The 121896-nt window shown below is 56.8% G+C and overlaps 5 protein-coding genes across 13 annotated transcripts; 1 reads left to right on the forward strand and 4 right to left on the reverse strand.

Annotated features, from left to right (window-relative positions):
* Positions 1-6272: 6272 nt before the first annotated feature.
* DACT3 (dishevelled binding antagonist of beta catenin 3) lies at positions 6273-16374 on the reverse strand. The gene is made up of 4 exons (XM_084905958.1): positions 16073-16374; positions 10176-10272; positions 9849-10001; positions 6273-8513 (listed from the first exon to the last, which is right to left on the reverse strand). Exons 1-4 carry the CDS (start codon positions 16319-16321, stop codon positions 7108-7110), a joined length of 1905 nt encoding a protein of 634 aa, XP_084762084.1. The 5' UTR covers positions 16322-16374; the 3' UTR covers positions 6273-7107.
* Positions 16375-24457: 8083 nt separating this feature from the next.
* Positions 24458-58152, reverse strand: PRKD2 (protein kinase D2). 4 transcript variants are annotated; one of them, XM_084905812.1, is made up of 19 exons: positions 57873-58152; positions 57161-57584; positions 54468-54606; positions 50246-50377; positions 46122-46276; positions 45803-46022; positions 43226-43303; positions 42989-43136; positions 41165-41282; positions 40276-40353; positions 39027-39285; positions 36244-36296; positions 36020-36092; positions 34830-34936; positions 33305-33466; positions 29033-29131; positions 28178-28445; positions 25123-25208; positions 24458-24905 (listed from the first exon to the last, which is right to left on the reverse strand). In XM_084905812.1, exons 2-19 carry the CDS (start codon positions 57407-57409, stop codon positions 24693-24695), a joined length of 2637 nt encoding a protein of 878 aa, XP_084761938.1. In that variant the 5' UTR covers positions 57410-57584; positions 57873-58152; the 3' UTR covers positions 24458-24692. The 4 variants fall into 4 exon arrangements, with proteins under 4 accessions (XP_084761938.1, XP_084761939.1, XP_084761937.1 ...); XM_084905813.1 differs by having other exon boundaries at positions 57868-58152; XM_084905811.1 differs by having other exon boundaries at positions 58045-58146.
* Positions 57307-100988, forward strand: FKRP (fukutin related protein). 5 transcript variants are annotated; one of them, XM_084906060.1, is made up of 4 exons: positions 91265-91309; positions 92782-92843; positions 93080-93228; positions 98263-100988. In XM_084906060.1, the coding sequence occupies exon 4, from the start codon at positions 98302-98304 to the stop codon at positions 99835-99837; it is 1536 nt and encodes a 511-aa protein (XP_084762186.1). In that variant the 5' UTR covers positions 91265-91309; positions 92782-92843; positions 93080-93228; positions 98263-98301; the 3' UTR covers positions 99838-100988. The 5 variants fall into 5 exon arrangements, with proteins under 5 accessions (XP_084762183.1, XP_084762182.1, XP_084762186.1 ...); XM_084906057.1 differs by lacking the exons at positions 91265-91309; positions 93080-93228 and adding an exon at positions 57307-57321 and having other exon boundaries at positions 92781-92843; XM_084906056.1 differs by lacking the exon at positions 93080-93228 and having other exon boundaries at positions 91251-91309.
* On the reverse strand, positions 60479-91682 carry STRN4 (striatin 4). 2 transcript variants are annotated; one of them, XM_084905931.1, is made up of 18 exons: positions 91359-91682; positions 79948-80051; positions 79430-79503; positions 78514-78592; positions 75592-75789; positions 72976-73117; positions 68829-68988; positions 68223-68336; positions 67768-67862; positions 65951-66126; positions 65826-65873; positions 65447-65568; positions 64017-64187; positions 63752-63892; positions 63283-63381; positions 63015-63101; positions 61631-61854; positions 60479-61411 (listed from the first exon to the last, which is right to left on the reverse strand). In XM_084905931.1, the coding sequence occupies exons 1-17, from the start codon at positions 91656-91658 to the stop codon at positions 61685-61687; spliced, it is 2280 nt and encodes a 759-aa protein (XP_084762057.1). In that variant the 5' UTR covers positions 91659-91682; the 3' UTR covers positions 60479-61411; positions 61631-61684. The 2 variants fall into 2 exon arrangements, with proteins under 2 accessions (XP_084762057.1, XP_084762056.1); XM_084905930.1 differs by having other exon boundaries at positions 67768-67883; positions 91359-91681.
* Positions 100989-107550: 6562 nt separating the features above from the next.
* Positions 107551-120703, reverse strand: SLC1A5 (solute carrier family 1 member 5). The gene is made up of 9 exons (XM_084906041.1): positions 119517-120703; positions 117662-117704; positions 117201-117242; positions 116054-116214; positions 114210-114443; positions 112782-112976; positions 112574-112705; positions 111384-111599; positions 107551-107967 (listed from the first exon to the last, which is right to left on the reverse strand). The coding sequence occupies exons 1-9, from the start codon at positions 120107-120109 to the stop codon at positions 107952-107954; spliced, it is 1632 nt and encodes a 543-aa protein (XP_084762167.1). The 5' UTR covers positions 120110-120703; the 3' UTR covers positions 107551-107951.
* Between the last annotated feature and the right edge of the window lie 1193 nt (positions 120704-121896).

The raw sequence follows: 121896 nt of genomic DNA on the forward strand, positions 1-121896 counted from the left end.
AGTTAATAATACTGTTACTATTCTGCATATTTGAAAATTGCTAGGAGTCTAGACCTTAAAAGTTCCCATCACAAGAAAATATTTTTTTAAATATATTTTTTATTAATTTTTTACAGAGAGGAAGAGAGAGGGATAGAGTTAGAAACATCGATGAGAGAGAATCATCCATCAGCTGCCTCTTGCACACCCCCTACTGGGGATGTGCCTGCCACCAAGGTACATGCCCTTGACTGGAATCGAACCCAGGACCCTTCAGTCCACAGGCCAATGCTCTATCCACTGAGCCAAACCTGTCTCGGCAAGAAAATATATATATATATTTTTTAAAAGAAAGCCCTTGAAGTCTATCTACATTAATAAAAGAGTAAGATGCAAATTGACAGCACCTTTGCGACACTCACCAGCCAATCAGGAGTGAGTATGCAAATTAACCCAACAACTATGGAGGGGTAATTGGCATACACAGGTGCCCGATCAGCTGAGGGCACTCCTCACTGCCCCAGGCTCTCCGGGCCTCTGGGCAGTGTGGGAAGGTGGAAGGCGGCTCCCGGCTGGAGTGAAGGTGGTGCCGGCAGCCAGGGAAGGACAGCCCATTCTTGCATGAATCTTCAAGCATTGGGCCTCTAGTATTTTATCAGGGCGAATTTCATGGTGTGTGACATATCTCAGTAAAACTGTTCACTCCCTCATTCCCCCCCAAAAAAACCCATGTCCCTCTTCACCTGAGAATTTTCCCAGGGCTCTCACTTCCCGCAAAGTGAAAAATCAGAAAGAACCTCAGCATGGCCCCCGAGGCCCCCTACCATTCTCTGCCCTCACCCACCACTCCAGAGGTGCTGGCTCCCAGCTATTTTGCCAACACTCCAGGCACCATTTGGGCCTCAGGGCCTTGGCACTGGCAGACTCCTCTGCCTGGGGGTATTCTTCCCCAAGTTCCCACAAACCTCACTCCTCCTTCAGGTCTCTGGTTAAATGTCACCTTCCCAGTTAGACATCCCTGATCACGCTACTTCAAAGGACACACTGCTCAGCTCCCCATCCCACTCAATTCCTTCGTGCCTCCGTCAGGATAGAATAAAGGAGGGAGCACAGAGCTGGGGCCTTCCTTTGTTCCACACCGCCCCCTGGTGTCAGTACACATCATAGTGAGCGAACGCCCAGTCCAACTCCTGAGGGAACACTTGGCATATTAGCCTTTTATATACATAGATTTTATTAATCCTCACTTAAGGATTTTTTATATATATATATATATATATATATATATATATATATATATATATATATATGTATGTATGTTTTATTGATTTCAGAGAGGAAGGGAGAGATAGAAATTCAATGATGAGGGAGAATCATTGATTAGCTGCTTCCTGCATGCCCCACACTGGGGATTGAGCCCACAATCCCAGAATTGAACTGTGTGACCTTCTGGTTCATAGGTCAATGCTCAACCACTGAGCCATGCTGGCCTGGCATGAGGATATTTTTTCCATTGGTTTTTTAGTGAGAGTAGAAGTGAGGGAAAAGATGGGGGAGGGGCGGAGAGAGAGAAATGTTAATTTGATAGAAACACATCAATTGGTTGCCTACCGCACACACCCTGATAGGGCTGGGGATCGAACCCACAACCCTTCGGTGCACTGGCTGCCACTCATACCACTGAGCCACACCGGCCAAGGCCTTGCCACCTTTAAGAGGTTATAAAATTTAATCTTTTGTTATATCCACTCCCCTCCCCACCCAGCTTCCATCCCTGTGACCAGTTCCTTGTCTATCCTTCCAGAGACAATCCCTTTGCAGATATACTATGTAGGACGGAGGTTAAGGGCCTGAATTCTCAGGCAACCTGAACTGAAATTCCACCTTTGCAATTTGAGCACCAGGTAAGCTACTGAACCGCTCTGTGCCTCAATTCCCCATCTGTAAAATGGGCATGATAACCGTATCTGACCCTCAGGAGGTGGTGAGGATTAAATGAGTCAATATATATAAGGTTCTGAGAACAGAGTCCGGCATGGGCCAGGAAGGAAGTCCATCTCACTGCAGCCATCTGACCAGGGAGTGACCTGCGTAGACGAGTCTCTTCCCTCTCTGGCTCCGGTTGCCTCTTTCACAGACTGGAGACGGGCGACTATTCCCAGGGGCCTGACAAGCCACGGCTTTTCCTGGCAAACTTTTAAAAATAACTTTGATTTATTAGTACTCTAAAAGAAACACATGTTTATCTACACACACAGAGTGGGAGGTCCAAGGGGGCAGAGACTTTTCTGTGCTGTTCCTTGCTGTGTCCACAGGGCCCTGCTGAGCACCAGAGATTCAGGGGCGCACAGTAGGTCTGGTCCCCGCTTCTCAGATCTCAGAGGGACAGAGAGGCGGGCCCACCCACGTAGGCACAAAGGTCAAAGGAACAACAAATACCCACCCTTCAGACTTCGGACTTGGTGGCAGCTGGGTCCTTATCTTGTCTCCCTCTCTGAGCCTCTGTTAATCCAGCCTTGGGCCCTAACCAGTTTGACTCAGTGGATAGAGCGTCGGCCTGCGGACTCAAGGGTCGCAGGTTCGATTCCGGGCAAGGGCATGTACCTTGGTTGCGGGCACATCCCCAGTGGGGGGTGTGCAGGAGGCAGCTGATCGATGTTTCTCTCCCATAGATGTTTCTAACTCTCTATCCCTCTCCCTTCCTCTCTGTAAGAAATAAAATATATATTTTTTTAAAACCCAGCCTTGAAATTAGAATAATTATTGGGCTTACCCCATAGAAAATGGGCAAAGGATGTGAACAGGTAGTTCACAGAAGAAACACAAATGGTTCAATAAGCAAACAAGATGTCTCTCTTTTCCGGGACTGGTTTGGCTCAGTGGATAGAGCATCGGCTTGGGAACTGGAAGGTCCCAGGTTCGATTCCGGTCAAGGGCATGTACCTTGGTTGTGGGCATATCCCCAGTAGGGGGTGTGCAAGAGGCAGCTGATTGATGACTCTTTTTCTCTCTCCCTTCCTCTCTGTACAAAATTAATAAAATATATATTTTTTAAAAAGATGTCTCTCATCAAGGAAACGGAGGGAGACCTGCTAATTAAAACAGCAGTTCTCACCGAAGCTGGTACCAGCTCAGTGGTAGAGCGTCGGCCTGCGGACTGAAAGGTCCCAGGTTCGATTCCGGTCAAGGGCATGTACCTTGGTTGCGGGCACATCCCCAGTAGGAGGTGTGCAAGAGGCAGCTGGTCAATGTTTCTCTCTCATCGACGTTTCTGGCTCTCTATCTCTCTCCCTTTCTCTCTGTTAAAAATCAATAAAATATATTAAACAAACAAAAAAAACCCCAGCAGTTCTCAAGCCATTGTTTGGAAAAGGAGTGGGAAAACAGGCATCTCAAAAAAAGCTGTGTGTGTTTTTCAATACATATATATATATATATATTTTTTTAAATACGTTTTTATTGATTTCTGAGAGGAAGGGAGGGGGATAGAGAGACAGAAACATCAATGATGTTTGGCTCCGTGATGCCTGGCTGCCTCCGGTATGCCCCCTTCTGGAGATCCAGCCTGCAACCCGGGCATGTGCTATGTCTGGGAATCAATCCTGACCTGGTTCCTAGTCAAGGCTCAACCACTGAGCCGCACCAGCCAGGCGCTGTTGCGAATGTCAGTGAAGGGCAGCCTTCGTGAAAGGAAGTGTGGCCACGCCGATTAAACGTTTCTAAATGGGCCCTGCCAGCGTTGCTCAGTGGTTGGGCACCGACCTAGGAATCAGGAGATATCCTGTTTGATTCCGCGTCAGGTTATGTGCCCAGGTTTTGGTTGCTGGCTCGATCCTCAGGAGGGAGCGTGCAGGAGGCAGCCAGCTGATGAAGTTTCTCTCATTGATATTTCTCTCTATCCCTCTCTCTTTAAAAATAAATAAAAACACCTCTATTTTTAAAATTTTCTAACCCTAGCTGGTTTGGCTCAGTGGATAGAGCGTCAGACTGTGGACCAAAGGGTCTTGGGTTTGATTCTGGTCAGGACTTGTACAGGAGGTAACCAATTGATGTGTTTCTCTCACATCAATGTTTCTCTGTGTCTTTCCCTCTCTCGTCCACTCTCCCTAAAAATCAATAGAAAAATAACCTCAGGATTAACAAAAATAATTTTTTTTAATTTATCAGTTTTTTAATGAGCCCTGGCAGGTGTTGCTCAGTGGTTAGAACGCCGGGCCTCACACAGAAGGGTTGTGGGTTTGATTCCCAGCTAAGGTTAAGGGCACAGTATCTGCCCCCTTCCCCTGCCCCCCCCCTCCTCCTCCCCCCCCCCACCACAGTCGGGGCCTGTGCACCAGAGGCAATTAATTGATGTGTCTCTCTCACATTAATGCTCCTCTCTCTCTCCCTCCCACCCCCACCATTCCACTCTCTCTAAAAAAAGCAATGGAGCCGAAACCGGTTTGGCTCAATGGATAGAGCGTCGGCTTGGGAACTAAAGGGTCCCGGGTTCGATTCTGGTCAAGGGCATGTACCTTGGTTGTGGGCATATCCCCAGTAGTGGGTGTGCAAGAGGCAGCTGATCGATGACTCTCTCTCATTGATGTTTCTAACTCTCTCCCTTCCTCTCTGTACAAAATCAATAAAATATATTAAAAAAAAAAAAAAAAAAGCAATGGAAAAAATACCCTCAGGCCCTAGCCGATTTGACTCAGTGGATAGAGCATTGGCCTGCAGACTGAAGGGTCCCGGGTTCGATTCCGGTCAAGGGCACATACTTTGGTTGCAGTCTCCATTGGGGCCCTGGTTGGGGAGCATGTGAGAGACAACCAATCAATGTATGTCTCTCTCCGTCTCTCCCCCTCCCTTCCACTCTCTCTAGTAAAAATCAATGGGAAAATATCCTTGGGTGAGGATTACATAATATAATATATATATATATATATATATATATATATATATATATATATATATCTCAAGTGAGCATTTTAAAAAAAGTTTTTAAATGATCAGACTATAATGACTAAGCAATTCTATTTCTAGGAGTGGATCCAACAGATAGTCATACATAAAAGCACAAAGAGACTCATGGAAGGACATTACTGCAGCAAGGTCCATAATAGCAAAGGAACTGGAGAGCTGACAATAGGGTTAGATTATGGGACTCCCTACAGCAGAATCTTATACAGCTTAAGCAATAATAGGAATATATGTCATCTAAGTTTAGATTAAATGGAAAAATTCCTAGAAGAATACCACTTAGCAAAACTGACACAGGAAGAAATAGAAAAGCTTAATAGTACTGTAACAACCAAAGAAATTCAGTTCTTAATGAAAATCTTTCCCATAAAGAAATCTCTGGGCACAGATGACTTAACCAAAAACATTTGATAAAAAATGCATATAGTTCAATTTATGTATAGTTTGGGGTTTTTTAAAAAAATATTTTATTGATTTTTTTTTTTTTTTTTTTTTTTTACAGAGAGGAAGGGAGAGGGATAGAGAGCTAGAAACATCGATGAGAGAGAAACATTGACCAGCTGCCTCTTGCACAACCCCCACCGGGATGTGCCCGCAACCAAGGTACATGCCCTTGACCGGAATCGAACCTGGGACCTTTCAGTCTGCAGACCGATGCTCTATCCACTGAGCCAAACCGGTTTCGGCCAATTTATGTATAGTTTTATATATACAGTGCAACAATATGTATATGCACATATGTAGTTATATATATTTATATGGTTACTAGATCCATATATGTAGGCAAACACATAAAGGGAAAACATGAAGGGGATGCATACCACACTGATTATGAGGACTTCTGAGAAAAGGATTTGGGACTGTCCTTTTTACCTACATTGTTTCTGCTTTCTTAAAAAAAATTTCTATTTTACTGATTTTTTTACAGAGAGGAAGGGAGAGGGAATAGTTAGAAACATCAACGAGAAAGAAACATTGATCAGCTCCCTCCTGCACACCCCCTACTGAAGATGTGCCCGCAACCAAGGTGCATGCCCTTGACCAGAATCGAACCCGGGAACCCTTCAGTCTGCAGGCCGACGCTTCATCCACTGAGCCAAACCGGTTAGGGCTATTGTTTCTGCTTTTATGAAACCATCTTTATGGCCAAACAAAACTCCATCAAAGGCCAGACTCACTGAGGTAAAAGAGCCAATGGTAGGAAAACCATGTGGAGATCAGCCAACCTGGCAGCTGCCATCGGCTCTGGGCATGGCTACAGCCAAAGCAGACAGTAGGTGCTTAATAAAAGCATTTCTCCCATTTTGACACGGAAGTGGAGTCCACCACACACGTAACATTGTACATTTATTTACAAAGAGGTTAGAGAAACACACAGAATCCGGCCCCCTGTGCACCGGGGGGTCACCATCGTCATAATAAATACAGTAATTTTTTAAAAAGAAAAAAATAATAATACTGGATTGGAACAGCTGAGGGTCCTCCTGAGCTCCCCCCACTCCCTCTCACCAGGGAGGGGGGCGGTCGCGAGATAGAAGCCATCTTCCTTCGCCTCTTCTCCTCCTCAATCCTCCATAACGGTCCGTGGATGGAGATGAGAGAGAAGAGCAGTTCTTTCCAGGTGTTATCAGCTCCTATTTGACCCTCAAAACCCCAAAGTCAGCGCTCCTTGCCTTCCCAGGGCACTCTGCAGGCACCATCTGGGTCAGACCATGTGCCCAGGGGAAGTTCTGGCGGACCAGAGACATGGGTGGGGGGCATGTTGTGTGTGAGGGGGGCCCTATCTGGGCGTGGGGAGGAGGAATACGAGGGCTCCGTGAGAGAAGGGGAGGGCAGCCACAGACTAAGGGTCTAAACTAAACGGGGAAATTCAAACCCAACTCCCCCTTCAGCATACCATGGTGCACCCCGAGTCCAGAGGAAGAAGGTGAGGTCCAGAGAGGGGACGTTCTGGCCCGGGTTGGGGCTGCAGAACCGGGCCTTCAGCCCATGGGGGTCACACAGGGCTCCTCCCCGATGTGGAGCCTTTTCCGCCGGGACCACCGTGCAGGGGGCAGCGGGGAAGGGTCTTTGGAAGCTGAGGAGGCGGTGGTCTTTGGAAGGGAATGTGGTGGTGGTGGTGCATTGGCTACGAAAGGGGGGTGGGGGAGCACAAGCGAACCCCCACACTCATACTGTGGTCATGACCTTGAGGGACCCCGACCGGAAGCGCAGGATCTTCTTCTTGAGCGCGTGAGAGGCCTTGATCTTGACGAAGACCTTGGCGGGGCCCGCGGGCGCCCCTCCGCCCGCCCCGCCCGCGGGCCCGGCCGCCGCGGTGGCGGCCACGAGCTGCTGCGGCCACACGAGGCCGCCGCTGCCGTCCGAGTCGCTGGACGCGGAGCTGAAGGCGGGCGACTCCCCTTCGCTGGCGCTGGACTCGCTCTCCCCGTAGCCGCCGCCGCCCGCGGGGCCCCGGCGCCCCAGCGGCCCCGGCCGCCCCGCCGCCGAGCACTCGGAGTCGCTGCCGGCGCAGCCGTAGAGCAGCCGGCGCGGCGGAGCCGACGGCGAGGGCCCGGGCGCGGGGCCGCGGGCGGCGGGGGCGCGGGGGCGGCCGCGGCGCCCGTCCGCCGCGTCGATCTCGGCCGTGGAGCGCCAGCGGCGGCAGGAGCCCGCGGCCTGCGCGGCCAGCGTGGGCGCGGGGCCCCGGCGGGGCCTCGGGGGCCGCGGCTCCTCGCGCTCCGCCGTCGGGTACTTGGGGGGCCCCGGGGGCGCCGCGGCCGCGCGGCCCAGCAGGCTGGTCTCCGACTGCGAGCGCGCGGCCTTGCGCGCCCGCGGCGAGCCCCGGCGGCCCGCGGCCTCCGCCATGCGTCCGCGGCGGCCGGCCGCCCGGGGGCGCTCCCGGGGCGGGGACTGCTCCACGCTGCGGCCCCGGGTCAGCGGCGGCGCTTTGCGGCGGGCCGCGCGGCCCGGGAGGCCCCGGGTGGCCGCCTGCGCGCCCGGGATGTACTGCGCCTTCACCAGGCGGCCCTCCGCCGGGCTGTCGGGGGGCGAGGGCGCGGCGGGCGGCGCGGCGGGCTCGGGCGCCGCCTCCGGCTCCCACGGCGAGGCCCAGGCGCGGCCCGCGGCGGCGGCGGGGTTGGGGCTCGCGGGGCGGCCCCCCGCGCGCTCCCCGGGGGGCTCGGGCGCGGGCCGCGCGCCTCCGGGGGGCGGGGACGCGTCGGGCGGCCGCTGGCGCACGCTGTTCTGGCGCCGCGGGCCGCCGTCCGCGCCCCCGGGGCTCGTCCGGGGCTGGCCCGCCCCCCGGCGGCGGCGCCTGCGCAGGAGCGCCGAGATGTAGCCGTCCAGGGGCCGCCCCGCCGCGCCCGAGGCGTCGGGCGAGTCCGCGGCGGGGCGGCCGCTGGGCCGCGGGCTGCGCAGCGCCACGGCGTGCAGCGGGCTGGGCGTCAGGAAGGGCCCCGCGCGGGCCCGCCGCTCCGCCGAGGAGCAGGCCTCCGAGCCCCCGGAGCCCGCCGCCGTCGGGTAGGGGGCCGAGAAGGACCGCGGCACCGGTGCCCGAGCTCCCGCCGCCTCGGGAGCGCTGGGACTGGCGTCTCCTGGGGGAGGAAGCAACATGGAAAAGGAGGAGTGGGCGAGGCTCTCCGAGCCCCTTCCCAACGCGCCTACTATTGTCCCATTCCCATTAGAAGGAAAGGAAAGGGAGAAAGGAATAAAATAAGGAAGGGAAAGGGGAAGGGAAGGAACCCTGCCCGCACCCCTTCCCTTGTTTCAGGTTCACAGCAGCCTGCACGGCCCTCCTCCGCCTCTGACCTCCATCCCTAACCCCCTCCTCCACAGTCACAGGTCTCCAGCCAGAGTGACCCCGGGTGCAGAGGCCAGCCACACGGCCTCAGGGCCTTTGCACTTGCTGTTTCCAGTTCCTGCCATGCTCTTCCCCCAGGAGACCTGAGGGGTCCACACCCTCACTCCTGGTGCCACTCAAATGTCACTCACAGTCTCAGCGGTGCCCTCTCTGAACATATGTTGTAACACTGCAATTCTTTCTCCCATTTTCTTTTCATTGTCCTTGTCGGTATCCAATCCCCTCTGTGGCGCACGTACTTATCTTGTATTTTACCTATGTCTAAGGTGACCAGGCTTCCCGCTTTAGGCGGGACAGTCCCGATTTTTAAGTATGTGTCCCGCGGCGTTTTAAAATAAGTCCCGATTTTTTAAAACAAAAATCGGGACTTTTTGTAAAACCGGTTTGGCTCAGTGGATAGAGCGTCGGTCTGCAGACTGAAGGGTCCCGGGTTCAATTCCGGTCAAGGTCATGTACCTTGGTTGCAGGCACATTCCCAGTAGGGGGTGTGCAGGAGGCAGCTGGTCGATGTTTCTCTCTCACCGATGTTTCTAACTCTCTGTCCCTCTCCCTTCCTCTCTGTGAAAAATCAATAAAATATGTTTAAAAAAGTAAAATAAAATAAAATAAAATAAAAATAAAACACCGCGGGACAAATTGTTAAAAATCAGGACGCCTGGTCACCTTACCTATGTCACCCACTAGAATGTCAGTGCTGTGAGGACGGGCTGTTTTCATTGCCATATCCCTCACCCCCAGGGCAGTGCCAGGATAGCACCTAGCGGGGGCTCAGGAGCTGGTGTGAATGAATAACAGCAGATCCTGATTACTGAGAGGCTCCCTGTGCCCAGTCCGATGCCCCAAGGCAGAGGCTCACTGCATATCCAGAGCTTCCCTAGGAGGAAAATCCCATTTGACAGATGGAGAAACTGAGGCCCAGAGAGAGGGACATGCTCAACACCGCCACACCAGAGGGAAGGTCGCAGCCAGAATCCGCACGCAGGTTGGTTTGACTCAGAGGTGTGCTCAAGACCATCTTCTCACCGTCATTTCCCTGGCCGCCAAGGCCCCACCCCCGCCCCCACCTTACCTAGGGACTTGGGCCTCTCGCTGGCATAGATGCCCCGGGGCTCCGAGGGGCCCAGGCGTCCATAGGAGCCGGATCCGGAGAAGCCGCTGTCCCCACAGAAGGTCGAGGGTGGCGAGTCTGGACCTCCCGTGGAGCTGGGGTCTTCGTAGAAGCCTGCATTGGGGAGAAAGGGAGAGACGAAAAGGGGGCTTGGCTGGAGGGACCCCAGGGGGTGGAGAAAGGAGGACACCAAGCAACAGAGACGGGGGGAGCCGTAGAGAGGGGGGGGAGGCGGTGGGAGACATAGGGGCGTCCCAGGCGGACCCTGCTCCCCTTCCCCGTGCTCACCTGAGCTGCGCCCGCTTTCCTGTCCCAGGCCCCCAGACTCCAGGCTCAGGTCTCCCAGCTGCTGGCCCAGGTCCCAGATGAGTCCGGGCAAGGCCTCCTGAAGGCATGGCGAGAGCAGGGCAGTCAGAGGGCACCCCGAGGCGAGGCCTCTGCCTGCTCCAGCCCCCCAGTCCCAGGGTTCACGGGCGGAGTCCCACCCTGACCATGAGGCTCGGACTTCACAAGGGTAAAAGCGGGGCCTGAGTCCCAGGATCCCCGCTAAGACCTCTGCCCCTGGATCCTCAGAAAGTCCTCTGGCTAGCTGGGACCGGTTTGGCTCAGTGGATGGAGAGTCGGCCTGCGGACTGAAAGGTCCCGGGTTCGATTCCGGTCAAGGGCATGTACCTTGGTTGCGGGCACGTCCCCAGTGGGGGGTGTGCAGGAGGCAGCTGGTCGATGTTTCTCTCTCATCGATGTTTCTAACTCTCTGTCTCTCTCAATTCCTCTCTGTGTAAAATCAATTATATATATATATATATATATATATATATATATATATATATATATATATATATATATAAAATCCTCTGGCTAAAGGCAGTGCTCACGGCAGCCACCTCACGCCCTGCAGGTGTGAAGAGGCCTCCGGAGATCCCCTCCCTCCCCCTGCCTCTTCCAGCCATGCTCATGGCCCCGAAACCCCCGTCAGAAAGTGCCTCCTTGAGTCTAACTTCAATCCTTCTTGCTTTAGAGGCACTTCATTGCTGAAAGGTGTGTCCAGGCCCTAGCAGATCCCCTAGCCATTGCTCTGCCGTCTCCCACCCTTGACCTGCTCTCCTCCTCTCCTCCTGCCCCTGCCCCGCCGATAGCAAGTTCCTTTGCAGGAGTTCCGGAGTCCTTTCTGGTCCAGACTGACCCTATGACTCATATGTTTTGCTCCTCACTTCAGAAAGCACCCCCATGCCTCATGGCAGGGCCTGCCTGGCCTCAGTGGCGGGTCCCTTTGCCCCCCCCCCCCCCCCGGACCACGTCTGCCTCCTGCTATTGCTCCATCCTCACCCAGAAGCCCCCCGGTGCCCACCCCCTGCTCCTCATCCCGGTAGGAATGTCTGTGGGGTCTCCCCTGGCTCCTTGTGGCTGCAGGGAGGGACCCCTTCCTCTCAGGTGTGAAGAAATGACGGTGAAAACGCAAACCAGTTTGGCTCAGTGGACAGAGCATCGACCTGTGGGCTGAAAGGTCCCAGGTTCGATTCCGGTCAAGGGCATGTACCTTGGTTGCGGGCACATCCCCAGTAGGGGGTGTGCAAGAGGATGTTTCTAACTCTCTATCCCCCTCTCTTCCTCTCTGTAAAAAAAGTCAGTAAAATATATTTAAAACATTTTTTAAAAGAAAAGGCTTTGAGGGGAGTGTGACGGGGACTGCGGGTGAGGGCAGGGGCTGAACCCACCCTGGCAGGGTCTGTAAGACCCTAGAACTTGGCAGCACCATTTGGGGAAATGGGGCCAGAGCCAGGAAGAGTCCCCGGGGGTCCGGGTGAGGCCAGAGGGGCAGCGGCGGGAGCTGACGGCTGACCTCAGACAAAAGCGGCTTGTCTGGCCGGCGGGAGGGAAGGGGAGGGAGGGGAGCGAGAGGAGGGGCGGGAGGGCCGGCGCCCAGAGCTGCCTATTTAAGGCAGCAAGCCCGCCGGCTCCGGGTAGACACCCCCTCCCCCTGCTTCCCACTCCGGTGACTGCTCTCCCGGGCCCCATCCCCCTGCACAGAAGCCCCCATCCGGGCTGGTTTATGGCAGGGGAGGCAGCAGGACGGTGCGTGCTCTGGGTGTGCAGGGGTGCTCAGGGGGGCGCCATCTTTGAGCAAAACCCAGGGAGGCAGGCGAGCTGTGCAGGCAGGGGTGGCTACAAAACAGATCACCCCTGCCCGCATGCCCTGTGTCATGCCCCCTTGCTCACTGCACTAGCCACACTGGCCTCGCTGTTCCCTGCACGTGCCTGGCCTGGGCCCCCCACATCTGCCTCTGCCTCGCTTTCTCGTTTCATTCAGAAACTTTGCTCACCCCATCCATCCCTTCTCCTACCCTCTCTCCAAAATAGCTCCCCGGGGGCCCTGCCTTTTTTCCTTCCTTGTGGCAATGCCCTCCAGGCTTAACGGCATAGATCAGGTTGGCATTTGTTTAGCAGAGCGTCCTCACTGTTCTGTTCCCTCCTGCCCCTTCCCAACCTCCAGGGCCCAGGACGGGGCCTGGCACAGAGCAGGTGCTCAGGAAAGTCTGCGCGAAGGAGTGAGTGTGCAGCAGTATGCTAGACAACAGCTCGCAGGGAAGGAAGCCATTTCTACATAGAAGCACTGGCGAGCCGAGACCGGTGTGGCTCAGTGGATAGAGCATCGGCCCGCGGACTGAAGGGTCCCAGGTTCGATTCCGGTCAAGGGCATGTACCTTGGTTGCGGGCACATCCCCAGTAGGGGGTGTGCAAGAGGCAGCTGATGGATGTTTCTAACTCTATCCCTCTCCCTTCCTCTCTGTAAAAAATCAATAAAATAGATTAAAGAAGAAGAAGAAGAAGAAGAAGAAGAAGAAGAAGAAGAAGAAGAAGAAGAAGAAGAAGAAGAGGAGGAAGAAGAAGAAGAAGAAGTGAGAAGAGAGCATGGAGTGGAGGAAGGAGAGGGCAGGGTGTGTCATGTGAGGGTGGGTCAGCATCACCCGGAGAGCACGTTAAAACCTGAATTGCAGGGTCCCTCCAGAACTTCTGATGCCAGGCAGTCCTAGCCCCCAAAACAGCATTTCTAACAGGCCCCCATGTGGGCCACATTTTGAAAGCCACTGGCACAGTCTCTGGGACCTCACCCAAGACCCTGGGTTGTGTACAAAAGCAAAGCAAAACTTGGTATTTTGGGTATGTAAGCCGTTTCTGCCAGAAGAAGCACCCAAAGAGGTGTGGGGGGGGGCTCACAGGTGGCACAGGGGTGGTGTGTGTGTGTGTGGGGGGAGGGTGCATTCAGGGGGCTCACAGGTGGCACAGGGGTGGTGTGTGTGGGGGGGAGGGTGCATTCAGGGGGCTCACAGGTGGCACAGGGGTGGTGTGTGTGTGGGGGGGAGGGTGCATTCAGGGGGCTCACAGGTGGCACAGGGGTGGTGTGTGTGTTGGGGGGGGTGCATTCAGGGGGCTCACAGGTGGCACAGGGGTGGTGTGTGTGTTGGGGGGGGTGCATTCAGGGGGCTCACAGGTGGCACAGGGGTGGTGTGTGTGTGGGGGGGGAGGGTGCATTCAGGGGGCTCACAGGTGGCACAGGGGTGGTGTGTGTGGGGGGGGAGGGTGCATTCAGGGGGCTCACACGTGGCACAGGGGTGGTGTGTGTGTTGGGGGGGTGCATTCAGGGAGTCCGTGAGGGATAGGACTCCTGGCTGGGAGGATGGAGTGGCTGAGGAGGCACAGCCCGGGTGCCAGTTCCCAGGGTTCCAGTTCAGCTCTGGCGCTCCCCGGCTGTGTGGCCCTGAGCAGTGACTTCCCCTCTCTGGGCCTTGGTCCCCTCCCTCTCTGACTGGGCTGCTGTGAGAACTCGGTGAGTTAAAAACAGCAGCTCCTGCTAAACCCTTCAGAAACGCTAGCTTTTATCATTACGTGAACGCTCTGAACGTCCAACAAGGAAAACTATAAAATCATGTTTACTCGTGTCATTAAAAATAAACATTGGTCAATTCTTCAGGTCTCACTTCAGTGCTGCCGCTGACGGGAAGGCAGGGGTTAGGGGGACAGAAAGGAGAGGCCGCCCCTTTGTGCCTGGACCCCCCCCACCCTATACCCCTCCCCAACTCGCCCTCCCTCAGTCTATTCTAAGTCTGACCTCATTCTTTCCAGCTGCAAAGGCATGAATCTTTAAAAGACCAGAAGGTCTTTGGTCTGAATCTGGATCCCCATTTGCCCAGGGTGCCTGGTGGGCTGCAGGGTGTGTGTGTGTGTGTCAAGCTCCAGCAGGTTTGACCTGAGTGCGGTTAGGGCTTCGTGGAGACCTAACCCCTTTATCCAAACTTTCCCAGGCCTTCGTTCCTCCCCTAGTCTGTGTCCAACTCCCTTGATCTCTGCCAGGAAGTCCTTCTGCAAGTCTAACTTAAGTCCTTCCTGCTGGAAGGGGACCTTCTTCCTCTGTGGGAGAGAACAGGACCACCCCCACCCCACCCCACCCCACCCCCCCGCACCCCCAGGATTCCTGCCTGTTCTCTCTGCCATCCCCATCACTATTATCAGGAATGAATGACGCCTGGCTTCGGCGTTCTTGCTTCAGAGGGACCGGGAGGGGTCGTAGTAAGACAGAGGCTCGGGAGCGAGTGGAAACCTCCAGCCCCTCTTCAGAAGGACCCAGGAACCCCTAACGCCGGAGGGGTTTATATTTAGCGCTTTCTCTGCTCCTCTCTGTGGGGCTCCCTCCCTCCCGCCGCCTGCTGCCGCCTCCTCCCTGACGCTGGGACAGAGCTTCGCCTGGAGACTGTGTGTGTGTGTGTGTGTGTGTGTGTGTGTGTGTGTGTGTGTGTGGTGGGCAGGGGGAGAGGCCTCTCTACTACCACCTCATGGTGGGGGGGGGGTGAGAGGCAGAGATGGGGAAAGGGAGGGGGGAAGGCAGGGGAGACTGAGGCAGAGGGAGGGAGAGGCTGAGGGACGGCGAGGGGCCCAGCCTGCCAGGGGAGGGTGGAGGAGCGGGTGGAGGCCCCCACAATGTGTCTCTAACTTTGGGAGGGGGTGGGGCCTCCCACAGCTGTTTCTGTTTCCAGAGAAGAATGTGCAGGGTCCCACTCCCCGCCCGGGGAGGGGCTGGGCGTGCAGCCTGCGAGTCTGGCTGCGGTCCCCCCTCTCCAGTCCCCATCTGGGGTGGGGGCAGCCGAGGTCAGCAGCAGGGAGAGCCCCCTCCCCCGCCACCTCGGCTCAGGTTTCCCCAAACCGGAAGCTCTGACCACCCACAGGCTTGGGGATGGGGGAAGCTGGGGTCTGGGGCCCGGCGGGCTGGGGGGAGGGGAAGAGAGAGACAGGGACGGGGACCTGGGGCAGGAAGAGAGGTGCAGAAGGGAGGAGCAGAGCGAGAGAAAGCACCCAGCAAGGCACAGAGAGGTGGCGGTGAGCAGGGAGAGGGACCCAGGAAGCGGTCAGAGAAGCAAGAATGAGGGGAGGGCGAGAGGAGAATGACAAGAGTGCAGACTCCTGCCTCGGCTCCCCCATGAGAGCGCCTCAGGGCCCAGAAGTCAGACACCTCAACCGGCCTCCTCTTGGGTTAAGCAGGGTTGGGACCAGGTAGGAAAGGAGGGAGAGAGACACGGGAGGGTCAAGATCACCGTGGGGCCCTCGGGGACTGTGAGCTTCCCGCTGGGGACCCTAAGATTCCCTCCCCCTGAGCCGCCCCCCACCCCCTCTCCCGAGATCTCCAAGCACACCCGCACTTAGGGAAGATGGAGCCCGGGCAGCCGGGCCCCAGACTGGGGCGTGTTTGGATCCCCGGCTGTGTGACCTTGGGTGAGTCGTTTGCCCTCTCTGAGCCTCAGTTTCTTCCTCTGTAAAATGGGGACTATCTCCTCTCACCCTCCAAGCTGCAGAGAGACAACGCATGCCCAGTCCTGGTCCCTGGGCTGGACACATACTTGGCGCCCAAAAACATTTCCTTTGGGGAAGGGGCGCGAGGGATGGGGCCTGTGCATCTCTAGAGGCTCCGACAGGGGTGATGCAGCCCCTCCTTCCCCAGCCTGGGGGCGGGGAGGCCACATCCCGCCCGCCCGCCCGCCCGCCGCCCAGACTCCAGGGTCTGCAGCCCCACCCCCTCCCCTGCACCCCTCCCCCCCACCGGGATGGGCATAGGAGCATCCAACCCAGACAGACAGGCAGACAGACAGACAGACACAGATGGCTGCGGAGGGAGGGACGGACAGGCGACCCCTCACCAGCTGCTCCTCCAGGGCCGCCGCGGCCCGGCGCGCCGCCGCCGCATCCTCGTCCTCGTCGGCGTCCTCCTCGTCCTCGGCCTCGGCGCCCCCCATTCCGGGCTGGGCCAGCCGCAGCGCCTGCTGCACGCGGTACTCCTGCCGCTCCCGCAGCCAGTGCAACTCGCAGAGCCCGGCCAGGCTGCCCTCCAGCCAGCCCCGCAGCCGGCCCCGCTCGGGGCTCACCGGGAACGAGAAGGCCCGGATCATGGCTGCGGCCCCCCGCCCCAGCCCAGCCGGGCCCCGCGGCCACCTCTGCGGGTCCCACCTCCCCGCCCCGACAGCCCGCCCGCCCGCCCGCCCGCTGGCCCGGCTGTCACCGTCTCATCTGCATAGGCGCCCGCCCATTGGGCCGCCCACCCGCGCCTCATCTGCATGGCCACGCCCCCTGCCGCACAGCAACCGTTACCTATGGCTCCGCCGTCCGCGCCCCGCCCCGCTCGCTCCACGCAACGCATGCTCGCAGCTTCGCGGCTGCCTACTGGCTGTGCTCTCCGCCACGCCCCCCCACTCTGGCCTGCCATTGGTCCGTGACCACGCCCCCCACGCGTTACAATGAAACAAGCCCGCCCTCGCTCCAATACCATTGGTCCGTGCTTCTCCGGGCCCGCAGCGGGGTCTGGCTGCCATTGGCCGGCCGGGCAGCAGGGGAAGAGGTGTTCTATAAATAGGGAGCGGGTCCAAGTGACAGTTTGGCAGAGGTTCCTAGCAGCCTTCCGCTTCTGAGGCTGAACAGGAGGAGGAAAGGGTTAAAGGACCGAGCCCTGATGGTGCCTTCCTCTGCCACGGAGCCTTCCCAGACATCCGGCTGTAAAGCTAGAGGGCCGGGCTAGCTAAGATCAAGAAACTCCCATAAAATTATATATTTCTGCATGCGGCCAGCTAAGAAGATCCAGGAGCTTAGTTTTAACGTTCTGCTGCTACTGTCTTGAAATGCTTAATTTTTTGAACAAGGGGCCCCGCGTTTCCATTTCACATTGGGCCTCGCCAATTATGTAGCCAGTCAGTTTTGCTTCTAAGAGTCTAAGATCGGTTATATCCCAAATATAATTTGGAATTATATCCCAGATTCTGGAATCCTAGGAACCTGGGTGGAGACGCTATGATTCGGGCAGAACAGAATCTAAAGCGCCTTTTGTCTCCCAGATGCTGCGAGGCTCTGCGATCACCATTCTACAATTCCAGGGGCCTTTGTTCTACGTTCTAAGAGGCTTTGTTCTCGGCTCCTAAGATGCTGTGTTCTCAACCTTCTGTGACCCTAAGAGTCTGAGCCTGACATTGATTTCCCGGGTTCCCTCCTCCCTCTCCAGGCTCCGAGAGCGGGGCTGGCGCCCCCAGGCGGCCAGCCTGTGTCACTACGCCGAACGTGCTTCCCTACAACCTTCAAGGAGATCGATCTAGCTCCAATAGTCATAACCATTTTTCAGACAGTCCTTGACTTCTTAAAAGCCAGGGCCCTGCCCTGCCTGGTTTGTCTCAACAGATAGAGCATCGACCCACGCACTGAAGGGTCTCTGGTTCGATTCCGGTGAAGGGCATTTTCACAGTCGCAGGCTTCATCTCCAGAGGCAACCAATTGATATGAGACTCATCGATGTTTCTCTCTCTCTTTTTTTTTTTTTAATATATTTTATTGATTTTGTATAGAGAGGAAGGGAGAGAGATAGAGAGCTAGAAACATCGATGAGAGAGAGAGTCATCGACCAGCTGCCTCTTGCACACCCCCTACTGGGGATATGCCCGCAACCAAGGTACATGCCCTTGACTGAAATCGAACCCGGGACCCTTCAGTCCCCAAGCTGACGCTCTATCCATTGAGCCAAACCGGTCTCGGCTCATCGATGTTTCTCTGTGTCCCTCCCCTGCCCTTCCACTCTCTCTAAAAATCAATTTTAAAACTTCTCGTGTGAGAATTAACAACAACAACAACAAAAGCCAGGGCCCAGAAGATCATGTGAGAACCTCAATCTTTTATGAGTGACCTCCTGGTCGTTTGCTGGAGAGGCAATAGCAGAGAATGAGAGCCAAGACTGTCACAGGACAGACCCAACTCTACCACGTTCCAGCTGTGTGACCTCAGGAAACGTGCTTAACCTCTCTGTGCCTCAGTTCCCTCGGATGTATAGTGGGCATCAGAGTACTGCCTACTTCCTAGAGTTGTTATGGGGGTTAAGTGATATGTTGGCCAAGTGCTTAAAGTGGTGCCTTCCATGTATAAAGAGCCACAGAATGACCTGATAAATAGGTAAAAAATAATCTAGAGTCCAGGGGACAACATAAGCCTGGACTTTAGTAGAGACAAACTTTATTCAATTCCCGTCCTGTTTAAGACAGACCTAATCTGTCCTCAGTGACCTGAATTCTCCAACTTGGGGAGATGATTGGGATTGATGAAAGGGGGATCTGATGATGTCAGGATTGGTTTTTCACCCCCGTTGTGTATGCAAAACCAGCTGAACCATTGGCTGTATGAAATACTGGATCTCGAGATGCTTAGGTTTCTGGTCTAGCAGGCATTTGAAGATGGGTTTTCCTAGGAAGATAAATTAAAACCAAATTTTGAAGCCAGAAGGAGTTGAGAGGGTTCTGGCAGTTGAAGTTGGGACAGCATTAGCATCTCTGCAGATTTACTTTTTGGCCTCCCCATGTTCTTATTGATAACTAGGCCTGGCCAGCGATCAAAGCGCCAGCATCTATCTGGCCTGGAAGGGCAGGATCCCAGCTGACCTCTGGGCCCTGGGCGGCACCTGGGTCCCTGGGTCCCCATCTCCACCTGCGTCATGAGGCCCCTGCCCAGCTCCCTCAGCCCCGCCCCCTGCCGCCACCACTGCTCACCATCTGCCTGGCCATTGGTGGGGCGATCAGGCCCCCACCTGGCTCACTCAGTGCCTAGGAGCTCCCGCTGCCACCACTGGTCACCATTTGGGGGCCAGCACACGTCATAGCAAATGGTCAAACTCCTGGTGGAGGTGGAAGGAGTTTGCGAGGAGGGATGTGGGACAATGCTCACACCTTCCGCAGTGATCCTTCTTCTAATTACGTCACCGAGGTATTGGATGACCTCAGCATAGCTTTTTCTGGGGGAGGGAGGGCGAGGGTGTGGAGTACACGATTCAACCCACGTCAGGCCCAGACCGCTGCAGCCGCATTTCAGTGTTGGGTAAAGGTGAGATGAATGATGGGATAAACGTGTGCTGGGGATAAGGTTTGCCCCTCAGGTGCAGGGTCATGTCCTGAATTGTGACTGGCATGGCTGTGACATGTTCCTAGATTCCTTGTGACCTTGGGATAAGGTGACCAGACGTCCCGATTTTTAACAATTTGTCCCTCGTCCTACGGCGTTTTAAAAAAAATTCCCGATTTTTGGAAAGATTAAAATGGGGACTTTTTTTAAAACGCTGCGGGACGCGGGACAAATTGTTAAAAAAGCGGGACTGTCCCGCCAAAAGCAGCACGTCTGGTCACCTTACCCTGGGAGCAAGGGCTGGGGAGTAGCTGCTGAGGGTCAGGGACTTGTTGAAATGAACGGAGCGGACAAGAAGACCATGTGCATGTCGGGTTAGAGAGGAACTGCGAGGAAAGACCCGAGCCTTCACATTAGCATTCAGAGTCCGAGAAAAGGGAGTGGGGATTTCGGTGGAACCTTGAGGCATAACCATCCATCTGTGTGCACGGCTGACATTCCAGGGGAGAGCAAGATGAGACTGAATGTACATGCAGAGGGTGTGAAAGAAAGCAAAGGGGCCCTAGCCGGTTTGGCTCAGTGGATAGAGCATCGGCCTGTGGACTGAAGGGTCCCAGGTTCGATTCTGGTCAGGGGCATGTGCCTTGGTTGCAGGCACATCCCAGTGGGGAGTGTGCAGGAAGCAGCTGGTCGATGTTTCTCTCTCATCAGTTTCTGACTCTATCCCTCTCCCTTCATCTCTAAAATCATTAAAAATATATTTTTTAAAAAAAGAAAGCAAAGGGGCCTAACGGATTTGGCTCAGTGGATAGAGTGTCGGCCTGCAGACTGAAGGGTCCCGGGTTCGATTCCGGTCAAGGGCATGTACCTTGGTTGTGGGCACATCCCCAGTAAGGGGTGTGCAGGAGGCAGCTGATTGATGTTTCTCTGTCATTGATGCTTCTAACTCTCTGTTCCTCTCCCTTCCTCTCTGTAGAAAATCAATAAAATATATTTTAACAAAAAAAGAAAGAAAGAAAGAAAGAAAGAAAGAAAGAAAGAAAGAAAGCAAAGGGGATGCTAATGCAGTAAAGTGGGTGGTGTCCGAGGTATGGCTAGAGTCCAGGCTGGTGTTGGGTTGGGAACGCATGGGAACTGGGTTTGACTACTTGCTCATGGTTGGACTAACCATATCCTAATGGTAACATCGGGGTCCTTGATGGAGGAGATGGGGGTGCTGCAGGGGCTGGAGGTAGTCTGAGGAGGCCATGAATGGGGGGGGGCTGCAGAGCCTCGGTGTCAGAGCACGCTCAGGAAGCTTTCGGAGCGGCATGGAAAGATCTCTTTCCACTCTCAGAGGTTCCGCCTGTGTCGATTGAGGTGGAGGCGCAGAGAGAACCAGGAATGCAGGGCAGCAGAGCGCGGCTTGTGGCTGGGGGAGAGGTCGGGGGTTGCTTGCTTGTGAGGTGAGGAAGGGAGGAGGACCAGGGCGGACAGCGCAGTCAGGGACTGGGAGAGAGATGCTCTGTCATCAATGTACAATGTTAACACTCCGGATTTATAGAACATCGCCTCCGGAAAGATTTACTGAAGTAACTCGAGTGAAAGCCTGGCTGGGAGCCCTGGCTGGATGGCCCTGTTGGCTGCAGGCTGGACCCCTGGTCAGGCCACATACGGGAACCAACCAGTGGCCTGGCCTGGGCGGTTCAGTTGGCTGGGCTTTGTCCCAGGCACCAGGAGGTGGCCAGTTTGATTCCCGGTCAGTTTTGGGCTCCATCCCTGACAGGGGGCATGCAGGAGGCAGCTGACTGATATTCTCACATCGATGTTTCTCTCTTTTCCTCTCTCTAAAAAGCAATCATAATTTAGAAAGAAAGAAAGAAAGAGAGAGAGAGAGAGAGAGAGAGAGAGAGAGAGAGAGAGAGAGAAAAGGAAGGAAGGAAGGAAGGAAGGAAGGAAGGAAGGAAGGAAGGAAGGAAAATGAGTTGGGTAGTAAGGGACCTACCAAGACAGAGAATGGCTTAGACAAGGGTAAACCATGTGGCAAATTGTGGAATCTTCTCACAACCATTGGTGTGTACATGTGTGTGTGTGCGTGTGTGTGTGTGTGGTGGCTGTGAGATACCGGGTGGGGTGCCTCCTGTATCTATTCATCTGGTGGTAGCCAAGTCATCCATGGGAGGGTCTGCCCTCTGCGGGCTGAGGGGTGTTTATGGACAAAAGGAGGTCTGCTGGAAGGCGGTCAATGGGAGACTGAATCTCAGGCCTCCGTTCCTTTGTGTGTTGTACAGAGGACAGTCTCAAGCCCGGTGTTCCTTTACCGTATCCACACGTGCCTCCGTCATGATTAGGTTTTGTGATATCTGATGGCCTTGATAAAACTGACATTTTTGTGTCTAATTGTTTAAGTTGTAGGACCTTACAGTGCATTTGATTTACCTGCCATGGCATCCTCATAATGTTGGGCTGTCTCACGAAATTCAGTCATGGAGGCATTTTCCCGGGTTACATTATGGTTTTTGTTTGGGAATGGTGGTGACCGAGAGACCCCAGGCCCTGCCCGTGGGGGTTCACCCCCTAGTGGGGAGACAATCCTGTGCCCAGACAGTGTTTGTTTTTCTTGTTGCTTTTTAAATATATATATATATATTAAATATATATATATATATATATATATATATATATATATATAATTTTTTTTATTGATTTTTTACAGAGAGGAAGGAAGAGGGATAGAGTTAGAAACATGAATAAGAGAGAAACATTGATCAGCTGCCTCCAGCACACCCCCCACTGGGGATGTGCCCGCAACCAAGGTACATGCCCTTGACTGGAATCGAACCCGGGACCTTTCAGTCTGCAGGCTCTACCCACTGAGCCAAACCGGTTTAGGGCGACAGTGTTTGTTTTTAATATTTATTTCAGAGAGGGAGAGAAAAATCAATGATGAAAGGGAATCATTGATCGGCCGCCTCCTGCAAGCCCTTTACTGGGGTGGAGCCTGCAACCCAGACATGTGCCCTTGAGCGGAATTGAACCCGGGACCCTTCAGTCCACAGGCTGACGGTCTATCCACTGAGCCAAATCGGCTAGGGCAACATAATGTGTTTTTTTTTGTTTGTTTGTTTGTTTTGATCATGTCTCTAATTCTGGCCTCAGAATATTAAACCTCGTTGCTAAGACAGACTTGTTAAAGATCAGGCTGGAGTAGTCCTCCCGTACATTTCCTCGCCTGGGTCTGTCCTTGTCCGGCTTTCTCCCTCCACTGGGTCCACTCCTGGGTTGCAGGCCAGTTGCAGAGGGAGAGGCCCTCAGGATGGAGTCTGAGGGACGCTCCTCACTAGTGCGAGCTTGGGTTTGTCTCAGAGGTGTTCTGGTTCATCTGGAGATCCTCACCGACTAAGGCTCACTTAGCTCCCTCAGATCAAAGAGCTGCAGCTCCGGCTGAAACCGGTTTGGCTCAGTGGGTAGAGCCTGCGGACTGAAAGGTCCCAGGTTCGATTCCGGTCAAGGGCATGTACCTTGGTTGTGGGCACATCCCCAGTAGGGGAGTGTGCAAGAGGCAGCTGATGGATGATTCTCATCGATGTTTCTAACTCTCTATTCCTCTTTCTTCCTCTCTGTAAAAAAAAAATCAATAGAATTAAAAAAATAAAGAAGAGCCGAAATGGGTTTGGCTCAGCGGATAGAGCTTCGGTCTGCGGACTGAAAGGTCCCAGGTTCGATTCCGGTCGGGGGCACGTACCTTGGTTGTGGGCACATCCCCAGAAGGGGGTGTGCAAGAGGCAGCTGGTCGATGTATCTCTCTCATCGATGTTTCTAACTCTCTATCCCTCTCAATTCCTCTCTGTGTAAAATCAATAAAATATATTTAAAAAGTTAAAAAATAATAATAATAAAAAAATAAAGAAGGGCTGCAGCCCCGGAACACTGGCCAGCAAATGGACTAGTTCCGTGGTCAGCAAACTGCGGCTCGTGAGCCACATGTGGCTCTTTGGCCCCTTGAGTGCGGCTCTTCCGCAAAATACCACGGCCTGAGCGAGTCTGTTTTGAAGAATTGGCATTAGAAGAAGTTTAAGTTTTAAAAATGTGGCTCTCCAAAGACATTTCAATTGTTGTTCTGTTGATATTTGGCTCTGTGGACTAATGAGTTTGCCGACCATGGGACTAGTTGATAGAAACTGGGAAGATGAAGAGCAAGCTCCAGGCGCTGACTGGCCTCCATCGGCTGCTAAACTCTGCTGGTCCCTCAGGGCGCAGGACGAGTGTCTAACGAAGCCGTGTGAGTGTGAGCGTGACCCTGGTGGACAGCTGTTCCTGCTTACAACCCCCGGACCCACATACCAGCTCTGAAAACTGGCCCTCCCTGACCGCCGGCTCCCGGAGGCTGCCCTACCCACCTGGGCTCCCCACAGGACTGTCTCCCCACCGGCTGGAGAACCCCCAAGGGCAGGGCCTGGGGTGTCTCGGTCACCACCATGCCCATGTCCACAGCATCCATCACCCTGCACAGCGTGACAAATGGATGAACCAGAGAACGAGCACATTCAGGGCGTAGAAGTCATCACATCAGTTTAAAACAGAAAATAGTGTGTGCCAGGTTTACACTGCGGGCCAGTCCTCTGCTAACTGCGTTGCCGTTATTAACAGTTGTGGTTGGTAATGACAACACCAACTAGAAAATGCATCAAACAAGCCATGGGATTACTTGTTTTTTTTCTAAATACGTCTCTTCTCTCTCCATTCTCCCCCTCCGGTCATATTCCTTTCATCTCTCCTCCATTTCTAACTCGTTTTTAAAATATATATTTTTTATTGATTTCAGAGAGGAGGAAGGAGGAGAGAGAATCAGTGATCGACTGCCTCCTGCACGCCCCACACAGGCGATGGACTTGGGAACCAGTGAGTGACCACCTGGTTCATAGGTCTACGCTCAAAACTGAGCCATAAGTCTATGCTCAACCAGAGCTGACGGCCATCCTTCCGTCCTAGGGATTTCTAACTCTTCATCTATTCTCTCCCCGCTTCTCCTTATGCCACCTCCACACCTTCCCCCTCCCAGTCTCCCCTCCTGGCAATCCTTCCTCTGTATTTCCAGCCATTAGCCTCCTTCCAAGCATCCCCACTCTGTCCCCTCCTCTGCAGGCAGCCCTCCTTCCAGGTGAACAGACTGACGATCCAGATGTGCGGCCAGAGGCCGTGGCCCCGGGGCCAGAGATGAGTCCGTTTTAATTGTTGGGGAATGAACTTTGGAGACAGCTCCCCGCATCCCCGCCACGCTCCTCCCCGGGGCGTGTCCCTTCCTGCTGGGGCAGAAGTCGCTTCTCCTAGAGCAGTCCGTCGCTGGAAAGGGGAGCAGGGCCGCTTCCCGAGGGGAGGGCGGGAGGTCAGCGTCCGGAGGCGGCGGGGCGCGGGGCCTCAGAGGACGCTGATGCGCTGGGCCAGCCCCTGCATCTCGTGGTCCTGCGGCGGGAGGGCCCCGCCGAGCTCCATGTCGGCGGGCAGCCCCGGCCCGGGCAGCGGGTGCTCCGCCACGAACTGCTCCCAGCGTGCGTCGTCGCTCTCGTGCGTGATGTACCTCTCGCCCATCTTCCCCTCCAGCTCCCGGAGGTCCAGCCACGTCTGGTACTCCTGGGCCCCGGGAAAACGGGGTTAGCTGGGGCTGCACCGGGAACGGCCAGGTACCCGGGAAGGTGAGGCCACGCCCCCACAACCTGCGCAGCCAATAGGGATCTAGCTCTACCCATAGCCAGCCAATGGGAGGGCCGGCCACCTTCTAATGGGCCACACCCTTCGCTACCTGCCCGGCCAATGAGAAGCCCAGCTCCAGCCCCGCCCCCTGCGTCACCTGTAACCACGGGTGGCTGAGAGACTTGTCCACGCTGTAGCGCTTGCGCATCTTCACCTGCAGCAGGTTGTTGATGAGGTCGATGGCTGCGGGAGGAGAGAGACAGCTCACACCTGCGGGGGGGAGCGCCACAGGCCACCGGCCTGCCTGCTGCCCGTCCAGACCTTCCTTTTGCCCCGGCCCAGCTGGCTCAGGGCCTCGCCCGCACCAACCTCTCACCCACCCATTTCCTCATTAAATCACACACTTGTTTCCCCCATACACAGGTGGCACACACGCTCCAAGTCTCTGCCTCCGTTTCCCCCTTCCTATGTCACCTTCATACGTTCTGTCACACGCAGAGACAGTTACATCTGTTCTAGTCTTCACTTACTATTTTCCTTTAAGCCAACTCATTTGTCCAAGATATACTGTGAAGTGGGCAAGGCAAGGTGGGAAAACAGCACGTACTGCCAGGCCGGCATGGCTCAGTGGATAGAGCATCCGCCTGTGGACTGACGGGTCCCGGGTTCGATTCCGGTCAGGGCACATGCAACAGGTTGTGGGCTCGGTCCCCAGTGTGGGACGTGCAGGAGGCAGCCAATCAATGATTCTCTCTCATAATTAATGTTTCTCTCATTCTCTGATATCAATATATATATATATATATATATATATATATATATATTTAAAAAGCCAGCACATATAATATGCTATCATCTGTGTAAAAAGGGGAAATAAGAGAATATGTGTCCACACAATAGCACATGTACTATAAAAGAGACTTGCAGCCAAAACCGGTTTGGCTCAGTGGATAGAGCGTCGGCCTTCGGACTGAAAGGTCCCAGGTTCGATTCCGGTCAAGGGCATTACCTTGGTTGCGGGCACATTCCCAGTGGGGGGTGTGCTGGAGGCAGCTGATCGATGATTCTCTCTCATCGATGTTTCTAACTCTCCCTCTCTCTTCCTCTCTGTAAAAAAATCAATAAAATATATTTAAAGAGAGAGAGAGAGAGAGAGAGAGACTTGCAATAGCCACTGCCTTTGGGAAGAACGGCAGACAAAGCAGAGAGATTTTGCACTGTAGACCCTTTTGTGTATTTAACATTTCGAACCACGTGACTATTGAACCTACGTAAAAACCGACCCAGTGTTGTAAATCCCTTCGCTTTACAAGGCGAAAATAAATTTATCAACCAGCTGCCTCTTGCACACCCCCCACTGGGGATATGCCCGCAACCAAGGTACATGCCCTTGACCGGAATCGAACCCAGGACCTTTCAGTCCGCAGGCTGACGCTCTATCCACTGAGCCAAACTGGTCCCGGCTAAATTTATGTAAAATGGAAACGTCACACCAGTCTGGACCACGGAAATCCAAAAGCTCACTTGCCCGCCCACGGTCAGCGAGTGAAAATAAACAGTGTCAGCGGATGGTCGTTGCCACTGGTTTCCTGCGGGGCCCGGAGACCAAGGCCTGCTCCCCGGGAAAAGGGGGGTTCGCGGGTTCCAGGCACTGAAGACAAGCCAGCGCTTGTCCGGGGCTCCCTCCTCGATCAGGAGCCTGAGGACAAGGGCCTCACTGTGCGAGCCGCTCTGAGTGCAGGCCTTGTCTGCACGGCCTCTGCTCTGGTCAACGCCCACCGGCTCCCTCACGCACATCCGCCCACCGAACTCTCTCCCGCACACAGCCTACCGGGCGCCTCCCTGCCGGGGACCTCCGGATCGCTCCCACTCTCACCCCCCTCTAAGACTCCACCCCCAGCCCCTGTTCACAGACGCTCAACCTTCTCTCCACAGGATCCTTCCTCTGAATCATCTCCATATTCCCAGAATTCAGGACAGTCCGAATCAGGCCTAGTAGGACACTCAACAGGTCCTTGTTGAATACATTGCTGAGAGTAAATCGTTGTCTTCTTAACCTCCCTCCCAAACTCCCTCTGTCCTGAGCTCCTTGTTCTAACTTACTTAGGGCTTCTTCTCTTAGCCCCGCCCTTGCCCCAGCCCCATGGTGGGCAAAACCATCAGTCCACAGAGCCAAATACCAACTGGACAACGATTGAAATTTCTTTGGAGAGCCGAACACCGACTTCTGCGCACGGGCCACGAAGTTTCAATCGCACTGTACGTGCGTGCCCGCACGTGGTATTCTGTGGAAGAGCCACGCTCAAGGGGCCAAAGAGCCGCATGTGGCTTGCGAGCCTCGGTTTGCCGACCACTGCCCTAGCCCCACATCTGGCTCCGCCCCAAAGTTGGGGGCGCAAGGACTTAGCTTCAAAGACCCTCTATGGCCCTGCCCCTCCTCTGGCCACATCCCTAAACCAGCTCCCTCTTTCACTGCCCCCCCCAGCCCCCAATTCCTAGTCCACTCAGCACACAGCAGCTTAGCCAAGCCCTGCTCCTCCAGCCTGTCCCCTGGCGCACCCCCTCCGCAGACTCCCCCCACTTTTGCAGGGTCAACCCTTTCACGGTCACAACCCCAAAGACCACAGGCCCCAGCTAACGCCTGGGAGGATCCGCCTCCTCTCCTGGCACCCAGCCCTTCGCTTCCTCAGTCCAGCCCCTCTTGGTCCTAGACCGGCCAGGCCAGCTTAGCCCCAAGGCACCAAGGGTCTGTCTTAGCGCCTCTGGCGCCATTTCCAACCCACAGAACCTAGCCTGGGCCTGAGTCCGGGCCGAGGCCCTGCCCCGCAGCTCTAGGTCCAGGGCGTCTGACAGTTTCAAGATCCTACCCCATGGCCCCACCCCATGGCCAGGCCCCACCCCATGGCCAGGCCCCACTCCATGGCTAAGCTCCACCCAGGCCCCACCCAGGATCCACCCCCATGGCCCACCTCAAGGCTAAGCTCCACCCCAGGTCCCACCCCATGGCTAGAACCCACCCCATAGACAGGCTCCACCCCATGGCCAGGCCCCACCCCAGGGGCACCAGGCTATTCCAGAGCCACCCCTGTGGCCCTGCCCACTCTCCCGCCCAGCCCTCTGCGGGGTGTTGGGGGGCGGAGGGTTGAGGGTTGGGGGGGGGGTTGGGGGTTGGGGGGGGGTTGGGGGTTGGGGCCCCCCCTCGCCGCACACACCTCCGGCGGAGATGCGGCTCCAGGGGCACGCCGGGTACATGAAGGCCGCGTTCTGGATCTGGTCGTTGATGTCCTCGTCCTCGTTGAAGGGGAAGGTGCCGCTGAGGCTGACGTACATGATGACGCCCACGGACCACATGTCCAGCGAGCGGTTGTAGCCCTGGTTGAGCAGCACCTCGGGCGCCAGGTAGGCGGGCGTGCCCACCACCGAGCGGCGGAAGGACTTCTCCCCGATGATGCGCGCGAAGCCGAAGTCGCACAGCTTCACCTGCGGGGGAGGGGAGGGGAGAGGAGGGCTTGAGGGTGCTGGGCTGCACCCACCAGGCCCACCGCGGTATCCGGAGAGGGCGCCGGGCCTGAGGGTGCTGGGCTGCACCCACCAGGCCCACCGCTGTATCCGGAGACATCACACATTAGTCGGGGTCAGGCTCCTCCCTCACTAGCCAGTGACTCCCACTCTGCTGCCTCGGTTTCTTCATCTGTCCGAGGAGGAGGAGGAGGAGGAGGAGGAGGAGGAGGAGGAGGAGGAGGAGGAGGAGGAGGAGGAGGAGGAGGAAGAGGAGGAGGAGGAGGAGACTAGCGCCATCCTCCAGGGTTGTCAGGAGGCCTCCAGGAGTCAATCCATCTAAAGCTCACAGCTCAGTAGACACCCAGCTCGCAGTGGGCGCTCCCAGCGCGCAGTGGGTGCTCAGAGTGCGCAGTGGGTCTCACAGCTCGCAGTGGGCGCTCGGAGCGCGCAGTGGGCGCTCCCAGCGCGCAGTGGGTGCTCAGAGCGCGCAGTGGTGCTCAGGCAGCGCTACCTGCCGCCACCCGCCACGGGAGCAGCCGGACTCCCCGATCCAGGGAATCACTGACCTGGGGGAACGGGTCAGCTGAGGCCAGCAGCACGTTCTCTGGTTTCAGGTCGCAGTGGACGATGTTCTTGAAGTGCAGGTGCCTCAGTGCCACCAGGATCTGCGGAGATGGAGCGGTCAGACAGAGGACAGGTCCTGCCCCAACGCTGCCTCCAGCAGCTGCCCTCCACGCCACCCGTGCCCGCTCTGCGCCCCTGAGGATGCCCGCTGGGGCCAACGGGGCACTGGACACCAGAGGAAAAGCTCGGAGCCAGGACCATTTGCGCCGAGATAGGAGCTGAACGCACGGCTCTGGAAAGGCTGAGCGTGCGGAGGTTTGGGGAGGTCCTGAGGGCCCCGGCGCGTGGTGAGCTCCTGCTAGAAAGGAGCTATCAGTACAGCAATGGTTTCCAGGAGGCACTACTGTGTGACTCAGTTCAAGTGATCATTTTTTTCATCCGGTATGAAACTAATACAAAACAATACCAATGCGACATGCGTTATATATCAAACGGCTTCTCCTCCTCCTCCTCCTCCTCCTCCTTTCCCCGGTGGAAAACCTGGCTCTATACCTATCAGCTTGTGACTTTGAGCGAGTCACTTTACCTCTCTGGGCCTCAGTTTTCCCATCTGTGAAATGGGAGCGATGACAGTACCATCCTCGCGGGTTGCCGTGAGGCTTAAACAAGTAGATGCATATAAAGTGCTTAGGACAGCCCTGACCGGTTTGGCTCAGTGGATAGAGCGTTGGCCTGCGGACTGAAAGGTCCCAGGTTCGATTCCGGTCAAGGGCACATGCCTGAGTTGTGGGCTTCATCCCAGAAGGGGGCGTGCAGGAGGCAGCCGATCAATGATTTTCTCCCATCATTGATGTTTCTATCTATCACTCTTCCTTCCTCGCTAAAATCAATAAAAACATAAAATTATAATAATAATTTTTATGGGGGGGGGCAATGGTAGCATATGTACACATATAAAACCTTAATAAAAAATGAAAATAATAATAATAATAATATATTTTAAAAAAAGAGTATTCTATTTGGCAAACTGAACTTTTGTTAAAAACAAAAAAAAACCATGATCCCATTTGTAAGAATTTATCCGCAGGAACCACGGTTTTCCTTGAGTCTGTGAAACAAACAAAATACACAGGAAGTAGAGAGATGTAAGCAAGAAGCTATAATTTCTGTCTTAGAATGTAAATATTTGTTCCGCTGGGTGACTTTTGAGGACAGAAAAGCTGTTTGAAAGCCACGGCGGAGGTCCCGCCTCCTCACTACCGAGGTCCCAGCATGCACTGCACATCTCCTGGCCTCCCGTTTGGTGACTCCCCCGCCCCAGCCAATGTGGGGGGGAGAGGCGGCAGGTTGGAAGCTGGATAGATCCCGGCTCACATCTCACCGGACGGTCTCCTGGCCGTGTGGCCTTGGGCAGGCCCAGGCCCCTCCCTCCGCCTGTTTCCTCACCTGTAAGACGGGTTCTAGGAATACCTACCTCGGAGGGTGGCTGTGAGGCCTAAAGAAGTGAAGGCTGAGCCCAGGACTTGGGGTGGGGCAGGCAAGAAGCAGAAAAACAGAAATCTGCAGAGAGAGAGAGAGAGAGAGAAAGAGAGAGAAGAGCACAGACAGAGAGAGGAAGAGATGGGTGACCAGACAGAGAGACTGCCTCGGCTGCAGGCGGCAGCCGGTGCCCCTCGCCGCCTGAATCCCAGGAGCCTGCCTCAGTGGTTCTGTCCCCACCTGCAGGCCGGCCTGGCAGAGGCACACGGCTCGGAGAGCAAGGTCGCTGGGCCTGGGTAAAGGAGCAGAGCACTGGGGACTTTGCAACCAGCAGACAGCATGTCCCAGGATCATGTGAGTGACCAGCCAGATGGGAAGGCCTTTCTAGAAAGGCCGTGAAAAGCAGAAGCCACGAAAGGCAACATTTAACATCGCACGAGTCACACTCTCTACGGCACATACACGTCATGGAAGAAATGAAGAGGAAAACAAATCTTGGATAAAAGAATCGAACACTGCCGAAACCGGTGTGGCTCAGTGAATAGAGCGTCGTCTTGGGGACTGATGGGTCCCAGGTTCGATTCCGGTCAAGGGCATGGACCTTGGTTGCGGGCACATCCCCAGTAGGGAGTGTGCAAGAAGCAGCTGATGGATGACTCTCTCTCATCGGTGTTTCTAACTCTCTATCTCTCTCCCTTCCTCTCTGTAAAAAATCAATAAAATGTATTAAAAAAAAAAAAAAAAAAGGAATCGAACACCATGACAAGGATCCAAAGTCCCTCATATACAAAGAGTGTTTACAATTCAATAAGAATGATCCAATTGGAAAAAAAAAAAAAAAGGTACAAGTCCTGGTCAGGGCACCTACCCAGGTTGTCAGTAAACATGAAAACATGGTCAGGCTCACTCCTGATTTTTAAACTGCGAGACGAAGCCACACGGGTACCATTTCCCCACCCACCAGCCTGGTGTTTAGGAAGGAGTGAGGAAACAGACTCCTGCGAGCTCTGTCGGTCTCGGCGAAGATGGAAAGGGGTCTCAGAGGAAAACAGGGCAGCACGTTTAAGGAAACGGAAGGCGCATCCCCCTGGACTCAGAAGTTGACTGTTTGAGTGTCTTTTACTGAAATCCTCCGGCCAGAACCCGGCAATGTCTGTAGATGGATGTTTGCAGAATATCGCTTGTAATAGTGGGAAAGTGAAAACAAGCGACATGGCCCTGGCTGGTGTGGCTCCGTGGATAGAGCGGCAGCCTGTGGACTGAAGGGTCACGGGTTCGATTCTGGTCAAGGGCACGTGCCCAGGTTGCAGGCTTGATCCCCAATGGGGTGCGTGTAGGAGGCAGCCAATCAATGATTCTCATCATTGATGTTTCTCTCTCTCTCTCTCTCTCTCTCTCTCTCTCTCTCTCTCTCTCTCTCAAACCAATGAAAGCATATTTAAAAAAAACAAAATCAAGTGTCAAGCTCAACAATTGGGGGTTTGGTGATATCCATCATGGAATACAGTTTGGAGAAAGAGGCCTTGCTGCTCTAGCTGCGCACTGAACTGGAATGCAGTCCTGCTCGGCCTGACGCCGGGACGTGTTCTCAGGAACGCGTGGCGAGGCGGTGTGGCGGCTGCGGGACCCTCGCAGAGTGACCTCCACAAACCGGGTGGCACAGCCTCCCGCACGCCGGGGCTGCCCGTGCAGCCTGCCGCCCCCAGGCTCCCAGGCTCCACAGCGCCCCAGCACGTGACTGGACGAAACCCCCGAGAGGAATGGCACACCAGACAGAACGACAGGCCGAGGAGACGCGGGAAACCTGAGAGGTCTGAGGCTGCTGCCCGGGAACATGGCGGCCTGTTTGACAGCACACTTTCTTTGTAAGTCAAAAGAGGAAAGAGAGCACTGTAAAATGATGACGAAAAGTGTGGTATGAGCCAGGAGCACGTATCGCCTTATGTCATATACATGATTGCAGTGCTGTGCCTTTATACGACTGTCCACACACGAAGGTAACGCATCATGAAGGCTGTGATGTCACTCGGCAGCAGCGCCTTTTCAGCCCCATTGCAACGTGAGGGGACCACGGCCGTGCATGTGGTCCACTGATGACTGACACGTCGCTCTGTGGGGCATGACTGCAGTAGTAACTATTATGATGCCCATTATTTTCTACTATGTTTCTGATTGCTCGATGGTCTGTCCTGATTTGACTCTATTTTTTTTTACAACTAGAGGCCCCGTGCACGACATTTGTGCACTGGAGAGGGGCTCCTTCAGCCCGGCCTGCTCCCTCTCGCAGTCCGGGACCCCTCAGGGGCCTAGGCAGGCAGGCGGACATCCCCCGAGGGGTCCTCAGTGCTGCCATGGAGGCTGGAGAGGCTACCTACCGCCACCACCACTGCGCTCGCCAGCCGTGAGCCCGGCTGCTGGCTGAGTGGCGCTCCCCCTGTGGGAGCGCACTGGCCACCAGGGGGCAGCTCCTGCATTGAGCATCTGCCCCCTGGTGGTCAGTGTATGTGTCATTGCAACTGGTCGTTCCCCCGTTCAGTCGATTTGCATATTAGGGTTTTATGATATAGGATTATTATTTCCATTATTCTTCCTGTTGTTACGATTAGCCTATTATCGTTTTCTATTGCCCACTCTTGTGGCTCCCGCCCAGAGTCTGCCTGACCTCCCGGCACAGGGGCCACTCCGATGGGGCGGCTGCCCAGGGCCAGCGGGAGCCGGGCAGGGGTGGCAGGGGCAGGGCGGAGGCGGGGGCAGGGGGGTGGCAGGGGCAGGGGGGCGGGGGCAGGCGGGCGCACCTGGGTAATGAGGAACTTGGTGAGGCGCTCGGGCAGCCGGCCCTTCTCGCTGGACAGGATCATCTCCAGCATGTCGCCGTGCAGCTTCTCCATCACCACGAACACCTTCTCCGGCGTCTCGAACATGCACTCCAGGTTCACGATCCCCGGGTGCCGCAGGCTCTGCAGCGGGAGGGCGGGCGAGGCGGGTCAGGGCCCTGGTCAGCCCTGCACCTGGGGCCCCACAGGCCAGGCACGGGGTCAGAGGGTGACAGACAAGAGGAAGGGTGTCCCTGGGGCCATCACTGAGGAAGGGGCTTCCGCAGGCCCAGTCCGAGCGGCCGCTCTGCACCCCCGGGTGTCCGGAAGGATCGGACTTTACATCACCCGATGCCGGTGAAGGCCGGGGTGGTGGGAGGGAGGCAGGCGGAGTGTGGGGGAAATGGGAAGAATCTCTGAATATCTGTCTTTTAAAAAATATATATATCTTATTGATTTTTTACAGAGAGGAAGGGAGAGAGCTAGAGAGTTAGAAACATCGATGAGAAAGAAACATCGATCAGCTGCCTCCTGCACACCTCCTACTGGGGATGTGCCCGCAAGCAAGGTACATGCCCTTGACCGGAATCGAACCTGGGACCTTTCAGTCCACAGGCCGACGCTCTATCCACTGAGCCAAACCGGTTAGGACTGTATATCTGACTTTTAAATCTGTGCCTTACACAGAAACCGGTTTGGCTCAGTGGATAGAGCGTCGGTCTGCGGACTGAAAGGTCCCGGGTTCGATTCCGGTCAAGGGCATGTACCTTGCTTGCGGGCACATCCCCAGTAGGAGGTGGTCGATGTTTCTCTCTCATCGATGTTTCTAGCTCTCTATCCCTCTCTGTCTGTAAAAAATAAATAAAATATATATTAAAAAAAAAAGGTCTGCACCTTCTTCCCCCCGCCCCCCACCCAGGCCTGGCCTGACCCCTGACCCCATCTCCCCCACCCAGGTCCCCGCCCAGCCTCCGCCTTGGGCTCCAGTCCCACCCTTTCCGCCCCCTCCAATGGCGGCCGAAGGACCTTCTGAAGTGCAGATCTGCCTCTGCCCCTTCCTCGCTGAAGACGCTTCCACGGCTCCCCGGGCCCCCAGGAGCAGCTGCAGTGTGACCCCAGCTGCCTCCCGGGCCTCTCCGCCCACCCCCAAACCCCTAGCCCCGGCGCCTTCGCCTGCCTGGCGGTGGCCCGTCCCCTCTCACCTCCGGGCCTGTGCAGGGCTCACCGGCCCACCGGCCCACCCTCACTCTCAGCATCCCTCCTCCTCCTCCGAGAAGCCCTCCTGCCCCGCCCCGCCCTCCCCGGTTCCCCCTCCCTGGGGGGGGCCAGAGGGATCTGCGGACACAGCCCTGACCCTGTCCGCCCCCTGCTGGGACAGGCTTCCCCAGCGCCCCCAGGAGGAGCCCGGGCACCTCACGGCCTCTCAGGCGGGGTCTGGGCCCCGGAAGGAGGGCGTGGGTGGGGGGGACCTTCCTGGGGGACCGTGGAGCCCGCCGGCCCCGGGCACCTGCAGGATGGCCACTTCGTTCCGGAGCTGGCTCTCCTGCTTGGTGGGGAAGCGCAGCTTGTCGATGACCTTGACCGCCACGTCCCGGCCGGTCTTCCGGTGCTTTCCTGGGCAGGGAGGGGAGGCGGGGTGAGGGGGCAGGGCCTGGCCGGCCTGGCCGGAGGGCCTCCGCCCTCCCACAGAGACCCCCCAGCACGGCGAGGGGACGGAAGGCCGTCGAGGTGGCTCTGAGGGCCCCCAGGGGAGACGGCAGGGCCGGGGCCCCGGAATAAACGCAAATGAAGGGAGGTGAAGGCAGCTCCGAGGAGGGGACTGACTACATGGGAAACTCGCTGACGCCCCGGCTGGTTTGGCTCCGTGAACAGAACGTCAGTCTGCAGACTGAACCGTCCTGGGTTCGATTCCCGGCCAAGGTTACATGCCTGGGTGTGGGCTCGATCCCCAGTGGGGGGCGTGCAGGAGGCAGCCGATCCACCATGATTCTCTCTCATCATTGATATTTCTATCTCTCTCTCCTTTTCCCTTCCTCTCTGACATCAATAAAAATATATTAAAAAGAAAGAAAACTCGATTGACAACCCATCAGCATCCAGGCCGTAGCCCTGGCCCGCGAGGCTCCGCTGGTAGCAGGATGGTGCACCAGGAGGTGCCGGTCTATGGGGTCCCGGCCGGGCCCACGCCCGGTGTGCAGGCTGGTCCCCAGGAGAGGGTAGCTGGAGGCAGCCATCGGTGGACAATCTCGGCGCTAGCTCTGGAGCCAGTCCGAGGGCAGGATGGCCTTCCCCTATCGGACCAGGGAAAGCCCCTGGGATTCCCAGTGGGAACAGGAGACCCTGACACTCTGTCCCCAGATTTTTAAAAATATATTTTATTGATTTTTTACAGAGAGGAAGGGAGAGGGATAGAGAGGTAGAAACATCGATGAGAGAGAAACATTGATCAGCTGCCTCCTGCACACACCCCACCGGGGATGTGCCCGCAATCCAGGTACATGCCCTTGACCAGAATCGAACCCGGGACCTTTCAGTCCTCAGGCCGACGCTCTATCCACTGAGCCAAACCGGTTTTGGGGAGAAACTAGCTTTCTAATCAACCAGAGCAGGAGGTGACATGTGGCCGATCAGAAGGGAAGGTCTGGAGCCCAGAACACCCCCCCCCCCCCCCCCCCGGAAGCAGGGAGGTGTCCTTACCGCCGTAGACCACTCCGAACTGCCCCGAGCCCAGCACCTCGTCCGGGAAGATCTGGTAGACGGTGGCGATGTCCTGCGGGGGGGGGGGGGGGGGGGGGGAGGGTCGGGTCAGGGCTGCCATGGAGACGGGGTTGGAGGGTTCGGGGGAGGAGGGAGAACTGGGGGAGAGTGAAACGGGGGAGACATCCTTAGGGGGGGCCCGGGGGTGTGGGCAGGGGTCTCACCACATTCTCTTGGATCTGACTGTTAGACACGGAGATGCTCAGAGACGCTTGTCCTGGGGGAGGGAAGGGGAGAGGCGGAGTGAGGGGACCCCAGGCTCAGGGTTCCATTCCTCCGGAGCCCCACGGGCGGGCGGCCTCTGGAGCCAGACCACCCGGGTCCGGAGCCAGGTGTCCGAGGCGCATTGTCAGGCTGCGAACCTCAGTCTCCTCGTCCGGAGGATGGGACTCTATGAGGCCCCCTCTCAGGGCCAGAGAGGCGGCACCTGCCAGGTGCTGAGCGGCTGAGGTGCTGTCAGGAATGGTGTCGCTGAGCATTCCACCCTGTGACCTCAGCGCCGAGCAAGGCCTGCCCCATTTTACAGAGGAGGAAACTGAGGCTGGGGTCCCCTTCAGTCTGCAGGCCAATGCTCTATCCATTGACCCAAACCGGCCAGGGCTAAACACATTTTTTAAAATCCTCCTCCTCACCAGACTGACTCCAGCATCTTCCCCTGAACTCGATCCCCGGCCAACAAGTGACACGCCCAACGAGACCCGACACTTCCAAAGTCCTGGTCCTTCTGCCATTTTCAATGTCTCTCCCGTCTCCACGGAGACATCAACGCATGTCCCCTTTCCTCATCTCCCTGCCCAGCCCCGCCCTCTCCGGTTCACCCTCCCTGGGGAGGCCAGAGGGACCTGCGGACGCACAGCCCTGACCCTGTCCATTCCCTGCTGGGAACCTGCCCTGGCTCCCCAGCGCCCCCAGGAGGAAGCCCAAGCTCCTTTCATGGCCTTCCAGGCAGGGTCTGGCCCCTCACCTACCTCTTTGACTTGAAGCCCTACTATGTGTGTGTCCCCGCCACACTGGGCTCCTTGCTGTGCCTCAGACACAGCAAGTTCTCTCCTGTCTCCTGCCTTCGCTTGTGCTGTTCCCTCTGCAGGAATGTCCTCTTTCCCTGTCATGGACTTAATTTAAAATCCTCTTCATGCTCTGGCCGGTGTGGCTCAGTTGGTTGAGCATCATCCATGAACCGAAAGGTCACTGGTTCGATTATTAATCAGGGCACACAGCCAGGTTACAGGTTCGATCCCTGATCAGGGTGCACACGGGAGGCAACCGACCGATGTTTTTCTCTCTCTCCCTCTCCCTCCCCCTCCCCCTTCCATTCTTTCTAAAATCGATAAAAACTTTTTAAATCCTCATCCAAGGATATTTTCCATTGATTTTTAGAGAGAGTGGAAGAGAGAGGGAAAGACAGAAATATATATTTTAAAAATATTTTTATGGATTTCAGAGAAGGAGAGGGAGATAGGAACATCAATGATGAGAATCATTGATCGGCTGCCTCCTACATGCCCCCACTGGGGATTGAGCCCACAACCCAGGCATGTGCGCTTGACCAGAACTGAACCCGGGACCCTTCAGTCTGCAGGCCAATGCTCTATCCATTGACCCAAACCGGCCAGGGCTAAACACATTTTTTAAAATCCTCCTCCTCACCGAAACCGGTTTGGCTCAATGGATAGAGCATCGGCTTGGGGACTGAAAGGTCCCGGGTTCGATTCCGGTCAAGGGCATGTACCTTGGTTGCGAGCATATCCCCAGGAGGGGGTGTGCAAGAGGCAGCTGATCGATGACTCTCTCCCATCGATGTTTCTAACTCTCTATCTCTCATGCTCTGGTTTCTCTTCAGACCGCATAAATCTTTCGCCTTTTACTAGCTCTCTATCTCTCTCCCTTCCTCTCTGTACAAAATCAATAATATATATATATTTTTTAAAAAATCCTCCTCCTCTTTCCGTCGCAGTCTCACTCCTGGGGCCTGTCAGATGACTCTGGCGTGTGCTCTGTGTCTCAGCTGTCACTGTGCCGGATGATCTGGTTCATGTCTGCCACCCACACTGCATTACAAGCTCCAGAAGGCTGGCCACCTGGCACTCTCCGCTCATCCTTCGCCTCTGCCCGACACCATTTCCCATTCGCTTTCCCCACCTCGCCCCTCCTCAGCTTCCAGGCCTCAGCCCAGGTGCTGCCTCCTCCAGGAAGCCCTTCTGGATACGCAGTCTGGGCCGGCCCCTTCGCCGGCCCTCTGCAGCCCCCTGGTCCCCATGTCCCAGCATCACCCCTAAGGACAGCTCCATCTCCCCAAGGGGGCGGGTCACAGCCGTGTGCCCCACACCATCCAGCCGCGGCAGGCAGAGGGGGCAGTCCGTAAATGCATGAATCCAAAACTCTACACTCACCTGGCAAAACTCAGAAAGAGAGTGCAAACGCGATCCCTCACTCTGCATGATGCTGCAGAGGCGAAGAGAACCAGGTTTGCTAACGTGATTGTGGTGATAGAAACGTATGAGCCTCAGAAGCTCCTGAGGCGCTTCATTCTATCCTAGTACAATGTAAAAAAACAAAAAACAAAAAAAACTCAGCCGAACCGGTTTGGCTCCGTGGATAGAGCATCAGTCTGCGGACTGAAAGGTCCCAGGTTCGATTCCAGTCAAGGGCAGGTACCTTGGTTGTGAGCACATCCCCAGTAGGGAGAGTGCAGGAGGCAGCTGGTCGATGTTTCTCTCTCATCGATGTTTCTAGCTCTCTATCCCTCTCCTTTCCTCTCTGTGAAAAATCAATAAAATATATATATATATAAAAAAAATTCAGAAAGAGAGACGCCCAAAGCCACCCATCAAGGCCAGGCCTTCAGGAATTTTGGACCCAGGCCTGCTGAGTCCAGAAGCCACGACTGTCACTGTGCCATTGCCCCCCCCCCCCCCCCCCCGGCCTCTGCTCCCAGACGGGGACTCACTGTGGGGCACGTGGCCCGGGGCGCTGGGCGCGTCCTGCAGGATGACGGGCATCAGGGCCTGGCGGATGGCCGTCTCCCAGCCCCGGGCGGCCTCGGCCCCCTGCCCGCTGGGCCCGCCGGGGGCCCCGCCCGGTGTCTCGCCCACGAAGTAGGTGGCGTTGGCGGTGACGATCTCGAAGCAGTGCGGGTTGGTGCCCGGGGGCACCAGGCTGAAGTTCTGGGCGGGCTCCACGGTGAGGATCTCGGACAGCGGGATCTCCTGGCGGGACACAGAGCAGCGCCGTGAGCACCCAGCAGGCCCGGAGCTCCCGGCGCTCGGCACAGAAGCCGGTGTCAGCGGTGGAGCGGCTGGAAGGGAGCGGCCAGGACAGGGGACAGGGCACTGACACCGAAGCAGAGACCGGAGCGGAGAGAAGAAGCCGGCAGCCAGAGGGCCGGGGACAGGGCGCATGCAAAGGCCTGAGGTGGGAAAGGCCATGTCCCGGCCACACGGACGGTGCCTGACACACAGTAGGATGTCATGTTTGATGGATAAATGAAGGAAATGAGATGAGGGCCAGGCCATACAGGGCCTCCTGGGCCACAGGGCGGAGCCCAGACGCTGTCTCCAGGGCCCCGGGATCCATGGGAGGGTGTAGAGCTACCTCTCTGGCTGTGTGTCAAGAGGGGTTGGGAGCCCTAGCTGGGTTTCTCAGTGGTTAGAGCACCAGCCTGCAGACTGAAGGGTCATGGATTCGCTTCCCAGTCAAGGACATGTGCCTTGGTTGCAGGCTCAATCCCCAGCCAGCCTGGGTTGGGAGGCAACCAATGAATGTGTCTCTCTCACATCGATGTTTCTAACTCTCTATCCCTCTCCCTTCCTCTCTGTAAAAAAATCAGTAAAATATATTTAAAAACAAACAAAAACAAATAATTCCATAAGTGAATTACAAAGTAATAACGATCACAAGTTTGTAATTACTGGGAGCTTAGCCCATGCCTGGCCCCAAGCTAACTGCTCCTTGTGGGCACAGCATCTCTGAATTCTGGCGCGGTCCTGAGGGGCGGCTACTCTTCGGGGCCTTTTACGGGGGGGCACACGCAGGTGAGCTGGGCTGGAAGGCGGCGGGGCCGCTTGCCGGTGGGCCGTCAGACGTGTGTGCGGGGAGAGGGCACGGTCCGTGGGCGTTTGGCTGGAGCAGCTGGGCCAGGAATCAAGAAGGCGGTGGGCGAAGAGGGGAAGCCCGGTGGCTGGGAGCCCGAGACCCACCTTGTAGTATCTGTTGGTGGTGCTGTTCTGGAAGAGGGTGATGCACTTGCTGTCCAGGCGCCAGTAGTGCCGCTTCCTCTGTTGGGAGAGGTGTTGGAGGTGAGGGTGTCTCCCCTGGTGAGGGCACCTGCCTGCCACCAGCCAGACCCGCCCCCGAGCCTCTCCCCGCCCCTGAGCCCAGCCTTAGCCCCGCCCCCTGACCCCGCCCCGCCCCCAAGCCTCTCCCCGCCCCTGAGCCCAGCCTTAGCCCCGCCCCCTGACTCTCGCCCCCAAGACTCTCTCTGCCCCTGAGCCCAACCTTAGCCCCACCCCCTGACTCCCGCCTCGCCCCCAAGCCTCTCCCCGCCCCTGAGCCCAGCCTTAGCCCCGCCCCAAGCCTCTCCCCACCCCTGAACCCAGCCTTAGCCCCACCCCCTGACTCCCGCCCCGCCCCCAAGCCTCTCCCCACCCCTGAACCCAGCCTTAGCCCCACCCCCTGACTCCCGCCCCGCCCCTAAACCCAGCCTTAACCCCGCCCCCGAACCCAGCCTTAGCCCCGCCCCTGACTCCCGTCCCGCCCCTAAGCCTCTCCCCACCCCTGAACCCAGCCTTAGCCCCACCCCCTGACTCCCGCCCCGCCCCCAAGCCTCTCCCCACCCCTGAACCCAGCCTTAGCCCCGCCCCCTGACTCCCGCCCCGCCCCTGAACCCAGCCTAAGCCCCGCCCCTGACTCCCATCCAGCCCCTAAACCCAGCCTAAGCCACGCCCCCTGATGGATGCCCCGCCACTGAACTCAGCCTTAGCCACGCCCCCTGACTCCCGCCCCTGGGCTCCAGTACAGCCCCGCCCACCCAAAGCCCCGCCCCCTGAGGATCTTGCTCCGACCCGCCCCCAGGCCCCGCCCACTCACCAGGGTGTCCTTGTTGCTGTAATGAACCACCCAGCCTTCGTGCAGGGTGCTGCTGGATTTCCGCGTCGTGTGTCGCACTGACTGCACCACCCTCATGAGGGGGATGTACCCCAGGGAGCTGAGGGGGGCGGAGAAGGGGTGGGAGGTTACTACAAGGGTAAGGTGACCAGAAGTCCCAATTTTTAACAATTTGTCCCGCGTCCCGCAGCGTTTTAAAAAAGTACCGATTTTTATCGGGGCTTTTTTTTTTTTTTTAATTTATTGATTTTTCACAGAGAGGAAGGAAGAGGGATAGAGAGCTAGAAACATCGATGAGAGAGATACATCGACCAGCTACCTCCTGCACACTCCCTACTGGCGATGTGCCCGCAACCAATGTACATGCCCTTGACCGGAATCGAACCCGGGACCTTTCAGTCCGCAAGCCACGCTCTATCCACTGAGCAAAACCGGTTTCGGCTTTATCGGGACTTATTTTTAAAACGCTGCGGGAAGCAGGACAAATTGTTAAAAATCGGGACTGTCCCGCCAAAAGCGGGACGTCTGGTCACCTTACCCAAGGGGCATCTCTGGGCAGCTTGGGAGTTGTAGATTCCCCATAATGAGGACGGAGGCTCTTTACTGAAAGGCTGGGTTCGCAGACCAGGCTGCCTGGTAAGTAACCCAGCTCTTCATGCCTCCGTTTCTCCCCCCAGAGGGGTGCTGAGGTGTGGAAACCTCTCCGAGGGGCTGAGCCCGGTGCTTGGCCCTCGGTGGCCCTCACGGTGCTAATTCCCACGGAGCCCAGGGACCCTGCAGCCAGGTGTGCGGGAGGCAGGGAGTGGGGGGATTTCAATGGCCGTGTTACCGGTTCCTAAACAAATCACGTAAATTACAACATGCTTCTATGAAAACGTGTTAAAAATGTACATCAGGCCCAGCCAGCATGGCTCAGGGGTTGAGTGTGTTGACCTATGAACCAAGAGGTCATGGTTTGATTCCCAGTCAGGGCGCAGGCCCGGGTTGCGGGCTGGATCCCCAGTGTGGGGCGTGAGAGAGGCAGCCGATCAATGATTCTCTCTCATCATTGATGTTTCTATCTCTCCCTCCCTCTTATTTCCTCTCTGAAATCAATAAAAATATATTTAAAAATTAGCCCTAGCCGAAACCAGTTTGGCTCAGTGGATAGAGCCAAAGTGGATAGAGCCAAGCCTGTGGACTGAAAGGTCCCGGGTTCGATTCCGGTCAAGGACATGTACCTTGGTTGCGGGCATATCCCCAGTGGGGGGCGTGCAGGAGGCAGCTGATCGATGTTTCTCTCTCATCGATGTTTCTAACTTTCTATCCCCTCTCCCTTTTTCTCTGTAAAAAAATCAATTATATATATATATATATATATATATATATATATATATATATATTTTAAATATATTTTATTGATTTTTCACAGAGAGGAAGAGAGAGGGATAGAGAGTTAGAAACATCGATGAGAATCATCGATCAGTTGCCTCCTGCACGCCCCCTACTGGGGATGTGCCTGCAACCAAGGTACATGCCCTTGACCGGAATCGAACCCGGGACCTTTCAGTCCGCAGGCCGACGCTCTATCCACTGAGCCAAACCGGTCCCGGCAATAAAATATATTTTTTTAAAAATTAAAAAAATATATATATTTTTTTAAATTAATATTTTTTAAAAATGCAAGTTAGGAAAAAGTGTGAAGTTGGGAAGTGAAGTGTGGGCACTGAAGAAGCTCTGCCTCGGGAACCTGGGTAATTTTCGGGTAGAGGTGACGGTACCCCATTGCAGAGATGGGGAGGGCATGCCCAGGGGGTCCCTGGGTACCTCTGGGCCTTGCCCCCCTCGGCTTCCTCCTCCTCGCTGGGGTGGAGGGCGTTTTCCGAGTGGGAGCCTGGGATGATGCCGGAGTCGTCGGACTCATCCATGCTCTTGTCGGCCTCGCTGAAGTCCGTGGCCTCCTCCATCGGCACGTCTGAGGGGGACAGGGCATCAGAGGGCCCCCCCCCCCACCGCCGCCCCGGTCTGGCCCAGCTCCTGCCGGCTCAGCCCGCAGCCCCTCACCTCCGTTGATGAGCACCTCTCCCAGGCAGTCGTTGGGGACACGGGTGGCACAGCGCTTGTGGCAGTTGAACTTGCAGTCTGGGGGGAGGGAGAGGGAAGAGAGGTCACTGAAGGGCTGACTCTGACCCCTAACCACCCGTCTCAGAGACGCTGCTCTTGCTGCTTGGGCAGGAGACTGGCTGCCCCTTCCATCCGTGGCTGTCCCCCTTTGGAGCGAGTCTCTCCAACGATGGAGAGATGAGAGCAAACAGGGGGGAGGGGGGCGGTGTAGCAGACCAAGTGCTGTGGCTCTGAGCATCCGATGTTCAAACAACGTATATGATATTGAAACTAAAAAAAAAAAAAAAATTCAAATGCAGCCAAGACCAGTTTGGCTCAATGGATAGAGCGTCGGCTTGGGGACTGAAAGGTCCCGGGTTCGATTCCGGTCAAGGGCATGTACCTTGGTTGCGGGCACATCCCCAGTAGGGAGTGTGCAAGAGGCAGCTGGTCGATGATTCTCTCTCATCGATGTTTCTAACTCTCTATCCCTCTCTCTTCCTCTCTATAAAAAATCAATAAAATATATTTAAAAAATAAAAATATAAAAAATATAAAAAATTCAAATGCAAAGGAAAAAATTCCCGAAAGAAGCCAGAGCTACCCGTTACCCTGGACTAGTAAAACTCTGGAATGTAGCCGGATCTAGCATTCTGGGATTCTAGACTTGGAACACTCGAGGGCAGGGTTTCTCAGCCTTTGGCACCATGAACATTTGGGGCTGGCTCATTTCTTGTTGGGGGGTGGGGGTGGGGGGCTGTCCTGTGCACCCTAGGATGTTTAGCACACCCCTGACTTCTCCCCACTAGATTACGGTTGCACTATCCCTGTGTGATAAGCAAAATGTCTCTCAACATCCCAGGGTGTGTGTGTGTGTGTGTGTGTGTGTGTGTGTGTGTAACACTGTCCTTGGTTGAGCACCATTGCTCTAGAGCAGCGGTTCTCAACCTGTGGGTCGCGAACCGCTAGCAGGGTCGCCTAAGAACCTCGGAAAACACAGATATTTACATCGCGATTCATTAACAGTAGCAAAATTACAGCTACGAAGTAGCAACAAAAATAATTTTATGGTTGAAACCGGTTTGGCTCAGTGGATAGAGCGTCGGCCTGCGGACTGAAAGGTCCCAGGTTCGATTCTGGTCAAGGGCATGTACCTTGGTTACGGGCATATCCCTAGTGGGGGGTGTGCAAGAGGCAGCTGATGGATGACTCTCTCATCGATGTTTCTAACTCACTATCTCTCTCTTCCTCTCTGTAAAAAAAATCAATAAAATATATATTTAAAATAATCATAATAATAATAATGTTATGGTTGGGGGTCACCACAACATGAGGAACTGTATTAAAGGGTCGCAGCATGAGGAAGGTGGAGAACCACTGATCTAGAATGTGATTAGTATAAGGCTCTAGGGAGCTATACACCAGAGGTTCTAGAATTTGGTAAAAAAAAAATTACCTATTTTCTAAGGTTCTGTGTTCCAGATTTCCAGGACATCCCCACCCCCCACCCCCCACCCCGCGAGTTCAATGTCCAAGTTTCTAGACCCCAACACCACATCTCTGGCTCTAGATTACTGAGACTCCTTGATGGCCAAGGTTTGACAGGGACCCGAGTTCTACGGTTCTGGATTTCTAAGCCTCCAGAAGCAGGTGATTCCAAGGTTTCTGTGCATCCAAGATTCTAAAACTTAATGTTACTACTGCTCTTCGGCTCTCAACATCCGAGATTCTAGCATTTGATTGTTCCAGTGAATTTTAGAATTGGGTGGCTCTACGTTTTTACCTGTCTAGATCCCTGGTGTTCTAGAATTTGAACTCAACATTCCGGAGTTCTAGACCCCTAAGACTCCATGGTTCTACGGTTCTACTTCTAAGAACTCAAATTTGATGGTTGTAGGCCTCTGTTACTCTCAAATCCTATGGTTCTAAAGTTCTAACATTTTGCCGAAACCGGTTTGGCTCAGTGGATAGAGTGTCGGACTGCGGGCTAAAGGGTCGCAGGTTCGATTCCAGTCAAGGGAATCAAGCACATCCTTGATTTCAAGCACCTTGGTTTCAAGCACATCCGCAGTGTGGGGTGTGCAGGAGGCAGCTGATGGATGTTTCTCTCTCATCGATGTTTCTAGCTCTCTATCTCTCTCCCTTCCTCTCTGTAAAAAAAAAAAAAAAAAAAAAAAAATCAATAAAATATATATTAAAAAAATAAAATAAAGTTCTAACATTTTGAGAATCTACAATTTGGCAGTTCTAGGATCTATCTAAAATCCAGTGGCTGCTTTAGCTGAATTCTACGATCCAGAATTCTTGAATCCTAGGTGTCTACGGTTCTGATTCTAGAATTCTCTAGTTCTACAGTTTTCAGAATGCCATGCTGTCTTGTGAGTCTAGCTTTCTAAGGTCCTAGGGTTCCCAGATTCTAGGGTTCCAGAATGCCACAAGCCCAACGGAGACCCTAAGCTTCTGAGAGCGTGTGGGGCGGGGGTTCCCACCCTGTCTGTGCCCCCCTCCCCCCATGCCCCTAACCCTCTACTCCCTGACCTTTGCACTGCAGGCCCTGGCGGAAGAGGCCCTTGAGAAGCTTCTTGCAGGCCTGGCAGACCGTGGGCCGCGTGTAGCTGTGGATGAGGAAGGTATGCGGCACCTTGACCTTGGAGAGCAGCATCTTGTCCAGCTCGATGGGGCGGCCGGTGTAGGAGGAGGCGGACGAGGAGGAGGACGAGGGCGGGCGGCGAGGCAGGAGCTCCGTGGTGCTGCGGCTCTAAGGATCAGTGAGGGCGGCAGCGACACCTCAGTGCGTGGCCCTACGCCCGAGCCTTGTCACCCCCAGCCACCCCCCTGCCCAGCCCCTGCCCCTCACCAGCTCATCCGCCGTGCAGGGCAGGGAGTCCGAGGTGCTGAGGCGCAGCGAGTGGCCGCTGGCCAGGGACGTGGAGGACAGGCGCCGCTTGCGGGCCCCGCTGCAGTTGTTGGGGATGCTGAAGGCGCAGCGCTTGTGGTAGTTCAGTCCGCAGCCTGCGGGGGGCGCCAGAGGGTCAGAGACGCGGCCTGCACTGCCCTGGCTCTCAACTCCCCTCCCACCCCGCCTTCTCCTTTTCTTCAGATCTGGAGCACTGAGCATCCCTCAGGACACCTAGTGTGTAATTAAAGTCTATGGAAATCTAAAAAAAAAAAAAAAAAACAGGCAGGAGAGCCCCAGAACTTTCAGAAATGAAGGTGTGGGCCATTCCACCAGGCAAAGCACCTCAAGCAGGGGAGGTGCTGGCGGAGGCAGAGAGCGCGGATTGGGGAGCAGAAGGAAGGGACCCCCTGCAGAAACGGGAGCTATAATAGAATCCTAGCCATTTCCTCCTCCTCTGATGGATGTGTGTGTGTGTGTGTGCATCAAATGCTGTGTTTCTCCCCTCTCCTGTCCCCTTGTCACCTAACATAAGATGCGGGTGGTAACTAGCTGTGCATCGTGGCATGCACACCACGGGGCCTCAGCACACACGCCGTCCTCCGGGGAAGAAGGCGTTAGCATGCTTTCAGCTGTACTCAGGACGGTTGTATCCGATCAGGTGGAAGCAGGACTTTGTTATTGCTTTCTCTCTCAAAAAAAATTGTTTTTAAATCGTCCTTCATGAAAGCATCAGACCCAGCGTGTGGTTTCCACCGGGGGCTTCCTGAGCCCTCGCTCGCATCTGTCTCCGGTGATCCCACGTGATTCCGGACGGCTGGCTGTCCTGAAGGGTGTCCCTGCAGCCCCTGGTAGTGCCTTGCAGGGGCTCCGTGAAGCCTGTCTCCTGGGCGATTGCCTGGCGGACCTGCCAGCTCAGCGGCTCCCCATCCGGGCAGGCGGCTCCCCGTCCCGGCAGGCGGCTCCCCATCCGGGCAGGTGGCTCCCCATCGGGCAGGAACTGCCTGGGACTCGCTGCACAGGCGCACGCGCACTGGAGGAACATTGTCGGCCGGTGGAGGAGAGCTTGAGGATGGCAAAGGGCCTTCGCCTACAGGACCCACTTCCCGGGCTGGGCCTCGCGAACGCTGAATGGAATCTCAGAATCTCACCCACGACTCCCAATATGAATGCCACGGTACAATCAGACTCCCAAAGGCAGCGGGAAGGTGTCAGAGGCCTTCAGTGCGGTCATTTGGCCTCTTTTGGAACCATATGAACTTGGGCCACCATCTGTGCAGCTGGGTCACGGAAGTCCATGCCAGGATTGCCCATTAGAATCTGATGACAAAAACACAACAGCCCGCTCCCCCCCCCACCCCCCGAATCTGGTGATGCCAGGTTGTGCCATTAGGAAGGTTACAGATGCCAAGGCATGAAGAGTTAGATGCGATGTGTGGATGACGGCCATATTGACAGCAGCTTTGAAGGCACGGAGTCCATTTTCTGCAGGCCTGCCGCGGCTATCGGTCCAAGCCCTTACATAACGCCGCCATGTACTCAGGGCTGCATGATAACAACTGTGGTCGATGCTGCTGGCCCCCTGGAGCACAGGTTATCAGAGACTCCGGGTTTCCACGTGAGCTCGGCCACCACGAAGCCGGCACGCGGACGGAGCAGCAGGTGGTCAGCGCAGAGTGGACGGTCCCCGTCCTCCGTGTGGAGCAGAGCCCAGGCGGGCGAGGTGGGCTTCAGATGCAGAAGGGCGAGACCTCCACATTCTCACTCAGAAGCATCCAAGAGGGAAGGGACATTTGGGCGTAACCTTAAGACATCTTGGCTAAAGGAGCATGGTGTTCCTTTTTTTTTTTTTAAGTATGTACGGTTTAAGGCAGTGGTCGGCAAACTCATTAGCCAACAGAGCCAAATATCAATAGTACAACGATTGAAATTTCTTTTGAGAGCCACATTCTTTTTTTTTAAATTTATATATTTTTAAAATTATATTTTATTGATTTTGTACAGAGAGGAAGGGAGAGAGATAGAGAGTTAGAAACATCGATGAGAGAGAGTCATCGATCAGCTGCCTCTTGCACACCCCCAACTGGGGATATGCCCGCAACCAAGGTACATGCCCTTGACCGGAATCGAACCCGGGACCTTTCAGTCCCCAAGCCGATGGAGAGCCACATTCTTTAAACTTAAACTATAGAGGTAGGTACCTTGTTGTTAACTTAATTAGGGTACTCCTCAGCTGGCCTTTGCTAAAAAATCAACAGGCCACAGAGCCGTGTGTGGCTCGTGAGCCGCAGTTTGCCGACCACTGTTTAAGGAGATGTGTATGGGTGCTTGCTGCAGACGGAATATCTGTGGGTCCCCACCCCCAATTCACATGGTGAAGCCCTAACCTGCACCGTAACCGCATCTGGAGATGGGGCCTTAAGGTGAAATGGGGTAGTAGGGTGGGGCCCTGATTTGATGAGATGGGTCCTTATATAAAGGGAGACACTTCAGAACTGCCCCCTCTTCACACGCTTAGCGAGCGCGTGGTGAGATGGTAGCCATCTGCAAGCTAAGAAGAGTCCTCCCAGGAAACAAGCCCCACGGGAACCTCGATCTTACACTTTCCAGCTCTGGAGCCGTGAGAAGCACGAGTCTGCTGCTGAAGCCACTCAGCAGAGGTATTCTGCTATGGCAGCCCTAGCCGACTGAGGTGCCAGGGGGACGGGCGGGCTCCGGCGGTCAGCACCCCCGTTACTCAATCACTCATCGAGGTGTTGCTGTGTCGTAGTTTATAAGATGTGATTCAGGCCGAAGCCGGTTTGGCTCAGTGGATAGAGCATCGGCCTGCGGACTGGAAGGTCCCAGGTTCGATTCCGGTCAAGGGTATGTATGTTGGTTGCGGGCACATCCCCAGTAGGGGGTGTGCAAGAGGCAGCTGATCAATGATTTTCCCTCATTTCTCTCTATCCCTCTCCCTTCCTCTCTGTAAAAAATCAATAAAATATATTAAAAAAAAAAAAAAAGATGTGATTCAGGTCCACAATCAGCGGGCTTTAAGTGAGAAAGATTACCCTAGTGCTGCGGTCAGCAAACTGCAGCTCGAGAGCCACATGTAGCTCTTTGTCCCCTTGAGTGTGGCTCTTCCACACAATGCCACGGCCTGGGCCATTCCATTTTGAAGAAGTGGCGTTAGAAGGAGTTTAAGTTTAAAAAATGTGGTTCTCCAAAGAAGTTTCAGTCGTTGTACTGTTGACATTTGGCTCTGTGGACTGATGAGTTTGCCAACCACTAACCTGGTAGTTCATCTGGGCTGAAAGGTTTAGAAAGCAGAGTTGAGCCTTCCCAGAGGAAGGGCTTCTGCCTGTGGATGGCAGCGTCAGCTTCTGCCTGAGTTCCAGCTGCCCTTGCTGACCCAGGCTGCCCTACGGATTAGGAGTTGGCTAAAACTCCTTCCTTCCAAAAGTCCCTACTGGCTGTTATCCAGCAGATCCCTCTAGGATACAGGCTCCGCCTTTTCCCTGTGAACGCCTCTTTTTGTTCCCCACCCCAGCCGCCGCCCACCCTCCGCTCAAGACCCGCCTCTTGGCCCCATCCCCAGCTCCTCCTCCAGCTCCGGCTCGAGCCCAGACCTCTCCCTCCGAGCCCAGCCCCTAACCTGCGCTCCGCCCCAGGCCCCGCCCCCTGGCCCGCGCCCCGCCCCAGGCCCCGCCCCTGGCCTGCGCCCTGCCCCAGGCCCCGCGACCCGCCTCAGGCCCCGCCCCAGGCCTGCGCTCCGTCCCGGGCCCCGCCCCCTGACCCGCGCTCCCCACCTCAGGCTCCGCTCCCAGACCTGCACTCTAAGCAGGCCCCGCCCCAGGCCTGCGCTCCGCCCCGGGCCCCGCCCCCCGCCCCCCACCTCAGGCTCCGCCCCCAGACCTGCACTCTGAGCAGGCCCCGCCCCCGGGTCTGCGCCCCGCCCCGGGCCCCGCCCCCTAACCCGCGCTCCCCTCAGACCCCGCCCCTGGCCTGCGCCCCACCTCATGCCCCGCCCCTGCCCTGCGCCCCGCCCCTGCCCCGCGCTCCCCGCCCCAGGCCCCGCCCCTTGCCCCAGCCCCGCCTCTCACCGTCGCACTTGAGGCCCTGCCGCACCAGCCCGAAGAGCATCTCGCCGCAGTGGTCGCAGAAGGCGGGCGCGCGGTAGGAGTGCACCGTGAGCGCGTGCGGGCGGATCTGGATGTCCTCGAAGGTGGCCGAGGCTGCGGGCGGCAGGGAGGGCGATGGTTGAGCCGGGGCCAGCGGAGGCCATGTCAGCCCCCGCGTTCCCGGGCTTCTTACAATCCTCCCCTTACAGTGCAAGGTTTTTTTGTTTTTAGGATCTTTTCAAAATATATTTTTATTGATTGCAGAGAAGAAGGAAGAGGGAGAGAGAGATAGAAACATCAGTGACGAGAGAGAAATTGATCATCTGCCTCCAGCATGCCCCCCACTGAGAGGTGGAACCTTCAACCAGGGTTTATGCCATGACCCGGAATCTCCGTGACCTCCTGGTTCAACCACTGATCCACACCGGCTGGGCCCAGCTGCAAGGTTTAATTGTTCCTTCCTTCCTTCATTTACTCACATATTACATTCTACCTGGATTCATACCCCAGCTCCACCACTGGGCAAAGCAGCTATGTGCTTATGTCAGGACTGGGAGAAGGGGGAGGGAGTTGATGAATGGGTATAAGATTCCAGTTTTGCAAGATGAAGACAGTTCTGGGGATTGGTTGCACAACAATGTGAATGTAATTAAAACTACTGAAAGGTAGACTGAAAAATGGTTATATGGCCCTAGCCAGTTGGGCTCAGTGGATAGGGTATTGGCCTGCGGACTGAAGGGTCCGGGTTTGATTCTGGTCAAGGGCACGTACCTCGAGGTTTGCAGGCTGATCCAAGGCACCCTCGGGGGCCACATGCAGGAGGCAATCCATCCATGTGTCTCTCTCACATCGATGTTTCTCTCTCTCTCTGTCTCTCCCCCTTCCTCCCACTCTCTAAAAATCAGTGGAAAAGTGTCCTAGTGTGAGGATTAACGACAACAAAAAATTTTTTTTAAATGGTTATGATGGTGCATTTTACTTTATGCATATTTCACCACAATTAAAAATTTTAAATAAAAAGATAAAGATGCCTGGGCCCCACCCTCAGAGTTTCTGATCTATTTGGTCTGGGGTAGAGCCTGACCATCAAGAGGAAAAAACAAACACCTGTGTACCTCAGTGTTTTCATCTTTAAAATGTCCTAAGCAATAGGGATAGCACCTCAGACAGAATCCCTGCCTAGCCTCTAGTGAGGGCAGCAGGCAGCGTAAAGAAAAGAAACACCACCCAGCCCAGCGGTTACTCTATGCCAGGCACTGCACTAAGTACTTTCAAAAGTGAATGAAGCCCTGACTTAAGGGTCCCAGGTTCGATTCTGGTCAAGGGCATGTACCTTGGTTGAGGGCACATCCCCAGTAGGGGGGGAGGGGCGTGCAGGAGGCAGTTAAATGATGTTTCTCTCTCATCGATGTTTCTAACTCTCTCTCCCTTTCCCTCTGTAAAAAATCAATAAAAATATATTTAAAATAAATAAATAAATAAACAGAATGATTTTAGCCTTGGCGGGTGTGGCTTAGTTGCTTAGAGCTTTGTTTCTCTGACTCTGTCTGTCTGTCTATCTCTTTCTCTCTCTGTGTGTCTCCCTCTTTCTCAAATCAATCAAAATAAATAATTTAAAAAAAAAAACAACACCACAGAACCACCACTAATGAATTTAGGCCTCTCAGGACTGTCAGGTACATCCTGTCACGGTCCCCATTCCCTGTTTGAGGAGGCTGGAGCACAGAGAGGTTAGGCAACTTGTCTAAAGTCACACAGCTAGAACTCACGGTCAAACCCAGGCCAGTGTGGCTCCAGAGTTCATGCTTTTAGCACCAGACTCTCTGCCTCTCTGAAAACCTTAAGTAATAAAATATATAGCTGGTTAGATGTCAGAAAGTGCTTAGGAGAAAAATTAAGCAGGGAAGGTGCAAGAGGTACAAATTGGAACGGGTGGTCAGGCAAGGCCCCTGCGAGGTGACGTTAAGGTGAAGGCCTGAAGGAGGTAGGATCTGAGCTACGCAGGTGTCTATGAAAGAACATTCTAGAATCATAACGGTATCTCCATACAGGTTCTTGAAGGGTGGAAGGAATATACGGAAAGCTCTTAAAACAGTGCTCGGCACAAAGGAAGTGCTCCATGGAGGTTAGCTGTTATCTCAGAGGTTTCATTTTGGGACTAAGTCTCGTTTGCCCTCCCCACCCCCCAAGTCCCAGCCGACTATTTTTCTTTGTGTGATTGCAACAGAAAGGGGAGACTGTCTTCTGTGAGTCAAGCACTATTTACACACTCAAGATAAAACTATAAATAAGAGGGATTTACACCCTGCTCTCAAGGGGCTGGCATTCTTTTGGGGAGACAGACACGAAACGTAAACACACACGTAAACCAGGAAATCTTGGACAAGGGAGGAAACGGCATTTAAGCCGAGCTCCTAATAACGAGGAGGAGCTAACGAGGAGAAGGCGAGATGGGGCAGCATTCCAGGCATCCAGAGCAGCAGGTGCAAAGGCCCTGTGGTAGGAGGGCGTTTGGGTCTGTTCCAGGGACAGGGGCAGGCAAACTTGGCTGGGACAAAGAGAGTAAGGAGGGCAGTGTGAAGAGATGAATTCATGGCCCTGGCCGGTTTGGCTCAGCAGATAGAGCGTCGGCCTGTGGCCTGGAAGGTCCCAGGTTCGATTCCGGTCAAGGGCGTGTACCTGGGTTGCAGGCACATTCCCGGTGGGTGGCATGCAGGAGGCAACCGATCGATGATTCTCTCATCATTGATGTTTCCTATCTCTCCCTCTCCCTTCCTCTCTGAAATCAATAAAAAACATATTTTTTTAAAAATCTAAGCGGTGCTAGTCTCTATGAGGGAGGGCAGTTAAAACCTGAATAAGGTTGTAAGGGGATTAAATCCAAATTGCACTGAGCTCTGCAGCACGCAAGGGGCAGTGTGTGTGTGGAGGGGGGCAGGAGGGGGGGGATGCAGCCATGAATAAGGCAGATACCGCCACCCCCCCTCCCTTCCTGAAAGAACCAAGGGTCACTAACTGTCACAGACAGTGTGCCCATCAGTAGCGTGGGGATGGCCAGGGGGTGGACTCGATTCTGGCTGAAAATGCAGGTGCCAGGGGCACCTCACGCCTTGCAGAGTCCGGCTGCATTTAGCATTTCCCTGGGAAGGAGGCCTGGGCATCAAGACACTTTGAACTTCACATCCACCTCTAGCTTCTGGCCAGAAAGGACACAGAAGCGCACGCTCTGTGAACTGCCAAACGGGACACACAGTGTCACCAGCCCCTCCCCCCCAGAGGGGGGGGTCGATGGAAGTCTCCCCCAGGCCCCAGAAAGCTCCCTCGTGCCCCCCACCCCCAACTCCCTCTTCCCTCTCGGCTTCTAATACCATACACAGCGTAGTGGCATTAGAAGCCAACGGAATTACACAGAACGGGGCCCGGTGTCTGGCTTCTCTCTCTCAGCATTGGGTCTGGGGAAAGCGTTGCTGTGGATGGTTCATGTTCAGCGAACTCCACAGTGCAAGCGCACAACGATACACGGACCCCTTCCCAAACCGGTGTGGCTCAGTGGATAGAGCGTCGGCCTGTGGACTGAAGGGTCCCGGGTTCGATTCCGGTCAAGGCCATGTACCTTGGTTGCGGGCACATCCCTGGTAGGAGGTGTGCAGGAGGCAGCTGATGGATGTTTCTAACTCTCTATCCCTCTCCTTTCCTCTCTGTGAAAAAAATCAATAAAATATATCATTTAAAAAATTGCCGAAACCGGTTTGGCGCAGTGGTAGAGCGTCGGTCTGCAGACTGAAAGGTCCCAGGTTCAATTCCGGTCAGGGGCATGTAGGTTGGTTGCGGGCAAGAGGCAGCTGGTCGGTGTTTCTCTCTCATCGACGTTTCTAGCTCTCTATCTCTCTCCCTTCCTCTCTGTAAAAAAATCAAAAAAATAAAATAAAAATATATATATATATATATATTTTAAAAATTATATTAATTTTCTAAAAAATATTACAGACCCATTCCGGAGCAGAAGCTGAGAACCACGGGCTCCGGACTTTTAAAGAGCAAGTTTTCAACAGATTCCTGGTGTGTGAGATGCAATGTATTTTGTATAAAATCATTCTAATTTGTCTCAAAAATAAATAAATAAAATAAATAAAGAGCCCGTTTTCGGGGCCCACCTCCCCTCCACACCCTCAGGGGCCCCGCCCCGGGCGAGCCGGGCCCTCACCGGACAGCACCACCTCCACCAGGTCGCCTTCCTGGATGTCGCCGGCCGAGCGCACCAGCTGCAGGAGGTTGGCGGACGCGGGGTCATGTTTGAACAGCAGGATCTTGTCGTAGAGGCCGTAGAAGCCGCACTCGGGGAACTGGGAGGCGGGGCGGGGAGGGGGGGCGTCAGGAAAGCAGCGGCCTGGGACCCTCCCAGGGGCAGGGCCGGCTCGTTTCCCCCGGAAACGCGGGGACCCCGCAGCCCTGGCTTCCTGCCGCTCCCTCCCCTCCCGGCCCGGCCCCGCCGGCGGGTGCGGGGCCCAGGTGCGCGGGGAGCGCGCGGGCCAGAGGGTGGCGGCGGGATGGGCGCCCCGGGGTGGGAAGGCACCTCGACTTTCCCGGAGATCGGGGTGGGGTGGGTGTCTGAGGGAGCACCCCTTTCCTTAGGCCGCTTCCCCCTCAATCTCCCCCCCCCCCCCCCCACAGCTTCCTTCCTGGATCCATTGTCCTGTTACCTGGCTCCAGGCCCAGCGGCTGGGCAGGGCGCGCTGAGAGGCTGAGAGGAGGGGCGGGAGGACTCCTGGGGGTGGGGGCTGGGGGTGGCCAGGGCTTCAGGGAGCTGAAGGTGGAGGGTGCTCCCCACCCAGAGGCCAAAGGCCCCAGGTGTCCCGGTCCCCAGTTTTGGGAAGGGGGGGCAGGAAATGAAAGCCGGTGGAACGGAAAGTGAAACGGCCCAGGTGGGGCGGCTGGAAGGAAGGAGAGGGGCCCGCCCACACCTGGACGGGGAGGGCAGAGAGTAAACCGGGGCGAGGCCTGGGGGAGTGGGGTGAAGCCTGAGCACTGCTCACAGCATCCACCCCAGGGCAGCCTGTCCTCCCCAGCCGGGTTCCCAAAGAGCAGGCTCAGCTGGGCGTGGAGCTGGGGCTGCTAGTTTTTTTTGGGGAAGGGATGTGGCGGGTAGAGGGGGGCAAAGGAAGTCCTATCTGCTCTTGCCCCCCCGGGAGAGGGTCCAAGGGGACCCGCCGCCTGGGCCCTGACTGCCCGGGAAGTCTGTCTCTAAGCTCTTGTCTGTAAAACGGGGGACGTGGCCCCAGCGCAGAGGTCTCTCTGAAGCCCAGAGAACTCATTTCCAGGGGCCAGAGGATTCTGACATCCCGAGGTGTGAGGGTTCTCACTCGCCTACCTTCTCGGAAGAACAGACATGCCAGAGTCTAGCACAGTCTCACGATCGCTTTCAGGATTTTCAACAACCTCGACGACCACTGGGCTAGCATTTTACTGTCCTCAGAGTCTGACAAACCAGGACTCGAGTAGCTGAACATCTTAGCATCGAAGGATCCCAACAACCCAGGATGCTAATGTTCCAACGAGCTAGGATTCTAACGCCTGGATCAGGGGTCCTCAAACTTTTTAAAGTGGGGGCCAGATCACGGTCCCTCAGAGAGCTGGAGGGCCGGACTATATGAACTACTAATTCCTACTGTAACACCTCGGCTGCGCTCACTGCCCAAAAAACCTGGTGGGCAGGATCAGACTCCCCTGGGGGCTGCATGTGGCCCGCGGGCCGTAGTTTGAAGACCCCTGGTCTGGATGCTTCCTATCAGAGGAAGCCAGTCCCCTACAGTAGCATATTCCCGTTTAGAATTCGGTAACGCGCTGACATCTTGGCAGTCTAGAATTCACACAACAACCCCACTACATGGGAGAACACATTTGCCAACGATATCAATGATAAGGGTTTCATCTCAAAAATTAATAGAGAACTCATACAACTTAACAAAAAGAAGATAAACAACCCAATTAAAAAAAAAATGGGCAACTGAGCTAAATAGACACGTTTCGAAAGAAGACAGAAGGAAGGCCAAGAGACACATGAAAACATGCTCAAAGTCACTAATCATCAGAGAGATGCAAATCAAAACAACAATGCGGTACCATCTTACACTAGAATTCGAACAGCAGAGAAGCCCGCTATTCTGACTTTTCATGTTCTCGGGCTCCCTTTGGCCAAGACCCCCAGCCCCCTCCCCCCACCCGTGACCCTGGTGCCCAGAGCTAGAGTGGGGTGGGGGTGGGGAAGGCCGGTTTGAACAGGCCAGTATTAGAGTGTGTGTGTTGGGGGAGGGGGGGTCCCCAGAGCCTCTGAACCCTGGGAAGAGGCGCCTGTCCCTCCACACCCCCCTCAGGCCCCGGGGAGGGCAGGGATTAGGCTCCGAGACCTCACTTGCCCCTGGCAGCCAGTGCAAGCACCCACACCCACACGTGTCATCCGATCGCCTCGGCCAGCCTGGCTTCAATTTCTATTTTCCACCAAATGGGAGGTGAGGGATGGGCCTGGGCGGGAGGTGTTCCCTCACCCCCATCTGATGCCCCCACTTGCCCCTACCTCCTCCTCCCTCCCTCCCTCCCTCCACACCTGGCGGGCCCCTCCCTTCCTCCCTGCCGGCTGCAGAAAACAACATGCAAGGACTCGCAATGTGGGGAGGGCCTCTGGGGCACCCCACCCCTGCCCAGGCCTCCCTCCATGGATCGGGTAGTGGGGTGAAGAGGCACCTGGGGCCAATGCCCCACCCCACCCCTCCTTCTCCCAGGGGTTAGGGCCCCTCCCTCCCCCTGCCCTGTGCCAGGCTCCGGGTGGCCTCGGGTGGCCTCGGTGGGCGCACGCTCCCCCGGGGCCCCTCCCCGAGCCGGGCTGGGGAGCCGGCGCCTCACCTTCTGGTCCACGATGGAGCAGGCCAGCTGCTTCACGTGGGCCAGCTCCGAGGCGGCGGGCAGCAGCACGAACTCGCGGGTCAGCCCGATCTGGATGTGGAAGGAGACGCCGGGGCCCGGCGCCGGGACCGAGGCCTGGGGCAGCAGCGGCGGCGGCGGCGACGGCAGATCCAGGCCCGCGGCGGGCGGAGGGGACCCCGGCCCCGGGGAGCCCGGGAGCCCCGCGAGGTGGGCGGGGGCGGCGGCCATGCGAGGCCCGGGAGCGGCCGCCCGGCGCCCGCCTGGGGTCCGGCGGGAGGAGCGCGGGGAGCACGCTGGGTCGCCGGGAACTCGCAGGGGGGAGCGGGGGGAGCGGGGGCGCGGGACCCCGGGGGCCGCGAAGAGAAATCTGGCAGGTTTGCGGGGACTCGATGATGGCGGGATCCTGGGGGGATCAGAGAAAAGAAAATCTAGTGGACTAGCCGCCCGGAATCAAGGGATCACAGACTATAAAAGATAAAAGAAATGTTTTTTGGGGGGCGCCCAGCGATGGATAGAGTTCCCAAGAAATCAAAGGAGAAAATCTGGAAGGTCGGGGTCGCAGAGATCAGCAGACCCAGGACCCAAAGGCCCCTCGGAAAGAAAAAGGATCGAAAGGGAGCAGGGGGGACCCCAGAATCCAGTGGCTCTAAGAAGGGGATCCAATGAGGGGGGTGGGGGGAGCTTACCAAACCTTAGGGGTGGAGGGCGGGAGTCTCGGAGTCGGGGATCGAGTGGATCCCGGGATCCACCGGGCCCGGGGATGGGCAGAGGGATCCCGAGGGCCGGAGCTCAGGAGGGAATCTCTCGGATCTCGGAAGTTGGAAAAAAGTCGGGCCGGGGGCCCGCGGAGAAGGGGGCGTTACCGGCCGCCGCGGAGGTGGGGCCGGGGAGGGTCGCCGCGCCGGTGGCTCTTTTCCCTTCGCCAAAGTTTAGCTCCGCGGCCGCGGCCCAGGAGGAAGTGTCCGGAGCGACGGCGCGGCTGGCCAATCGGCGCCGGCCTCGGTGACGTCATGAGGGGCGGGGCACGCGAGGGGCGGAAGGGGAGGGCGGGCCCGGCACCTTGGAGTTGGGGGCGGCACCTCTCCGGACCGATCCGGGGGCCGGTGGTGGGAGATGCGGGGCAGGGACGTAGGACCGACACACACACACACCCGCCTAATAACACACCGAGCCTGGAAAGTTAACTTTTCCTTGAGCTGGAGAGGGAGGAGCGAGCCACCCTCACCGCCGCCACAGGTCGCGGGGGCGGGCGCATGTGTGCCTGGCCCTTTAAGGAGGGGGGCCCTGCGGCCCGGCCTGCATCCGGCGCCCACCGCAGGGGAAAGAGTGGGAAACTGGGTGTCAGGTCGGGTCGGCTCTCCGGGCTCCGCCTCCCTTTACCCCCTCCACCACCCAGTAGAAGGGGTGTTGCCGAGTACCCCCAGTCCATCCCATAGGTGGGAAGACGGAAGCATCCAGATGGGCAGAGGTCCTGGCCTCAGGTTTGTCTCCAGCAGCCTTGGGCGAGGTGCACGGAGTGAACCAGGCCTGGGTCACTGTTCAGGAGGCAGGCAGAAGGCGGTGGGGGTGTAGTTCCCTTCCTTCAGCTCCCCACTCCACCCCAGTCCTCAGGAAGGTGAAGAGCCAGAGGCTTGGGGCGCCTGGAAGGGCCGTAGCGACACGGTAGAGAGGACAACACAGCCACACGGTTTCATTGATGGAAAGCAGGTTGTCTTTGTGTGACTTTAGGTATGACTTCCCCTCCCAGAGCCTGTTTCTCCGTCCGTTAATATATGACCTCAGAGGGTCTTTGTGGGGATTAATGAGATTGTATAACGGTGCCTGAAACAGTTCAGCACATGGCGGCTGTCGCTATAATTTGCAGGGATACAGGGGTGGGCACCTCAAGCGCTCAGTCGTCCAACATCGATGGACAGCCTACCGTGTGCCAGTCTGTTAATAAAACGCCTTTCAGTTCCTTCAGAAGAAATTCATACTTGATTTCTCCTCCCCAGATAATGAGTGGCTACTATTTAATTTACATACAGGAAGCTGAACCCTCAGGGGCAAAAGGACTTGTCCAAGATCAGGCCAGTTGCTACCACCCACCCCATTCATCCAGAGGTCAAGGTGTGGCTTGAGCTCCGAGGGCATCCTAGCAGAGATGGCCTGTTCCCGACTGGGTTCCAGCCCAGAGGGATGGTGGGGATGGGGGCCTGGGCTCCAGCCCAGAGGGATGGTGGGGATGGGGACCTGGGTTCCAGCCCAGAGGGATGGTGGCTGCAAGATGAGCCCCCCTTCCTGGTTGTTGGGGGCAACCGAGTTGATACAGTAGTGTTTGTCACCACATCCGGGGGGTGGTGTGTGTGTGTGTGTGCAGGCTGGGCTGGGGAAGGAAGTCTGAGGCTGGAACGAAAACCCAAACCACCACCTGGTGAAGCTGCTCAGGGCCCAGGATGCGGGGGGAGCGAGGCCGCATGGAGCCCACAGCAGGCGCCTGTCAGTGTCACCTGATGGCCAGCCGCCCACCTGCACCCTCTCCTGGAAATGCTGGCGCGTCCCAAGTGTGCCGTTTGCAGGACTCCATCCCGAAGTGCTCACAGGGCCCGGCCCTATCCGGACACGGGGTGCAGCCCTGACAGCCGGGAGGTGCCGGGACTTGCCCAAGCACACTCTGCTGGTAGGCGGAGGCCTGCGTAAGAGGGAGTGACAAGGGACAGGATACAAATTCTGGTCCCTGCTGGAGGCCGTGAGCCTCCGCCCCACCCTCCACCTTTCTCCGTACAGCATTCCTAGCGCTCCCTGCCTTTTGAAGTTGTGGGGGCCCAGTGAGATGGCGCTGCTCACACTGGTCTGGTGCCTGCTACGTGTACAGCTGACACAGACCCCACTCCCCACAGCCCCCAGCACGGCGGCTGTGCTGTACAGGCAGCTCCCAGGTTCCACCTGCTCCTTGTCAGCCCCGGTGTGGGCCTCACCACCCCATCACAGCCCAGGGGTGCCGGTGGTGGGGTGAGGGGGAGGAGTCTCGAGCTGCACCGTCAATCATCCTTTGTGCTTGTGGGCTCTGCCCAGGGTGCTGCTGTGGCCCCTGGGGAGAGCGCGTAGGGGCAGGAGGGGCACGGGGAGATTCGGTCCTGTGCCTTGACTTCCGTTCCTGCACCCACTCTGCCCAGGCTCCAGCCCCGCTTGCCCTACCACAAAACCCCAACCCATCACCATATCCCCTCTCCACGCCCCACCCACTGCAGACAGAGCCAGTCACTCCTCCCACAGTGCCCCCTTCCCCCCCCCCAACAGTCAGCACCGCCACCCATCTTACTCCAAAGGGTTTATTGAGGCAAGTTTCACATACAAGTCCAGGACAGAGGGACAGGGTTTATAAACAGGAAACTGGAAGGGATCCTGAGGGCTCAGGGTGGAATCCAAAAAAGAGTGAAATAAATAGAGGGAGAGAGTGGAGGGCCAGGAGAGGAGACTGACAGACTATCACACAGTGATAACGACATGGGGGCGGGGGCTCCATTAAAATCCCATTTATTTATACAGATATACAGGGAGTTACGGGGGGCCCTGGGGACCCCACTCCATCCTCCATGCCCCAGGGAGGGGCAAGAAGAGGACCCCTCTCCCCAGGGGTGACCCCTGAGGGGTAGGGGACTGCCCTTGGAGGAGTGTGGAGGGAGGGAGGGGCGGGTGCCTCCCCACAGGGCACTGCCTGCTCCCGGGCAGCTGCTGGCCCTGGAGGCGCTGGGTAGTGTCTGGAAAGCTGTGCTGAGGGAACTGGAAGGGGGTGGGGCTGGCTGTGCTTCCCGGGGGGCCAGGCCCAGCACTCCCATGAGGACAGCTGGGTCCATGGCTCCGTGGCTCCTGGTGGACCGAGAGCAGGGGCGTCTGGGGTTCCTCCCAGCACAGCTCCCACCCGGTCTGGAAGGATGGAGAGGAGGAATGGGGGTTCAAAGAGAGAACCTGGCACCTTCTGGCATCTTGGAAAAGCTGATCCCCAAGGACACCCAGCCCTGGTTGTGCTGCCCCGGAAGCAGCTAGGAGACCAGGAGTGGGCGTCGGGGCAGAGATGAGACTCCTGGAGGCCGTCTTGGAGGGTGATTCCTGAAGGAGGCCCTTCCCCAGGCTGAGTGCTGGGGGGGCAGGCCATGGGGGAGGGCCTCCTGCGGAAAGGGCCTTTAGCACCACCAGACTCAGGCAGGCAGGAGGAGCCGGGCCTCCGGGCCTCCGGACTGGGGCTGTCACCTGGGGGAGACAGAGGGAGGGGAGACTGAACCATGGCCTCCAGGCACAAGAGGGAAGGCAGCTCTGGGTCCCTCCAGACCTCAGCCCCCCTCTGAATGCCCCAGGACTACACAGGATGCCCTAACTGTGACTGCAGGGCTTGCGGCCCCAGGAAGGGCCAGGCAAAGGAGGGTGGGTGAGGACACAGGGGCCTGCCTCCCTCTCGGCCCAGCTCCTCACCTCAGTCCCACCTGCCCAGCCTCGCTGCCCGGCCAGGGCGGGGCCAGGTGGGCATCATACGAAGACCTTGGCCAGGGCATCGGCGCCCGCGCTGGCGATGAGGGCCTTGCTGGGGTGGCAGGCGACGGCGTGGATGGCCTCCTCGTGCTTCTTGCGGTGGGCCGTGATCTCCTGCACGCACGTCTTGTTGTCCAGGCTCCACAGCCGCAGGGAGCAGTCGTGGCCTGCGCAGGTGCGGGCGGAGCGAGCGGTCACCCGGCAGCTCCGGACCCACAGCTCCTCGCTCAGATCCGACCCCAAGCCCTTGGCTGGCCTCTCTCAAGGCCTCGGAGCCAGGTGGAGGCTCAGTTCTCCTGCCTCCCTCTGCCCAGTCCCCTCCTGACATCCCGCCTGACCCCCTCCATCCAGCCAGTGTTTACTGAACTACTGTAAACAAAGCAGGCAAACCTCCCTCCTGCTGCGGGAGACAGTAAACAAGAAAACAGGATAAACAATGCCAGGTGGTCTCGAGTGCTGTGGGCATAAGTCGGTCAGTGTGGGGACAGACTGGCCAAGAGGGAGAAAAGCCTTCCAAACAGCGGGCACAGCCAGGGGAGGCCCTGAGGACCGACAGGAAGCACGTGGGCTGTGACAGCCTGAGCAGAGGTGGGGGGTCAGAGCTGGGCCTGCCTGGGGGGCCATGAGCCACCGGAGGGAGGTGGTGACTTAGGTGTCAGAAGGACCAGGGGCTGGTTTGGGTGGAGGCCCCTGTATGATCCTCTCTGTCAGGGCTACATCTCCCTGACCTCACCCTCGCCCACCTCCTCAGAGGCCGCTGCTGCCACCACGAGCAGACAGAGAGCAGGACAGAGGCCAGGCCCGTCCACACCCTCCCCCACCGCCCTCACACTCCCCCACCCTCTGTGCAGTCACTCGCTCTCACCCACGGAGATCCCACAGCGGAGCAGAGGCAAATGGCAGCCCAGTTCCCACCGGCACACACCCAGCGCCCCTGGGGAGCTTCGGCCCGCTCCGATGGCCGAGCCTCACCCATCCCTTCCAGGCGCCCTTAACCACAGAGAGCAGGGCGGCAACAAACGCTATAAAAGCTGTGGGGACCGAGTCAAGTAGACCAGAACTTCAATGCCTGCTGCCCACTGGGCCGTGCCAGTTACGCAAGCTTCCACTTCTGTGTAATGGGGGCACAGTCCCAACCGCGGCGGTTGTTCCGAGGAAACGAGACCATGCGGGAAGTGCCCAGGCCGGGCTCTGCGCACGGCGCTTTGCTGTCTCCGCCATGACACCTCTTCCCGCCGCCTAAGGCTCCCCGCCCAGCCCCCCTTCTCCCCCGGAGCCCACCGAGCACCCCCCAGGGCCAGTGCCCAGCGGCTGGGGAAGGACTCACTTCCCGACATCAGGAACACGCCATTGGGGTCCACGGCCAGGCAGGTGACAGCATCCAGGTGGGCCACCATGGAGTGCACGCACTTCCCTGAGGGCAGAGGGCGCAGTCACTGTGCCAGTTCGGGCTTCACCGGGGAAGGCGGGCCTGGGAAGGCCGCTCAGAGCCTCCCAGCGGACACCAGGGGTTCCGGTCTGAGCTGGTCACCGCCTCCACAGCGCAGGGAGCGGGGAGCGGGGGGCGGGGGGTGGGGGGCGGGGGGCGGGCCCACCTGTCCGGTTGTCCAGGAAGCGGATGCCTCTGTCGTCGTGGGCGGTGATGGTGAGGGGCTGGTTTGGGTGACTCACCACCTGGTTGATCTGGGTTGGGCCTGGAAGGAAAAGAGGGAGGAGGGACATCGGGGGAGGTTGGGGGACAAGGACAAAGGCAAGAGGACCATTCTGCCACATCCCTGCCTCTGCCTAAATACAGAGGGCGGGGCGCGCAGGCCACGCCCTCCTCAGGCCAGCATCTTGGAGGGGACAGGAGGGGTGACGGACATTGAGATGGCTCTTCCATGCCACCAACTGGGCCAACAGGCAAGTCCGACCCTCTCCCTGCACCTAGGCACCCCCCCACCAGACTCGGGCTGTCCATCAGAGCCCCCGGTGGTGGGAGCCACCTGCGGCTGACCGAGCCCGTCACAGCACCACAGGAGCCCGCAGCCTGGGAGCCATTCAGACCCAGCCCTGGGGCCTTACCGCTGCTCCCCTGGGACTCCAGCGTGAGGAGGGCACTGCCAGCCTCCAGGTCATACAGGACAGTGTCGCCGGAGCGGAAGGAGGCCACGATGTGGGCAGGCTCGGTGCTGGTGAAGGCCACTGAGGTGGGGATCCTGTGATCTGAGGCGGAGGGGACGGACGGTTGCCTAACAGACCGGTCCTGCCCCGGGACTGGGGTGCAGGCGTCACCCTCCTCGCAGGGCCTCCCGCTCCACACGTCCCACTGGCCCCGTCCCTCACTCACCGCTGGCTGTGGGGAAGGTACAGAGGCAGGCCGGGCTGCTGCTGCTGGGGTCCCAGATGCGGATGGTGCCGTCGGCGGAGCAGGAGGCGAGGCGCTGGGAGGTGGGACTGAAGGCCAGGCCCCACACGGCGTCCCCGTGGCCCTCCAGGACGTGGCTCAGCACGCTCGGGTCTGGACCCACCGGGAGGGGGGATGGACTGGGTCAGGGCCGCCAGCGCCATGTGGAGGGCCTGGAGCCCGAGCTCTGCCACACTCACCCCGCCTCACCCCAAGCGCCAGGACTCGAACCCGTCACCGCGGCTGTATACCCTAGCGGCTGCTCACCGCCTGGCCGCTCACTGGGAAGAGTTTAGGACATGGAAGCTCCAGGGGGCAGGGATGTCTGTTCCCTGCTGTCCCCTGGGGCCCTAACAGTGCTCACAGTGGGCACCCGATACGTACTTTTTTTTTTTAATATATTTTATTGAATTTTTACAGAGAGGAAGAGGAAGAGAGAGGGATAGAGAGTTAGAAACATTGATGAGAGAATCATCGATCAGCTGCCTCTTGCACACTCCCTACTGGAGATGTGCCTGCAACCAAGGTACATGCCCTTGACCAGAATCGAACCCGGGACCCCTCAGTCCGCAGGCCGACGCTCTATCCACTGAGCCAAACTGGATTCGGCCGGATACGTACCTTTTAAAACTCAGCTAAGGGAGAAGGAACAATCATGACTCTGGCCCCAGACCTTTCTTCAAAGCCTGGGCCCTGAGGGCTGGCCCCACCCGGGCCCTGCAGTCCTTTCTGCCCCGTGCACCAGCCTGGCCGTCTCGCCAGAGCCCTGTGGTCAGTCCCACCACTGCCTCTGGCCACTGTGTCAACACGGTGTCTGGTCAGGCCGTGCTGAAGCCCAATGGGTGTTTGGCCCAGAGCACACACTGCCAGGGCCTGACCCCTGACCTTTCCCAGGGCAGGACTGCTCTCAGGAAAACAGGGAGGGGGCGCAGACCTCTGAACGCCACCACCACAGGATGCTGCACGGAGCCGTGTGTGGTCATTTATCAAAACAGGGGTCAGAGGGCAGGGACAGACCCTGAACAGAGGTTACTTCTCCACTTAACTCTTAAAGGTGCCCCAGAAGGAAGCACAAACCCCTGCAAGCCGGCCCCGCTAATTCTTCCTGCCACCTGCTCTCTCTCCTCCTGCCCCGCTCAGTCAGACAGAGTGCTGCCAGCGCCCCCAAGCCTTCACATGTGCTCCCTGGCCCCACGCTGATGCAGTCAGCTCAGCCATCTCGTCTGACTGCCACGTGCTGAGTCACGCTGTCCCACGCTCACCAGGCTGAGCAGCCCCCCGTGCCTGCGTGGTAGGCCTGGGCAGGTGCAGCCACAGTGCGGGGGACAGGGGCCCCGTGGATGACGGTGGGGAAGGAGGGCAAGAGCTCTCACCGTAGCCATCGTAGGGGTCCATGTTGAGGTCTGGAATCTTCCAGCTGTGGATGCGGGCGTCCGCCCCTCCGCTGTAACAGTATTCACTGCTGCTGCCCATGGCTACTGCCAACACGGGGCCCCTGAGGGTAGAGTAGGGGGAAACGGAAAACTCAACGCTCGCCCCTCCCCGGACCCTGCCATTCTCTCTCTCCTGGCACTCTTCAGGGGCGGCCTAAGGCATTCCGCTTCTGGAGCTTCTGTCGCCCGTCCTCTGCCTTCCCCTCCCCATGTCTGCTTCCTCCTCCAGCGGCTGTGCAGGGGTGTGGGCGCCAAGGGCCCAGGACTCTGTCCTCCTGCTGCCCTGCTCCTGCCCCCCCCCGCCCGTGGGGCCCCCTACCTGTGAGCCCGGAAGGCATGGACAGGCTCCACGTCCTGCGCGGCGTTCCTGCGGGAGACAGAGTCACCGAGAGCCTCTCACCTGTCCCGGCCCCGACGCCCCACCACCCTTGGGGCCGCCCTCACTTCTTGGCGGTGACGGCCTTCTGCAGGTTCCAGAGCTTGAGCGTGCCGTCCTCGGACGCGGTGAGCAGAGCCGACTGGCTGTGGTGGAACGCCAGGGAGCGGATGCCGTCGTAGTGTGATCGGAGGGTGAACTTGGGGTTCCACGTCTTCTTAAAGGCGTCTTTGCTGTCAGACAGCTGGGGGCGGGGGAGCTGCCTCAGTCTCCTCTTCCCCCAGCAGCCGCAGTTCGCATCCAGGACCCCGAGGACTCGTGCCTCCACAGACACCCACGCGAAGCACCCACAGCCCGGCCTCCAGCCCCGAGGCCCCCTCTTCTTCCTGGCCCTGCAGCACCCCCTCATCAAGCTCTCACTGTGTGCGGGCTGTGCCTGGCTCCGAAGGGACCAAGGTGAGCCCGGAACCGTGAGATTTCGCAGTTCACAGGGGCGGGGGCGGGCAGACACTCAGACCACCCCACCCGTGCACAGGCGCTATGGATATGGATGGAAACGCACTGGGAGGCCCACCAGCGTGGCTCAGCGGTTGAGCGTTGACCTATGAACCAGGAGGTGACAGTTCGATTCCCGGTCAGGGCACAGGCCCGGGTTGCAGGCTCAGACCCTTTAGGAGGGCAGCCGATAATTTTCTTTCATCATTGACGTTTTTATCTCTTTCTCCCTCTCCCTTCCTCTCTGAAATCAATAAAAATATATTAAAAAATAAAAGATGTACTGGGAGGAGGCATCCAGCAGCCTGACTGCCCCTGTGGGGTCAACAGGCTTTCCTCCTGAGCAAGTGACAAATAAGTGGGACTTAGCCAGATAAGGGGAAGGGACTGAGGAAGGACATTTCATGTGCAAAGTCCCTGAGGCAGGAGGCAGCAAGGATGGACCCAGGCCTGAGAGGGGCCTGGACGCAGAAAGCAATGGGGGAGGGCGGCTGAGGTGTGGAAATGGCGACAGGCCCACACAATGGGAGAGGCTGGGGAGCAAATCCCAGAAACACTGCACAGCCCTGCAGGGTGGGGTGTCGCTCTCTGGTGAGGGACCTTGCAGAAAAATAGCAAACCTCAGGGCCCGCCCCAAGAGAGTTCACACCTGACAAACCCTTTCATCCAGGCTTGTCCCAAGGCCCCTGCCCCAGCTGCCACTTTGCCACAGTCTTTAGGGCCAGAGGCTCTGCGTGGGTGACCCCCTCTCACACACTCCCCAGGAAGGATCAGACGCGGGGCAGCTCCTCTGCTCGGGGCTCGGCTCTGGCCCCTTTCCCAGCTCCCACAGCTGTGCCCGTCCCTGGGATCAGCACCCCTGAGATCCTGCTAAAAGCTCTGGAGTGTCCTGCCACCCGACTCCACATCCCAGATGGCAGGGTCCGCCCGCGGGCCTCCAGCTCAGAGCACGGGCCCTCAGTTTCCTTTCTGTTCCGCCACCAGCCCCATGCGCACCAGACCGGCCTGATGTTTTGGTTGTGGGCTGGAGGCCAACTCCCCTTCAAAGGTCTGCTCAAGTCCAACTCTGCAGGGTCTTACCCACACTGCTGCCAGCGAGCCCCGTCCTCTGATGCTCATCTAGCTTCCGCTCCCCCCGCGCCCTGCCCAGCAGCTGGTCCTGGACTTGGGTGCACACAGTGAGCCGGACTGGGAGGGCCCCTGGAGAAGCAGCCTGGCACCGTGTTAAGACACAGGCTCCCTATGCCAAACAGCCGAGCTGCTAGACGGGCTCACGTGGTCCTCACGTGCAAGGGACTGAGCACAAGCCGCGCACAGCCAGCGCTCAGAGATGCTGCCACTATGCAGAATGCCCCTGGGGGTCGTGGGGGTAGGCACCCTGAGAACTTACGTCGCAGCTGAGGTCGTTGTCATTGGTGACGGTGAGATCTGCCAAGTCCCCCAGGCTCACCTCCCCGCCCCCGATAGTGTCCATGATGAAAACGTCTGAGGAGAAGCCAAAGGAACCTGGTGGGGGGAGGGGAGGGAGGGGGCAGAGAGGGGCCGGGAGAGAGAAGGAGACAGAGAGGCGGAGAGAGAGGTGAGGTGTGATGGAGAGAGGGAGAGACAAGATCAAGAATCACAGCTGGAAAGAAAGAGACAGGGAGAGACAGACAGGCAGGCAGGGCAGGACAGACAAAAAGAGAGGGAGACAGAGACAGACAGACGAACCTTTGGGACAGGGAGGCTGCCAACTAGGGGCCGGGCCTGGACCGAGGACACAGAAGCCCTGGGCTTAGCTCTGCAGCCTCCCTCTGCCGTAGATGCCGTGGCCCTGTGGGCCGGGCCAGGGTGAGGGCCTCTTACCTTCGTGTGGCCGGGGCTGGGGTGTGCCAGGAGGCGGTCCTGTCACTTTGGGGGGCAGTCCATCCACATCCCGAAGGTCGGCCAAAATGCCCTGGAGTTTGACCCGCCGGCTTTCTGCAGGGTGAGGCACCAGGCAGGATCACCAGCAGCTCAACCCAGCCAGGCCGGGCGCCTCCTCCCCCACCAGAAGCCTCCCGTGGGAGCTGGGAGTCCCAGAGTGCACCGGGCTCACAGTGGGTGGGATGGACGGGAGACTGAGTGGGGACCCTCCACGGACCGCCCTTGCAGAAACCTCGGTCTCCAGCCACGTTCCGGGACCCCCAGGGCCTCGCGCTGAGTGCCAGGGCCGGAGGAAGATCGGCACATGGAGGCCCTGCCTGCCTCTCCCGTGGTCCCATCCTGCTTCCTCCCCGAGGCCCACAGCGTGCACAGGCTGCAGCCCCGTGTCCCATGGGGGTCTTCCAGGGAAGGGTGCGGCCTGGCTCCTGTGGCGCGGACCTCATGCCCTCCCCCCGCCCCCTCCTCTCAGGAAGCATGTCCATCCGGTGGAGACCCTGGGGCAGGAAGCAGCTGCGAGTGCGGCTTCTGCCAGAAGGCCTCACTCACCCAGCTCGTGGTGGGCGCCCTCCCCCGCGCACCGCCGAGGGTCCGGGGAGCCCTCCCCGTCCTCTCCTGAGCCCAGGAAATGGAACTCGTTGATGGCGTCCTCCGAGTCGTCCTCCTCGTCTTCATCCTCCATCTCAGGGACCAGGGCCTTGGCCGGCAGCTGGGCGCGGGGACCAGACAGTTAGGGAGCTCGCGCCACAGCCGAGGCCCCCAGCCTCCGAGCAGGCAGCCAGGGCCTGCGAGGAACCACCGCACAGCCACCAGCACCAGCTCCGCCGCAGGCCTTCCTCTGGGGCCGTGCGCCCCCTGCTGGGAGTCCTCAGAGGCTGCTCCTCCTGGAGCCCCAGCCTGAGTTTACAGACCTCCCTCCTCCGCCTCCGGCTGTGATCCCCTCCCAGCCCTCCTCTGGTTTTTGCTCAGGCTTTCCCACTCCTCCAATCCCTGCCCCCCCAACACTATTTCTCATGAAGAAAAGCCAATGACAGCCTGCTTCAGGGAGAGGGCGATGTTTGTCTATGAGTGTACAGAGGTGCACCATCGAAGTGAGAACAGTGCCCTGGCTGGTGCTCCTCAGTGGTTAGAGCGTCGGCCTGCACACCAAAGGGTCTCGGGTTCAATTCACAGTCAAGATCATATACCTAGTTGCAGGTTCAATCTCTGGGTCGGCCCTGGTCAGGGCATGTACAGGAGGCAACCAATCGATGTGTCTCTCTCACATTGATGTTTCTCTTTCTCTCTCTCCCATCCTTCTCTCCCTCCCTTCCACTCTCTAAAATCAATGAGAAAAATACCCTTGGAGTGAGGATTAACAAAAAGAAAATAATAAAAGTGAGAACAGACCCAGGAACGTAACATGTAATAATAACAAATCCTCATCAACACTGCTGGCCTCTGTGCACTGAATAAGACTCAAACCTATGCTTTCAGATCTCACAACAGGATTGGTTGCCATCGCTGCACTTACTGTCTCATTATTACACACGGAGAAATGAGTGAGCCGAGTGCCCAGGTTCTTCCTGAAAACTCTAGGCTGGCTGAGGTTTTGTTTTCTTAGGTAACCAGAGGAGGCTGGGGTAAGACCCGGTAGTGAAAATCCTGGTGGGGAGCAGGAGGGACCAGGCGTTCTGGACCTGGGAACCATGCTGGAGAGCCGTGCTCGGAGACATGCTGGTTACATAAGAAACAAAATCCTCAGTAACCAGCTACTGTTAGAATGGGAAAAACAGCACGGCTCCTCCACTCAGAACGGCATGCTGGGCAAGCGAATGAGTTTGCCAAGTTTTCCACAGCCCGTCTTAGCCGAGGGCAGGAACCAAACCAGCAGGTGCCCTCCCTTTACAATCCCCGTCCCAGACCTGTGAATGCAAGAGCAGCCGGGCCCCACGGGACACCTTCACACACAGCCTGGTGAGATGACATCTAGCATCATGACCTTACAGAGAACCACCCAGGGTGTGCACTCGGAACCTCAAACACTGCACCTGAGGCTGACGGGACTTCCAGAATTTTCCAGACAATTTTGATATCTGAGTTCTGTTTTAAGTGCTGCCTTAAGAACACACCCCAGCCGAAACCGGTTTGGCTCAGTGGAGAGAGCGTTGGCTTGCGGACTCTAGGGTCCCGGGTTCGATTCCGGTCAAAGGCATGTACCTTGGTTGCGGGCACATCCCCAGTAGGGAGTATGCAAGAGGCAACTGATCGATGTTTCTCTCTCATCAATGTTTCTAACTCTATCCCTCTCTCTTCCTCTCTGTAAAAAACCAATAAAATATATATATATTTTTAAAAAAGAACCTGGATTCTGACGACCACTAGACTCAACCAGCTCCTCTCTTCCTTCTTAAGTGGTCCCAGGGGGCCAGCCTTGGACTCCCCAAGAGCATGGCTGAACCCCTCCCCCAGGCTCAGCACCCCAAGCTGGGTTTGGAGGGTACACATTTGGAGACGGCCAGCCTCTGGCCTGTGAGAGGACCAGAGGGCGGGCACCATGGGCGGGCGCCCTCCTTTTCCTCCCCAGAAGACGTAGAGCCGAGGGTGGACAGAGTGCCCGGAGAGGCACTGGCGGGAGTCAGGGTCACGGACTGTGGGATTGTATGGGCCCCGAAAAGCCACCCTGCCTGTGCCTGTGCCTGTGCCTGTGCCTGTGCCTGTGCCTGTGCCTGTGCCTGTGGCTGTGGCTGTGGCTGTGGCTGTGCCTGTGCCTGTGCCTGTGGCTGTGCCTGTGGCTGTGGCTGTGGCTGTGCCTGTGGCTGTGCCTGTGGCTGTGGCTGTGGCGGTGCCTGTGGCTGTGGCTGTGCCTGTGGCTGTGGCTGTGGCTGTGGCTGTGCCTGTGGCTGTGGCTGTGGCTGTGCCTGTGGCTGTGGCTGTGCCTGTGCCTGTGGCTGTGGCTGTGCCTGTGGCTGTGGCTGTGGCTGTGCCTGTGCCTGTGGCTGTGGCTGTGCCTGTGGCTGTGGCTGTGGCTGTGGCTGTGGCTGTGGCTGTGGCTGTGGCTGTGGCTGTGCCTGTGCCTGTGGCTGTGCCTGTGCCTGTGGCTGTGCCTGTGGCTGTGGCTGTGGCTGTGCCTGTGCCTGTGGCTGTGCCTGTGCCTGTGGCTGTGCCTGTGGCTGTGCCTGTGGCTGTGCCTGTGCCTGTGGCTGTGGCTCTCACTGCGGAGCCCACCAATGCCACCACTGAGCATTCCGTGCAGCAGCCACGGATTCCTATGTTAACTCATTTAGTTAATCCTCAGAATCCAGAGACCGGGACCGTTAGCCTCTGAAACTCCAGTTAAGACAAAGAGCATCAGATACCAACATTACACAGCGAGGCTGGAGCCAGCCTGGGGCCATGGGCGGGTCTTTCATATCAGTCTGGTCACGGAAGGCCTGCTGTGCGGGCACGGGGAAGTGTGATACCCTACACAATGAGGGGGGGAGCAGTGGCAGATGCCAGGAGGAGCAGAGAGGAGTGGAAGGTCTCCCGGAGGAGGCTGAGGTAAGACCAGCCCAGCAGTGAAAATCCTAGTGGGGGCAGGGGGACCCGGGAGCGATGCTGGAGAGCCCGTGCTCAGAGACATGCTGGTCTCCTGTAAACCCAACTCTAGGGTCTGGCTCTGTGCACTCCCTTCCACTCAGTGAATTCACTGGGCGCTTAGTCTGGGCTGAGCCACACTGAGAGAATGCGGAGGGCAGGACAGACCTGGCCCTCACAAGGATGGGGCAGAAGGGTTACAGGGGAACCCAGAGTGGTTCAGGTGGGACAGGGGACCTCCACGAGGCTCCTGAGCCTGTGGAGGGAAGGGGAGTAAGAGTAAATCAGGGAAGACTTCCTGGAGGAGGGGTGTGCCTGAGGTGAGTTTAAAGAAGGAAGGAGTCTGATGAAAGGCTGGGTGAATGAAAGGCAGTCTCTGCAGTCCCCTGATCCCACCTCACAGGTATATGCTCCTGACCCCACTGTGCACATCCCTCAGATTGTAAGGATGGCTGCTTACAATCCTGCCGCTGCCCACAAACTCCTCCACGTCAGCAACTATGTCTCCACACCCCAGCTGCCAGCACAGAGCTGGCCCACAAAGGCCCACGCTGATGTTCACCGGACAGATGAGAGATGCCACGCCTAAGGGAAGCGCTGTCATGAGGGTGGATGTGCTGGGAGTCAGAGATCGAGGTCCAGCTGAGGGGATCTGGACTACCCTGTGGGCAGAGCCCCTGAAACTGAATCCTGGCATTGACAGCAGCCTGGAAGCCCCACGAAGCACTCCAGCCTGGCTCTAGGCTGAACCCTGGGCCCAGCCGCCCAGTCAGGGAGCTGGAGAGAGAGCAGTGAAAAGGCTCACAATCTACTGTGGAAGCCAAAGAGCCACGGTCACACCGAAAACACATCTGGGTATGCCTGATGAGCTGGCCGGAAGGAGAGAGCACTGTCAGAGGCACCGGGGGGGCAGCCTGGTCTGGCGTTCAGAAAAGACGAGCCGGAGAAGGGAGGCTGGGGAGCACAGGGTGCAGGGGGGGCGGAGGCGGCCCTGACAGTAAAGGTTACTGAGGCAAGGCGACGGGGCCTCTGGGATGTGGTCAGAGGGAGCCCTGAGCATCCACAGGGGCACCTGGGCCTGTACACAAAGCAGGGGATCCCCGGGAGGAGGAGGAGCCTCCTCGGCTCGCACACGCACCTTCACCCGCTGCTTCTTGTGCTGCACGCTGTCCAGCTCGTCGTCCTCGTCGCTGTCTTCGTCCTCACAGTTCTGCAGGAAGGGGATCTGCTCCAGCACCGAGCCGCCCAGGCGCTCTTTGCCATCTTTGCCCGCTGCATTCCTGCCCACAACAGGGGCCAAGGGGGCATTAGTCCTGCCATGTGACAAAGCTCAGGTGCCAGGGTGAGGCTTGGTAGCTGGAGCCTGTACCAGCTCTCAGGGGCTGACCCACCATGAACCCAGGGAGCCTTGATTGTGATCAGACACAGGGCTTCAATCCAGGGTCTGCCTAACAGATGCGCACCCGACTCAAACCCCCACTGGACCTCAGACTGGCCCAACTCCCCACTGAGCTCGGACCTCGAGTTCCAGGGGACTAGCCCCCAACCCTGCCCACAGGTCTCCCCACGTGTGCTGAGTCAGGAGAGCTGGAGGAGAAAATGCCTCTGACTCAGCAGCCCCGTTCCCACGGCCCCGGTCAAACCACAAGCCCAGGCCAGAGGGAGAGGCGCGCCCTGGAGGAATGAACTGGTCACTACCAATGCTCATGCCCTACCGCCAGGGCCATGGCCAAGCCTGCAGGGGTGAGGGGCCTTTTTCCTGCCAGGGGCCATGTGGACATTTATAACATCATTCGAGAGCCACAGAAAATTATCAACTTAAAAATTAGCCTGCTATATTTGGTCAAACATTTCATTAACTCACCGCTAATGCCTTGGCAGGGCCAGGCCTCGGGCAGACCTAGAGAGCTGGTCAGTTCATGGTTCTGGCCTGTAGAGAGCCTTCCTCCCGGCAGCCAAACCTGGCCCTCGCTGCCTGGCCCCCTGCGTATCCCAGCAGAACATCTCTGCTCAGCTGCTGGGACCCCATTCCCGGCCTCCTCCCACCGCTGACGAAGCTCAGCCTTCCTCTGCTGCCGCCTCCCTCTGCTTCCTCCTCCGGCCTCTAGACAGCGCCCAGGGCTCAGTCCTCAGACTCCCGTCTGTGCTGCCAGCTACACTCTCCTTCAGAGCCTGCAAAAACCGCTGCCTGCTGGCAAATAGAGGTAAATTCAGGAAACAGGCACCCAGCCCCAGCTCCAGGCTGGCTACTCACGACCTGCACTGGGCCACCAGGCACCCGAACCCCACCCACCCTAAACGCCTCTTGGTGTGCTGCTCCTCGCCTCCCCCATCTCCGTCAGTGCTGCTGCCAGCTGCTCAGACCAACCCTGGAGCCAGCTCTCATTTCGTCCCTCTCCCCAACATCCAATCCTTTAAACCGTGCCGACTTATCCTGAAAACCCACCAGAAGCTGACCACTTCTCACCCTTCCACCGAACGCCTGCCACCGCTCCCTGGGCCCCGGTCTCTCCCTAACGCCTGCCATCCTGCCTGGGCCCCGCAGCCTCCCCTAACCCCTGCCCTCACTGCCTGGGCCCCGCAGTGTCCCCCTAACCCCTGCCCTCACTGCCTGGGCCCCGCAGTCTCCCCCTAACGCCTGCCCTCACTGCCTGGGCCCCGCAGTGTCCCCCTAACGCCTGCCATCACTGCCTGGGCCCCGCAGTCTCCCCTAACGCCTGCCATCACTGCCTGGGCCCCGCAGATCCCCCCCTAACGCCTGCCATCCTGCCTGGGCCCCGTGTCCCCCTAACGCCTGCCATCCTGCCTGGGCCCCGCAGTCTCCCCTAACCCCTGCCATCCTGCCTGGGCCCCGCAGTCTCCCCTAACGCCTGCCATCGCTGCCTGGGCCCCGTGTCCCCCTAACGCCTGCCATCGCTGCCTGGGCCCGCAGTCTCCCGAATGGTTTCCCTGCCCACTCCTGCCTCTACAGCCGTGCCGCCCTGCTGGAACACGGCTCCCCACAAGCCTAGAATAGAATCCAAACTCCTTATCTCAGCCAGCGAGGCCGTTTGATCCGACTCCTGAGATTTCAGCCTCACCACAGACCACAAGCCCCGCTGCCGCCTCGCTGGCCTGCTGCCGCTTCCGGAACTGCACGTCTCCGCCGCCTCAGACTTTACATGTGCTTTCCCTCTGCCCAGGACATCCGTTCCTGTTCCACCTGCTTATGTGGCTCATCATCCATTTCCTGTACTTCTCTGCCCAACAGCACCTCCAACAAGAGGTCCTACCTACCCACCCACCCACCCACCCAAAGCGGTCCTCTGCCCATCACTCTTTACTGCTTTTCCTTTTCTTCACAGCCCCGAACGTCACATCACTGACTGATGAATAACAGTCACGGCTGAGAGAACGAACAAGTAAGAGCTCCCCAAAGGGGGTGTCCGTGTGCTTTGTTCCCCGCCAGGCCCTGGCGAGTGGCCCGGGGTCCGCTTTAGCGGGTGCTCAGTGTCTGCTGAGGGGCGCATGGGCCTGAGCCTCAGGAGAGGGCCAGGCTGGAGATGAGCACTGAGGGAAGACCGTGGGAGCGCATGCACAGGGACCCAGTACAAAATTGGGGACCCCCCAATGAAGAGACAGAGGGTTCTGGAGCAAGCGAGCCCACAGCGTGTGCGCAGAAGGAAGTGAGCCCTGGGGCACGGCTCGCTTTTCCGACCCTGGCTTCGCAGGAGGGAGGAGGCAGAGGGATGGACCCGCGGACCCAGGGGCTCACCTCTTGATCTGTTCCTCGATCTGCTTCACCAGCAGTGACTCCCCGCCGCTGAGCCCCCCGGGGCCTGGTGTGGCCCTGGGGCCCCCTTCGCTGGGCTCCACCGTCCCGTTGAGCTCCAACGAGCGGCCCAGGAGGGACCGCACACGCTTGGACCGCATGTCCAGGATGGTGTCCGTGTAGCCCACCTCTTCCAGGTACCTGCACGGGAGCAGAACCAGGAGGGTCAGCGCCCTGAGCCTTTGTGCTGCGGGCTTATGGGAAGGACAGTACATTGGGACTGCCCTCTTGGACAAGCAACTTAAGATTAAACACCACAGCCAGGACCGGTTTGGCTCAGTGGATAGAGCGTCGGCCTGCGGACTAGAAGGTCCCGGGTTCGATTCCGGTCAGGGGCATGTACCTTGGTTGCGGGCGCATCCCCAGTAGGGGGTGTGCAGGAGGCAGCTGATCGATGATTCTCTCTCATCGATGTTTCTAACTCTCTATCCCTCTCTCTTCCTCTCTGTGAAAAATCAATAAAATATATTTAAAAAAAAAAAAAAAAAAAAAAAAAGATTAAACACCACAAATTTAAATAAGCATGCCCTGACCCCGCTGTTTCACTTTCAGTGCAGCGGTGGCTTTACGTCCCAGTGCTGTCGCACGGGAGCTCACTGCGATGCTGTGCAGGAGACCACAACGCAGGGGCCGACATACACATCTACCGACGTGGACTGTAGCAGCAATTACCCATGGGGACATGAGGCAGAAACTAAAACGGGAAGCTGGCCATGATAAATGGCTTAACAAAAATTTAAGGTACATGTTCTATACAATTAAAGAGTTTGTTTTAAAAAAGAGTGCTAATGATTAAAATAATAAAGTTTAAAAGCCCTGGGCTGTGTGGTTCAATGGTTAGAGTGTCAGCCTGCGCACCAAAGGGTTGCAGGTTCGATTCCTGGTCAAGGACATGTCCCTGGGTTTGCAGGTTTGATCCCTCTCCAGGTCAGGACCGTGCAGGAGGCAACCAATCAATGTGTCTCTCTCATGTGGGTGTTTTTCTCTCTCTCCCTCCCTGTATTTTCCCCTCCAAATCTCTAAATCAATGGAAATATCCTCAGTGAAGGATTAAAAGTAAAAATAGAATAAAGCATTAATAAATTTATAAGTACTAAGGGCCCAGTGTACAGATTCGTGCACAGGTGGGGTCCCTCGGCCTGGCCTGTGCCCTCTCTCAATCCGGGCCCCTCAGGGGAGGTAGCAGTGTCCAAGTGGCAGGCGGCCGGGGAGGAACTCCAGCCAGGGCTGGGCGCAGTTCTGCTGCCACTCATCCTGGCCCCGCTGTGCCTGCCGCCGCCGGCCACTCACTCGGCTAAGTAGCGCTCCCATTGTGGGAACACACTGACTACCAGGGGACAGCTCCTGCGTTGAGGGTCTGCCCCCTGGTGGTCAGTGCACGTCATAGCGATCAGTCGAATGGTCATACCAGTTGTTCGGTTGTGTCCCCCCCCGCCCCCCAGTTGTTCTGTTGTAATGGTTGCTTAGGCTTTTATGTATATAGATAGAATACACACACACACGCACACATTTGTAGCATGCCCCCACAAGGCCAAGAGAGATACACACTAAACTTGAGAGCAGTCAGTAACCTCTGAAGAATGGGATTAGGGGCATGAGGAATTTTGGAACTTACTCTATTTACTCTAAAAATGAGCATTTATTACTTCTGCGATTTATTTAATTAATTAATTTCTTACTCAAGGTATGTTTACTGATGAGAGAGAGAGAGAGAGAGAGAGAAAGAGAGAGAGAGGAACATTGATAACATTTGGTCAATTGTCTCCTATATGCACCCGACTGGGGATCGAACCAGCAATCTCTTGGTGCACAGGACAACACTCTAAGCAACTGAGCCCCACAGCCAGGCTAATTCCACAATTAAAAAAATGAAGCCAACTGGGACTGGTCTAAAAGCGGGGGTGATAAGGGACCAATTATCGGTGGCTACAGAAGATGTGAGGCGAGTCCCTGCTGGTCCTCAGGAGGCTCCCTGAAAACCTTTTGTTTACGGGACCCTGTCGCTGTGGGACCCTGCCCCTCACACAGCAGACAGGATCGCCTTCCCTGCTGCCTCATCCTGTGTTCCTGCGTGTGTATGGGCTTCCCCTCCCACCAGGGGAGGAGGAGGGGCGCGGGGGGTGAAGAAGTTGGGCTCACCCCTCGGACCCTCTGCTTAGATTAGCTGTGTGACTTTATGCAAGCAGATCCCTCTCTGCACCCTGGGTTTGGGAATGGGCAGTTATGCCCTACGGGGATCATGTGAGGAAGCGGTGTGTGCCAGACGGTTAGCAGTGCCAGGCGTAGACTCGGCAGTCGGCAAGTGTTACCTATTGCGATCATGTTGTTGTTATTGTTTGCAATATACTTAAGGGATTTGCTATGGCAAGTTATGGTACTCATGCCACCGACACAGTTCTTCGAACGATGCAACCTAACTAACTTTGCACAGCCATGAAGAGAGTGATGGCACACATGCCAAAATGTTATGGGTATGAAGTTCCTTGGGTGGTGGAATTATGAGTGATTTCTATTTGTGTGTGTGCATGTGTTTCCCTATATTTTCCAAATTTACTGAAATACACAAATCTCTTTAGTAATAACAAATAATTTAACATTACCCCCCAAAAAAGAAAAGCAACAGGCACTGGGGTTGCCTTCCAAGAGCGGGGGTCTTCCCCGTCTGCCCCCTGCACCGAACCTTCCCGCCCTCTCCCCAGGAGGGCGCCCCTACAGGGTGACCGGCCATGTCAGCTGTGTCCAGCAGGGATCCTGCTAGCTCAGTGCCCGCGGCGGGGCCAGGCAGGGCTGTGAGTCTTATCTCCCAAGCCAGGCACGGCCTTCGTCTCCATGCCCCGCCCCGTGCCCGTCCCTCCGCACACTCACTGTCGAAGCAGCTGCCGCCCCTCCTTCCACACCAGCGGGCTGTTCTCCAGGGTGACCGACTCCACGGGCCCATTGGAGACTGGGGGATGGAGAGGAAGGAGACAGCTGTTTTAGTGAGGGTACTCTTTTGCTGTTATTGTTTGCAATACACTTAAGTTAGCAATTTCACTTCCAGATATTAACTTGAGGAAATCAAAGACACAAATAACTTCCTAACATTTGTTACACTGTCTGTAAAAACATCTTCAATGAAATACACAAGAAGGGATTTGCTATGGCAACCCAAAGTGGTCCCTGTCATGGGTTCTGCAGAGTCACTTTCCGAGTGTCTAAACCTACTCTTCCCTCCATGTTCCTTATCTCTGGTCTCCTGGCGGGTCGTTCCCCAAACCACCCCAGACTATCTTCAGACTCAGCTCTAGTTATGCTATTTTCCCACACAGGAAGCTGGCCCAATTCTGAGAAAAAGGGCAGACTCAAATGGGTTCAAGTCCAGCTCTGCCTCTTCCCAGGTGTGACCTCGAGCTGGTCGGTTTACCTATCTGAGCCTCAGTTTCCTCTTCTGAGAAATAAGACTAATGAGAGCAGTACCTACACCTTTTGAGACTGTTGTGTGGATTAAATGAGACCATCTGTTCACTGTATTTATCAAATATTGATGGGACTTTGTGTGTCTGTCTCTGCTTCACACAGAACAGCAGGCAGGACTGGGCTTCTTCACCACTACCCACCCTGCCTCTCCCCAGGGTCCACCCCGCGCCCAGTGCCCAGTGCCCAGTGCCTGTCAGAGCAGCCTATGGGGAGGGGCCCTGAGGGCGAGCCAAGCCCTCCCCAGCCCCCAATGCTGCCTCCTATGGAGCAAAGGGAGAAGAGGCGGCTTCGGTTTTGTGGAGGAGCAAGTTCAGAGGGTGGGTACCTTGTTCTGACAGTTCTGGTTTCTTCTCTCCCTGGTTCGGGTCTGTCCCAAACTTCAGTTTATGATATTTAGCCCTGAAAGAACAAATGAGTAACAAATGAGACAAAAGAGTAGACAGGACAGCACTCGCGTCAGGAATTCCAAATCCCCAGGCCCCCCAATCCACTCTCCTAGCTCCCCCAACCTGCCCACAGTATAAAGCAGCCCTGGGGGGGGGGGGGGCACATGGCGCTGTGAAGAGCCCACTCTCAGAGCCTGGCAGGCTGGGCTGCGATCCCAGCCCAGGGGTCCTGAAAGGAGCCCTCACTCTCCAGAGCCATGTGCCCACCGGGCAGTGGAGAGAGGAGACATGGACAGATGGTGTTTGGCCACCATCATCAGGAACACTGTCACTGGTGCCTAACCGGAGTCCACCTGCTCTGTCTCGTTCTGCCCCTCTCCTAGACCCGCAGAGTGCCGGTGCCCGGAGAACGCCCGATCCCAATCTCCCTCGGTGGCAGGCCTGGCAGCAGGCTCACCTCTCCTGCTTCAGCGCGTATTCTAGCATCTTGATCCGCCGCACCAGGTCCGTCTTGAGATTCTCTTGCCCTTTCCTTTCTCCCTGGAGGAAAGCCACCTGAGCCTGGGGCAGAGGAACAGGAAGACAGCGGGGCTTAGGTTCGCTGATGTGTGTCCCTCCCGCACTCAGGGCAATCGGCACCAGCTCCGACCCCACAATGACATGAAGCAGCCCCTCCTCGGGCACGAAGGCCCTGGGCCAGGGCTAACTGGCGAGTGAGAGGGCCGGAGTCCCTGCCCTGTCCCCACAGAGAAAGAGCTGGAGAGGAGTCCCTAACCCCTGAAGTACCGAGAGCGGGGCCAGCTTGGGCGTAGCCTATCCCTGCCTTTTGGGGAGAAGTCCGTGTGGGGGTGAAGGTGGGGAGGCAGGCGCTAATAGTCCTGGGTCCCCCCCCCCACACACACCCAGAGGCAGGTGCTGTCCCTGGGACTGCTGGCGGAGGCGGCTCCCCATTCCTCCAGAGTATCTATCTCTGGGAGCGTAGGAAGCTACTTCTGGAGTTTAGGGACAGGAGTGGGTGGCTTGGCTCAGCTCCCGCTCCCATGCAGCTTTACCCCTGTGGGCACCATCGTCCCGCTGGAGTCTGCCCAGAGTGAGGGAGCCGTGCACAGACATGGCCCAGGGCCCCTGCCAGCCACTTCACACCGTCTGCTGGCACGGGCTGCCCCAGGCTGCTCGGGTCTGTCAACAGGTCATCCGGAGACACCCGGCCAACGACCTGCGAGGCAGGCTCCTGGCCCCCGGCCACGCTGCGGAGCCCCGTGCCAAGGCCCAGAGCAGGCCGTGTCCCGGCTTCTCCCCTGGTGGCCACTGCTCGGGCCGGCAGCCTCAGCTCAGCCCCACTCGCCTCTCCTCCTGTGGCATGATTCAGGGAGGTGGCCGGCTGTCTCTGAGCCTCCTTTCCCTGCTGTAAAACGGGGCTTCTGGGAGTGCCTGCCCTCGTGCTAAGTTCGCCTCAGTCCAAGACCTAGCGCCAAAGACGGGCCAATAAATGCAACTCCTGCCTCTCATTCTTTCTATTCTCCCTGTCCGTCCTTCCACAATGCTGGCACGGGCCCCATTCTTTGTGGGAGCTCCGGTCCCTCTGAGACCCTAAACCCAGCAGCAGGGATGTCTGTGGCTTGCAGGCCTCCTGCCACCGCGCACAGCACCGCCGCGTCTGCTGCGGCCAATCCCCGCACACAGGTGCCCGCAGGAAAGAGCTTCAGTGCCTCCCGGAAGCCGCAGTCTGGCCCGGCACCTTTTCCAGGCCGAGCCCGTTCTCAAAGCCTCGCTCCAGGACGGCCAGTTCCGGCAGCCCCTCAGGTGCCCACCGGCACTGCCCCCGTCCCTGACCTATCCGGCCTGCGCATCTGGAGTGCAGCACAGCCCTGCTATGGCCTCTGCCCTGCTCCAGGGACCAGGTCTCCACCTCAGGTTCGCAGAGAACTGAGCACATGCTAAGGCTGCCTGGCACTGCCTGGGGCCGGGGAAACAGGCACATTCATTCCCCTTCGCCGGGGTCATAAACTGATGCACTCGCTGGAGGGCAATCTGGCCAGATCTATAAAAATTTTAAATGCACATTCCTTTTGTCCTAGCAGTTCCACTTCTAGGAATGATGGGAACTTATTGTACTTGTAGGAATTTATCCTTCAGGCATAATGGCAGTGGTATGTTCCTTTTGAAAAAATAAACAGGGATACACATGCATTAATATGTGACAAAAGTATCAGTCATTCATTCTCCTACCCCCAAATATTTATTTTATTTAAAAAATATTTTATTGGGTTATTTTAGAGAGGCAGGGAGAGAGAAAAAACATCAATGTGAATAGAATATTGGTTGGTTACTTCCTGCACAACCCCTACCCGGGAGCAAGCCCACAATCTGGGCTTGACAGGGAATTGAGTTGGTAACCTTCAGTGCCCGGGACAGAGCCACACCCCAAATATTAATTGAGCCCCAACTACTAGTATGTACCAGGTACAGTGTAGACAGAAGATGCAGTGCTAAACAAGACGTGGCTGACATTCCAGAGGGGATGTGGGCAAATGGAAGAATAAATATGTGTCACCAGGTGTGCCAGGGAAAAGCAGCCTCTCTGTCCATTGTGAGGATGGAACTTCTTCCCCCTCCTTAACACTTTTTTCTCTCTGCAGTATAAATTAACACATACATATATGCAAACATACATGCATGCATGCACACATACATACATACATACATATACACATGTTGCAGCCAGACAGATGGACTCACAGTGATGAACATCTTGTAAGTTTGAATTTCCATCCCTTTTTAAAAATACATATTTTTATTGATTTCAGAGAGGAAGGGAGAGGGAGAGAGAGAAACATCAATGATGAGAGAGAATCATTGATCAGCTGCCTCCTGCATGCCCCCCACTGGGGACTGAGCCCACAATCCAGGCTTGTGCCCCTTACCGGAACTGAACCCGGGACCCTTCATTCCACAGAACGCTCTATCCACTGAGCCAAATTGGCCAGGGCTGAATTTCCATCCTTTATGTATCTTCTCAGTCCCCCAAACCTACCTGTCCACGAGTCATTTTAGAAGGGGGAGTAGATGCCCTAGCTGGTTTGGCTCAGTGGATAGAGTGTCGGCCTAGGGATTCAAGGGTCCCAGGTTCGGTTCTGGTAAAGCGCATGTACCTTGGTTACGGGCACATCCCCAGTAGGGAGTGTGCAGGAGGCAGTTGATAGATGTTTCTCTCTCATCAATGTTTCTAACCCTTTATCCCTCTCCCTTCCTCTCTGTAAAAAATAAATAAAATATATATATATATATATATATATATATATATATATTTTTTTTTTTGTGAGGAAAGGTTGCATAATTTTTTTTTTTTTTTTTAAATCAGTCTTTATTGTTCATATTATTACAAAGGTTCCTCATTTCTTCCCCCCTCCACCAGGTTCCCACCCCACCCTCTGCCCCCTCCCCATCCCCCATTGTCCTCATCCATAGGTGCACAGTTTATGTTCAGTCTCTTCCTCCCTCCCTTTCCCCGATAGTAAATCCCTTTTCAGATAGTAAATCTGTTACTTAGCATTTTCTCATATCAATAATACCTCCACATGCCCAATGATACACTTCACACAAAAGACATTTTCAAATAGGTCAACCAGCCTCATCCAGGCCCCACCCAAGGCACTCACAGATCAACACCCCAGCGCTATACTAACTCAACACATCCAGATCTAAGACTTCATCACTTGATTCAGCAGACCCTCAAGTTCCCGCAAAAGTTTCCAGCCATGTCTGAGAGGCAGCCGTGGGCAGGTACAGGCGAGGAGCGAGCTGTTTCGGGCCTGGCTGCTCCGGGCCTGGCCTCTGTTGCTCTGGTTCGTTCCACAACCAGCTGCTCCGGGTCTGGTCACTGCCGCTCCCGACCTAGTTGCTCTGGACTTGGCTGTTGCTGCTACAGGCCTGGCCGCACCCGACCCGGCTGCTCTGGGACCGGTTGCTCCGGTCCCGGCCGCTCCGGGCCTGGCCGCTCCCAGCCTGTCAGCCGCTGCTCCGGGCCTGGCTGCTCCCAGCCTGGCAGCCACTGCTCCTGGCCTGGCCGCACCAGACCCGGCTGCTCCGGGCCTGGCCGCTCCCAGCCTGGCAGCTGCTGCTCCGGGCCTGGCCGCTCCCAGCCTGGCAGCCGCTGCTCCTGGCCTGGCCGCACCAGACCCGGCTGCTCCGGGCCTGGCCGCTCCCAGCCTGGCAGCTGCTGCTCCGGGCCTGGCCGCTCCCAGCCTGGCAGCCGCTGCTCCTGGCCTGGCCGCACCAGACCCGGCTGCTCCGGGCCTGGCCGCTCCCAGCCTGGCAGCTGCTGCTCCGGGCCTGGCCGCACCAGACCCGGCTGCTCCGGGCCTGGCCGCTCCCAGCCTGGCAGTCGCTGCTCCGGGCCTGGCCGCACCAGACCCAGCTGCTCCGGGCCTGGCCGCTCCCAGCCTGGCAGCTGTTGCTCTGGGCCTGGCCGCTCCCAGCCTGGCAGCCGCTGCTCCGGGCCTGGCCACACCAGACCCGGCTGCTCCGGACCTGGCTGCTCCCAGCCTGGCAGCTGCTGCTCCGGGCCTGGCCGCTCCTAGCCTGGCAGCCGCTGCTCCAGGCCTGGCCACACCAGACCCAGCTGCTCCGGGCCTGGCCGCTCCCAGCCTGGCCGCCGCTGCTCCGGGCCTGGCCGCACCCGACCCAGCTGCTCCGAGCCTGGCCGCTCCCAGCCTGGATGCTCCGTGCTTGGCTACTGCTGTTCTGGGCCTGGCTGCTCCCAACCCGGCTGCTCTGGACCGGGCTTCTCCGGGCCCAGCCACTCCGTGTCTGGGTGTTCCTGGACTGGCCACCCTGGGCTTGGCCGCCTCTGCCTCAGGCCTGGCTGCCACTGCCCCAGGTCTGGCTGCTCCAGTGCTGGCCATTGATGCTCTTGTTCTGGCTGCTGCTGCTCTGGGGCCTGGCCACTGCTGCTCCGGGCCCAGCTGCCACTGCCTTGTGCCTGGCCACTCTAGGCCTGGTCGCCGCTGTTCCAACATTCTGTCCCTTTTTTCTCCTTTTTTTTTTCTTTCTTTAAAAAAAAAACAAAACGCATTTATGTTGCAATGTTGGCTGGTGCGTTGAGTTCTGACTTAGTCTTTGATTTTTCAAGATCTTCTTTGTATTCTTTCTTAAGTAATTTTACTATCATTTGCTCTCACTTGATTTCTTCACATTGAGAACTTCTTTGGTTTCTTCCTCCTTGTCCTGGGAGCTCAGCAGGTTGGCCTGTGGCACCCCTTTGTTCTCCGCGGGCTCCCGCGCTGCTCCAGCCTGTTGCCGGGGTCGGCGCCGCCCAGGAAGCAGCCCCCGTCCTTGGCTCCGTTGCCAGCGCTCAGCAGTCGAAGGCTCAGGGGCACCCCCCCCACTGGGGGCCCCGTCGCCCGGCTCCTTGCTGGCGCCCGGCTGGCCGGTGTCCGGCAGGGGCTCCTGCTCCTCGTGGCGTTCCTCCAGTCTGGAGCTTTCTTTCTCCCTCCCACTAGGGGAGTCCAGGATCAGAGTCAACAGACTGTCCTCTGCGCACAGTGTGCGCAACTCCGGGGGCTCGGCCTTTCGCCGGGCTCCCAGGACTCCACCTCACAGCTCTGTCTCCCCCTGCCCGAGCCTGGGTCCCCAGGGACTGGCCCAGACCTGGAGTTCGGGGTGGTCTGGACTGAGGCTCAGAGCTGCCGCCGGAGGCTTTGTTTCTTCCGGCTAGGGTAATCCAGCATCAGAGTCAACATTCAGTCCTCTGCGCGCCATGTGCGCGCGACTCCGGGGGCCCCGCATTTCGCCGTCCCCCGGGATTGTCTCCCCCTGCCGGAGCCTGGGTCCCCAGGGTCTGGCACATATCTTGGGGCTCAGCGCTGCCGGTTCGGGGGTTCAGCCCAGGCTGGGGGTTCTATTTCCTTCCTGCTAGGGAACGCCAGGCAGCACCCAGCCCTCTCCTCCTCTCCGGCTGCGACCTCTCCGCGCGCGCGCGCGTGCGTGCGAGCGCGCAGCATGTCTCCGTACCTTAGGCTTTTTTTCAGCTCCTCTGATTTTCCTTCTGGTTTTCTCTCTCCTTCCTATTGTAGAGTTTTCAGTCAGTCGACTACCTGTAGCTCTGGGCAATGTCCACTCTACATTTTAGTTGTATTCCCTTGAAATTGTTGTGAGCTGCTGCGGCTAGGTGTATACCCGAGCAGCCATCTTGGATCCTCCCAAAATATATTTTTTTTTAAAAGGAGGAGGAGGAGGAGGGGATAGAGGTGAAGAAGAGGCTGATCACTAAACACAAGCCCTGAGGTACTTCCTCACTGTCCTTCTTGCCCTCCTGGGCTTCCTTAGAGAGCATTCTGCTTCCCAGCACCAGGACACCTGCTGAGAGCTACATTCATCAACAGCCAACTCCAGCCACTGCCTATAACAAGCCCGGACCCTGTGAGCACTGGAGGAATAATGGAGAAGACGGTGGTTCCTGTCCCCACAGAGTTCTCCGACCAATGCAGAAGACAGGCAAAAGCAGCGACACACCTGTGACTAGGGCCCCCAAGGACGTTACGGGGAAGCGGACAGCTGATCCACGCCCGGAGCTGAGCAGCAGTGAGAGCTCATCAGAAGTAGCCAGGGCAGTGGGTGTGCTGCTGGCAGAGGACAGACTAAAGGTCATGGTGAACTTCAGGAACTCTAAAAGGGCCAGTGTGTGCACCCCTATGTTCATGCAGCATCTAAAATAATAAAATTGTGATATGCTAATTAGACCGGACGTCATTCCAGACAAAGCCACAGTGGGCGGGGGCTGAGGCAGCTGCCAGGGCCGTGGGGGGTGAGGCCCTCGCACACATTTCGTGCATCAGGCCTCTAGTTATTTACAATTATCAAGATCTGAAAGCAGCCCAAGTGTCCATCAGTAGATAAGCCGATAAAAAAGCTATGGCACATTCACACAATGGGATGCTACTCAGCCATGGAAAAGGAAATTGTAACTTTTGCAGCAGTATGGATGGACCTGGGGAGCATTAAGCCAGGTGAAATAAGCCAGTCAGAGAAGACAGCTACCATATGATTTCACTTATACGTGGAATCTAACAAACAGTAGAAACAGACCCCCAGATAGAGATCAGACTGACAGCTGTCAGAGGGGAGAGGGGCTGCAGCGCTGGGTGGAAAAAGGTGAAGAGATTAAGCCAAGAAAAGAAACACACTCAAACACAGACTTCAGTGTGGTGATCACCAGAGAAAGGGGATAGGGTAGGGGAGGCAGAAGACAGTAAAGGGAGGACAAATGGTGAGGGAAGGAGACTTGACTTACAGTGTGAACACATAACACAATATACGGATGATGTAGTACAGACTTGTATACCCGAAACCTATATAATTGTATTACCCAATAAATTCAATAAAACATTCCTTTAAAGGAGCATATAGGAGAAATCATAAAGAAAAATAAAAAGGCCAGAGTGGCCACATGAAAATGTCACAAAGGTAATTCCAGCTATAATGTGGAGAACAGATGGCTGGGGAGGGGATGGGGGTGGGAGTGGGGGATGCTAAAGGCAGAGAGACCAGTCAGTCACACAAGGGGGCAGCCCCAGAAGTCCCAGGAGCCAGACAAGATCGGGGCTGGGGCAGGGAGGAGAGGGGGGAACTTCAGGTAATGAGGAGAGCCTGACACTGCCCAGTAACTTTCGTCTGTGGGTGAAGAAAGTGGACACCCTCTGCTGTGTCCCCTTCCCAGTTCTTCCGGGGAAGGAGGGAGAAAGAACCAGAAGCATGTGGTTGAGTATCCCGAGGCAGCGGAATCCCACGGAGAGGGGAAGTGCTGGTGTCCAGTCCGTTAGCTGGCAAACGCCAGCAGCCACCACTGCCTGATCTCCGAGAGCCATGGCGGCTGCCAGGTAAGTCTGGAATCTGAAGTTCTCTACTCAGCAGATCCACCCACTGCCGCTTCCTCTGGCCAGACTGTTGGAAATACAAAGCCCAGAACAGTTCTGAGCCATGGCGGCCGCCTCTGCTCCAGCTGTTCCCTCTCTCAGCCAGGCAACATCTAAAAGGCTTCCCAAGGAGCCATGGCCTCAGTCCTCACAGGAACTGAGCCTCTCTCTCTATCCCTCTGCTGACTCTTCTGTCCCCGCCCCGAGGCAGAGGTCCCCAGATGGTCTCATCTACCCCCACATCTCCTCCTTCCCAAGCTCCGGGATGAGTACCCATGGGTCCCTCAAAGCTCCTGGTGCGGCTAGAAGTGGGGAGGGGTCAGATGCACATCTCCTCTGCTGCCACAGTCACATCTCTCTGCCGCTGCTCCTACATGAATGTCCAACTCAGATTCCCCCATGAGGAGCCCTCTGTCCGCAAGGACTTGGCTCCCCTTTTACAAGTGCCACAGACCCCTGTAGCCTCCTGTGCAAACTAGCCTCCCGTTAGCCTGTGAGTCCCTGAAGGGCAGAAACCACACCACCTACTTCTTGAACTCCCCCCCTGCTTATTCTCAGACCCAATCTGCACTGCCTCCCTGCTCCAGTCTTTGGGGGCCTCTTGGAGGGACCTCATGACCAGCTGCCTTTTCTGCCAATCCACACACCCTGAGCCCTGACTGCACAGCAGGCCCTGTGCCAAGAGCTGCTGAACTGTCTGTCAGAGAAAAGGTACTCAGAGTTCACCAGAAAAAATGAACTCCATCTCCGCCTTAAAAATCTCACAGGAGGCCCTAGCCGGTCTTGCTCAGTAGATACAATGTTGGCATGGGGACTGAAGGGGTCCCAGGTTCGATTCCAGTCAAGGGCACATGCCCGGGTTGCGGGCTCAATCACCAGTAGGGGGCGTGCAGGAGGCAGCTGATTAATGATTCTCATCATTGATGTTTCTATCTCTTTCCCCTCTCCTTTCCTATCTGAAATCAATAGAATATGTGTGTGTGTGTGTGTGTGTGTGTGTGTGTGTGAGAGAGAGAGAGAGAGAGAGAGAGAGAGAGAGATATCTCACAGGAGAAGTCACACCTCTGAAAGTGATAAGTGACCTGATCAAAGGTGTGTAAAACAGGTCACTTACCACTTACAGAGACTGCAGATGGGAATGGGAACGTGGGGCAACTTGGCAGGACCAATCACCATTTTATAAACACATCTATTCTGCTGTTCCTCCTCCCGTCCACTCCACTTACATTCATACAGGGCCATATGCACATCCACCGCAGCCACGGCTCCCGGGGAAAATCGGAACCAAGCTACAAGTCCATCAGCAGGGTTAAACTAAATGAGCTATGGTGCAAGCATCCAATGGACCACAGTTATCAAAACCAATAAAGAGCTCTCTGTGCTGATATGAAAGGAACACCAAGGCATGAGTGTGTGGGGGAAAAAAGTCACAAAATGATACATATAAAGTGGTTCTTTTTATAGCAATAATAGCTGGGGAGGAGAGAGGGAGAGGGACGAAGGGGACTTTCCCGTTCATTCACACAGTATGCACACACACGTAAGATCTCTGAATTTTACTAATGTACCAGGACGAAAGTACAAAGCGGTGCTGGAGCCAAGACCCGGACAGCACAGCTTTCCTCTCGCTGGTCCCGAAGATGAGCAGGCGGCGGCGGCATGGCGTCCCAGAGACCAAGGTTCAAGCCCCACTCTGCTGTGTCTGTCTGGATGACCCTGGGAGGCCACTGAGCTTGCCCATTTGTTTTTGTTTGTTTGTTTTTTTAAATATATTTTATTGATTTTGTACAGAGAGGAAGGGAGAGAGATAGAGAGTTAGAAACATCGATGAGAGAGAGTCATCGATCAGCTGCCTCTTGCACACCCCCTACTGGGGATGTGCCCGCAACCAATGTACATGCCCCTAACCGGAATCGAACCCGGGACCTTTCAGTCAGCAGACTGACGCTCTACCACTGAGCCAAACCGGCTTCGGCGAGCTTGCCCATGTGTACTGGACAGAGGACGGGAACATGGGGTTGAAAACAGACGGACCAACCCTGCCCCCCACAGGCTGTGATCCTAGATTAATCACGGACCCTCTCAGTCTCCGTTTCCACTTGTTATTTCAAAAGGGGGCGAGGAGATAACGTCCCTTACCCTCCAGGAGGTTGCAGGGATCAAATGACATCATACATATATAAACCGTTCAATACATCGCATAACATGTGCTCAGCAAACAGCAGCTGCTACATTACTGCGGAGGGAGGGTAAGGACGCTGGCTCTGCCTACAGAACGTGTGTATGCATGATCTAGTGAGCTGCATGCTGGGAAAGGGCGCGGAAGAGAGTGGGACACAGAGTGAGGGGCACTTACATAAGGATTCCTCTCCCACCCCAAGCCTCGGCTACCAAACAGCTCAGATCCCTAGTGAGGGAGAACTGTGGGTTGCTGTCCATAGTCATCCTATGGACAAAATTCGCATCAGTTTTCTTTTAAAGTATTTTTTACTGGTTTCAGAGAGGAAGGGAGAGGGAGAGAAAGGTTGAAACATCAATGATGAGAATCATTGATCGGCTGCCTCCTGCACGCCCCCCACTGGGGACTGAGCCTGCAACCCCAGCATGTGCCCTGACCAGGAATCAAACCATGACCCCTCTGGTTCATAGATCGAAGATCAACCACTGAACCACACCGGCCAGGCTCCAATCAGTTATTAATTTGGGTCCCCACCTCACACAGATGGGAAACGGCACATCAGAAGGAGAAAGATGGGCGCTCGCTGGAAGATATGACACCTCAGCTGAGGAACCCCAGACTCCCCTCAACTCATCACTGGACCCCTTCAGACCCTCACAACCCCGATGCCCGGGCTCCTGGGGACCCTCTGCAAGTGGACCCACACTTCTCAGTCACAAAATCCATCCCAGCTCCTCAGACTTCCAAACACCATCTCAGGGCACATTCCTCTGCCAGCTACTCCACACACCACGGGGTCCTTTCCCATAGCGCCCACAAACACGGCTCCCCTCGGGATCCTTCTCAGATGCTTCTTCCCGCTGCCTCCCTGCTCTACAAAACGCTCCCTTACCATCCGGGGGGGGGGGACCCCGGATTCCTCCTCACTGTCCCCTTCCCAGGTCCCCTGGGCTCCACGATGGGCATCATGCTGCCCCCCACTCCAGGTCAGGGTTCTCCCATCTCCCTCCACACCCCCGCCTGGGGTTTCTGCTCTCAAGCTCTTCCACACAGACATTGACATTACAACTTCGGGACAACTTCCCTACACTCCACAGCCGCACATGCCGGGGCTCCCCAAGTTTCTTCCCCAATGAGGAGGGCACACACCATCATCCTGGAACCCCTCCAGACCCCCCCTCCCCGCCCCGTGATCCCGGGAGTCCTCCCACAGCCATCTTTCCGTTCCCTCCGTCCGAACACTCCGAAACGCCCCGCGTCCCGGGCTCCGCGGCTTCCTCTCCCCATCCCGGCCCGATCGCCCCGGGCGCCCTCGCCCTCCGCGGGCCCCCCGGTCCCCCCGACGCCCCATCTCCCGCCCGCAGCCCGTCCCGCCCCGGCGCCCGGAGATTCTGCTCGCACCCGGGCACAGAGCCCCTCCAGCAGCCCCTCCCAGCACCGCGGCCGAGTTCTCCCTCCGGGCCCCGGGGGAGGGCCCCGGGCCCCGCCGCCGTCCGCTCCCGCCCGCGGCCCCTCCGGCGGGTCCGGTCCCGGCGCCCCTTCCCCGCCGCGGCCGGCCCCCCGCCCCGGGGCCCACGCCCACCCCGCGGAGCCTCGGAGCCCCGGGACCCTCTCGGGCGGCCCCCCACTCCCGCCGCGGGCAGGTCGCGGTCCCCGCCCGCCGCGCCACCCCCCCCCCGGCCGTCCCGGCGGCCATTGCTCCAAGATGGCGGCGGCGGCGGCGGCGGGTGAGGCCGGGCCGGGCCGGGCGGGGGGCGGGGGTCCGGGGGCGCTCACCTGCAGCTCGGCGCGCTCGGCCTCCCAGCGGGCCTTCTCCGCCTCGAAGCGCGCCCACTCATGCTGGATAAAGTGCAGGATGCCCGGCAGGCTCAAGGGCTCCGGCCCCGCCGCGGCGGGCCCCGGGCTGCCGCCGCCGCCGCCGCCCCCCTTAGCGGCGGGGCTGGGGCCGGGGCCGGGGCCGGGAGCGGGGGCGGAGGCCGGGACGGCGCCCGTCGGGCCGGGGCCCGCGCCGGAGCCAAGCGGGCGGCAGGGGGAGGCGGCGGCGGCGACGGCGGCGGCCGCTCGCTCCTCCATCATGGAGGCCCCGGGCCGGCCCGCGCGCCGCTGTGCCTCGCGCGCCTGCGCGGCCGCGCCAACCCCCCGCGCGCGCGCCCGACGGGGGCGGGGGGCGGGGCCGGGGGCGCGGCCGGGCGCGCGCCTCGGGTGGGCGGGCAGGGGGCGCGCGCCCCGAGGAGGGGGAGCGGGGCTCTTTGGTGAGGAGCCGCCCTCGGGCCCCCTCCTCCCGCTTACACCTCTCCGGACCCCCTGTCACTCTCCTCCGTGAGGAAGGGCGACCACCCCGGGCGGGTTCCGCCGGGGCCCCATCCTCAGGGATCCTGCCGGCCCAGGTGGGTTGCCCTGGTAACTCCTCCCCAGCCTAGCACACAAAACAGCTTCTCCTCTCCTCCTCTTTTGTGGTTATGGGGCCCCAGACCTCTCCTGTCCCTACACCGGGAGGAGGTTGCCAAGGTAACCTAAGTCCCTGGTGGTCCTCCTCCTGGTTGGTTACTATGGCAACCTCAACTAGCACTCAGGTAGAAAGGACCTCAGCCCCAAGGACACTGATTAATTACTGAGAGAAACACCTCTTTCCCAACCCCACCCCCTCCTAACCACCCGGTTGGCATTACCATGGTAACCAGCTCCCCTCCTTTCCCAAGGTGGGAGGTCCATGGACCACACCAACCAGGTATTTTTTATTGAGAGGAGAAGATGCTCGGCTGAGGAGTAGTTGCTATGGTTACAGGGCCTGACCCTCCCCAGGGAGGCAACACAGGCAAGGCTAAGCCCTGGTAACTATGGTAACAGAGGCAGCCTCCCTTCGAGGGACCCCAGGAACCAGACCCGGGAAGGTAGACGTTTTTTTAGGATTGTCTCAGGATGGAGTGTGTCTAGGGAAGTGGGTGTCATAGTAACGGCTTCTGTCGCTCCCAGCCCTACCTTTCTGGACACAGTCCTGAGACAGGGATGGTTATAGGCTGCTATGATAACTGGCATCCTTCCCACCCGTTCCTGAGATGCTCCAGGTTGTGTCTGAACTTATTAGGACTTCAAGAAAGATGATTCCCTGGCCTCACTGCCATTTTTATAGGTAAGGTGAAATTGTGCTCTACTGTGCAAAATTGGCTGATTTGGTATTTTCTGGTTCTCCTTCCCTCAGCAGCGCAGCTGAGCAAGGCTGAAACCGCCCCCCTGAAGCTCCCCCAGCCTGCAACGTAGGAGGTAAGAAGTCTCTCAGTAGCACCCGTACTCATGTGCACACGGCCCTTTCCTTGTTCCCACATATCCTCTTTACCCATTGCATACCCATTCCACAGATGCAGCAACTGAGGCTCAGGCCAGGTCAGAGCACAGACCGGGTGAGCCCAGGCCTCAAGTACTCCACTTACACTGTTTGGTGGGGAATAAGAGACAGAGTCTCATCTTGTCTTCTCCTTCCCTGGCTACTTTTTCTATAGCAAGCCTCTGTATTTCTCTGCCACTGCCCTGCTGGTTTCCCTCCCCTTTGGGATACTGTTTTCCTGCCTTACCCCTGGAGCACCTGCTCAGTGACTGCCCAGTTCACCCCCTGGCCCTGAAGCACAAGGCCTGGCACAGAGGACGCTCAGTAAGTAGCTTTGTTGAGGCAGTGAGTTGCCTTCATTAATGCGCCATATTTGAAAGCTCTGGTCAGGTTAGAGCCAGGGAGGCTCATGGAAGGTAGGCCCAAGAAAGGCAGAATTGATTTCATTAAAGCACAACTCTAGCCCTAACCAGTTTGGCTCAGTGGATAGAGCGTCGCCGGCGGACTCAAGGCTCCCAGGTTCGATTCCGGTCAAGGCATGTACCTTGGTTGCGGGCACATCCCCAGTAGGGGGTGTGCAGGAGGCAGCTGATCAATTTTTCTCTCTCATCGGTGTTTCTAACTCTCTCCCTCTCCCTCTCTATAAAAAATCAATAAAATATATTTAAAAAATAAAACAAAGCACAACTCTGGAGCCAGCTTCTTTTTTCAAAAAATACATATTTTTATTATTGATTTCAGAGAGGAAGGGAGAGGGAGAGAGAGGTAGAAACATCAATGATGAGAGAGAATCATTGATCGGCTGCCTCCTGCATGCCCCACACTGGGGTTCGAGCCTAAAACCCAGGCATGTGCCTGACCGGGAATTGAACCGTGACCTCCTGGCTCATAGGTCGACGCTCAACCACTGAGCCATGCAGGCTGGGCTGGAGCCAGCTTCTTGGGTCAAATTCAGGGTCCATCACTTTCCAGCTGTGTGACCTTGAGCAAGCGACTCCACCTCTCTGTGCCTCGGTTTCTTCATCTTTAAGTGTGATCATAGCTTAAAGAGTAAACAAGTTCATATGTGTGAAGTATTTAGAACAGGGCTGGCACATCCGGAACTTCTAGAACATTCAGACCTGCAAAAGTCAGAATTTCATCCACCTTGCCTCAATGAAGGGGTTTTGAACCCTCACAGTTCAAGAAGCCGAGACTTGATCCTACGAAGGTACCAGAGGAATTCTTTCTCCTTCCTAGTTGGTCCCCTCACCCAGTAGGTGGTACCTCCTCATCAAGCCATCCTACCTCTGGTCTCCGAGGACCCAGTTCCTGTCCTCTGTTCCGCTGGTACTTCCTGGCCCGGAAGCAGCCAGAGCATGGACGGCGGAGAACCAGATCTGGTCCCTGCATCCTTAAGCCTCTGAGCCACGGATTCCCTATCTGAACAGGTGGAGTCACTTGAGCATTGCACCTGTTTATTATTATTATATTGCTCTGTGCCAGACACTGAGCTGTGCTCTGGGCATACAGCAGGGAACAAAACAGACAAAATCATAAACAAGATAAGTAAACATCTATGTGATAACCACCAACGGAGAAAAATAACTCAGGGATGGGGCAGAGAAAGTATGTGGGTGACAGGGAGATGCATTTTTTAAATTTTAATTAAGCCCTAACCGGTTTGGCTCAGTGGATAGAGCGTCGGCCTGCGGACTCAAGGGTCCCAGGTTCGATTCCAGTCAAGGGCATGGACCTTGGTTGCGGGCACATCCCCAATGGGGGGGCGTACAAGAGGCAGCTGATCGATGATGATTCTCTCTCATCGATGTTTCTCTCTCTCTCTTCCTCTCTGTAAAAAAAATATATATATATATTTTTAAATAGGGTAGCCAAAGGAAGAACTCACTGGTCAGGTGACATCTGAGCAAAGTCCTGCCGGCCATGGGGTGGAGTCAGGCCTCGGGCAGAGGGAACAGCCGGTGCTGCGGCAGGACCCGCCCGGGTTTACGTGAAGAATGGCATTTGGTGGCGCTGAGGGAGCGGGTGGAAGCAGACGGGTGATCTGTCTTAGGGCTCCGGGAAAGGGTTCGAACAGAGGCAGGACAGGATCTAACTCAGGCTCTGGCAGGATCTCTCTGGCCTCCGAGTAACCAACAGACTGTAGGGGGCCAGGGTGGAGTGAGGATGCTCTCTCTAGAATAGGGGTGTCGAACTCAATCAGAGAAGGGGCCAAAATCTAAAATCCAGCCTAAATCGCGGGCCGAATGGTTTACTGAACAGTCATAAACTGACAATGTCATAAACTGGCAGCGGAGTGCAGTGATGACAGCGCGGTGCGGGCCACATTGCAAGGCCTGGCGGGCTGGATTTGGCCCGCGGGCCTTGTGTTTGACACATGTGCTCTAGAAGGTTCCAAAAGCATTGCCTGTGCTTCCGTGGTCCTAAGCTCTGAGGCTCTGAGATGTGTAAGACTCTGAAGATTCCGTGTTCCAGAGTCTCCTTCCGCCCACAGTCATGCGTTCCCTGAGGTCACGGGTGTTGTGTGTCTGTGTGTTGCGTGTCCACTGCGGTGTCCCCGGTCCTAGAGCAGCGCCTGGCATGTGGCAGGGGTTCCGCAAGCCGCTGCTGAAGGGCTGAGGGAAGGAGGGATCCGCCTCAGGTCCAAGATCCTAAAGTTGAAGAAGTCACTCTTACAGTGCAGCTCCGATTCTTAGGGAACATCTAAGCCGGGCCCGGAAAGGGCAAGCAGGTCTGGGAGGGGTGGAGGGGATGGGAGGACCAGTGCAGGGTCCTCCTGGGTCCAGTGGGGCACACAGACTCAGCCCCAGACAGTGCTGAACCGGAACAGGCAGTGCAGGGCTGGGGGAGCTCCGAGGGGACGTCTGAGCCAGGCTGGGGTTCAGGGAGGGCTTCCTGGAGGAGGGGCCATTGGCGCTGTGCCCTGAGGCATGAGTAGGAGTTCTCCAGCAGAAAACGGGCACAGGGAAAGGGGTGTTTGAGAGGAGACTCTCCTGGGCAGAAGGAACAGAATAGGAAAAGGCTTAGGAAAAAGACCTCTTTGAAGAAAAGCCCCAGGTGGCTCAGGCATAGGGTTTGAGAGGGCGTGGTCAGAGGTGGTGCTAGAACAGGGTGTGAGGTGTGAGGGGTTGGGGGGGGGAGGGGGGAGGCAGGGCCAGGTTCCCGGAGGCCTTGTGGGATGTTGTAAGAAAGGCAAACTTTCTCCCTAGGGCAGTGAGGAGCCTCCGAGCAGGGAGCGGGAGGGCACACTTGTGCTTTTAGAAGCCCTCTCTGGCTGCCACCAGGAGGGGACTTGGTCCAGAGACTGAATGGGGATCTGGGTGGCTCCCAGTTGAGGGCGGGGTTGTGGGGATGGGGGAGGAACAGAGTGTTGAGGAGCCAGGAAGATCAGCCGATCAGCTGGGTTGCCGATGCCTCCCGCCCTGGGAGGAGGAGAAAGCTATAAAAATCCACGGGGACTTTTTTTTAAGTAACTGCTGAGAACCCAGTTAGTTACACCTCCGCTGCTGGAGACCAGCCAAAGCTTCCTGTCAGCCTGGGGCCGGGGAGACAGCGCCACCTGGGGGTTGCTTAGGAGTGTGGCCAATGAATGGGGAGTCCTAAGACTGGCAGCCTCTTTCAATGCAGCCCATTCCATTTAAAACAAAAAAAACATTAAAAAAACCAAAAACCCACATATTTAAAATATATATATTTTATTGATTTTTTACAGAGAGGAAGGGAGAGAGATAGAGAGTTAGAAATATTGATGAGAGAGAAACATCCATCAGCTGCCTCCTACACACCCCCACTGGCGATGTGCCCGCAACCAAGGTACATGCCCTTGGCCGGAATCGAACCTGGGACCCTTCAGTCAGCAGGCTGAGGCTCTATCCACTGAGCCAAACCGGCCAAGGCAAAACAAGAACATTTTTATTGCGATAAAACACACATAAAACTCATCTTCTTAGCAGTTTGTAAGCGTATAGTTCAGTAGTATTAAGTATATTCGCATTTTGGGCAAACAATTTCCAGAACTACCCTGTTTCCCCGAAAATAAGACAGTGTCTTATATTAATTTTTTTCTCCCAAAGTTGCGCTAGGTCTTATTTTCATGGGACGTCTTATCTTTCCATGCGCTAGGTCTTATTTTCAGAGGATGTCTTATTTTCGGGGAAACACGGTATTTTATCTTGCAAAACTGCAACTCTAAACCATTAAACAACTCTCCAGTTCCCCCTTCTGCCAGCCCCTAACAGCCACCATTCTACTTACCTTTTTTTAAAAAAATATATTTTATTGATTTTGTACAGAGAGGAAGGGAGAGAGATAGAGAGTTAGAAACATCGATGAGAGAGAGTCATCGACCAGCTGCCTCTTGCACACCCCCTACTGGAGATATGCCCGCAACCAACGTACATGCCCTTGACGGGAATCGAACCTGGGACACTTCAGTCCCCAAGCCGACGCTCTATCCATTGAGCCAAACCAGTATCGGCACCTTTTTTTTAATGTATATATTTTATTGATTTTTACAGAGGAAGGGAGAGCGATAGAGAGTTAGAAACATCGATGAGAGAGAAACATCGATCAATTGCCTCCTGCACACCCCCTATTGGTACATGCCCTTGATCAGAATCGGACCTGGGACCTACTTCTCATTTCTATTTAAAAAAAAGACAAACTAGTGGCCAACCTACAAATTGGGATAATTCTGACTTAAGGAAACATTTCTAACGTTTCTTGTAAAACCAAAACAAGCTGGCTGACCAACCGGAAGGAGATGACCCGTTGGCAGGACTTGAGGAAGTGAGAAGGGGCAGCCGGGGAGGGACTTGAGGGCCAGGCTGAGGGCATCGGCCTCGCCCTGGAGCCAGGGGTGGGGTATGGAAGGGATGGGAGATCAGGGGCGGCTTCCTGGAGGAAGGGACGGTAGAGCAGAAAGTACAAGCTGGGCTTGGGGATGGGGTCTGGGGTGTTTATAACTGAACCCAAACACGAACGAGAAGTTAGCAATGAGTAGAAGGGCGGGATGGAACGGGAAGAGAAGGGAAGGTGGCTCCTTTGATAAAATCTCAGTACCTAATGGTACCTGGCTCTGCCGAGTGGCCTTGGGGACCCAGCAGCGACAAGACAGGCTCCCCGGGGTCTCACAAGCGGGAGGACAGGATGGGTTTCTGTATGGCAATGGCTTAGAATGGGGGGGTTAGGCGGAGAGGAAGGCGGGGGGCGGGGCCCTGAAGGGAGGGAGGGCTTCCCGGAGGCCCGAGGTCAGAGCTGCAGCCAAATAAGAGAAAGGCTGGGAGGAAGGGCCAGGCTCGGGCTGCAGGGGTTGCTGACAGCCAGCTCCAGCCTCCCCTTTCCTTCCCGCCTCCCCAGGATGTCGCCGAGGCCCCGCTAAGGCCTGACCTCAGCCCCATGCGGCTCACCCGCTGCCAGGCCGCCCTGGCGGCCGCCATCACCGCCAACCTCCTGGTCCTCTTCTACGTCTCGTGGCTGCAGCAACAGCCCAGGAGCGCCCGGACCCGGGGCCCCCGCCGCGGAGCCGCCGCCGCCGCCGGCCCCCAGGTCACCGTCCTGGTGCGCGAGTTCGAGGCCTTCGACCACGCGGTGCCCGAGCTGGTGGACTCCTTCCTGCAGCAGGACCCGGCCCAGCCCGTGGTGGTGGCCGCGGACGCGCTGCCCTACCCGCCGCTGGCCCTGCCCCGCCTGCCCAACGTGCGCCTGGCGCTGCTGCAGCCCGCCCTGGACCGGCCCGCCGCCGCCTCGCGCCCGGAGACCTACGTGGCCACCGAATTCGTGGCGCTGGTGCCCGACGGGGCGAGGGCCGAGAGCCCGGGCCGGCTGGAGCGCATGGCGGAGGCGCTGCGGGCCGAGGCGCTGCGGGCGGGGGGTGCCCGCCTGGTGGCCGCCCCGGTGGCCTCGGCCAACCCCGCGCGCTGCCTGGCGCTGAACGTCAGCCTGCGGGAGTGGACGGCGCGCTACGGGCCCGCGCCCCCCTCCGCGCCGCGCTGCGACGCCCTGGACGGCGACGCCGTGGTGCTCCTCCGGGCCCGCGACCTCTTCAACCTGTCGGCGCCGCTGGCCCGGCCCGTGGGCACCGGCCTCTTCCTGCAGGCGGCGCTGCGCGGCTGGGCGGTGCGGCTGCTGGACGTGACCTTCCCGGCGGCGCGCCAGCCCCCGCTCGCCACGGCGCACGCGCGCTGGAAGGCGGAGCGCGAGGGCCGCGCGCGGCGGGCGGCGCTGCTGCGGGCGCTGGGCGTCCGCCTGGTGAGCTGGGAGGCGGCGGCGGGCGGGGCCGGGGCCGGGGGCCGCCTCGAGTGGTTCGGCTGCGGCAAGGACACGCCGCGCTGCTTCGGGACGGTGGCGGGCGACACGCCGTCCTACCTGTACGAGGGCCGCTGGACGCCGCCCTGCTGCCTGCGCGCGCTGCGCGAGACGGCGCGCCACGTGGTGGGCGTGCTGGAGGCGGCGGGCGTGCGCTACTGGCTGGAGGGCGGCTCGCTGCTGGGCGCGGCCCGCCACGGCGACATCATCCCCTGGGACTACGACGTGGACCTGGGCATCTACCTGGAGGACGTGGGCAACTGCGAGCAGCTGCGGGGCGCCGAGGCGGGCTCCGTGGTGGACGAGCGCGGCTTCGTGTGGAAGAAGGCGGTGGAGGGCGACTTCTTCCGCGTGCAGTACAGCGAGACCAACCACCTGCACGTGGACCTGTGGCCCTTCTACCCGCGCGACGGCGTCATGACCAAGGACACGTGGCTGGACCACCGGCAGGACGTGGAGTTCCCCGAGCACTTCCTGCGGCCGCTCGTGCCCCTGCGCTTCGCCGGCTTCGTGGCGCAGGCGCCCAACAACTACCGCCGCTTCCTGGAGCTCAAGTTCGGCCCCGGCGTCATCGAGAACCCCGAGTACCCCAACCCGGCACTCCTGAGCTTGGCGGGGAGCAGCTGAGGCCCCGGCTCCCACGCCTGGGGGGGTCAGGGGAGCCGCCCTCTGTTTTGATGACTCCCGGCATTTGGTGGACGGGCCACGGAGACCGCACTGCCCTGCAAAGGCCTAGAGGACAATCAGAGCCGTGCCCTGGGCCCCAGAGCTGGGACAGTTTGGGAAAGAGGAAGAGTGTGGGTTCTGAGGCCAGACCGTGGCGATTCAAACCCTGTGTAGTGGCCCTGGGCCCGTGTCCCGGTTCCTCTGCTCCTCGGTTCTCTCCAGGATTCCAGGAGCGCTCGCTGTCTGCGCACATGATGAGCCCCCTGACACTTGGCTGCTGGGGCTGCTTCTACCACCAGGGGGCGCCTGTGTCCTATCACCGGGCCCAGGGCTTTGTGTTCGTAGCTTTGACATGTGTTGAGCCGTTGGGCTTCTGAGCCTGGCCAGATAGAATGACCATCTCCCCTCCTTCCAGAATGCGACTCGCTCCCCTCCCGGGAGAGCCCTGCGGGGTGCATGCTGCCCTCAACCCCATCTGGAAGGAGGAAACAGGCTCAGAGCGCTGAGGGGCGACTGGCTGTGGTTAAGGGTGGGGTTCTGGATCCGAGCCCCACTCCTTCTTAACCGTTACCTCATTATTTGAGCTTTCTGCACCTGTGTGCCTGCTCGCAAGGCAGGGAAACAGTAACCGTAGCTCACATATGCTACGCACTGACTGTGTGTCAGGCATTGTTCTCGGCGTTGCACCGTGTTGCACGCGGATTAACTGATTCTTCCCTCTCCTCAGCCCTCCCAAGCGAGAGCTGCTTTGGTTTTCTCCTGACGGACGAGGACACTGAGGCCAGAATGGTGAAGCCACTTGGCAAAGGCCAGACAGCTTGGCAGGTGGCAGAGTGGGGCCTCGAACCCAGGCTGTCGCCTAGAGCCCACCCGGAAGGGGCCCGTGTGCCCCGTTCAACTGCTGGTCCCCAAGAGGCCCCCTTGTCGCGTAGCAGGGACAGCGACGGCTGCCTTCCTTTGTGGTCATGCATCTGAGAGTAAATGCTTTTTGGGCATGTGACCCGGCATGTGCATTTATCAATGATATCAGGTGCTACTACCATCCTGTATGTTAGTCATAAGGCTTAAATTATTTCATTTTCAAAATCAATAAAGAAGTTTTGTTGACTTGCCTTCATCCCAACCACGTGGTCCGCACACCCTCCGAGTGTGTGCACCTGGCGTTTGAAACCACAGCCTCTGAAGTGGGAGAGTTCTGGGTTCAAACCCCAGCGCTGCGGCTTCCTCCCGCTGGGAACCAGGGCCTCCGAGACTCTGCCTCTCGGTGCCTCTGCTTGGCCCCTGGGGAATGGGAGTGATGCTCGCCCCACAGGGGTGCAGGGAGGCAGCTGATGGGTGAAAGGGTCAGGGGTCAGGGCTGGGTTTGGATCCTGGTTTGGCCAACAGCTGTCTCTGTGACCTTAGGCAAGTCCCTGCCCCCTGACCCTGTAGGTCAGGGGAGCGGGGCCCTTAGGGCCCTTCACACCAGCGAGAAGAGACAAATGCCAATTTGACCCAGTCTCCCCAGGCTCAGATGTCAACGCCTGGCTTCTTAGAACGCAGCCTCTGTCTTTAGCCTCTCCACATACAAGCAGCTCACCAAGAGACAGCTGGGTTCCCATCCACGGAGCATTCTGGAAACGGGGCCGTGATTTGGCGGTTACGTGTGGTTGGGCGGTGCTCTTGGCCCTTGGCAGACACAGCCCGGGGTGGAGGGTCTTACAGGCAGGGCACCTGCACACCGTGAAGCAATGTCCTTTGTCACGTACCGTCTTCAAATGTGTGTTTATTGGTTTTAGAGAGAAGAAGGGAGAGAGAAAGAAACATCCATCTGTTGTTCCATTTATTTATGCATTCATTTATTTATTTATTTATTTATTTTAAATATATTTTATTGATATTTCACAGAGAGGAGGAAGGGGGAGAGATAGAGAGCTAGAAACGTCGATGAGAGAGAAACATCGACCAGCTGCCTCCTGCACACCCCCCACCGGGGATGTGCCCCCAACCAATGCACATGCCCTTGACCGGAATCGAACCTGGGACCCCCCAGTCTGCAGACCGATGCTCTACCACTGAGCCAAACCAGCTTCGGCTGATTCATTTTTTTAAAAGATATATTTTGTTGGGTTTTTTTTACAGAGAGAAAGGGACAGGGACAGAGAGTTAGAAACATCAATGAGAGAGAGAAACATCGATCAGCTGCCTCCTGCCCACCCCCCACTGGGGATGTGCCTGCAACCAAGGCACATGCCCTTGACCGGAATTGAACCTGGGACCCTTCAGTCTGCAGGCCGATGCTCTGTCCACTGAGCCAAAACGGTCAGGGCTCACTGGTTGATTCTTGTACGTGCCCTGACCGGGTATCAAACCACAAACCTTGGTGTATTGGGACGACATTTTAACCAGCTAAGCTGCCCCGGCCAGAGTTCACATACTGTCCTCAAGTGTCCCTTGGACATTCATGAAGTGCAGGTGATGTTCAAAATATTTTGCAGCTAGTATGGTAATATAAATTAATATATACATCAATATATGCATCAATTTTTTGTTTTTATGTATTTTTTTTTTAAAGAGGAAGAGGTGAAGGGGGAGGAGAGAAACATCAATTTGTTGCTCCACTTATTTGTGCATTCATTGGTTGATTCCTGTATGTGCCCTGACCAGGGATCGAACCCGCAAGCTTGGTGTATCAGAACAACATTCTAACCAACTAAGCTACCCAGTCAGGGGAGCAAAAACATGCATCAAGTTTTTAAATATTATTTTTTTAATTCTCAGAATAATCATCAAAATTATCTATCTATAGGTTCATATTTCTTTAAGTTATGTGCAAAGAACATAAGTTGAAGCTCAACTCATTTTTAACTTATTTAATTTTATTTCATTTAGAAATTGTTGGTGTGATTTCTTGATTGACACAGCTAAATATATGTATACTTATCAAACAACACACACACACATTACTATATATAATCTTGCCTTAGCTGTGATTTGATAAGGGAATCACATCAAATGCTTCTAGCAACATCCCATAAAATTGCAAATCATTAGGTGACTTAAGATTTCAATAAATAAAAATTTCTCTTTGTATCAAACATAGTGTTTTTATGTTTTTACTGTTCCAGAACAGCAGTTACATTTAAAACTTTTCTAGCCCTTATAATACAGCCAACTAAGTAATTATATGGTAGAAAACCCAGCACAACAATGAACTTGAACTAATGAACTGCTATTACAACTTGTCATTATTGCATTTTACTGAGTCTCGATTGCTCTCACACCATTAAGCAGCCAGAAGTATTTCAGTATTTTAACCAGCACATCATACTAGCGCAGACTAAGTAAATATTGGCCTTACTCGTAAAGCCTGGTTAATAATTCTCTGAGCCCTGAACCTGTCTCTTCCTGCAAACTCAAAGGTGCTTTCTGTAAGGTGTTAGCAGGTCCTGAATTTTCCAGGAAGTGCAGATCCATGTAAAACGAGGGAAACTTATATCGTGTTTTGTTCAAAACTTGGCCAGAGATTGTCAACAGGTTCAGAAAAGTCACATTAGACACCAAGACCACATGTTGGGAGCTGCCTTCACTGCAGGTGTAAACATCTGGCTGCCTCCTCGGGCTCCGGGGTGTGCATTCCCAATGGAAATGCATAGTATAGCCGAAACCAGTTTGGCTCAATGGATAGAGCGTCGGCTTGGGGACTGAAGGGTCCCGGGCTCGATTCCGGTCAAGGGCATGTACCTTGGTTGCAGGCATATCCCCAGTAGGGGGTGTGCAAGAGGCAGCTGATCGATGACTCTCTCTCATCGATGTTTCTAACTCTATCTCTCTCCCTTCCTCTCTGTACAAAATCAATAAAACATATTTTTTTTTTTTAAAAAAAAGAAATGCATAGTATACATTTCTGCCCTTTTATTTCTCCTCTTTTAATTTTTATTTTTTAAATGTATTTATTGATTAAAGTATTACATATGCGCCCTCATTCCCCCTTCACCCACCACTCCCCCCATTTCTCCTTTCACTTACACTTCGGGCCACGTGAGATTGTTTTTAAAATCGTGTGCAGGTGGGTTGGTTATATTATTATGAACTTCATTTCAGGAGAGCCATTAGGACTTGCCCAGAGCTGACAGCCAAGCCGGCACATGCTCTGTTGTGGCCAGGCCGGCAGTTTGAACACGAAAACATTCCATTATGGATTATTAATCCACTGGCAGATGGCCACGGCCACGCGTCCCCTGTGGTTCCCTCCTGGCTCTCCCTGGCGCCTCCTGGACCGCCCCTGACCCGGCAGCCAGGGATTCCCACTGGCACAGGGGGAGGGAAGGGGTGTGTGTCCCAGATGCTGCTGGAGGGGACAGTGCTTTTCCTACGTTGTAACTACTGCGTGCACTGCCCCGGGCATTGCAAAGTCTGGGCTCTGAAAAGTGGGTGGCGTGCAGAGACCTGTGACCCAATGCACCTTTATACACAACAGCCCCAACTGGAGCCACCCCACATCCATTCACAGACAGCACATCATCTAGACACAGGCATACTCCTCAGCAATGAAAATAAAGAGGATGGGCCTGGCTGGTGTGGCTCAGTGGATAGAGCATCGTCCTGCAGACTGAAGGGTCCCAGGTTCGATTCAGGCCTAGGGCATGTGCCAGGGTTGCGGGCTGGATCCCCGTTGGGGGGTATTGCAGGAGGCAGCCGATTGGTGATTCTCTCTCACCATTGATGTTTCTATCTATCTCTCTACCTCTTCCTTCCTCTCTGAAATCAATAAGTATATTAAAAAAAAAAAAAAGAAAGGATGAACCGCTGATCCCTCTCAAAAACAGCTAAATCTCAAAAGCATCATGCTAGCTGAAACCGGTTTGGCTCAGTGGATAGAGCATCATCCTATGGATTGAAAAGTCCCAGGTTTGATTCCAATCAAGGGCATGTACTTTGGTTGTGGGCACATCCTCAGCAGGGGGTGTGCAAGAGGCAGCTGGTCGATGTTTCTAACTCTCTATCCCTCTCCCTCTCTGTGAAAAATCAATTTAAAAAAAAAAAAAAAGCATCATGCTAAGTAAAAGAAGCCAGAGACAAAAAGCGACCTGCGGAGTGCACTGTGAAACACTGATCCTCGGTGACCCGGATCAGTGGCTGCCCGGACCTGAGGGCGGAGGCGGGCAAGACTGCAAAGGGGCACGGGAGGTGCGGGGCGGTGGGGACATGGGGATGTGATGTACCTTGGTGGTGGTGGATTTTCACCCATGTGTACATCTGTCAAACCTCATCCCACTGCCTGCTTGGATGGATGCCGTTTATTGTATGTAACTTACACCTCAACAAGGCTGACCCACAAAAAGGGGGAGGGAGGGAGGGGGAGAGGCGAACAGGCCTGGAAGCATAGATCTGTGGCCAGGACAGAACAAGCTGGGCCGTTTCCTGGTGCTGCCTGAGCCCCGGAATGCCACTCTGAGTCTGGAGCCCAGGCCCACGCTCTATCCAGGGCAGCCCGAGCCCTCCCTCCGAAGGTCGGACAAGAGGGCTGCCCCAGCCCCTGGCCAGGTGGCTCCGTTGGTTGGAGTGTGGTGCCCATGTGCCAAGGTTGTGGGACTGATCCCTGGTCAGGGCACATGCAAGAATCAACCAATGGCCGAAACCGGTTTGGCTCAATGGATAGAGCATCGGCTTGGGGACTGAAAGGCCCCGGGTTCGATTCCGGTCAAGGGCATGTACCTTGGTTGCGGGCATATCCCCAGTAGGGGGTGTGCAAGAGGCAGCTGATCGACGACTCTCATCGATGTTTCTAACTCTCTATCTCTCTCCCTTCCTCTCTGTACAAAATCAATAAATATATATTTTTTTAAAAAAAGAATCAACCAATGAATGCATGAATATGTAGAACAACAAATCGATGTTTCTCTAAAATAATTTTTAAATGTATTTTTTATTGTTGATTTCAGGGAGGAAGTGAGAGGAAGAGATAGAAACATCAACAAAATGTCATCATCAGCTGCCTCCTGTACTCCCCACGCTGGGAGTCGAGCCTGTAACCCGGGGAGTGTGCCTCCACCGGAAACTGAACCGTGACCTCCTGGTTCATAGGTCGATGCTCAACCACTGAGCACACCAGCCGGGCTCTCTCGGGCCATGGGAACAGGGAGAGGGAGGTGAGTCTGGCCTAGGGGGTGGCCTCAAGGTGCTTTTTCTTCTCTTATGCAACCTTCACCTTGGGGTGTGGCTTAACCGCCACTGTCACCAGAGGAAAACCCAGCCCTGAGTGCCCGAGGTCCCACAGCTGGCGGGCGGCAGACGAGGGATCCGAACCAGCCTCTTGTAGCCAGGCAGCTCTGTAGCTGGGGCCCAGCTCCCTCATCCTACAGACTGAGTGCCCGCTACGCACCAGGGCCTGTGCAGACAGCAGGGAACAGGCCAGAGGCCCCGCCCTCCTGGAGCACACAAGCCAGCGGGGACCTGTCTGGGAGCCGCTTAAGCCCGTCTACACCCAGGAGGCTTGAGATGGTTTCAGTCTTCCTCTATGACCTTAGATTATCGTTTTAGGCACACTAGTGGCATGTACTCAGGTCACTTTAAAAATGGAACAGAGGCCGAAACCGGTTTGGCTCAGTGGATAGAGCGTCGGCCTGTGGACTGAAAGGTCCCAGGTTCGATTCCGGTCAAGGACACGTACCTTGGTTTTGGGCACATCCCCTTTGGGGGGCATGCGGGAGGCAGCTGATCGATGTTTCCAATTCTCTATTTCTCTCCCTTCCTCTCTGTAAAAAAATCAATAAAATATATATATATATATATATATATATATATATATATATATATATATATATTTAAAAATAGAACAGGAAAAGGTGGCTGAAGCAGTTTCCTGGAACTTGGCCATTACATACCCTTTGAACACACATACATTGTGCATGTAGATAGTATATTAAATATATTGCATATTTAGGTATGTACCTCTTTAAACAGGCATCCCACATAATGTAAACTTAACCCATCCTCCAAAAAAACATTAAATAGGAAACGTGAGGATAAACAACAATTTTGAGCGCGGAAAATAACGCACTCACTCCTGGCTTCCTCCAAACACGCCACCACATTTCCCCAAATATTGTTAAAACACTCTTAAATATTTCTGTAACAACCCACCAAGCATTAAAAAAACAAGCCAACCAATTACTTAACTACTCCACACTTAGTATACTCATTATCTGGCCCTGTTTGTGTGTAATCTACAAGTTTGCACAGAATCAGGAGGAAATGGGGGAAGGAAAGATGCTAACGATAATCCAGCAATAACACTGGGGCGGTGCTGCCTGCAGGCCCTGCTAACATCGGAATGTGTAACACGCTCCGGTGACACACAGACCGGATCCTGTCGGAACAGGTGAGCAGCAGCTGGTGCCGTCCACTTCCGGGACTCAGACGGGACTCGCCAGGTAACTGCCACGTGTCCAGAATGGAAACCACGCCCTCTAGCCATCTGGCTCGGCGGATAGAGCGTTGGCCTGCGGACTGAATGGTCCCGGGCTTGATTCTGATCAAGGGCACATGCCTAGGTTGCGGTCTTGATCCCCAGTGGGGGGCTTGCAGGAGGCAGCCAATCAATGATTCTCATGATTGATGTTTCTCTCTCTCCCTTCCTCTCTGAAATCAATAAAAATATATTTAAAAAGAAACGAAAACCATGCCCACACACCACGATATTTTGAATTTAATTTTAAAAAATCACTCTGCAATGGATATTATAAAAATAAATATATTACAATTCGGGTGTTCTCGAATATTCTCAGCTGAAAATTCTCCCCCCAAAAAAATGATTAAAAAAGTTGGTCAGGCTGCCACTCAGGGAAGATAATTTTTTACGGAGGCGCATGGCACGTGCGGAAGGTCGGCCGCTTGAGTCTACAGGTGCTTGTGGCGTACAATGAGGCTGATAGTTGCACAGCAGGTTTTTTTTATTTAAATAACAAATTTGGGGTTAAAGGAGCAAATCACCATTGGGACTATCTGCGGTGGGAGTTCGGATACTGAGGGAAACCCGCCTTCTTATGGAAATGATCACAGCGGCAGGTGAGTGTCTTCCTGAGACACAATCTTTAACGGGAAGACCATCTACACAGGAGACATGCGCACAACATACGTGTACGGGTTCACTCACGTTTCCCAATGTTCCCCTCTATGTCAGCATCACCCGTATCAAGACATGTCACACTAGCCAGAACCGGTTTGGCTCAGGGGGTAGAGCATTGGCCTGCGGACCGAAAGGTCCCAGGTTCGATTCCGGTCAAGGGCATGTACCTTGGTTGCGGGCACGTCCCCAGTGTGGGGGGTGCAGGAGGCAGCTGATTGATATTTCTCTCTCATCCATGTTTCTGACTCTCTGTCCCTCTCCCTTCCTCTCTGTAAAAAAAAAATCAATAAAATATATTAAAAAAAAAAAAAAAGACATGTCACACTGGCTGTACACCACAGAAGGTCCCCTTGATCTCTCTCCCAGTCCACCAGCACTCGGAAGACCACCACCGCTGTTTCTCTATCCTGTCCTAGGCCGTCATGTACCATAGAGTATGTACCATTTCTGGCTTCTTTCACTCTACATATTATCTGTGAGATGCACCCACATTGAGTACAGCGGACCTTGAACAACAGAGGTATTAGGGGCCCCAACCCCCCTTAAGTCAAACTTGGTTTTCCCAGAGCGTCAGTGGTCCCTCAGCATCCACAGAGGACTGGTTCCAGGCGCCCTCGGATACGGAAATCCAGGGACACTCCAGTTCCCTGCGTATATGACACAGGTCAATGCATCCCGACTCCCACCAGATCAAAACAATGCAGGTATTTTGTTTTTTTAAATCCAGGTATCAGTGGACCTTCGCCATTCAGACCCGTGTTTTTCAAGTGCCAATTGTGTACCAGTACTTGCTTTTTTTTTTTTTTTTTTTTGCCAAGTAGCCTGATCATTGTACCAGTTTATCAGACTGACTTCCTTCTGGATTTTGGCAATTATAAAGACAGCAGCTACAAACATGTGTACCCTGGTTTTTCGTGTGAGCAGAAGTTTTCATTTCTCTTGGGTAGATTCCCAGCAGCGGGGCTCCTGAGCCGTATGGTGTGCGTGTGTTTCATTTTGATAAGATTGCCTCCACCGCCCTGGCCACGTAGCTCAGCTGGTGAGAGGCTTGTCCCGATAGACCAAGGCTGTGGGTTTGATCCCCTGGCCAGGGCACAAATAAGAATCAACCAATGGCCCCAGCCGGTTTGGCTCAGTGGATAGAGCGTCGGCCTGCGCACTGAAGGGTCGCAGGTTCGATTCCAGTCAAGGGCACATGCCCAGGTTGCAGGCTCCATCCCCAGTTAGGGGTGGGCAGGAGGCAGCCAAACAATGATTCTCATCATTGATGTTTCTATCTCTCTCTCCCTTTCTCTCTGAAATCAATAAAAATACATTTAAAAAGAGCCGGCTCCGGTTTGGCTCAGTGGATAGAGCGTCGGCCTGCGGACTGAAGGGTCCCAGGTTCGATTCCGGACAAGGGCATGTATAATACATTGGTTGTGGGCACATCCCCAGTGGGGGGTGTGCAAGAGGCAGCTGATCGATGATTCTCTCTCATCGACGTTTCTAACTCTCTATCCCTCTCAATTCCTCTCTGTGTAAAATCAATAAAATATATTAAAAAAAATACATTTAAAAAGAAAAGAATCTACCAATGAACGCATACATAAGTGGAACAACAAATCGATGTTTCTCTCCCTCTCCGAAAATAAAGAAAAGGCTGCCTAGCCACTTTCCAAAGTGACTGGGCCATTCTGCATTGCCACCCAGAAATGCATGGGCTCTGCCCAGCTGGGCCACACGCCCGACAGGACGGGTGCGTGTTTGTTGCCATCCCGGTAGGTGTGCATGGCATCTCCTGGTAGCTGCCCCTGGTGTTGATGGACAGACATTTCCATGAAGTCCAACTTATCCTGTGTTTTTTATTCCTGTGTGGCTAGTGCTTCTAGTCAAATTCTTTTTAAAAAAAAAAAATATATTTACCCTAACCAGTTTGGTTCAGTGGATAGAACATTAGCCTGCAGACTGAGGAGTCCCGGGTTCGACTCCAGTCAAGGGCACATCCTGGGGTTCTGGAGGCAGCCAATCAATGATTCTCTCTTATCATTGATGTTTCTCTCTCTCTTCCTTTCTCCCCTCCTCCCTGAAATCAATAAAGATATACTTAAAAAAAAAAACATATATATATATATATATATATATATATATATATATATATATATTGTATTGATCAGCTGCCTCCTGCACACTCCCTGCTGGGGATGTGCCTGCAACCGAGGTATGTGCCCTTGACTGGAATGGAACCTGGGACCCTTCAGTCCGCAGGCTGACGCTCTATCCACGGAGCCAAACTGGTTAGGACTCTAGTAAATTCTTAAAAACATCTGATTAGATATACTTGACAATTTTGTTTTGTTTTGTTAATCCTCACCCAAGGATATATTTTCCATTGATTTTTAGAGAGCGGAAGGGAGGGGAGAGACAGGGAGAAACATCTATTGGTTGCCTCCTGAATGCGACTGAGGTATGTGCCCTTGACCGGGATCGAACCTGAGACCCTCCAGTCCATGGGCTGACGCTCTAATCACTGAGCAGAGCTGGTTAGGGCTTGGCAATGTTATTGCTAGAAAATGTCCTCTCACCCTAACCGGTGTGGCTCAGTGGATAGAGCGTCGGCCTGCGGACTGAAGGATCCCAGGTTCGATTCCGGTCAAGGGCATGTACCTTGGTTGCGGGCACATCCCCAGTAGGGGGTGTGCAGGAAGCAGCTGATCGATGTTTCTCTCTCATCGATGTTTCTAACACTATCCCTCTCCCTTCCTCTCTGTAAAAAGTCAATAATATATATATATATCATATATATATATATATATATATATATATATATATATATATATATATATATATATTAATGTCCTCTGGAGTGATAGCAGTGTTTGTCCTCAGTCTCTCCCTACCCAGAGTTCCCGGGACAGGGGGGAACGTACCATGGAGTCACAGCACCCACACACTCCCCCACCCCCACCCCCACCACAGTAGCCAGCCAAGGAGCCAGCACGCGTGGGAACATCCCGTCCAGGAGGCCACAGTTCCCCGTGGCAGCCTGTGCCCTGTGCCCTGTGCCCCGTGCCCCGTGCCCCGTGCCCTGTGCCCTGCCCTGAGATGGGGGCCAGGCAGACTCCCAGGATGAGCGTGGAGGACACCACGTCTCCATCTGCTGTTTCGTAGCCTTGCGGGGGGGGGGCAGGCGCTGAGATCAGGGAGGTTTGGGGAGGCGGTCACACACACCCACACACACACACACAGGTGTCCTAGCAGCAAAGCCTCACGGATCGGGGGTGGGGCGGGAGGCTGGGCTCCCGGCTCCGGAGTGTGTGGCAGGGCCGCCCAGAGCCCGGGCCGTCCCTTTGTCCATCTCGGGCGGTCGGAGTGTCCGGAGTGCCCCGTGCGCAGGGAGGGTCCCCGCGGGGCTTACATGACGGACTCCCTCTCCGGGCGGCCGGCGTCCGCGGCGGGCCTCGTGAGGAGCGGGTTCCCCTCCTCCAGGGGGACGGGCGTGGGGTCCGCGCACGCCTTCACCTCCACCAGCTGGGGCACCGAGCTGGCGGGCTGGCTCCGGTCCACGTAGTGCTGGAGGAGCCCCGCCCCGAAGGCGTCCCCTTCCACGTTGAGGACGGTGCAGGACCGGTCCCTGAGGGTGGGGTGGCGGGGGCGTGAGTGAGGGCTGGGGTCCAGGCCCAGCTCTGCCCCCCGCCCCTCTCCCGGGAATCATGAGGTCTCCGACACAGACCGCCCTACACAGAACCCGATTCTACAGCCCTGACCCAGGGCATCCCTCCCTCCATCCCTCCCTCCATCCCTCCTCCGAGAGCCTCAGAGCCCCGCCCCTGCCTCTGAAGGCCAGAGTGTCCCATCCTGTGTCCTCGGCCTCTGAACCCCAAAGGCTGGCTCCTCCATTCTCTCGGGCCCCCGTGGATCCTTCTTCCTCTAAAACAGGATTTGTTCCTTCCGGAATCTCAGAGTCGCCCCTCCTTTTCTTGGGTCCCCCGGAGGGCCTCCACCCCCACCTCTCCTCTTCCCCTGAAACTCAGAGTCCCCTCTTCAGGCCTTTCTCCTCCTCAGGATCCTAAGGGTTTTTTTTTTTTCTTTCCTTTTTTTCAGTTCTCTTGGGGTATAAAACTAGGAGTGATATTGCTAAGTGTATGTGACTGTGTGCACACTGAGTGGCACAGATGATGATGATCTCTGAACGCATAATAATCTGGCCACTCAGTGTATATCCTATATAATAAAAGGCTAATATGCAAATGGTCCCCTTTTGACCAGCAGGCAGGCCGGCCAACCGCCCATGTCCCCTCCCCCTGGCCAGGCTGGCTGGACCCCACCCATGCATGAATTCATGAACCGGGCTATATATATATATATATATATATATATATATCAAGTGGCCAGATTATTATGTGTTCAGAGATCATAATAATCTGGCTACTCAGTGCATGTGACACTTTAGAAAATGTAGCTACAATTCACACACCATAAAATCACCCATTAAAAGTACAGCCCAGCCCCTCTTCTGCCCAGAGGCTCTCCATGGCCCTCTTCCTCATCCCCTTTCCCGGGAGTCCCCGGAGCCCCACCCCCCTGAACCCCCAAACACACACTCACACTAGCCAGTCCACAGCCAGGATCAAGGAGATGTCAACCGGCAGGTTGATGGCCTCCAGGATGATGGCGAGGGTGAGGACGCCTCCCGCAGGGATGCCCGCGGCGCCCACGCTGGATGCCGTGGCGGTGACCCTGGGGGCAGAGGGGAGGTCAGGGAGGGGCCCCGCGTCCGCAGGGGAGGGGTCCCAGGTGGCCAGCCCACACTCACAGGATGGTGATGATCTTCACGAAGTCCAGGGGCTGCTGGTTGAACTGGGCAATGTACACAGCGGCCACGCACTGGAAGAGCGCGGCTCCATCCATGTTGACCGTGGCGCCGATGGGCAGGATGAAGCGGCAGATGTTCTTGGAGACGCCATTCTTCTCCTCCACGCACTTCATCATCAGCTGTAACGTGGCCGAGCTGGGAGGGACCAGGCAGATCTGGGTCATTGCACCCAGGCCCCGCCCACCCAGGAAGCCCCGCCCACACACCACCCGTCCCTGACCCAAACCACGCCCACCAACATGGACACACCCACAATTAAGCCCCGCCCATCGCTAAACCACACCCACACACCTTGTCCAAAGCCACGCCCACCAGCTTGGACACGCCCACCCACTGCCTCCACCCTCTTCCCTGCCTCCACCCACAGCCTTTCCAGCAATGGGAGCCCTTCCCTTCCCAGGGCCAGAAGGTACTAGGGATGGTGTAGACCAGTGGTCGGCAAACTCATCAGTCCACAGAGCCAAATAGCAACAGCACAACTACTGAAATTTCTTTGGAGAGCCACATTTTTTAAACCTAAACTTCTTCTAGTGCCACTTCTTCAGCATAGACTCGCCGGGGCCGCGGTCTTCTGTGTAAGAGCCACACTCACGGGGCCAGAGAGCCCCATGTGGCTCGGGAGCCGCAGTTTGCCGACCACTGGTGTAGGCTGAAGCTATTCCAACGTGTGGGCATCCTCAAAGTCCACACAAAAACTCACTCCTAAATCCTATGGCTCAGAGCTCACGGACTCACACCTGCAGCCTCCACCGAGGACGGACCTCGGCTAAGAATTACTAACTCTCTCTCGCCGAAACCGGTTTGGCTCAGTGGATAGAGCGTCGGCCTGCGGACTGAAGGGTCCCGGGTTCGATTCTGGTCAAGGGCATGGACCTTGGTTGCGGGCACATCCCAAGTAGGGGGTGTGCAGGAGGCAGCTGGTTGATGATTCTCTCTCATCGATGTTTCTCACTCTCTATCCCTCTCTCTTCCTCTCTGTAAAAAAAAAAAAAAAAAATCAATAAAATATTTTTAAAAAAGAAAAAAAAAGAATTACTCTCTTGGGGGTGCCACTGCAAGAGGTTCAGGCTCGGCTGAGAAGGTGGGAAGAGCTTCCGGAGGTTGGATCCGGAGTGGGGAGCACTCATGCCCGAGGGCCAGGCCTGGGCGGGAAGGAAGGGCTCTAGGGAAGGGAGGAGGGAATCTCTAAGTTTCCTAATTTTAGCGGGGGGGGGGGGGGGCTGGGATCCGGGACCTTAGGAGAAACTTGGGAAAGTCCAGCCCCTGGGCCCAGACCCCCATGTCCCGCAGCACAGAAGTTCGGGGGCCTTCGGACACGCGATGCCTGCCGGCTGCAGGGCCCTCGGCGGCAGGCTGCCCCGGTCGCACCTGGAGGCGGTCCCGAAGGCGGTGACCAGCGGCGCGGTGATGCCCCACAGGAAGCGGTAGGGGTTCTTGCGGGTGAACAGGAAGTAGATGAGCGGCAGCACCAGGAGCCCGTGGATGGCGTGGCCCAGCAGGCAGCACAGGACGTATTTGCCCACTCTGGCGAAGAGGTCCCCCACGTTCTCCCGCTCCGCGATCTTGCTGGCCACCAGGGACAAGATGCCCACGGGGGAGTACCTGGCGCCAGGAGACAGAGGCAGCCTCTGAGCACGAGCCCACTGCGCGGTGCGGCCCACGCAGCCCGGCCACCGCCCCCCTCGGGGCCAGGAGGCGCCCGGCACCTCCCTTGCCCGCCTCGTGCCCTCTCTCCCTTTGAAGTCAGCGTAGCCGGGAGATAAAAGCAGCCTGGCTGCTTCCCCCGCCACTGGGGAGTAAGAGTCACCAACCAGCCGAAACCGGTTTGGCTCAATGGATAGAGCGTCGGCTTGGAGACTGAAGGGCCCCGGGTTCGATTCCGGTCAAGGGCATGTACCTTGGTTGCGGGCACATCCCCAGTGGGGGGTGTGCAAGAGGCAGCTGGTCGGTGACTCTCTCTCATCCATGTTTCTAACTCTCTATCTCTCTCCCTTCCTCTCTGTAAAAATCAATAAAATATATTTAAAAAAAAAAAAAAAAAAGTCACCAACCAGAGAGAAGCATGCACCATGCGTGAGTCATTTACGACGGCCGGGTTCCTTTATGATGGCAGCTCGCATGATTTAAAACCCATGTACGTCTCTCACCACATCATGAGAAACGAAAAGACCACGGCTCACGTCTCAATCGCAGCTCCAAGGCATGGAGCGTGTGCCACGTGCTGAGCCCCTGAGCGTGCCTGAATCTTCCCCACCTCTCTAGAACGTTCTACCACCCCCCCCTCTTGACCCGGGAGCCCCTTCCTCGAGTCTCTTGCAGCTACCCTGGCATGAACAGAACGAAACCGGTCCGTAAAGCGGGAGCGATAACGCTCCCAACCTCATGAGAATGCCGGGAGGACGAAAGGAGATGCCGGGTGACACGAGCTGGATGCTTTTCAATAATTCATCGATAAACGTTAGCACCCTCTCTCCCGGAATGAAGATCCCTCCGGGTGCTTATGCCTCCCAGCCAGGAGGCCTCCGGGATTGCCTCCGGGGCCGCCTGATCGCTGTTACTCCCGGGTGCTGTCTCCCAACCCCTCTTCCTCGTTAGTACAGAGAAGAAAGGCGCCGTTTCCCAGCAACCTGTGCACCTGGGTTTGGCCACAGGCCCACGTTCTGGCCAGTGGGCCGTGCCGAGAAATTATACGAGCCAAGTACACTGGGTAAATATTAGCTAACATTGTTTTCTGCGAGCCTGCCATAGGCCAGGCACGGTCCCAACACCTTCCACGTATTAACTTGTGTGTGTGTGTGTGTGTGTGTGTGGGTTAACTTTTTTGTGCCTGCTCCGCTCAGCCCCGTTTTCCAGGAAGGAGAAAAATGCTGGATTTGAGTCCAGGCCTTCCGGCTCTAAGAAGGGCACAGGCAAGCCGAGACCGGTTTGGCTCTGCCGAGACCGGTTTGGCTCAATGGATAGAGCGTCGGCTTGGGGACTGAAGGGTCCCGGGTTCGATTCCGGTCAAGGGCATGTACCTTGATTGCGGGCATATCCCCAGTAGGGGGTGTGCAAGAGGCAGCTGATGGATGACTCTCTCTCATCGATGTTTCTAACTCTCTATCTCTCTCCCTTCCTCTCTGTACAAAATCAATAAAATATATATTTAAAAAAAAAAAAAAAAAGAAGAAGGGCACATCCTACCCCCCACGCCCCCCCCCTCCCACACCTACCACATGATCCAGGACACCAGCACCATGGTGGCGTCGTTGAAGGAGTTGAAGAAGCGGATGAGCAGCTCTCCATCGGGCCCCAGCTTCCGCAGGCACACGCCGAAGGCGATGGCGAACACCACCAGGCCCAGGATGTTCATGCCCTCCACCTCACCCTCCGTCTGCGGGCAGGGGAGTGCTCAGTCACCGTGCAGGCTCACGGGGCGCCTCTCCCGGGCCCCTTCCTGCCAAAGGCGCAGGGTCCCGGTCCAGGGGGGACCACCCAGAGTGAGCAGGGGAGAGTGGGAGACCCTGGGGAGTGTGGGAACTGAGGAGGTAGGGGCTGGCGCCCGCTCAGGGGTGTGGGTAATCAAGTAAGGCTTCCTGGAGGAAGGGGCTGAGTTAGACCTGCTGAACAGGAAGGGTGAACCAGGTCCAGAGGGGGGTGGGAAGACGATGAAATAATTTGCAACGGCCTAGAAACGAGAGCAACTCGGGCACTCAAAAAGCAGGAAGACGCTGAAACCGGTTTGGCTCAGTAGATAGAGCGTCGGCCTGCGGACTGAAAGGTCCCGGGTTTGATTCCGGTCAAGGGCATGCACCTTGGTTGCGGGCACATCCCCAGTAGGGGGTGTGCAAGAGGCAGCTGATCGATGGTTCTCTCTCATCGATGTTTCTAACTCTCTATCCCTCTCCCTTCCTCTCTGTAAAAAAAAAAAAAAATCAATAAAATATATTTAAAAAAATAAAAAGCAGGAAGAAACCCATGGTGTCTGGAGTGGCACGGGTTGGGCAGAATCACGAGAAGAGTCTGCGAGGGCCACAGGGCGGGGGGCCTGACCTCAGAGTGTCCTAGGACCTGTGGCAAGGACCCCCGGAAGGGAGCGTGACGGGGTTTGAGGGGGCAGAGGCAGGGACAGGTTTGTACGTGGGGAAGACCTCTTTGGCTGCCAGGCCCGGGGCAGACCTGGGAGGAGAGGCCCGGATGGGGGTGGGTGGGTGGGAAACAGGAGCCTGGACCACAGTGGGCAGTGGGGGAGGGGAAGAGGGGTCCTCAGGGAGACCCCGGAAAGGCAGAGGGACAGAAAGTGGAGAAAGGCTGCTCAGAGTTCAAAACCACATGACACACCCCGTGTTAGAAGGCCAGGGGTCAGCCCTCCTCTCTCACCTTCACGTAGGTCCCGTTGTCCTTTTTGTAGTAGGTGGAGTACTGCAAGGGGATGGGGGAGAGTCAGTGTGACAGTCACCCTCCCCCCCAGGCTGGCTCCTGCAACCCCCAAAGCCTGCCCAGACGTCCCTTCGCTCAGCCTCGCACCCCCTCCCGCCAGCAGCCCCCCGGGAGAAGGCCGAGGTTCAGAGAAGCGAAGGCGCCTGCCCAGCACCCCCAGCACCGCACAGCGAGAATTAGCGCCCCGCGGGGGGCTGGGACCCCCGTCCTCCTCTGTGGCTGAGGGCTGTGGGTGGGTTTCAGAGGTCACCCCAGAAACCCTGCAATGGTGCCCGTAAATACGTACCACCCCAAATCAAGCACCAAGGGGCTGCGACTGGCTGTCTCCCTCCCTGCCCGCCCCCGCCCCCCCACCGCCCTGGGGGTTCCCCCGCCCCCACATCCCCGCCCCCAGGACTCACCGAGCGGAAGGTTGCAGACACCAGGTTGGAAGGGAAGAGATTTCTGTAAAGATAGACATGGGGGCGGTTATTAGGTACCACAGGGGAGAAGTGTGGGGGGGGGGGGTTTGGGGGGGGGGTACCTGCGGGGCTGGGTTGGCCTCTTTTTTTTTTTAACTCACTTCTGACCCCTTTTTTATTTTTTATTAGTAGTGGTATTATTTAAAATATGAGGAAGAGAGAGGGATAGAGAGCCAGAAACATCGATGAGAGAGAAACATCGACCAGCTGCCTCCTGCACGCCCCCTACAGGGGATGTGCCCACAACCAAGGCACATGCCCCTGAGAGGAATCGAACCTGGGACCCTTCAGTCCGCAGATGGACGCTCCATCCAGTGAGCCAAACCGGTGTGGACTGGGTTGGCCTCTTGAGGTGGGTATAACCTCACAGGCCCATGGCACCCAAATGTGTGCCCCCCCACCCCGGCCTGCACATTTTCGGGGCATGGCAGTGGGAGCTGGCCTCCCAGGGCCCCCAGAGGCTGTCATTTTTGCCCCAAAGAATTTCCGACGAGCGTCAGAAATGCTGGCTTCCCCGGGCAGGCTGCAGCAGGGTCACTTCTGACCTCAAGCAGCAAACTTAATACCCAGGACTTCTTGCATCAGCCACTTCCTCCGGGAACCGAGAAAAGGGCAGGCTGTCTGCCCAGAGGCCTTGGGAGGAGGCGGGGACCGAGGGAGACGAGGCATGGCTCTGTGTGTCAGGAATGTGCATCCCTGCCTGTGTGATCACAGATGCCTGCGACATCACCGCCGTGGCCGGGTTTCCGTGCGTCTGTGCCCAGCTGTGCGGCTCCAGATGCTTCCGCAGAGCCTGGGCGCGGCGGGCCAGAGCAGATACAGAATTGCATCTGGTTCTGGCACATGGGGAAGAGGTCTCTAAGCAAAAACAGCCTCCGAGTGGGTGTGCACCTGGCCAGCCCAGCCGCTAATCTCCCCTCGCCAGGAGGCGCCACCCCACCCCCCCAAGCTCCTGGGCGTTTCCCCTCTCGGGCGGGTGGCCGGGAGGCCCCGGAGGCTGGGGGAACCCGGTTCCGTGACTCATCCGTTACCTCCGCCACTTCCAGGAAGTCCCCATCTACCTGGAGACACTGAGTCAGCGGGACCCCAAGGCCAGGCCGTGGGGATCCCGCGCCCTGTCCTCATTAAAAGGAGGGAGAACCGTTCCTGGGGAGGGGGGGGGCGGGGCCAGAAGGGGGAGGGATGGAAGAGGTGGCGGTGGCAGGGCTTACCAGGAGCACATGCCGGCTGAACGGGGCGGGAAGGGCGGCTGAGGAAAGAAGCTGGCGGTGGGGGTGGCCCATGGCAATGGGAAGCCCTGGGACTAGGAAGGGGGCCTGGTGGGGGCCCCTGGGGTGTATCCAGACCCTGGACTCGCACCTCCACCCAGAAGCCCCAGCCTGGAGCCCTTGGCCACCAAAGTTCCCCGTGGAAATCCTCCGGGTCCCCGCCCCGGATAGGAGGGCCCCTCTCTGTCCCCCAAGCACGGCTTTCCTTTTTCTCCCATATGTGGGGTCCCCCACCCCCTTATGTCTCCAGTTCCCCACATCCTTCCCCAGGAATCTCTCTTCCCCCTTGAAAGACCAGAGCTTCCCTACACACACACACACACACACACACACACACACACACACACACAGTCTCCTGAGGCCCTGGAGGTGTCCGGGCTCCGGAGAATCCGGAGAATCCATTCCCTCCATCCCTACCACCACGCGCCCTCCCGCCCCGCCCCGCCACGTGGCTGAGCACCCTCTCCCCCCACCCCCCCACCCCTCACTCCCCCACCCGCTCCCCTCCTCCGGCGGCCGGTCCTGACCTCACGAGGTCCAAGAAGGAGTCCAGCACCTCCTTGCTGGGGAGGGCCGCGTCCTCGGGGACGGCGCCGGGGGCCGAGGCGTTGCCGGCGGGGCGGGCGGTGTCGGAGACGCCGGGCTGCAGCGCCAGCGCGATGCCCACGCCGAGCGCGGACGCCAGCAGCGTGGTGCCCAGGAAGAAGAGCAGCGCCCAGGCGCCCAGGCGGCCCAGCGCGCCCGGGTCCAGGCTGGCGGCGCCGCCCACCAGGCTGCACACCACCAGCGGCAGGATGATCATCCGCAGCAGGCGCAGCAGCAGCTCCCCGGGGAAGACCAGGGCCGCCCGGCGCGCGGGGCCCAGCGCCGCCGAGCCGCCGGCCGCCGCCACGCCGAGCCCCACCGCCACGCCCGCCACCACGGACGCCACGGTCAGCAGCACCAGCAGGTTGGCGCGGAGGCAGCGGCGCGCCCGGGCCCGCGAGCAGCGGCCGCCACCGCCGCCGCCCGCCGCGCCCGGGGCCTCGGGGGGCGCCGCGGCCGCGGGGGGCGCGCCGTTCGCCGCGGGCTTCGCTGCCGGCCACGTGGGGTCCGCTCCCTTGGGCGGATCGGCCACCATCGTGCACTCCTCGGGGTTTCTTGGAGCCTGGGAGCTGGGCGGGCTTGGGGCTCCCGCCGAGGACACCCACGTTCCCTAGGGCCGAGCGGAGGAGCAGCCGGAGGGTCCCCGGCGCGCGTCCCGGCGCCCAAGTTCCTGGTTCTCGGCCGATGGAGAGTCCGCGGTCCCGAGGCCGGCGCGGGGCTTCCCTGCCCGGAGGTGGTGTCCGGAGCCCGAAGGCTGGGTGTCTTAGGTGCCTTGGCCGCGGGAGTGGGGATCCAGGAGCTACTCCGGGACTCGGGGTCCTTGACTCGGGGAGGATGACGCGGCCGAGGTCCTGGTGGCGCAGATGCCGGACGCCTGGATCCGGGAGGCGGGGACCCGGAGTGCCTGGTCCTGGACGGGGAGGACGCGGGAGCCTGGGTCTGGCGGGGAGATGGGGGGCGGTAAACGGAGCTCCGGGGAGAGGGGAACCAGGTCCTTGGATCCGGGAGGGGGCGGTCCGGGACCCCTGGGCGTGGAAGGCGGCGGTCCGGGGCCCCTGGACACAGCAGCTCTCCCCGCGCCCCGCCGCGTGGCTCTCTGCTCGCTCGCTCCGATGAAGCTGTTACGGTTAAAGGTTCAGACCCGGGTGAGGCTGGCGTGGGCGGGGACCTGCCCAGCGCCCCGCCCTCCTGGGAGTTTAAAGCCCAATAACAGGGGCCGTATCCAGGGGCGGGGCCCGGGGTGGGCGGGGCCTGTGATCCTCCCGCGCTCCTTCTCCTGTCAACTCCGCCTGACACTCCTCCTCCACCCCCAAATTCGGTCTTTCATCAGCTCTTGGAACTTCAGTTCCTCCCGTGTAAAGCGCAGATTCCCGCTCTTTTTTTTTTTTTTAATATATATTTTATTGATTTTTTACAGAGAGGAAGAGAGAGGGACAGAGAGAAACATCGATGAGAGAGAATCATGGATCAGCTGCCTCTTGGCACACCTCCTGCTAGGGATGTGCCCGCCCCATCAGGGAAGCTGCGAAAATGCCACGACATGGAAATAGCTCACCAACGAAAGAAATGGAGGACAAAAAGCGACTGGATATAGAGTTCAAATCTACGCTTATAAGGTTTTTCAAGAATTTCACTGAATCAAAGGCAGACAGAGGTTACTAAGGCTCCTGGGGCCCCAAACCCCTGAGCTGGGCAGGAGCTTTGAACTCAGGTGTCTCTGGCCCCAGCCCTCGGGGACACCACAGCTCCCGGACCCCAACCTGAGACATTTCCTCAGGGGACCGTCACTTACTCTGAGCACCTGGCTGGGCCGGGGACGGGCGGTACCAGGGACCCAGCCAGGACTAAGACAGTCCCAGCCCTGTCCCTGGGGGAGTCACAGTCCAGAGGGGGCTCGGACCCAGCCCCAGACAACAATGATGACGCAGAACGTGGAACGGGGCAGCCCGGAAGGGGTGCCTGGCCAGCGTGGGAGTCAGGGAGGGCTTCCTGGAGGAGGAGACCGCACAGCTGGGGTGGGAAGGAGAGGGGCCAAGCCAGAGAGAGAGAACTCCAGACACAGGGAACAGCGTATGCAAAACCACGGCGCTGAGCGGGGGTGGGGGGGCCCAGAAGGCTCCCAAGCACCTATCTCACCTAGTCACCCCGCCCTCTGAGTGCCCGCCCCCCTCCCCGTGGCTTCCCTCAGGATAAAGCTCCAACTCTTCCATCAGGCATCTGTCAGCTCAGCGATACATTCCTTCAGCCTTTCAACAAACCACACCCACACACCAGGAGCTGAGAGATGTCCGATGGGCAGAGGTGGGTGGAGAAAGGGGAGAA

Source organism: Pipistrellus hanaki, assembly GCF_964339955.1.
Source record: "Pipistrellus hanaki genome assembly, chromosome: 15".
Taxonomy (NCBI): Eukaryota; Metazoa; Chordata; class Mammalia; order Chiroptera; family Vespertilionidae; genus Pipistrellus; species Pipistrellus hanaki.

Coding starts and splice junctions, on each gene's coding strand:
- DACT3 (XM_084905958.1), bottom strand. CDS start 16,321: ATGATCCGGGCCTTCTCGTTCCCGGTGAGCCCCGAGCGGGGCCGGCTG. Junction 10,273..16,072: donor CGGCCCTGGAGGAGCAGCTG/GTGAGGGGTCGC, acceptor CCATGCCTTCAG/GAGGCCTTGCCCGGACTCAT. Junction 8,514..9,848: donor CGAGAGGCCCAAGTCCCTAG/GTAAGGTGGGGG, acceptor TTCCTCCCCCAG/GAGACGCCAGTCCCAGCGCT.
- PRKD2 (XM_084905812.1), bottom strand. CDS start 57,409: ATGGCCGCCGCCCCCGCCCACCTCGCGGGGCTCCCGGGCTCCCCGGGG. Junction 39,286..40,275: donor CCACCAACAGATACTACAAG/GTGGGTCTCGGG, acceptor GTGTCCCGCCAG/GAGATCCCGCTGTCCGAGAT. Junction 34,937..36,019: donor GTTCGGAGTGGTCTACGGCG/GTAAGGACACCT, acceptor CTCCCTGCCCAG/GAAAGCACCGGAAGACCGGC.
- STRN4 (XM_084905930.1), bottom strand. CDS start 91,658: ATGATGGAGGAGCGAGCGGCCGCCGCCGTCGCCGCCGCCGCCTCCCCC. Junction 80,052..91,358: donor CCGAGCGCGCCGAGCTGCAG/GTGAGCGCCCCC, acceptor CCTCTGCCCCAG/GCTCAGGTGGCTTTCCTCCA. Junction 73,118..75,591: donor ATCGAGGAACAGATCAAGAG/GTGAGCCCCTGG, acceptor TGTTGTGGGCAG/GAATGCAGCGGGCAAAGATG.
- FKRP (XM_084906057.1), top strand. CDS start 98,302: ATGCGGCTCACCCGCTGCCAGGCCGCCCTGGCGGCCGCCATCACCGCC.
- SLC1A5 (XM_084906041.1), bottom strand. CDS start 120,109: ATGGTGGCCGATCCGCCCAAGGGAGCGGACCCCACGTGGCCGGCAGCG. Junction 116,215..117,200: donor ACAACGGGACCTACGTGAAG/GTGAGAGAGGAG, acceptor CCCTGCCCGCAG/ACGGAGGGTGAGGTGGAGGG. Junction 112,977..114,209: donor GCCTTCGGGACCGCCTCCAG/GTGCGACCGGGG, acceptor GGTCCCTCCCAG/CTCGGCCACGTTACAGCTGA.